We start from the raw sequence: 144179 nt of genomic DNA, 5'->3' as shown, positions 1-144179 counted from the left end.
GCTACACCAAAAAAAAAAATAAACCATAAATTACTTGAACAGAATAACAAAGAGCTGGGACGAAGCTAAACAAATGCAAATATTTAATTAAGCAACCATAAGAGCTTTTCCTCCAACTGTTAAAAATTAAGTCTACTGGTAATATATCAATAAAAAATAAGGATCTACATACAAACCGATCAGGCCAATGAATTTGGTAAAGATCAATGTAGTCAACCTGCATTCTCTTCAAGCTGCATCAATAAAAAATTATTTAGTCAATCTGAGCATAATAAAAATACAATTACAGATAATAAAACATTTTGATTTTGACACATAGTTAAAATTTAAAACCAACAAACCTACTGTCAATGGCGTCAGTGATATTCCTAGAGTCCAGACACTTGGGCCCGCCTCGAATCCAAGTCATTTGGCCGGAAGGTCCAGCAACCTTTGTTGACAAGACAATGCGATCCCTCGGAATTTTCCTTCGTTTAATCCAACGGCCAAGGTACTCTTCGCTCCTTCCCTGAGTCTCAGGACGTTGAGGAACCGGATACCTAAGAACTGAAAATGTGAGAGAATTGAAGGTAGATAAAATGGAATTTGAAAGAACAAAGCTAAAAGGGAGAAATTAAACATTTCAGCAGAGTCGAAGAAGTTGATGCCGGCATTGAAGGCTTCGTCAAGAAGGCCAAAGGATTGAGGCAGTGAGTTCTGTTCACCGAAAGTCATTGTTCCTGGAGTATGCATATATGTATAAAGAGTTAGTTTTAGGGACAATTTGTTGTTGGAATTCAACTCAAATGAGGAGAAGATAAACCTAAGCAGAGTCTTGAAACTGTCAAATTAGGAGCGAGGTTGAAGAGAGGAACAAGCATTGTTAAACAAAAATGACAACCGCGCCTCCGACCACCCCCCTCACCGCCGCAAACCCATAACCCAATCCGATTCTGTAGTTTGGTTGTGTGCTATCTTACAAGGCAGCTCTTTCACAAAACTGAAGGCAAGAAAATACTTCAAAGAAAATCAAAATAAGTATATATATATATAGGGGTATGGCATTCTTGAGTGAACTCCACGCCGTGTTTTAAAAAACAAATTATTTTAAATTATTTTTTTATATATTTTTAATGTATTATGTTAAAAACAAATTTTAAAAAATATATAAAAAATTAAATTTAGGTATATTTTAAAAAAAATCAATTGTTACTACAATAACAATTAAACAGCTTACTAGTTAAATTAAGGGTTATTATATTAACTCAGATTATTTATTATATTAAAAATAATATGAATTTTTTAAAAAAATATTTTGAAGTTAATTAGATAAAATTTTATTAAATTTAATTAAATCACTAATTAATTTATTAGAGTTATTTACGTTTGATCAAATCAAATCAATATTTAAAATATTAAACCTTATTGGATCACAATCAAATTAGAAAGGTGATTAAAAACTTATGTTTGTTTTTTTCATGGTATTAAAGGCTTTTTGAAATTAATTTACACATCAATTAAAATGAAATTTTTTTCAACATATATTTTATATTAGTTTGATATATTTAAATAAATTTTCATGATAAAAGTTAATAAAGGGAACATCCATCATTAGCCTTAAGGCATATACAAGGAGAGATAGGTTTCTCAAACCTGTCAAATTATTGAAAATCATAATAGGGGTTAAATTTTTAAAATAATGTTTGGAATATGGTGTAAATTATATTTTTTTAAAATTTTAAATTTTTTAATTTAAAATATTTTTTTATATTTTTAGATGGTTTTGATGTGTTGATGTCAAAAATAATTTTTAAAAAATAAAAATAATTATTTTGACATGTTTCATTTGTTCCTTCTATTTTAGAAGTACAAAATTTAATTTAAAATTATTTTATTGATAAATTTATTTGTATATCTCTATTTTTATTTTTTTTTCAATTAAACAAGTTGCTATTTTTATTGTCTGTATTTCTTCTGCTTTATAATAATCAAAAGCTAGCTAAGCAATGTAAATATAACCTAAAAAAAGTATAAAAACATTGGCTGTTACATTTAAAGCCAAGTAAAACTTTTCCAAAAATTGTCCTAGAAATGTTTGAATAATTTTATGTTTAGGCTAAGTACACAATGTCAACCAATCAATCATATGTCCCAGACTAAAGAAAATACTATATTTAGTTTTATAGTTAGGTTGCCTAAAAATAAAAAAATATTATTAATATATATTTTAATATAAAAATTTATTTAAAAAATAACCACAACAATATTTGTATAGGCAGCCTCTTTATACAATTCCATGTTATGTTGAAATTTCTTCTCTGCCAAACAGGGACCAGCACTGAATTGAACAATATGGCTGTCTTCGCCGTCTTGGTTTACTAGTCAAAGCTCGAGCCTTCTGGGAAACAAAGCTCATCATCCAAACTTTTCAACCAAAATGGCTGTCTTATTGATTTTCATTATGCGAAAAAAGCAGAACCCATCTCTATAAACACCTCCACTGTTACATACTACGCTACAAGAATCCATCCTTTAGCTCTACCTCGAGTTTAGACAAAGCTTTTGCAAGATAGTAACCATGGCAGGAGCGGTGAAACTGATTGGATCTTATACAAGCCTGTTCTGCACAAGGGTCGAATGGGCTTTGAAGCTTAAAGGAGTGCAATACGAGTACGTTGAAGATGATGTATTCAATAAAAGCCCCCTTCTTCTTAAGCACAACCCTGTTCACAAGAAGGTCCCCGTTCTTGTCCATGATGACAGACCAATTGCTGAGTCACTCGTCATCCTTCAATACATCGATGAGACATGGAGTGATAATAACTTGCTGCCTCAAGATTCGTATCAGAGAGCCATGGCTCACTTTTGGGCTAAATTTACTGAAGAGAAGGTATGTGTATACAATGGCATGAGCTAAGATCATCCGTTTATTTTATAGTTTGCTTCCTACATTCATTACATATATATGACATGAATTTAGATTTTTTTTTTTAATTTTCTCACAGAATTAAAGGGGGATTGAATCTATATCCTCCTCGTATATATTCACACCATTTGTATCTTTATTTTGGGAATTTTGCCTGCTAAAGAAGTTTCATGTCACTGTTATTGCAAGGGCAGTGTCTGATGGAAGCTTTTACGGCTGCCTGGAAAGAGGGAGAAGAAAAGGAGAAGGCCATGGAGTCTGCACAAGAATCATTAGGGTTTCTCGAGAAGCTGATTCAAGGGAAGAAATTCTTCAGTGGAGAAGACAAGATAGGTTATTTAGATCTAGCAATGGGGTGGATTCCCCTCTGTCTGGATATTATGGAAGAAGTTGGAGGGATGAAACTGGTTGATGCTGAGAAGTTCCCATCTCTTCTTGAATGGGCTCAGAACTTCACTGAAATCCCTCTCATCAAAGAGCGTCTTCCTCCAAGAGATGCGCTCTTCAACTACTTCCATAAAATTGTAGGCTTAAAGCGTTCAATCAAGCATTGAGCAGATGTACAAATCCTTCCATTTCTATCTGTAATAATAATAATAAATTCACCAGAATATCCAGATCTAATATTGTGTAGCTCTGAAAACATCCATGGTGTCAATATCAATTGGGAATTTTGAGTTGTAAGATTGGAATTCTGCTCTATTAGAGCATTTCTGATGAAAGATGCTGTTTTTTAAAGTTAAATTGATAAAATAGTGTTTTGAATAATATAAATATAATATTTTTTTTTATTGGTTATATTTTATTGATTTTGATTTTTTTAAAAGATATATAGAAATAATATTTGTGGAAAAAAAAAATATTTAAGTATTTTGTTTAGTTTTATTCTTGAAAAAACAAATAAAGAAAAACTAAAGCTATGTTTGTTTTCCGGAAAGTAGTTTTTCGGGAAATCATTTTCTAAACTTTCTTATATTCGTTTGTTATTAGAAAAATTAGTCAACGGAAAACACTTTTTCGATCAATGAAAAATATTTTTCAGGTATATGAAAAACACTTTCCGATCAAAGAAAAATTTAGTTCAGTTTCCAGAAAAGTGTTTTTCTTTTTTGCTGTGTTTGTTTTCCTGAAAATCACTTTCCAAACTTTCTTGTGTTTGTTTGGTATTAGAAAAGTTAGTTAATGGAAAACACTTTTCAATTAAAGAAAAATTTGGATTGGTTTTCATGAAAGTGTTTTCCTGAAAAATTTGGGCGGAAAACACTTTCCGAAATTGTGAAAAAGATTATATCAAATTTAATTCTCAAACTTTTGATTGCTATATATATTTTGTTTTGAATATTTATTTTTTCAATTTTATCACTTAAAATTTAATTTTTATATTAACTTTAGTTTTTATTTTTACAATTGTTATTAGCTTTTTTTTATTATTTTTTTATTGAATTTTTTTATCTATCAAAGTTGATCCTTATTCTTTTGATTGTTATTTATTTTATTTTAAATAATTTATGAAATGTTGATTATTATTATTTTAATTTCTTCATCTTTTATTTTTTTTAATTTTTTAGATTTGATATTTATTATTATGAATATTATTTATTTTATTTGAGATAATTTATGAAATTATATTTTTTTCAATTTCATTCTTATTCAACTTTTTAATTTATAAGATTCGTTTCTTATTATTTTAATAAACTTAAAAAAAATAAAATATTAATAAGTTATTTTCCAACTCTTTTTTCATGACATAACCAAATACTAGAAAGTATTTTTCAATTTATTTTTCATTACACTACCAAACATCAGAAAGTAATTCACTTTTCTTTTCTAGAATTTACTTTAAAAAAAAACTACTTTCCAGTAAATAAGCAGAGTCTAAAATAATTGTTTTTTATTTTTGACTCTATTAACCCTCTTACGTATTTGTATTATTAATGCCTGAATGTCTTCCTTCTTTTCCGTTTTTTAAACCTAGGCTCTTACCAGTCCAAAAGCTGTACCTTATAGGAAACAAGCTCATCCCTAGCTATTATATTTATTTAACCAAAATGATTCTATATTTATTTTTTTATTTTTCTATAAAAGAAGAAAGGAAACCATCTCTCTCTCTCTCTCTCTCTCTCTCTCTATATATATATATATATATATATATATATATATATATTATATTGTAATTAAAGTGTGATAATTTTTGTTTTTTTATATTTTTTAAAAAAATATCTTTACCTTGAAAAAATATTAAATTAATTATTTTTAGTATTTTTAATAATTATAATACATTGATATCAAAAATAAAAAATTATAAAAAAAATTATGTTAATATCAAAATTATGTTACTATGTTAGCAAAACATATTAACATAATATGTGTCGGTTTGTTAGCATACAAAAAGGCTCAAAACCAAACAAAATTAACGATTTGAGAGAAATGACAGCTCGTCAAATGCAGTCCCCCTGATCTCGCAAGCTCTGTCATCGCAAGTACACTACCAGGTTAACCCTATCCCTGCTCTCTGTCTCCCTCCCTCTGTCAAAACCCCAACATTCAAAGGGGATTTTACTTACCAAAGATCCAAATGGGTAACCGGGTAGTTTGTTCTCTCTCGTTCCTACATAAATACACACGTGCATATGATTTTTGGCATGATATGATAGACGTTAGTGGCATAAAAATACAAACCTTACTAATTGTAATTATTTAGGATAACTTTTGTGTTTTTATATTTTTTAAAAGTGTGTTAATTTGTCTTGAAAAACTATTAAATTAATTTATTTTAGTATTTTTAATAATTATGATATATTGATATCAAAAATAAAACAAATTATTTTCTCATCATCCAATTCCCTTCACATATCACAGACACAAACATCAAAACACGTTTTCTAGGCACCACAAAGCCCAGCAAACAGAGCTTTTTGCACGCACCACCATGCTTTTTCTAGCTATACACGAAACAATCGACCTTTTCTAGTTAAAGGTTTTAAGGTAGTGAAGCAAAGAGACATGGCCTCCACTGCATGCTTCTTGCACCACCATGCACTAGCCACTCCGGCCAGATCAACCTCATCATCACAGCGCCAAGTGGTTAACCTCAAGCCCGCCCATGGGACAGTGTCATGGGTTCAGCTATGGCTTGCTGGAAAGATGGAGGGGAAAATAGGGAAATAGAGTTTGCGCTAGAATCATTTGCAATTCTTAAGAAGCATATTCAAGGGAAGAAAGTTTTTAGTTGGGATGATAACATAGGCTATTTGGATCTAGCAATGGAACACAACTCTTACATGGATTTGGTTCCTAAGGAACAAACCAATTACTCATTCATGCATATCGTGAGGAAAACAAAGAGATCTAAATTTAAATTCTTCAAACATACAACACAGTGAAATACATTTATAATATTTAAAGAGGGTTGAGATTCCAGGCTAGCACTCTTTTTATTCAATTAATCTTCTAGTAAGAGTTGAAACCCGGGAACACGATAGAACACATATATGATCAGACCTGGTCCTATCTTGAAGGAGCGTACGTGTCCGCCAAGATTTTCTACCTGATGATCTTCTACTAATTTATTAATAAATAGTGGATTACTTGCGTTTAAGGACTACAAGCAATTTGAAGGCGACCCCCATATCAAAGACTTCACAATATTCTTCAATTTTTTTAGTGAATAAGTCGAAGAGCTCATCCTGATGATCTTCTACTAATTTATTAATAAATAGTGGATTACTTGCGTTTAAGGACTACAAGCAATTTGAAGGCGACCCCCATATCAAAGACTTCACACTCTTCAATTTTTTTAGTGAATAAGTCGAAGAGCTCATCCATGATTTCATGTCCAAAGTGCTCTGACAGCAGAAACTCTAACCCAGCTCTCATGTGGGAGGAAAATACTCTTGCTTCCTTTGGATTGGCTTGCTTCTTTTCATCGTGGAGGCACTCTATTCTTTCTATGCTGAACCTCCCATTTCGTTTAACAGCTGCTTCCATTTCTTGTGGAGAGGGAAAGTATTGTGGTACATTGAAGGAGTCCAGTTTCTCTTCACTTATGATTCCCTGCTCCAGTGGATTCAAAAGAGAAAAGGAAAAGCACAAATTAGGAAAAGAGAAAAACTGGTTAATCCAAACAGCAATCTATAGATCCTTAATTGTCCTACTTGTGCAATCGGAGAGTAAGAGAAATTTTAGAGATTGAGAGGCTACTGACCTTCTTAGCCAGGTCCACAATAGTGGATTCCAAGAGGTCATATAAAGTATTGGAAAGAATTTGATAGTTCCATCGGCCACCTGGGATAGTTAGCAGAACCATTCCTCCAGGGACAACCTCTTGTGCCCTGAAATGAAAGAAGCTATCCATGTCCTTTGCAAATTGATCTGCATAAGCCTTGATAGTTTCAGCTCCTGCATGCGCATAATATGTCCTCCCTTTATTCCATGCAGGAGAGCTCTTATCCACCAACTCTTTTGGTATGCGAGAAATCCATTGGATAGCATAGGAGGAGATGACAATGTGAAGAGAGGCTTCAGGAAATAAACGAACATGGAAAGAACCAGGCACGCCGGCAACGTAGTAATTCTTGTTCGGAGGAAGGGATGTGAAGAGGGTATTGAAATCATTGGAAGAATGATCATTGAAGAAAACTTGGAACTCAGGCAATCTACAATGATCCGGCCGTCCTTCACACTGATACTTCTTTTCTACTGCTTCAAGCACGTTTTGAACTGCAAAGAACGTATTAGGTCCAGCAGAACAGCCCATATCTACGATCCGAAATGTGTCCGATGAAGGAAATTTACTGATATCAAGCTTTTCAGTAATCTCCTCTTTGATCAGTTCCTTGACAGCATTTATAGCTTGTCCCTGCAAGTAAGCAAAGACAGTGTCACTATTATGATTTGCTTATAGCAAGCTTAGCTTCGATCTCTACCACCAATTTGTGCTGTACCTGGCGGTAAGAGTTCTTCGCATAACTATAGATTCCATGCCCACCATTCATTGGATATTCCTCTATTGCTTCCATCTCTCCCGGTATCTGTCACAACCATTTATAAATATATATATCTTGCTTTAGGAACAAGGCTCCATATAGCATGCAGATTAGTTGAATCATCAGACTATTTGTTTGAATAATAATAACAAAATCTAAGAAGGCTATACATTAATGTAAAGAACTCACAAGAAAAGAAATCTTTACCTGAACAGCTTTGATAATGAAGCTTCTCTTAGCGGGTGAGATTCTAAATCTAGCTCCAATATTTATGTCTTTAGGAACAGCAAGCCTCTTAGTTGAGGAAGAGGCAAAGCTGCTCCTGAGTTGGCTGGCCATTGGAGAAGCAGTGGAAGCCATTTGATTGCTTATTCTTGTAATCTTTCTGGTTAAAAGATCTCCGAGTGTGGAGTACTCTACGAATTCGATCACTTATATAGAGGTTCTTGCCATGTTTTGCTTAAAAATATATAAAAAATATTTTTTTATTTTTTAAAAATTATTTTTAACACGCATGAGCTGGTTCGCCATTTACCAAAGAGCGAGATGCTACTCCTGTTTACGGCGGCGGAGGTGCCTTCCAATCACACAAAAAAAAATATATTAATTTCAAATAATCACAGAACATGATTTAATTAAACAACAAAAAACAATAATTCACTTCACCTAAATAAACAAACCGTGACAAGACTGCATGCTTTTATTAGGCTTGTAAAGCATATTTTATGAATCTCCATAAAACTATATAATAATCTCTACAAACAGTATATTTCAAATCATTGATATTGAATCCCATTCATAAAAAAATAAATATTATTTTAATTCTTCTCTAATTTTAAAATATTTTAAAAAGCATATATTATTATACTCTCAAACACTCTTATCATTTTTTTTTTATAATGTTAAAAAGTATGATAACAGATGTTTTTTAAAATATTTTTTTGTTTAAAAATATATTAATATTATTTTTTTATTTTTTTAAAAAAAAATTTTTTAACATTAAAAATTAAAAAATATTTAAAAACAACAAAACAAATATTAATTTCAAATAATCACATAACATGATTTAATTAAACAGCAAAAACAATAATTCACTTCACCTAAATAAACAAACCGTGACAAGACAGAATGTTTTTATTAGGCTTGTAAAGCATATTTTATTAATCTCCATAAAACTTCATATTTTATTTCAAATCATTGAAATCGAATCCCATCTAGAAACGATTTGTATGGGTAATTTCAAAATTCTAAGGAAATAATATGATCCACTCCTGAAAAATTTGGGATATTATTTAATAATTTAAATTATTAGATTAATATGATTTTCTAATTATAATAATTTTAAAACTATATAAATCAAGAACCTATTCATCTTCCTATTTGATTGGATTGAAATTCATATCCAAATTTGACTAGGATCAAAATGAGTCTAGTTAAAAAAAAAAAAAATTAGGTCAAGTACAGATTTATCCTACGCTAGTATTTTTAGAATTGTTTTTAATATAGATAAGCATTATAAAATCTATAAAGCAAACATACTTATTTAATTTTTAACTAAATTTTACTTTATGAATTACAAAAAAAAAATTTCTTAATTTATATAATTATTATAATATTATATTGAAACTTTATAAGAATCAATCTAAGTTAATTGAGGTTTAATTTATAATTATGAAAATATAATGATGATTATTGTTAATTAAAAACATGTAGAATTAGTATTGTAGTCTCCCTTAGTATTATGTATAATATATTTCCATTCATTATTAAATGATATATAATGCAAGTCAGGTAATTAATGTATTCTTCTTAAATCAAATAATATAATTCATGTAACAATTAATAAACATATAATTCAACACTATTTATAATTTTAAATAATAAAGAGATCTTAAATAATTTTATATACATAATTGTACCAATCATTAATAATATACTAATAAGTACTTGATAACTAAGGATATTTAATGACATAATTTTATACATTGCATCACATCTAGTATTAATATTCTAAAAATGACTTAAAAAATAAAATCATTAAGAATCTAAGATTCTTTGCACTAATTTATTATAATATGATTTTGTGAGGTGTTACAAGAAATTAAAATAAATAAAAAAATAATCTGATGTGATAATTTATTTAATGAGTAACCCACGATTACCAAAGACCTTTACCTAACTTGATATATTTTTATTTAAGATTTATTTAAGATAGTGTTTGATATTGTAGTAATGATTATTTTTTAAAGTGCTTTTCGCTTAAAAATATATTAAAATAAGATTTTTTTTTATTTTTTTAAATTTATTTTTGATATCATCACATCAAATAATTCTAACATATAAAAAAAATTAAAAACAAATTAAAATTTTTTAAAAGCACTATCACTCCATAATAACAAATACTCCCTAAACATATTAATTATGAATAAAATTAGGGATTGAGACCGAATAAATTAAAAATCTATCTTCCTAGTTAGTAGATTAAACATACACCTATTGCTTATTTGATATGTAAAACAATGATCATTTCCAAAAATTCAAAGTATCATAACATAATTTAAAAAATAAGGGTGATTTTTTTCGATTCGGTTTGATTTTTATAAAAAAAAAATAACCAGCCCAAATTTTTTTAAAAAAACCAAAAACCAGTTTTCAAACTGACCGGGTTCGGTTTTTTTTTAGGATAAAAACCGGTTCAAACTGGTTTGGCTTGGTTTTTTTTCGATTTGAGTTCGGTTTGGTTTTTTCGGTTTTAGGCTTATAAAATCGAAACCGAATCGAACTGGTCGGTTTTTTTTTAAAATTTTAATAAAGTTTTTTTTCACGATTTCGGTTTTTTCAATTATTTTTTTCTGATTTTCTTGTTTTTTTAAAAAATTATTATTCTTTTCATAATTAATTTAATTGTAAAAACTGTTAAATATTATACACTTTCACTTTAAAATCACTTTCACATTTAATGGGAATACAACTATTTTGCATGCAATAATGACATTATCTTTTCCAAGTAACAAGGCACTAAATTCCAAACAAATATATTTATGAATTGTCAATATATTCATAGACAAGATCCCATCCATGGTTAAGAAATAACATTTTTAGAATATAAAGAAAGTAAGAAGGAAGAGAAAAGTAATAACAAAAAAAAAATGTAAAACGAAGGTGTTGGTTTTGATTGAAAAATATGAAGAAAAAAAAATTGAAATTGGAGGAGAAAAATGATGGACAGAAAATAAGAGAGGACATTTTTTAAAATGAATAAAATGGTGGGGGAAGGAATGGGAGAATCCACGTGAGAGGGAATAAATAAGGGGTAGAGGAAACATTGTTTTGGAAGGAAGGGAAATCAAATTTTAGTTAAAATTTGAATTAACTATAAATTCTACACGAAATATTCCTTGGATAATTTATTTTAGCAAAATACTCCTAGGAGAGAAGCAAATTTTCATGAAAATATATATTTGCTGTCCTGCCTAATTTCTAACAGAATTACTAATGGAAAGTAATTATATATATATATATATAGTTATTTTCTTTACTTAATTTTTTTTAATTATTTTCAATAAAAATAATTTTAAAAGGTACTTTTTTTTAATCTTTATGTTCTTTTAAAAATATTGAAAAATTATTTCCAATTAAATTATCAATATAAACTAAATTTTTATTTCATGTCCGTTGAAAATAAAATATAAAATCATCTTTAAATTTCTTTGAAATAAGTGAAAACTAATTTTAGTTTCTATTTGAAATAATTAATTTTTTTAAATTTTTTCCCATATTGTCTTATCCCTTTCTTTTCCTTTTTTTACTAGCTATCTTCGTAGTTGTTTTTACTGTTAAAATTAACCAAAAAACCGAAACTCATGGCACAATTACTGGAGCAATTTTTATTATACCTCTAGACTTATTGACACTTTGGATTAAAACATTAAAATTATGATTTTTCTCTTCTCGAAAAAAGAAGAAGAAGAAGCATTGGTAGTGGAAGTAATAAGGTATTTTTATTTTTTATTTCACAATAAAATAATTAAATACTCTTCTAAGCATAAAAAATAAAAAAATAAAAATAAAGAAGAAGAAGAAGAAGAAAGAACTAATTTTTAGGGGTTGTTTTGATTTTCCCTCTCCATAGCACAAAAAAATGATTGTATTGCCATTGAATTTAATTTTTCTTAAGCTTACATCCAAGAGCTATTTGTTCTTTTCATTATGGTTTTTTTGTGATTTTCGAGTTGGATCAGGAGCAATTTAGCATTTTAGTAAAGATAAAATACTATTTAATATTAAAAATTTAGTGACAAGTGTTGTTCAAACGAGCACGTGCGATTATGTGCTTTTTAGATGAAGTATGCGGCGTTGTTCAATGTTCAATTTAATTTTATTTTATTGAGGATTATGGTTTATATTTGAGCCAACTTATTAAGAAACCCAATGAGTTACACACACAAGAATCATTAGTCAGAAATAAAAATGAGATGATTAATAAAGTGCGACTTGATTGTAAATAAAATTTAAAAATTGAAGACTATAATATAATTAATATGGGGAATTACAATTCCGAACCTAGAAAAATCAAGTAGGGGCTCGATTGAATAAGTTTTTAAAACTATCCTAATATAATATATGTTATATTATTTAAGGGGCAAATTGATATTTTGCTACTTATAGGGGTTTTTTAAGTTTCTCGATAAATAAATATTATATCTCTTATTTATTTATTTTTTAAAAAAGAGAGAGAATGTAAGAAAAGTACGGGATGTAAACACCTAAACACAAAAGCAAAAGAATTAGCACTCCAAAGTATAACAATCTCTCTCTCCTAAAAGAGTTTAGAAGATTTCTCATTGGTAATTTATGTGGATTACTATTAAAGGTCGAACATTTGGATGACTTGAAGTTTGCGACAACACAACTTTGAAGCAAATATTTAAAGCCGAAAAGAACATTTGATCTTTCAGTAATCTTTGTATAAACTCTAAATAACTCTAGACATGTCTAATAAAATCCTTGAAACTCTTTAAAAAATTTAAATTTATCGTTTTCACCCGTATATGTTTTTCATGAAACCCAATATATCTTCTCTCCATCCTTGAATTATTTGTTCCATACCATATTGTATAGCATTGAGAAAGCGTACATGTTCATAAATCTTCAGACTTGTAAGAAACCTGAGAGAATTCAACAAAATGTAATCATAAATTACAAACTAAATGAAGATTTGCTGGCGCTCTTCTTTGGGAGAATCTAATCGACACCTTTAGTCGTTTCATCATTCACATACCTTAAAGAGGTGAAATTTATTGATAATGAAAGCTACGTACTGATTAAAATCTAGAATAATTTAAAAATTGGATTCTTCCATCCCTCTCTGTAGAATAGTTTGACTTTGAGGATTGATGTCTATATACACAGGACAAGAGACCAAAGCAGCAGCCATTTTTCCAGGCAGGATAAATACAGATTAAAACTCAAGCAGCCTTAAAATATCTTCTTGAAAAAAAATTTAAAACCAAATTTCTAAATGGAGAATTAAAATTATGATATCAAATCTTATTTTTAAAATTCAAAATTAATTGGTTAGACTAAAGGTTATTGAAGTTGAGAACGTTTAAGATATTTCATTAATTTTATATGTAAAATATGGAGAAAACTTTGAAAAATGTAACAAAATGTCTTGATTTCAATTATATTAAAGCACAGGTGAATCAAAGTTAAAATTAAGAATACAAAGTTAAAATTAAGCATACAAAGATTAATTCTCAAATAATTTTAAATTTCCTGGAGGCTTGAGTAGTTTAGTCATCTTTCTTCTTTTTTTTTTTTTTCTTTTTAATGTTGGTGTCCGGACCAGTTGTGCGCATCTCAACTAATATCACGGATCTTAAAGTTAACAACCATGTAAGTCTTTAATGACCCTAAAATTTATGGGACTCAAACTAGCGATCTCTATAGAACAAATTCATTATCTAACCAGTTAAGATACATTTAGTCATTTCCCTTAAATTTAAAATTACCTTTCATCCTTGTGGACTTTATATTCCTTTTCATATATTTTTATATACATGAAAAATAAATTTTTTAAAAACATGAAATTAATTATTTGTTTATGAAAATGTTAAAATTTTATTTTAAATCATTACTAAGCTCAGGTTACCATCTTCAAATTGAGAGATTAAATTAAAGTTAGTGGCAGAGCTAGGAAATAAAGTTTGAGAGGCCAGTTGGCTCGAACCACTGTCAAAAGTCCACACTTACGGGATCCCACAACTAAAGTGCAGTTTTTTCATGTTTAGGATATTCTAGCGCCGGTGTCTTCACTATGCTGCGGATTGATTTTTTTTATAAAAAAATAATATTTAGATATAGCAATTGTGTTTTTTTTAATATATGTTTTGGGTTATAAAATTATGTTAAATAAATTGATTTTATTTTATTTAGATAAAAAAATACAATGAAATTAGATGGATCAATTTTATTTTTTAAAAAAGTGATCATGATAATATGAGAAAAAATATTTTTTTAAAAAAAATAATAATATAGCTCAATTTTCATCTCATTAAATACGAATAGATGAAATGGGGTAAAAAAATGATTTATAAAAATCAGCTATGGTCAACTCAAGTTAGCATGACAAACATGTAAATTCAATTAATCAAGGTTGAGCCAAACCGTGTTATCCTGATAAACTTGTGGCCTAAATTATAAGATCAGAATAACTCGACATAAAAAAAAATCAACTCGCATTAACTATTCAAACTTGTGACCGAATTATTAGACCTGAAGCACTCTATTTAAAAAAACAATTCATGAAACTCAATTTTCAATTAATCAAATATTAAAGGATAAAATTTAAAAATAATTTCAATTATACAAAAGGATTCAAAATAAATAAAAAAAATAGAAATTAAAAGAATGAGGATCAAAATGGTAATAGAAAATAAATTTTAGATTTTATTGAGGGTGAAATTAAAAAGAAAAACCCATTTAGCAAAAAGACCCATAAAATAGTTAAAAAAAATAAGGATCAAAATTGACATACAAAATAATTTTATATTTAATTGAAATATGAACTTGAAAAAAAAATCATTTAGCAAAAGGACCCAAAAAATTAAAAGAATGAGGTTTCAAATTGATAAAAATAATATACCATTAACTTGGATAGAAGGATGAGATTGAAAATAAATAAAAATTTTAAAAAAAGACAAAAAAAATAGGAAAAAAATTAGGCCTAAATCAAAAAACATAATATATGATAAATTGAGATTTAATGATGAAATTAAAAACAAATAAAATATTTACAAAAAGGCCACTAACTAAAATTATAAATAAAAAAAATAAGGATTGAATTTGAAATGTCAATAACAAAGAGTAAAGTTGTCATTTTAAAGGGAGGAAAGAGACGAAAGAAGGATAAAAAAAGCTCATCAACATGACAAACCGACCACTTATTAACGTCATGCATTGCCCCAATAAAACAAGAACGTGGAAAAGCTTTCAAAGATACAACAGAAAGATATTTTGTGGATGATATGAGGCATAGCTTCAAAGGATGCAGGTGCCTTTCAATTACTGGCACGTGCCACACACCCGACATGTACCTTTTTCTTTTCTTTTCAAGTAGACCCATTTTTTTAAAAATTGATTTAATAATAACAAAAAAAACTTTTATGAAAAGATCAAAAAACATCCTTGAAACTAATTTTAATTTTTTAACTTCCAGTAATATTTTGATCGTTTCACTATGCGTTTTATTTTTTATTTATTTTTTATATCTAGTCAAATATCAAAATATCCCTTATTTGACATGATAATTATGAAAAAATTATTTTGAAGTACCAAATTGCATTTGAAGCTAATTTTATTTTATTTTTATTTTAAATATATTTTGATCGTTTCATTGTGTTTTTAAAAAATGTAAAAATGACTTCATTTTTCCTAGACAATTTCCTAATGGACAAATGCATCTTATTAAAATATCTTAATACCTCCAATTTACTAATCTTAAAATTATCGTTGCACTATTTCAATAAACAACATTTTTAAATTTGGATCAAAATTGTTTTTCCCAGGCCTCTTAGTTTTGTTAATGTGTTTATTAGAATCAAATAACTCATAATTGTATTAGATGATATATCATATCTCAAACTATTAAAAAAAAAATTGTTTGGTGAAATTATAGTTTTCTTTTATAGGTAAATATTTTATTTGAATTATAAATGCAAATGAACATTTATAGACTGATTTCAATTTAATACATATTACCAGCTCATTTCTATCCTGTTCAACATATATCACCCTATAAAAGATAAATTATTTCATGATAATTTTTCTCATATAAACAATTCAATATGCATTAAATAATAAAATAGATAAATCCCACATTGAGTAACCATTTATTATGATTAAGAACTTATTATTTCATAAATATTTAGTAGTTAATTTATATTTTTTAAGGCATAAATGAAAATTTTAATAATTATACAGAACACAATAAATTTTGGAGGGCCATGACCTCCTCATAATGCAAGCTAAAATATATATATCAAATCTTTACTTGGGCCCACTCTACAAAATACAAATAATAGTTATAAAGTGAAGAGGATGGTACATATGTATATATAAAAAAAATAAAAAAGTACATATACAAAAATTCAATTTAATTATTTTTTTATATATAAAAAAAAAAACAAACAAAAAATAATCACCAATAACTTTAACCCAGTCCGATCCATTGCACTATCTGTGTAAAAAATTCTCAAATGAGAAAAGAGGTAGGTCCACACCTGCCAAGCCGTCAGCTCAATCAACGACTATTACACCACATGATAAAAGGAAAACCATATCACGTGACCTCCTGACTCTTGTCTGCTTAATTATTCTAGATAGGGCACCCCGACACAACTACATCATCACGCCCGTACTATTTAAGATCTACCCTAGATTTTCAGACCCCGTTTCTCCCGACTTTTGGCCCCACTCACCTGGCCTTTTCTTCTTTCTTCTTTCTTTCTCTTTGGGGTACATTTTACGTTAGACACATGTTTGCTTTTTTTATTTTAAAAAATTTTGATTCTCAAATGAGGTGGACTCCTCTCATCTTCGAATCGCTCAAACCTCGCTCACCCGTGCCTCTCTAACATGCGCTCGGTGTTCATATAGTTATAATCCTATGGAGCCGGTCGTATATGTGTCGTCAAAATATCCAAATACATGGCATGAGAGGAGTCCATTAAAAATTAAAAAAATTTCTAAAGGGTGGGAAAATGAACTTGAAGGTAGACCATAAATAGGAAATGTTTGATTACGTGCCAATAAACGGGAAGACGACACATTCGAATGCAATGCGACCGATTCCATAGGATTATAACTACATGAACAGCGAGCGCATGTTAAACACAGTGAGCGAGGCGAGGGTGGTGTGGGCCCCAGTATTTGTGCAGTCACGTCAGCATTCAACACGTACCTACCACTCATTCACCTCTTATTTTTTAAAAAATTTCCTGTCCATCGAACCCACAATCTCGCGACTTTTGTCTCGTGTTTCTTTGTTGAATATCGTATGGTTTATTACAACCTTTTTTTTTTTTTGGTTCCTCGTAAATGCTGTCTGCATTTTTCTTTTCTTTTTTTTTTGGTTTTTTTTTTTATATTTTTTTTATGGTTTCCATTAAACCAAGACGAGTGTGCTCACAGGAAAAATCATAATATGAAAAATATAACATCGAAAATTACACAAGTGGAAATAAAATCTTATCCTTCCCTTTTCCTAATAATATAAAAAATCCTACTTAATAAAGCCTAAAAAAAAAAACCAAAACTTTCTCTGACATCTTCGGCCACTTTTATAGTTAAATCATTGTTATTTTAAAAAAAAAAAAATTTTTTATTTATCAGTAAAAGAATTTTTTAACTTAAAAATATATTAAAATAATATTTTTTTTTATTTTTTAAAAAATTATTTTTAACATTTCATCAAAATATTTAAAAAAACATTAAAAAAATATTAATTTGAAAAAAAAAATAAAATAAAAATAAAATTCTTTTAAAAATTATTTTAAAATACAAAAATAAATAGGATTTTAGACTATTTCTACCTAAAAAGAATAATAGCTGTACACATTAAAATATATATATATATTTGTATTTTAAATATATATATATATATATAATTGTATTTTAATGTGTGTGTGTGTGTGTGTATAATTAATCAGGAAAACACTGGTCTAAAATATTAAACACGTTAGATTCCAACAATGTCTTTATATTTTTGTCCTTCTAGAAAAACAACCATTGCAATTGTTTTGTTCACATAAGTTATTTATCATTTCCTGATTGAGTCATATTACAGTTTTTTTTTTTTTTCACCATAAAGCTACTTTCTTATTTTTAAAAACAAAAAAATAAAGTAGCAGTAAGGAACTTATTCGTCCTTTTCCTTTATAAACATTTCTAGATGATAAAATTGCTTTTACAATAAAAAATTATTAAATTGGTGTGAATGGATTTTTTTTTTTTTTGTTATTATCAACTTGAAGAAGGAGTAATTTTATATTTTTATAATTATAAAATATTATTTTAAAATGAAAAGTATATGGGATGTGCCTTGCATGTTGGTGGCATCTACACCGTCTAGAAGGTGCATGCTGTGCTCTACAGTAGCCTAACGGTGACTTTCAAGACGACCTCTCTCTATCCCATGACGGCGCATGTTGATTTTGAATCAAAAATATTTTCATTTTTCCTTTTTCCTTTTTTTTTTTCTCTCTTCCCATTAATTTTCACGTCCACACTTGTATGTTTTAAAAACAATCCTTTAATATATTTTTTTTAAATTTGATTTTTATTTTTTTAAAATTATTTATTTTATTTAAATAATTTATAAAAATAAAATATTTTTTTTCAATTTTATTCTCTAATTTTTTTTCATCTATCATATTTGGTCTGTATTTTTCTGATTGCTATTTTTTTTATTTTTTATCCTTATTTTGACTTATTTTATTTTTCAATTTTATTTTTTATAATTTTATTTCATTTAATTTTAATACTAAATTTAATCTTTATTCTTTTAATTATATTTTTTTTATCAAGTATTAGTCGTTAATTTCCTATCTAATAGCTATTATTCATTTTTCTTTAGAAATTATGGACATAAATGGATTTCACAAGAAAATATCATATTAGTTACAAGTTGTTTCTCATTTCATCAGCATAATCCATTGAAAATATTTTTGGATAACAGTAAATATTGATAAAAATAAAACAATATTACAAAAGAATCTAAAACATTTAGGAGAAAGCACCATAGACCAATTTACATATTTACTTCAAACTTGAAGATTTACTTCAATTAAATTCATGGATTTTTATGATGTCAAGGAAAAACAATATAGTGCTTTGATGCTCAATTTGAAAAAATACAATTTAATTTAATTGATTTAAAACAACTAAAACTTTGGAGATTGAGTTTGAAACTAAAATTAATACTCAAGTACTATTGATGTGAACAAAATGAAAGGAAGTGGTGCCCTATCATTATGTGAGAAAGGTTGCCACACATACACAACGCGTGAAGAGGCCTCCAACATCCATTTGCAAGCTTTTGTAAGCTTTTGTAGTATCATTTTATTCGTCTCAATGACCTCTTCTTTATACGGCAATGTATGTAAATGTAAGAGGTCTAGTTTAACTTTGACAATCTAATCTTATTTTTTTTCTTCTCCTCTCTCTTTTCACTCTACTTTCCTTGACTTCTATGCCCAACTCTATCCAAAGTAACAAAGTGGTATGTTATTTGTCTTTGGATGTCAAATTTGGTACTCAATCTTTCTATTTACTTTGTTTTCTTTTATATTTCATCATTTATCATTGGGTTGCATTGTAATTCGTTTTATGATTTTTTTTTGTTTGCTTTCTATTGGGTTATTTTGGTATTATGAATCGAGCTGTAAATTTAGCAAGTTAACCCGGGTTGCCTCGAGTTTATATTTTTAATTGATATATAATTTTTTTTAATTTCATCATTCAACATTGAGTTCATTAAAAACTAAGCTTCATGATTTTTATTTTTTATTTTACTTTATATGGGGTTATCTTGGTATCGTGATCATAGTCGTGAGTTTAACATGTTATCATAGATTGTTTTGTATCATTTTTTTGGTACTTTTTTTTGTAATTTGTTTTTTCTTTTCAAATTCATCCTTGAACATTAGGTTGGTTGGGTATTGGGCTTCTTGATTATTTTTTCAATTTACCTTCTATGGACTTATCCCAATCTCAAAACTTGGGACACACTAACCCAAGTCACAGGTTAAATAATCTAATCCAGGTTGACTTGGATTTTTTTGTCCTATTTTTTAAATTGATTTTTTTTCAATTTCATCATTAAACATTGAATTGATGGAAAATTGAGCTTTATATTTTATTTTTTCAATTTGCATTCCGTGTGCTTATCACGTTTTCATAACATGGGTTGCAGGTTTGGAAGGTTAAACTAATTTGACCCAAGTCCCTTTTTTTTTTTTTTTCCTTTTTTTAATTGAATGTTTTATTTTTCAATTTCATCCTCCAATATGTTATTGACTGGGAATTGAATTTCATGATTTTTTTAATTTGTTTTCTATAAAATTATTATGGTCTCATAACTTAGATCACAGATTCGAAAGATTATACGTGATTAGCATTTGTAGATCTAATATAGTCATCTAAGTATTTAAAAAATATCTTCCAAATTATCACTTTTTGAAAATTTTAGAAGTTATTCAATGTGCATTAAATTTTGAATTTTATGAAAATATAAGGCATATTCATGATAAGTTAACTGACTAATAACATTTTTGTCTCATGAGATATTAACAAAAATCACCACTACTTACGATGACCACATTTATTCCTTTATAAGGTCTTTAGTTTTCATATTTATCGGGATCCGTATTAAGATGCTAATTAAAGTGAAAGCTATTAAGATCTCAATTCTTGGTGCCTTTCTTTGTATAAAATCTTCATTTTGAGTTGAAATAATTATACCATTTCCCCTATTTTTTCCTTGGCTTTCACCAATCATTTCATTATAAATCGTAACTTGAGTAGAACCTTGATGTTTCAAGCCATTAACCTAATTTTGGGCTTCATGGTTGTAAAGAAGTGGAATAATACGTAGATAAAACTAGATAAGTGGCCCTTCATCCTAAGCTGAGTTTATTTCTTTCATAACATAGAACAAAATGTTAAAGCATTGTTAGTGTGTTTCAAAGCAAAAGAAAATTTTGTGACTAGGTTATCTAAATGCCAAAGAACAAAGAGAAAATGAAAAAAAAAAAAAAACTCAATCCAATTCGAGTTGGTATAATAAACCTATGAAAAAAAAGATAAAAAAAGATAAAATTTGACATAAAAATTAAAAATAATAAGATAATGTAAGAACACAGAACCAATTCGAGCTAGCACGACAAATGTGTGACCCGGACCGCGAGGTCAAGATATTGTCATAGAAAGTAAAACAAGAAAAATAATGATGCTAAATCTTTAATAAATTCAATATTAAATAATAAAATCAACAAAAAAGTAAAAAAAAAAAGATTTATATTGATCAGGTTGAAACTCCATACACGTTGGCATATTTAATACACACACCAACAACTTTTCTCTTTGTTTTTTTTTTTTAATTTCATATATGCAAATACCTAAGAGCCTCTAACCTCACATGATATTAACTAAAATACTATAACAAAAAGACCAAAAAGTCCCTCAATCTTAGTTATAGATTTTTTAAATTTAAAATGGTACTTTAGTAATTATATTGTATTTAAAAGAATAAAAATCGAAGAGTCTGAGTTTTACAATTAAAAAAAAAAAAAACTATCTTGAATTGGAAGCCAAAAGGCTATCAAAAGCTTGAACTTAGGCAAGATTGGACAAGGATCCTCTTATTGGCAATAACATCAAGTTTCTAAAATCCATGAATAAGGACCATTGTTGCCCCGTGAAAGGCAAATCCACTTTTAATATGCATCTTTTTGTTGCTAACATCATAACTTTTGCATCTTATATTTACTTGTATAATTGCATTATTTTTATTTAGTAAGTTGAAATATAGGTACTCTATTAAGTTGGTGTAACACTCACTTGACAAAAAGACAACTAAAAAAATAAAGAAAGTCTGATTGGAGACCCAACACCAAAAAGAGTTGGAAAGTATTAAAGAAGATATTATAAAGTTTACTAGTCTACTTGAATAAGCTTTGAGATCTAAATTTAAAGAAGCAACATCTGCACAGCTAGCCGTCCTAACTTAATTTGCATTTATGCTCATGTCTCCCTTTAATCCATAGAATCTGGGGGCAAATAAGGCATCACCTGGACCTCAACATTCTACATATTTTTCATATGCTCAACCAACATATTCCATAAGGATACCATTGACTTGATAGTAAAGAAATCTCAAAATGCAAGGTAGTAGAGGAAGATGGCCTGAAAAAATTAGCTAACCTAGAGGAAATAATAAGGGCAATTGAGGGAAATAACACACATGATGTTGTAAAGGCTGTTAAGATGTGTTTGTTACCTGATATTATCATTCTAAAAATGTTTAGAGTGCTAAAATTTTCAAATATACTAAACCCAATACTTTGTAAGCCATCTCAAATCATATTGCATAAAATCATTATCCTGAATGCACAATCTGGATATAAACATTGAAGTCCATGTTGAGCATTGATATAATAAACTTAGCTAAACATAATAAAGAAGAAAAACATAAATAAACAATATAAGAACATAAGTCTAGTCAAGGAAATGAAAAGTATAAACACGAGATTAAAGAAAATATAACATGAAATAAAACTTAAACATTACAAAAATATAAAGAAAAAAATAAAGAGCATGATCTTGATCTGAACAATCAAGATGCATAAATGGATGGCAAATGCCTCATTTTATAGGCCAAAATTTGGAACTATTGATTTGATGAATAATTGTTCACATCTTAACTTGGTGACAATCATTATCTTCTTGTATGAACAAAACATCATTGCTAACATCAGAATTTGAACCAAATTTATAATAAAAGTTCTAGGAAGTTGTCTTAGCTTTCCAAGAAAAAAAATTAAGGTCATTTGGACTTTTAGAACTCGAGATATGGACTAAACATTGGACAGATTTGGACTTTTCCGTTGTTGCTATAATTTAGACTTGAAAATGATCTTTTTAAATCTTGGACATGAAAGTTGTAGACCCATGTCTTAGCTTTCCATCCATATAAAGCAAACCTAAATTCAAGATCTACAGATCCAGATATGATCCAATGACCGAATAGTATTCTAGTTTATTTGACCCTTTCTTGTCTTATAAATTTTAATAGATCCTTTGATTTATGTGATAGGCCTGCATTTAAGATGAATATTTACCATAAATTAAAGGTATCTTATAGTATTAGACTTGTTATTATAAAACATGTTTTCGTTAAGGAGTTATTGATACTTCAAGTGCAAATTGATGATATAAAACCTTGATAAAAATACACTTTTAAGTACTAATCACCAAAAAACCAAGAGTTGGATAAGAAATAGCAAACCTCACCAATCAAGCAAGAAAGAGATTGTGAACAAAATGGGGCTTATATTTCAAATCAGGTAAAGATGCATGCATGACATTTAACTCCAAAGTATCGAACAATGTGTTTTGCAAAAATTCACAAGAAAAACCCTTAATGGGATTTATCAAAAGTCATGTCACCTTGAAATGACCAAATCTGAAAATACTTTTGAGAATTTTTCAATTTTGAAATTTTTTCATATTTTTCCACAGTTAGCAGGTCGCCTATGAAAATTAGACCACCTGAAAATTTTTTGTATTTTTTATAGTTAGGTAGGTCGCCCATTATAATAAAGCTATTATTGAAAAATTTTTAAGTTTTCATGAACAGATAGGTCACTTAGAAAATAAGATTTATGTTAAAATCACTTTCATGTATTTTACAAATGGATAAGTCACCTATTACAATGAGATTATTGTTAAAAAAAATTCGTGTTTTTTTTCACAAACAAGGAGGTCATCTGAAAAATCTTTGTATTTTTCTTGATATGCATGACGTCGAATGACAAAATTGCCTCCTAGATTAAAAGGGTTTTAGGTTGAATCATGAAACTATGATTTGAGAGAGTCGTCACCTTGTATTATGGTCACTAGAAAACCCACGGTATGTGAGAGTCTGGGTAAAAAGACTAGTTGTGCAAGGAAAATACGCATTACCCACATTACACCTTACCTATAGTAAGTTGTATTTTTGATTGATTGTTATTCTAAGTCGGGTTTCTATTTATTGTTTTCATCTAAAGTTTAAGGCAGGTCTCCCTTCATGAGAAAATCTCTACCTTATCGTTCTAGGGTCCAAATTTTAGCATTGCACTTGTTTCCTACTTAACGAGGAAGTCTTTACAATATAGTTTACAATGTAATTTTATATCTTCAAATAATAAAGTCTACAATTAAGACCTAATATTCATTGTTATTAATTCATTTAATTTAATACCGATAGTATGCATTATATTATAAAATTCATATGTCAAATATTAATTAAAAAAATTAATTTTTGTGGTATTTTTAAAATCTTGGCCACCTCCTAATTGATAATCATAAACTGGTTACGATACCTATTTTAATATTTTTGAAACATGATAAAAATATAATGTTTTTATAAAATATTCATGAAAAACTTTTTGAATTTAGTTATATGCATGAAAACAAAATATATTTTTGTATTTTTGAAAAAATAATTTTTTTGGATTTTTTTTCAAAAGTTTAGAGAAAAACTAGGTATTTTTAATATTGGATCCGTATCTTACGGTGTAAGTCTACAATTAGATTTTAGAAAAAAATATTGAAAAAAAATGTGTGGGACCTACAAATAATTAAAAATAGTCCCTAAGTTTTTTTAGAATTTTTAAGTTTGTTTAGGGTTTGTTTGACTAGATACTAAAATAAAAACAATCTAAAACTACAAGGAAAAGTAGTATAGGATGTTTGCTAAACACACTCTTAGCTTAAAATCAAAGGCATTGAAAATGCCAATCAACAATGTTCGTTCTTAATTTCTTAGTTTAGGTCTAAATGCCTTATCTAAGGAAACATGATTTCACAATTAAATTTTATACATTAAATTCATCACTACATCATATAATTTATAACCCAACATCAATAATAAACCTTAAATTTAGTGTTTTCTAATTCATTTATCACAAACTCATTAAAACAAGAAATTAGATCATAATAAACATCTTAACCATCAAATTTGGACACCATTAAGTGGTTTCCTTGATAATTCCTCCATTTTATTCTCCATTATCTTCAAAACTTTCTTATTACTCGCTCTACTGGCAATCTCATTTCTCTCTCGAAAACCACTCTTTAAGTTGGTTTTCTCCCCCAATAATAACTTATAATGTCCTAAAAACTCACAAATTTGTAAGTTTATACATGAAATTAAGAAGAAGATGAGAAGAAAGAGAAAAAAGAAGCAGAACATTTGGCTTTTCCCTCATGAACCAGTTGTACTCTTAGGTTTTATATGGAGGGAGAAGAAATTTTCAATGTATTTACAATCTTGCCATTGATGAGTCCATATGCTAATTTTTCTTATTTTTACTCGACTTTTTGTACTGCTAGAAGACTTTCTTGAGCTCTGATTGATTTGATATTTTAAACCAATATATAATGACATGTCAGGAGGTTGCTTAAATAGTTTCATCTTGATCCAACAATTGAATTAAGAGTTATGCCCGATAGCATTAAACTGAACACCAGATAATTTGTATACAAAAAATATGAATTTTTATATTGTTTTATCTATTTAAATTGTCCAAATTTTAGCTAATTTATTGGGAACTTCCATACTTATAATAAAAAAATTTCCTCAAATTGCATTCCTTTATGGGTTAAAACTGCATGATCGTGTGCAGGGCTTATACTAGCAGTTTGGGTCATTCGCGTATAAAATCATACATTAATTTATTTGAAAAGTCAAAAATATTTTTTTAATTATTTTCATCCCAAATTTATGAAAACTCTCTATATTTATCACTTGTTTATTAATGTTCGAGCTACGGGTTTACATTGTATCCTTTATGTTTGCCAGGTCATATTTCTTCAAATTTAGACATATTTTTAATATTGAGTTTAAATTGACTACATCAATTTTTTATATTTTGTACTAAAATATTTCTTTTCTCTTTTGTGTCTTTCATTTTATTTTTATCTACTTTTCTTTTTTTTTTTCAAAAAAAAACTAATACATGAACATTTTATTTCAAATTCCCAAAATATAAAGTCATTTTTTTTAATTCAAATAGTAACTTTACTCATTTACCATAGTTTTTCCTTATTAATATTATGTATTTTATCCAAGGGTTTACAATATAGTTGTATGTGGACTAATAACGATTCATGCCTTGGATGGATATGCATATTTTATCATATTTATTGATGACCGTTCTAGATATAGTTATGTGTATTTGATGAAACAAAAGTCTGAATTATTTGAAAATGTTCAAAGAATTCAAAAGTGAAGTTTAAAAAGAAAATGGAAAAATTATTATGATATTTTGATTTGATCAAGATGGTGAATACTTGAGTTAAGATTTTTAAGATTATCTAAAAGAAAATATGATTCTATCATAATAAACACCTCATATAACACTACAATATAATGGAGTTTTTATAAGGAGAAATTGTACCCTATCAGATATGGTACAGTCTATAATGAGCTATATAAACCTTTTATTTTTTCATAGGGTTATTCCCCACAAATTACCGCTTACCTTTTAAATAGAGTTTCAACAAAATATATTGATAAGACTCCATATAAGATATGAAAAAGTAGGAGACTAAACTTGTCATACTCAAAGATTTAGGGATGTGATACTTATACAAAGCGTATTGTATTTAAAAAGATAGGAGCTAAGTCAGATAAATACAAGTTTGTTGGATATCCAAAATAAACTATTAAATATCATTTTTACCATCTCATTGAGCAAAAGATGTTTGTTTAAAAAACATGCTACCTTTTTAGAGAAAGAATTTTTATTGAAATGGGTAGTGATAGGAAAATAGAACATAAAATTTTTTAATAATCACGAACTAACATCCATTTAGAACCCAAGCTTGAGGCTATAACATTGGATATTCAAATTAAAGTTCAATAAATACAAGAAATTTGTATATCTAGTAGGATACGTCATGCACCAATAAGATATAAACTTATTATGAAAGCTAAAAATAATGAGTTGTTCATACTTGATAAGCCTACCAACTATATGGAAGCAATATCTAATATTGATTTTTAGAAATAGCTTGAGGCCATAAAATATGATATTGATTCCATGTATACTAACCAAGTGTTGACCTTGGTTGATTCATCTAAAAGGATAAAACACATTGGATGTAATTGACTTTGATAAAACCTTTTCACTAGTAGCTACATTAAATCCATGAGGATTTTTCTTTCTATAGTTGCATACCATGCTTATGATATTTGAAAAATGGATATCAAAATTATAGTTTTGAATGGAAATTTTCATGAAGATATTTATATAGCACAACCTAAGGTTTTGGATATAAGGAATTTGCTACCAAAGTATGCAAGCTATAAAAATCAATTTATGAAATTAAGCAAGCTTCAAAGAGTTGGAATATTCATTTTTTTATGAGATAATCAAATAGTTTGATTTCATAAAAAATATGGATAAACTTTATGTTTATAAAAAGGTTAGTAGGAGTGATTTGTTTTCCTTTATATGTAAATAATATATTATTGATAGGAAATGACAATTCTTTTACACCATTCAATAAAGATTTGGTTGTCTAATAATTTCTTTATGAAGGATATGAGAGAAGTAGCCTATATACTATAAATAAAAATCTATAGAGATAGGTCAGAAGGTTTCTTAGATTATCTCAATTCATATATATAGATAAGATGTTAAAATAGTTTAGCATGGAAAAATCTAGGAAAGAATACTTACCTATTTCATATAGGATACATCTCCCCAAAGACATGTGTCCTAAGACCCAAATTGAAAAAGATAAGATAGAAAATATTATATATGCTTAAGTTATAAGATCCATAATGTATGTGATGCTATGTGCAATATCATATGTATTTTATCATTTGAGCATAATGAGCAGATACTAATTTAATCTTGGTAAGGGTCACTGTAAAATAGTTAAAAATATTTTTAAATACTTAATAAGAATAAAAATATCTTTCTAGTATATGGATGAGATGAACTTGTAGTTCATGGCTATTCAAATGCTAGTTTTCAATTAGATATTGATGATAATAAATCTTAGTCAGGATATGTTTGTACTCTAAATAGTGATGATGTGAGTTAAAAGAGTTACAAATAAGAGACTACAATAGATTCTACAACTAAAACCAAATAAACCTCTACATCCGAGTGACAAAAAAGGTTGTATAGATCAAGAAGTTCATCATTAAGTGTGGTTCATATCATTGTTGATCTAGTAGTCGTGTATTGTGATAACAATGGAGTCATTACACAAGTAAAGGGACCAATGTCTCATCAATGATAAACACACACACACACACTTAGGTGATTCCATTTGATTAGAGAAATCATAAAAAAACAAGATGTAAAGATAAAATGAGTGAATACCCACTAAAATGAATCTTATAGATTCTCTCATTAAAGCATTATTTCAGCAGAAGTATGGTCACTATATGGAAAGATATGATATTAGATACTTGAGCGATTGACTTTAGTGCAAGTATGAGATTGTTAGTTTATATGCCAAGTAACTAATCAGTTGGTTACATATAACATTGACTTTGTTCATGTAAAATATATTTATAATTAATAAAGGCTTTTCTTTATCTTTAATATTCATTTATATTTTATTAATGGCGCTAATGCTTGATAAATTAATTTAGAGTAAAGATAAAGTTATTTGGACAAAAATAATTTGCAAAAGAAAGTATAAAGCAATTATAATTATAATATTTTATTACATTAAGGCATTGTTCCTAAATATTTCACCTCAATACTCTATTACGACTAGACATTAATTTGAGTTATTAAGACTTATACATATTATATTCTTTCTTTTATAAAATGAATCAAGCTCTTCTTATAAGTTGAGATATGAAGGATATATCTATAACTAATATATAGGTGCTTGTCATTGTCAAACTGACCTGTATGAGAATTCATATGAAGAGATCATTTATGTTCTATGTAAAGGCTCATATGATAGTTATATAAATGATCTATAAACTTTAGATCATTAAGTTATCTTATATAGGGAATATTATGCTTTGATTTTGATTGCACGTTGTCCTAATCAAGAATAACAAACTAGTTGACATTGAGTATATCATAAACTATATTAAGGTATTTAAGTAATTAAGAGAGGATTTATCATCTTAGGTGAATTAGGAAAAATATTCACATGTTCTCAAATAATATAGATTGTAAAATCTTTGCGGGAGTTGGAATGAGATTTGAAAAGAGTTTCAAATTTTATTCAAAGAATCAATTTCTATAAGTATTGAGAACAAACATGATTCGACAAAGCAGACACATTTTATGCTATGATGTCAAAAATAAAAATATTTTTTTATGAAAGGATAATAATTGCATCGAGAAACTGCTCACTAAAAAGTTAAGTTCAACCATGTAAAACTATTCTAATATTTTAAGGATCATGACATGCACTTACTGTTCAAATATAAATCAATTAATTATTTAACTAATAATAAATTAGATTGTTTAGTTAATTTAATTCTATTTTGATTAAGATTATAATTTATATTTAGACTAACATGTTAAGAATATAATGGGTCACACACAATAAGAACAATTGGTCAGAAAATTAAAATTAGATAATTAATCAAATGTGAGTTGATTGAATATAAGTTGTAGAAATTAAAAAATAAGTTTAATTAATATAAGAATTACAATTCTAGACTTAGAAAAATCAAATAAGAAATTGATTGAATAAATTTATAAAATTATCTTGAAATAATATAAGTGATATTATTCAAGGGTAAATTGATATTTTTTATTTATTTATAGGGTTATTAGGATTTCCCTATAAATAGAATTTTATGCCTTATATTTTTTTTGTAAAGAAAAAAACTACTTTAGCTATAAAAACATATGTACAAAGAAATACCAAAATAAAAAAAAATATAGAGTTATCACTCAAAAGAATAGTGATCTCTCTCTCCTAAAGGATTGTAGGAGATTTCTCACTGGTGGTTCATGTAGATTAGTATGTAGAGGTTAGATAATTGAATGACTTGTGGTTTGTGATAACCTAGTGTTAAAAAAAAAACTAATTAAATCACATAAAAAATCTATTCTTTAGGTAATCTTTGTATAAATTCTAAATGACTGTATAAATTCTAAACGACTCTAAATTATCTAATAGGAATCTTGAGACTCTTAAAACAATTTAAATTATCATTTTCACTACGTTTATATGCTTTATAGAAACCCAATAGAAGATACTCACCTTGGAGCTAAAGAGTCTAAGGTAATGAAGATGACTTTAAAAGATAAGCTTGAAAAAAGTGATGAATGATCTTAAGTTCTACCAATTGTTTAAGAGGGTGTTTGTGGATTTTTCTTAAGTTTTCTATTTTGGCCAGACTCTAAACTTTGTTGATATTTTTTTGGGAGTGTGCAAATGTTATTACTTAGAGTCAATACCTAGTTATAAAGCCTCATAAAGATGATGAAATGACCTTTAAACATGAAAAAAAAAAGGCTAGTTAAAGGAAAACAAACTATAAAAACCTTAAGAAAGAACCAACCTAAGATGCCAGTGATTTAAAAGTAGAAATTGTTGGGGATGATCTTGACGACAAGTTTTCTTTTTAAGAGGCTCTTGTTGAATTTTAATTGTTTTTTTTTATTTTATTCAAATTAATAGGATTTTTTCTAATATCATAATACTAAATTCAAAAATAGAAAGTTTAAAGGGGGACACATTAGTCTTAGAAAAACTAAAATCAACTAACAACTTAGAAAATAGAGGAAAACTAGCTCTAAAATGAGATGGTCTATGCTAACTATACAAGTGATCAAGGCCAACACATACCACCTTTAGGCCATCAATTAGAAAAGTTTTTAAAATCACTCAATTATGGCTACAAATGTGGTTGCAGTGGTAGTTAAGGAAAAATATTTGGCTAAAAGATATATTGAAATGTATATTGTAAATAGTATAGGAAAAACCTAGAAAAGCTTTAAATTGGAGTTTTGTAAACTTTTCTGATTTTGATATTTTTATATATGAAACCTATATAGACTCCATAACTAATTTTTTTTATTTATTAACAAACGAGTTTGAATTGAATTTTTAGTTAAAAACCAATAATAACAAAATAATAACGACAACAACAATGACAATTAATGATTATTGTTGTCATGATAATAAAAATGTTAAGGTAATGATTAAATGATGAAAAAATAATGGTTGCACTATAATTATATCAAGAATAGAAAAATAGTAACAATAATTATGATAACAATAATGGTTATAGTGTCATTGGAACATGATGGTGGTTATTGTTGTAAAGGGAATAATGATGATGATGGTAATTGAAGTTATTGAATAATAATTTTAATGAATCTTATGTGTTATTATTGACAAAAAAAAATATTTTTTTTTATGAGATTAAATTATTATTTTTAAAATTAACTATTTAGAGATTAATTAAAACATGTTTTAGATTGCTTAATTTTCTAATATTTGTTTATATTAAAATAGAAGAAATATTTTCCAAGAAACAAATCCCAAGTTAAGTTAATTTTCTTATTAATAATTGAACATGTTAAGACATGCATTAATAATAAAATTTGTTTTTACCTCTTCAAATGGAATCTTGAATAAAAATTGTTAAGATCTCGAACGGTTTAATCATGATGGTGAAATTAGAGAAACATATTGAGAAATTCAACAAATTATACTATTAAAATTACTAGAGGAACTTGAAAAATCCGGAGGGTGATTTTCACAACTAGAAATCTTTAGAAAAAAAAAAAAAAGGGTCAAGAACAATGTATTCATGATACAATTGTCTACAAAAGACTTAATAAAAGTAAAATAAAAAAATAAATCATGTTTACAAGTAACTGTGATACATGTTTTTTAAAAATATTTTTTACTTAAAAATATATAAAAATAATATTGTTTTATAAAATTTAAAAAACTCAATATATCAAAATCATCAAAAATAACAATAAACAATATCAATTAATTTTTTTTATAAAAAACAAAACATGGCTTTAATCTTGAGCGGAAATCAGAGAATAACACCGGAAAAGAAAAACATGGGAGTGTCAGAATAAAAATGGCACTTTCTTCCTTCCACACCTAACATCAACAGCACTATGACGTTCACCGCACGCTCCCACCCACCTCCAAGATTCATTCATGGCAGACAAAGCCATTGAAGAAAGTGATCAAGCAATGCCATTTCTTTGAATTTTAAATATGCCATTTCACTTTTAAGGTGCCGTTTGGGAACGTGGCTGCGGGTGAGGTTCACCCGCAGCCACGTAAATTTTCGTTTGGTAACAAAATGAAACTTGCTTTTGACTGGTAGGGCCCACTCATATTTTAATTGAAACGGCGGTTTGGGAGAAGCAGCAAAATGCTGCTTCTCCTGAAGGAAAAATGCTGGAACAGTGGAGCCATAAACAATGGTTTTTTTTTTTTTTTTTTTTTTTTTTTTCAAAAAACCAAGAAAAGTTTACAGAGTTTTTAGTTTTTTTTTTTTTTTTTTAAATTTCGAAAAACCAAGAAAAGTTTTTTTTTTTCTGAAAAATCAGTGCAATTAAAAAAAAAACCAGTGATTTCACTCGCACTATTCATGTAAACGTTAACACTATTTTTTTTTTAAAAAAAATTTGTTTAATGTGAATTAAATTTACTTATACTGTAATCTCAATTTTATTCCTGATAATATTTTACCTAATTTTATTGCATGCTTAAAAAATCATGAAAACTATATTTTTTTGTCGAATAAATTTTGTACGTAATGAAATTGTAATTTTTTTTAAAAACAAATTGAGTTTTAGTTAAAAAAAATTATTATTTAATAACACTACATAAATTAGAAGGATATAGCATGATGACGTAACATTTGTGGAATTTGATCGCAATTCCAATTATGTTCTTGCCGTGTCAGACCCAGTTAAAAAAATTAAATTCAGTTTTTATTTTTTATTTTAATTCTGTTTTATTCAAAAAATTAGAAGGAGATCACTTGATGAAGTAACAAAAAATTCAGTTTTTATTGTTGTGTTCTTAAAGAAATCATGAAAAATATAGTTATTTATTTCATGATGTAATAATGGTAGTTAAATCTACAATATTTAAATTAAAAGTATTTTTTAATTATTTTATAATCTCAATTTGAAAAGCATTTTTTTTAACCAAACACATTAAACTACTTTTTGTTCAACCTCAATTTCAAATCACAGTTTTAACCAAACATATATTTTTTCAAACCAACCTCAACTAAAAGTACTTTTTATAAAACAATTTTTTTAAAACCACAACCACAACAGCAACCACAATACCAAACACACCCAAAAGTCAGTGCTTTGGAGTTTGCACAGAGAGGCGCAGGTGAAAACGAAGGCCTTGCTACCTGTGCCCTTTTGCATTCTATAATGCTAGCTTGGACAGAGTTTTTCATGGCATATTTAAAACATTTGAAGCCCTGTACTGGACTGAAAATATCGATAAAATGGACGAATACATCGTGACTAGAAGCAAACAAGGCATGTGATCGCCACTCCAGGAATCTAACCAGCCTGTGTCCATCAGTCTTTCTCTTGATTCTGGGGCCGATTAGAATCGTGTTCTAATCGATTTATTTATTTTTTAAATATTTTTTTACATTTTTAAATTATTTTTAATGAGATATTGTAAGAAAATAGTTTTTTGAAAATTTAAAAATATTATTTTAATATATTTAAAATAAAAAAACACTTTAAAACATAATCAGCAACCTACGTCAACAACACCCATAGAATAGCCATAAAATAGCTACTGTCGGCCCATATTATTAATCACCTCTAACCACTGTAAGAAAGTTCAGCTGTCAGCCTCATCTTTTCACCGAAGGTCGTTTTACGAGGGTTACAGTGCATAAATTTAGAGGTTTCAGGGTAGATGGGTAGTTTCAACGGGGTTCTCTAGTTGTTTTTTTGGACTATATGTAGGTATCTATAAAAGGTATCGTTTAAGAGTCGTTGTGGATAAGCTATTAGTGGTCTAGGGTTTGCTTATAAGGTCAGGATTGCACGATGTAATTGCCAACACCGAAATCATCTGTGCTTCTCTTTCATCTCTGTAGATTTGCAGTTGGCTTCAACTATGAAAACTTAGGGAGTGCGTTTGTTTAGATGGCTTCTTTTTTGTTGGTTTTCTCCTCAAACCCTTTAGTTCTTCCTTGTATTTTCTCTTATTTTTTATGGATTCGATATTAGTTATGGGGAACAAAATTGATATGTGCCATCTCCAAATTTCTCAGGCCTCGCCTCATCTGCTCTTTTATTTGTTTTCTTCAGGACGACGTCTCTTGTCTAGGGTTAGGGAAGAGAGATACGTTGAGGCCATACAGATCTGTAACTGTATGCGAAATGAAACTGGGATATAGTGGTTTAACGTGATATTAGGGTTGTAATCTATGTATTTACTGCTGTTTGTTTGTTGTTGGTTTGTCAGGAATGTGTTAGGGTTTCGATACCTTGTATTTTCAAAAGCTGAGATGAGTGATGGATTATGGAGTGGAGCTCCTTGAAGTCCAATAGAAGCTCCTGCTGGGTAGATCGAGCTGCTGAGCTATGAATCCCACAGCCCTATCACCATCAGTTATTTTGATGGGCCTGCGGCTTGCATATCTCAGGAGCTTTACTACCTAATGTTAGATCTTTTTTTGGATTGAAGGGAGCTCTAAACCTTTGATCTTTTCAGCCTTCTGCATCTTAAAATCTTTTGTTTTTTAGCAGTTTTCCCTTGTACAAATTCATCAACGCTGTTTGGAATATTTTATCTGCTTAAAGTACTTAGTTTTCAACTCTTTGCCTTGACCATGCTTTTCCGTTGCAGGGAACTGATTACTTGAGTTGAAGCACTTGGCTTTGCTATTTTTGTTAGTGGATGCTGACTGCATCTTCAAGTTTGCATGGATCTCCTGATCTGTTTCAAGCTTATGATTTAGAAACTCGAGTGGTTAGATCACATGCAGTGCAGCAAATTTAATTCGCCCGTACATGCTCTTATTATATAGATAGATACTTTTTTTTTTTTTCTTTTTTTTTTCGCTGCCACTGCTTACCTTGCCTTATTTTTGTACCCTTTATAATTAACAGATTTATACCTGTTCTGTAGTGAAATATATTTGATAGTATTTTTGTTTAGGAATATATTAAAATAACTTTTTTTATTTTTAAAATTTCAATTTTTGCAAACACTTTCTCAATATTCAAGGTAACATGAATCGTAAGCTTGTCATCCTTCATAAGGTATATCTATGGTTCAAATGCTGGCGATTGCTCCCTTGTACATTCCTGTTCTGTTCTGCTTCCGAAAGATAATTTCCGAAGACAAAATTGTGATGTATTTTAATCAGAAAAGGTTCCGTAAAAGGTCCATAATATGTAAGGTTAAATACACTGATGTGCTTATTTTTTCTAGAGCGGAAATGTTTTGTAAGTTTTATTTCAATAATTTCCTTGGGAAAAGAATCTGTTTATATTTTGTAGATATTCTTGTGTCCAGAAGGCATAATGGACACCAATGAGGCCACTGGTTCTTCGTATTGTTTGTACCGCCGGCAAGTGGAAGAGCACCGGGCCAAGGAAATTCCTAACCCAAGGCCGGCGGCTGATGGTCTCGCTAGGCCGGCGCGGTTGATAGTCCAAGTGACCTGCACGGCATCAATATATAGTTGATTTCAGAGCTTTTTGTGCTGATGTTCTTCAGGGAGCATGCAGTCAGATTTCTTGATCTCGTTTTTACACCATCTTATTGATGGATTTCCTCTCAAATAACTCTGGTTGTATTCTTATTAAATAAAAAATAATATAAAAAGAAATGAAATAACAATCAAGCATGAAAAGGATATGAGCCTATGTGCTGACATGGTCATCTGATGCGTTGCTAAATTTGTTTACTTTGCATCTAATGCGGTTTTTCATAATTGAAATTTGGAAGATCAAGTTTAACCAAGCTTCAAGGTAGCCTTGCGCGTTGTTAGAAACAACTAGAGATAGGTAACGTGTGATGTTGTCGGTTAAGATTTTTGGAAGTTACAAAATTTCAGACAATGTTTGCAGTGTTTCAAATAAGTGAAAAAAAAAAATCGTTGTCCAGTCGTTGGACAAGATTTTTTTAACAAGCAGAAAAAAAATTCAGACATTGATTGCGTGTTTTGAAAAAGTAAAAAAGTTGACCCGTATAATTTGCAAGACTGGGTTCAGTAAGACATTTCATCTAATTAAATAATAAAAAATAAACAACTATAATTATAAAACATTGATCACAATGACATCACATGTAAGAGAATGCTTGTGAAAAAAGTTTCAGAGTTCTGTTTAAAAAAAATAACAAAGTTAAATAATTAAATAATAAATAGTAAAACAAATAAAATGAAATGAAATGAAAAAAAAAATCAACTTATGTAGATCATGAGGTTGCGACCACTCTTTAAAAGAAAGTTAATAGTTAAAATATACGATGTCCAATTCCAGGTAATTCAATAATAGAACGAAATAAAAAAGAATTAATTAACTAAAAAATTCCAAATAATCCAAACATAGAATGAAATAAATAAAAATTAATTAGCTAAATGGACAAAAAAGAGGTCAGCAAACGTAAGCAATTTTGTTGAACCTCGTTAGTAGTTGAATTATGAAAATAAAATAATTTAATAAAAGGTAGAACAAAACAAAAAAAAACCTAATTCTCAAACCTTGTTAAATGATGAAATAAAAAAAATAAAATCTTTAAAAAATAACTTTGAAAAAAAAAAAAAAAACCTTAGTCAAAACTAATAAACTCATCAAACTCGTTATTCATGAGATTAGATTAACCCCACATAAAAAAAAATAAAAAAAAACCATAAAACTCAATTTTTATAATATTATTTTTTTATATGAATTATTTTTTTTTCAATTCCATCCTTCCACATTTATTTATTTTTGAAATTGGGCTCCTTTTATTTTGTTTTTATATCAATTTTAGTCCTTATTATTTTAATTATTATTTTTTTCTTTGAATCTTGTTTAAATGTTCTTTTTTCAATTTCATCATTCAACATATATTTTTTTTTAAATTAGGTTTTATGATTTTTTTTTATAAGGGGTGATCTTGTTTTCATGAGCTAGATCACAGGTTTAAAAAGTTAATTAGGGTTGATATCGATCTTTTTTTACATTGATTTTTTTTATTTCATCATTTAATGTTGGATTAAAACTAAAATTTTTTTAAAAAAAAAACAAGGCACCTTTATATTTTTGTTATGCAAACCCCGAGATGGGAAGAGAGAAAAGGAAGGGAAAAGGAAAAAATCGTCACCTTTTCAAACCATCACTAATAGATGAATACTAGTTACATGACCCGCGTAATACCGTAGGTTATTTTTTTTCCATAAAAAATATATATAAAAAAAAGATTTAAAAAGTGTTAGGTTTTTCTACAAAACTATACCCGAGAGTCTTGGGTTTGACTACAACGCCTGATCTAAGAGTAATATTATAATAACATTAAACTTGCATGACCCAAGTTTAAGTGAGCTTGACTGCAATATCGGACCCAAGAATATTGGATGTGGGTCTGGCTATAAGGTTGTGTCATAAAAGTGTGATAATTAAATAGATTAATTAAAAAGAAATAATAATAAAAAAACCAACAAGAAGAAAAAAACTAATGAAGAAAAAGAAAAAAAATCTGAATTAACTGGGTTAACCCTTCAAATCAGGTTAATCCGTAAAATTTGAGATTCGTGTCATGAAAGTTTGATAACTAAATAGAAAAAAAAATTGACGGGTTAAACAAAAAAAAATTGATTGAAAAGGAAAAAAAGCAAAAAAAAAAAAATTGGGTTAATTCGTCAAATCAGGTTAACCCGTCAAATCCAAGATCCGTACCATAAAAGTTTGATAACTAAATAAAATTTTTTTTCACATTAACAAACTAAATTAAACAAAAAAAAATTCATTAAAAGAAAAAAAACACAAAAAAAAGAAAAAAAAAATATAAGTGTTTCATTGTACATTATTATAAGCACGGTGAAATACTAATATTCAAAAGGCATGAAACGCCAATATTTAAAAGGCATGGGAAGCTACAGTACTTTCCCATGCCTTTTAAAATATTACTTAATGAGTCGTCAAAATGAATAGCCTTATGGCGATGCTTCAAGTGACACGATGTATGCCTGTAATTTTCCATCAAAGAAGGCTACATTCAGCGTTTGAAGGTGGTAGGCCTAATTGGTTTTGCTTGCCAACCCTAGTTCAAAGTTTGTTTTGGTTTTTAATCTTGGTCTTTTAAAATCTAATTATTTTATATCAATGCAATTTATTTTTTCTGTAAAACCATGCATCAACTGCGGGTTGGAATTTTTCCAAGACATTGTGAGAATCTCTTATCTAGACAAGCAAAAAAAATCACAAATTTAATTTTCAAATAAAACTAATGTAAATGGATCAAATAAAAAAAAGTTGGGTGATTGAAATTTTTTATAATAAAAATTGGTGTCATGCTAACAATTCATAAGTAAACATAAGAGAGTAAAGCATCATACTAACTTTCTTCAAATTCCTAACTTGTGGTGTGTGCTATTAGTTGAGCTTTTCAGGAATTTTCATAGGATTATTTAGTTCTTAGGTGGTTGATACGAGTCTCAATTTCATGCAAGTGTTTAAACCGGAATGCAGACCAACTAGGCTAAGCCTAACTATACTGGCCTGTAGGTTTTTTATTTATTTATTTATTTATCAAGCATAATTAAAGATGTATATGAGAATTCAGTTTTTTTTTTTAATCTATTTAGATTGTTTTTATATATTGATATTAAAATTAATTTTTTAAAAAAACAAATTTATTTTAATGTATTTCTAAGCGAAAAATACTTTAACTTGCTTTCACTACCACAATTCCAAACATACCAACAACAAATGGATTCATCATATGAAAATTTGGATGTGTCTTATTTGTTGGTCCTTGTAACTAAAAGTTAATCCACTATATTCTCCTCGTATTGAGAAGAGCCTTAACCGTTTAGGAATGCGGTTTGCATCGTGTTTTCTAAAAAATTTAATTTTTTTTATTAAAATTTAATATAATTTTAATGTTTCGAATCGTTTTGATGTGCTGATGTTAAAAATAATTTTTAAAAAATTAAAAAAAAAAATATTATTGACATATATTTTTAGCATGAAAAATTATTTAAAAAATAACCACTACTACACTACCAAACATACTTTACTGCAGAGAACACAGTGAGCTGGTGTTTATTTCTTTTCCTAGGGAACTACTGGTGTTGCTTTTCTTATGCCTTGGTTTATGCTTTTCTAATATGATAAAAATTTGCACTAGAAGACGAAGCATCGTTTTCCCAAAGCGAACAATTCATTGTCTAATCTATGATGAAGAAAAATGTTAGGTGATGGATATGCCATCCACCCATTTTTAATGAAAACAGAGACAGTCAAGCAAGCAAATGTGCCTTCCAGGTCAAAGGGCCTATAGTTTTTCAATAAGAATAAAATATTTAATTTTTTTATTTTTTATTATAAATTTTTTAGATAACTTTCTTAGCTTTATTACTATTATATTCATTAGTAAAAATTTGTTAAAATAATCAACTCATTATTTTGTGTTTTTTTATTAAATTTTCTTTATCATTATAGTAAGTTTTTATTTTAAAAAATAATGCTCCTTATAAAAAAATATTTTTATCAAAACAAAAGGAAAATACATACATTAATAAAAAAAAATGGAGTTTTTTTATTATTAAAATGATATAGTTTTATTCTTTAATTCAAGTCATTAGAAGTTTCAAAAAATATTTTTTAAAATTGTCATTAGTTTTTATCCAATAAACCATGTTACTTCTAAAAAAGGCATTTTACTACCAAAATTAAAACAATTACATGAATAAAAAGATATAATTTTCAATAAAAAAATATACTTTTCCTACAAATTTTTAAAACATTGAATTTTTAAGAATATTTATTTTAATTATTATATAATTGAATAAAACTAGATTTTGAAAAGTATTCCGCAAGAATGTGTAGGCACTATATTAGTTCGTTTCCCATTTGGAAAGTACTATTTTGAAAAATGATTTGTGAATTGGCCATTAAAATAGTGCCTGCAGGAGGTAGTATAAGATACATTAATACATAGTTATTATTAAAAGAAACTAAAACATTTAGGATTTTTACTTTAGACTCAAACACATATTTATTGTTGATGATAACATTGACATAATTTATTATCTTTTATCACTCAAGTTTTCCTTTCTCTTCAATTTATTCCCTCCAAATTGAGTTGATTTGTTGTTAGGCTTGATATTCTCCTTCTAATTTTTTTTGTAACTGAATCTCCAATAAAAAGCTTTTTTTCAACATGAATTAAATTAATTAAGGTTTGTTTTTCATTGGTTCATATTTTTTTTAAAGTTTATCTTAGCTCATATATCTTAAAAAAGTTTATTGAAAACCTCTTAACTCCAAGTATTGTCACTGGATCAATTATAATCTCTAGGCTCTAACAGATTTCTTAGTGTTGCTTGGATCGCATCATCTCCTCACTCCTCAAAAAATATTCATCATTGAATTACCACTTACATTAAATGAAGAAAGATTAAAAAAAAAAAAAAATTGAATGTAATAGTAACATTATACTCACCAAGTAAATTCACTTTCCAGGCATTGTTATTAATCATTTCTATGATCTGAAAAGGACTATCCCTTTAAGGCATCAATTTTGATATTCTTTGTTTGGGAAACCTTTCTTCCCTCGTATGCTCCCAAACCTAATCTCTTGGTTCAAACCTTACTAATTTGTGTCTTTTATTAGTTTTAAATACATATTGTTTCTTGTTCTCTATTTGTTATTGTATCTTTACATGTAAGTTTTTCACCACCTGTGCATTGAGTAATTTTGTTTTTACACCAATAAAATATAATTTTTAATTCAACCATTAAATCAAGATAAAATTTTATCAAAAGTTTTCAGAAATCTTACATGTAAATTGCATGTCAATCAAACATGACCAAGCCCTCAAAATAAGGTCTAGAAGCTACTATATGGAATTTATATTATTTTCCTAGTTGATTTGTGATTTTTTTTTATTTAACTTAGAGCCTTTCTATGATTTTTTTTTTAAAAAAAAACAGGGCCCTAACTCAAACTAAGTAGAAAGAAAATCAAGAAACAATAAAAACTAAAAATTAAAGGGATATAATATGTTAATAACATAAACTCTGATATCAATTAATGTGAACCTGTAATCATATAACAATATAATCCACACACAAGAAAGATAAATTTAGAAAAGCTAAAGAATTAAATTTGATAGAAGTAATACAAAGATTACCTGAACCAAAACATCAATAAAATAAAGAATTAAGATCCGCTCACTGGATACATACGCGCTAGTAGCATTGTGAACGAGGAACTAATCTTCGAAAATGAAGAACAACCCAGGCATAAATCTATAGACAAAGTGATGGTCCATTTGGAAGCCAAGTTGGTAATCGTTCACTTAATTCTTTAATATTTTCCCTATCGATTCAATTTGATTAATATCAACTAGGACACTGGATACAAATACAATTGGGATTCCTAGGGAAAAAAAGCGGGGGATTTGAAGGTAATTGCAAGACTAAAAGGCAGCAGATTTGCTTTCTAATTGGCCAGGAATATTGTTTCTTTCGCTAACAAATTTAATATTGATATATTGATGTCAAAAACAAAAAAACATTACTTCATTGCAACACAATCGTTGCAAAATACGCTGAAGAGTCCTAATGAATTCTCGTTTCCTGTTGCCAAATGCCAATGACCGAGGGGGAAGTACGACTCTGCATTCATTCTTCGGCATATTTTCTAACATTTAATTATCTCTGAATAACTATTAGTTTCTCACTTGGCATGACACAACACTATGCAATACAAGTTCTTTGCAATGCAGATTTTCTTTCAAAGTTCACAAAGAGGGGGTTTGATTAGATTGTTTAATTCGAATTACATAAGAAGAATCCAGGTAGAAATGAGGCCAAGTACATTAGAATTTCTTACTCCTGAAGAGACATCAATCTTTGCCAAAAGGGGAGCACATCTAGAACCTATATATCCTTCACGCACAGACCACCACATATGCAGCAGTTTAGATCTGTGCTTTTACTGATGTGGTTGGACTCTTCCCAATCTGCTTATGGACCCTGGATCACAACCAAATAACAAATAAACCTAGTAAAAAATTCCTGTTGAACAGCAATATCAGCAATGACAAAAATATGAGTATTTTCTTAATCCAGGCAATGAAAGAACTTAAATCTAAACTTTATGTATCAAAGTACACTCATGCGTTGTAATTTTGGAAAAGAATGGCGAGTGAGAAGGTGATGGGCGGGACTGGAACATAAGACAGCAAATCTTCAACCCATATTTTTGCCAGGTATCATGATGGACATGAGTGTTCAATGCAAGGATATACCCAAATGTAGAACAAGATAAAACCTACAAACAGGGTTTTGGTGCCAGCTTTTGCTGTTTTTCAGTAAAGCATGTTTGAGAGTTGAGGCAACAGGCTTTGGAAGCCACAATTCAGTATTATTTGCTAGAAATCACTACACAGTATAACATTTAAGATGGTAAACTGGATCATGTACATCATGATAATGCTAGTGGAACAAATTCCCAATTGAGTCACTCTACGTCTAGGCTAAAGTTCCTTTCCATCAATCACACGTCCCCTCCACACAGACACAACAAAGCACCCTCACCTCAAGTTTTTTCACTCGTATCTATGTATCTTTGTGGTGGAGTTGGGGAGACACTAAACTGGATTGAGCAGATTATTAATAAGGAAAGTAGTTAAACAAACTTCCCATATGAACCCATTCTGGAGTCTAGGATAAGGTTCATTTCCATGCACTCACCCACTTACACACGGCACACCCTCGCATCAATTTTTTGACACATTTATCTGGTGTTGGCTCAGTTTGTTCTGGGAGTGGCATAAACTAATAAAACAATCAATCGAGAGCAGGCCAATCCCCACAGAGAAAGTTCAGAATCTGTCTAATCCTTGTTTGATCCCATCTCATCATTGACATGGAGGTTTAGTATCTCAACTAAGAATTAATATTAAACGATTTTATTTTTTTTGGAGCTCAGCCCATAAAAGTTACCTAACAAGCTGACCTGATTCACATTTATTGACCTAAGAAACCATATCTAAAAGTCTATGCCTATCATCCATGCAACATGCACACATTTAGTCATGCACACCTATAGGTTAATTTTATTAGTGTTTCTATACATTCAAGTTACATACACCACATTCAATCGCAGTAATATAATCTCAAATGGTTCAAATTCTAAGTTTCCACTGTCAAAAGCAATATAAACACTATTCTATCACCAAAGAGACAGCACCACCACCAAAATAATTTTCACAGCTAAACTTACTCTATTTGAACATATTCATAAGAAATCCATTAGGTTCCCATTCCGCAAGTTCAGACCTCAAGCCAACCCCCAAACCATCCAGAAAACTTCCCATCTACCATGTGATCCACATAGCATTCTAGATACCTCACGAGTGAGTGACAGACTGACCCTTTTTTTTGGATAAGTGTAAATTGTATAAAAGGGAAAAACTGTACAAAATACAAGGGGCATACCCCAAGAAGTTCATAGTTCTGTTAACCAGATCAAAAGACCTTAAGGTAACAAATAACAAAGCAAAAGCTAAGGAAGAAGCTCAAACATTAGAAAAACAAAAGGCTAAAAAACAGCAGGAAAACATTTCATTGCACAACCCGTGGCATCAATTTCAAGAATACATATCAAGACATCTGAAATATCTTTAGAAACTTTCACACTTTTAATTACTCTTTGTCAAGATTAAGCACTAAACAAATCCAATCTGACTAACAAATGATTGCCTTCAATCTTTGTGATCATCTGTCACAATTGAGAGCCAGAATTTAATTGAATCCCTTTGATCTGACATTTATAAATAGTTTTCTTATCCTGGCATATTTTACACTGATGCATAGGTGGGTCTCTTCAGAGGGAAATCAAGGCACATAATCTTTCCTAAATACTCTAAACACATTATATGAATCACAGTCAAATGCCAGATAAAAACAGAATCAGTACCTTATTGATTATGAATGCAACAGGGAACCATTTTCTATCTTAGCTTCCACATTCCAGCCTCTGAAGAAGTTGAAAGTAATTAGCTTATAAACTTGTGAACTGCTTGTAAGAGAAAATCAACCAAGTGGAGAAGGTATATCACCTCTCTGAAGATTCTCTCTTAAGTTCCTCTATCTGATTTTCAATTTTAATACATGCCTCTTGGATTTCTATATTTTTCTGACAAAGCTCCTTCCATTGTGCAGATAAAGCATTCAGCTCATATGCAGTATTTTGCTGAGCATTAAAAAAAACGGAAATATTTAGCAGGTAATAGTCAGGATAGTATTATAGCAGAGCATAACATGAGAGCTTGAAATCAAAATCACCTGATGATATTTCCTTTCACGGTTCACAGCTTCAATCTTTTCATTTTGTTCCCGTGCTAATTTTTGTGTTCTGAAATATTCAGAAAATTTTGAAACTATGAAATACAAAACAGTACAAAAGTAAAACTTGCTTTGTTGATAAAAATGGAAAAACGTCCTAAAGCATATCTATGTTGTTGCAGGAGCAAGTACAGCAAGAAATTACAACAATTTTTTTCCCAACTCATAACACTGTTGGTCATCTAATTTTTAAAAATTTCTAAATTGTTTGCAAGGTGTCCACCTCAACCACTTCCACAGCTAAAGTACAAAATAAAACTTTTTTTTTGTGGCAAGTTAGCTTTGTGCAAATAAAACTTTTGATGTACCATTACAAACTGCAAACTACAGCCAAGAGATGATTTCAGGAGTATGAGTTGATAGATTTAAGAACAAACAATCAGAATAACAGATGCCCCCAAAAAAGTGTAACCTTAAGACGGACCTGGTTAGCATTGTTTCCAACTGTCGGTTGTGCTGTATCCAAACCTCAGGACCATATTTTGACATGAGTTCCAAGTTTTCCAGCCTGAAAAATCACAATCACAGTGCCATCAATACTTCACACAAGGTCATTAAAAAAGTTCATATGCAGAAACTAATTGATAGATAGAAATATCACTAGAAGTTGCAGCATTAATAGGATTTTATCAGGGATAATAAACAAGATTAAGAAAGAAAATTTACAATGCAGCTCTTCAGCCATTAGCAATTTCCTGCCCAAATGGAAGCAACATTGATAAAGAATTAACAATGACTACTACCCATAGTAATAATCATGACACCTATTACAGGTTTTTTTTTTTTTTTGAAAGCAGAGGGGTATGTGCATGGCCTTAGGCAACCGTAACTAATCCAAACACTGCTCGGGGCTGGCCACACCAATTTGAGGCTCAGTCTTATTCCAAGGGCCTCCCATGTCCTGATACTATCAAGGGCAGAAACCTTCCGAGCTATCCAAGGACATGAGTTGAACTCACGAACTGGGTAAATCAAGACATTCCATATCACCATCAGAGCCCCTCCCCATGACAGTGGTATGATGTCTACTACTCGGAGAATACATTTCATTTAATAAGTTGTTTAACCTTTGCAAAACAACTAAACACAATCAAAACACTAAAAGTAATCTCAACCACATCTCTCAAAAATAACTTCCACTCTCAAACACAATAAACTTATCACCAACAATTATTTCCATAGCAAACAAATAACGGATGAACACTGAACAGTAATACAACAATTAACCTGATTACTTGATGCTGCAGCAAGCGTTGGGCACGCTGAAGAGCCTGTTTCCAAGCAGTCTCGTCATTCATTTTGTTCGCAGCTGGCAAGTCCAAATGAGAGTACCTCGAAAAATCGAGCGTAACCGGCGGCCTCCCCGCTCTCACTCTCTCGTACTCTTTAGCAAGCATCGGATAATTCTATTTATTCCCAAAGAAAAAAAAAAACAAAACTCCTCAAAATCAATTCTCACTTTCAATAAATTAAATAATAATACAAAAACCCCTAACCTCGAAAGTGAATTTGGGGACGGGTGGCAATTCTTTTAAGAAATCTGAGGGTTTTTTGGAGCTTCGACGCATCTCTTCCTCGACAAGACGATCGACTTCAGCTTTGACAGAAGGGTTTCCGTAATCGTCGTCGATGTAAGGCAGTGCATCAATTATTTCAGCATTGGAAGAAGTGGACCAGGGACGTGAGGCCTCTGGTGCTGCTTCTAGCATCAACATGTCACCGTTCGCGCTGTTGCTGGTCGCCATTCTCTCCTTTTCGAATTCAAGCTCAAATAACCTAAGTTGAGCTTGATCAGTGCAAGTGCTGGCTACAAGAGGGTTTTTCTTAGTTTCTATGGGTTACATTTTGGTCCTTAGAAATATCATAAAAGCAATTGTATACACATTTGATAATTACTCGATACCTGGACTAGGAAGTGCAATTATAAAAATACAAAGTTAGACATCTGTTTTCATGATAAGAGTTTAAACTAAAAGGTTTACTCCCTTATAATTTTAAGTTCGATTCTTGTGATTATTAATATGATAGTCACTAAAAGCTTACACGGTCATTAATTTCAAAGCTCATAGGATTAAAAAAAAATACATGCAAATCAATCTAACACCTTAGTTAATAATAATAATAACAACAAAAACAACATAGTTGGATTATCACCTCACCTCTATGTATTTCATTTATGCCAAAATACATATTAATTCCTAAATTCAGGCTAAATCTTAATTATTTCCTAAAAGATATAAAAGAACTAGATTTTCATATGTATTCAAAGCACCTAATTTTATTTTTTTTTTCAATTAAATTCTTTTACAACCTAATTAGAAACCTATAATAAAACCACAAAAAAAATATAAAAAAAGTTATTAATTAATATGATTCAAATAATAAAAATAATCAAATTTGATATCTAAAAGTTTTATTCAACCAGAGAAGTTTGATAATAGTGAGTTTTGGTTTTTTGTTTTACTTGGAAAAAAATAAATTAAGCTTGAAAAAGATTATTTTATTTCAGTTTGATTTTATATTTTTAGAATAATTTTATAGATATTTTGAGCTCATATATTTGTTTTATTGATGTTTATAGACTGTTTATTATTTGTTTTTATATTAAAATAGGTTAAAAATAAAAGTTTAAACCTAAAATACTTTAACCTGATTTTTCAAGAACGGCGGAATATAGGTGACAATTCTGTAATTTTTTTTCAGAAAAAAAAGAAAAAATAAAAGGGTTCCACACCTTAGAAAGAAAAATAAATAAAAATGCATTGAACTAGCCTGCAAGCTAAATCTGGCATTCTTTTGTTTGGTCCAAGCTTTCGGCGTGATCCTTTTCTTTTTCTTTTTTCTTTTCTGCAAATCTAAAAAATTGTTTAAAATAATAATTCACCTACCTTTTATTTTTTTAAATGATTCTTAAATAATATTATATATTTTCATCACAATGTTAGCAATTTTTTTTTCAATAATTGTGTATATAATATGTACAAGTTAATAGTAATAACAAATTCCTCATGAATATTTTTTGAAATCAAATTATATATTTATAAAATTTATAAATATATATTGACATGATATTATCATATTTATTATTTTTAAGCTTTAAATCACATACAAAATACAAGCACATTATTTTGATATTTTTTTTTAACTTGGTTTGATAATCATGAAATGTTTTATTTTTAAAATAGTAATTCCAGTTAAAAAAATATTTTCTCTAAAATAATCAAAACATTAGTGAATAAGATAATTGAATTTAGATTTGAGAACTATATGTTTTCTATTTAGCTTAAAATTTTAACAAACATTTATTTTAATTTTTGCTCCTTTTTATTAAAAAAATCATGATCCTAGTAAAAAAATGTTTTGTTTTTAAGAAGATTAATTTTTTTTTTTTTACAATGATATTGTTGATTGCTTTATTAATAATTTTTGTATTGGCATGATATGCAGAATTTTGATAATAACTTGGATAATATTTTATTCATTGATATTGAATGAAAAAATATTTATATTTATTCGAATTCTTTTCTGTTTTTTATTAAATTAAGAACACGTGATGAAAAAACAATATTATGAAAAGCATAAATTATACTAGAAATTTCTTTTCAATGGAGTTTAAATTGTTTATGTTCTAACAAAAACAATTGAAGATTGTCTTACAGCATGAAATCAGATATTTTAATATAAATTTTTATCTTAGCTTTCTAAATTAATTTTTTGTTTGAATCAACAGATTTATTAGGATTTATTAACATATATAATTCTCAAAAAAATTTTTTATTAAATACACCATCAACTTTGCCATTAAATTTTTGCTTAATGATAGAAAAAACAATAACAAAACATGCTTTTTTTCGTTGAAAAAAAAATTATTCTACCCAGAAATCAAACTAGTTTATTGTTTGTTAAAATCACAAGTGCATAAATTATAATAAGTAATAAAGTGAACAAGTAAAGTATCATCCCATAAAAATTTACAAAAAATTATCAATACATAACTAAATTTATTAAATCCTTATCTTTTGATGATTCAATTTTAAAAGTTTGGGAAACTAAAAAAGATAAAAAACAAACAAGCAAATAATTAAATGGTGTTTAAAATCAAGCTTAATATATCCTAGAATAACTACTTTGTAGTAACTAATCCTATGTGAATTTCTCAATGAGTTAATTCTATCAAAAAAATATTATATATTGTTGATAATCAGGTTTTACTAATTTATTCAATAATTTCTCTCAAGCATTAATGAATTATTTTAACAAGAAATTTTTTTACATCTAAACTCATCAAAATTCTTTAGGAATAATAAAACTTTTAATGATTACACAAGTTCTATGATATCTTTATCATATAGATTTTTTATGGTATTTCAAACAATGATTGAAACAGTTATCACTTCATAGCCTCAAATTGAATCTTAAATCATGTAAACAATGATCTAAAATACACAAAAATTAAATTCAGAATAAAATACTCAACAAATACTGAATTAATTCCATAAAAAAAATATTCACATGATCATAGTTAGGTTACATAAAAAATCCTAGAATAAAAAAACTATTACATAGCTAAAAAAAAAAAAAAAAAAAAAACCTTAATACAATGAACATCACTAAAAAATATATGAGAAAATCAAAGAATTGGACATCTTGAAAGGGTTTTTGTCCTTAACTTCTTTCTTTCGGTCTTGATTGCTTTTGTTTCTAGATGTCATCTCCTTTCTTTTATGGTGTATTTAGGGTATTCATAAATATTTTTTATCTGCTATTTAAAAAGGTTTTTATAATCTGGCTTTAATCTTCAAAGAAAAAAAAAAAAAAAAATGACTAAAAATATATTTGCAATATATTTCCTTATCATTTATTCTATATTTGTGCAATGCATTATGATTGGGTTAGCAAACCGTATCATTACTACATTAAACTTTTACTAACTTGTTTATTTTTTATTAATTTAGTTAATGGTTGCAAGAAGATTATATAATTAAATGACAGTTGTCCTTTGATCTCTTTAACCTGTTAATTATTTTTTCTTCATATTATATATATATATATATATATATATATATATATAAACATGTTTTTGTTGTTAAGAGTATTTTTAAAATGTTTTTTAATGTTAATTCAAAAAAGAATTATGTATCAAGTCTGATTTACCTTTATATTTTTTTTTAAGAAATTAAATTTCATTTTAAATTTCTAATTACTATATTAAAAAAGATTTCAATATAAAAATTAATTTAACCCTAGGTTCAAGCATTTTGTAAAGAGTTAAATAAGTTAAATGACACATGTCACATGATTATGCAATTTAGCAAAATCACTTTCGAATAGTATACAACAAACAAATTAATTTAATTTAGGAACTCATTTAATATCCAAGTTGATACAAATATCTGATTAGTTAATGATAATGACATTAGATGTGTTAATTCATTAAAATTAGAGATAAAATTAAGTTGAAATCCAAACTTGATTAAAATTAAAAAAAATTAATTAAGTCTAAGGAATTAATTAAACTTTCAATAGGTATAATTGATTTATTTAAGGAACTATCTGCATGTTTGGTCTAGGGTTGAGCCTATTCCAGACCTAAAGCGGTATTTTTGTGCAAAATTTTACAAAAGAATATAATTTTTTTGTTCATAGAATGTATTTGGCAAACATGCTTTAACGAATTTTGACAATTTTCTTTACAGATTTTTCTATTTAATATTTGGGATTATGACCTACACGTGAGGTGTCTTTTCAATAATAAATAAATCATTTTTTTATTTAAAAAAAAAAAAAATCTCTTTTCCAAAAATACATTTAAATATTTTGATTTTTTGCATATGACAAAATTTCTAAAAAATAAATCATATTTTCATAATTTAGCATACTAAAAAAATCATATAAAAAATTTTTTTTTCATTTTATTTTACCGGCATATTAGATTTAATAATCAATTTATTAAAGTCATAAGAATACATTTTAAAAACACTAAAATTTTATTTTATCTCTTTTAAATATCCAAGATTATGAACTTATACGTAAGATATATTCCTGATATTAAATAAAAATATATTTTTTATTTTATTATTATTATTTATTAGCAGCAACAATACTTACTACTATCACTAATATCATTATCATTATTATCAGCACCACCACCACTACTATTATATATATATATATATATATATATATATATAAAAACATAAATTTAATTTGAAGGATAAAATTGAAAACCATAAAATTTTTGACAAAAAAAGCCAAGGAAAGAAAAAAGAAATAAAAAGTAGAATGACCAAATTGAAATTATTATAACTATTGAAAAAAAAATCATAAACTTTATTTGAAAGATAAAATTGAAAGCCATAAAAACTTTGGACAAAAAAAAAAAAAAAGAAATCAAAAGTAGAAGGATTGAATCGAAAAATATTATATATACATGTTATAATTGAAGGGTTAAATTGAAAATAAAAACCTTTAACAAAAGGGAAAATGATAAAAAACCAAAAATAAAAACTAAAATGAGTGAAATTGAAATATCAATAATAATGAGGACCAAAATGCTTTTCTCGGTGTAGAAGATAAATGAAGAAGAGAAAAGGTCACTGGTGATAAATCGATCATCGTATGATGACACACACTATTCATAAAGGAAGAGGAGACGACAAAAAATAAGATGAGATGGCGGAAGCATATTTTCTACCACCACCAGCCACCGCACACACCGTCCAAAATAAGCGACGGTTCCTACGCACCAATTGCTTTTTAAATTAAAAAATATCAATTAAATCTCACTCAAACCAACAATTAACAAAATAATTGGGGCGAAAAAACCCTAATACCCCAAACTCTAATTACTTAAGTTTCTTAGATCTAAAAGCATATTTGTAATTTTACTATGCATAAAAAAAAAAAAAAAAACTTAAAATACCCTTTCAATGTTAGTTTTTTTTTCTTAGAGACTTTTTGGTTATTTAACTGTTTATTAAAATATAAAGAAGATAAAAATACCTTTAAATAAACTTATAATGACTTATACACTATAATAGAAGGCAAAAATACTTCTAATTCTGAAACAAGTAAATTTTTTTATGAACAGACACCCTTTATTATTGTAGGGAGTAATGAATTGTATCTATGGCTTTAGACAAAATCACTTTCCTTTCAGTTGTTTTTTTTTTTTTTTTTTTGTATGCATGTGTTTTTTTTGTTCTCTTTCTGATGTTAAAATAATTCAGTGTCAAATCAAAATGACTATAATTTCATGAGGTGTTTGCAAAGTGCCAATGCTTGATATGTTGTAAGGATACTCCTATTCCCCAGGCCGGAATTACTATGGCCAAGATCTCAACCAGTCCAGTAGCCATCGCCAGAATGATAATTAGCTTTCAAAGTTCTAACATTGACTCTCTGCATCACCTTCGTTTATAGAACATTCTGCGGAAGGCAGCCACTTTAAACAAGCAAGCATCTCAACAGAAACGTCAAGTGCAGATTCTTTTCAAGCATCTTTAAGAAAGGAAAAAAAAAATATAGCATGCCCGTATGGAGATAGAACAAGAAAGTCGCATAACTGAAAAGAAATCTCTTCAAAGACGTACCAGATCGGGGGGGTTTCCAGTCTTGTGCTTCATGCACAGTTTCTGTCATTTTTCCAGTTTTAATACCAGACAGATGGAATCCATCACAAAGCAAATGACACGCTACAATGGCTCGCCGAAGATCTTGCAAGCGAGTAAAGAATTACAAAATGAAATCTCTTTTAGCCTTCTCTTTCATTCCTCCTTTCAAGCGGTTGAAATTTTGTAGACCCCAAGCCTGGTACCATACAAATTTTAACATGGGCGAGCCCCTTGTATGAAAACCAAAATTATAATAATAGAAAAACGTGGATAAAGATACAATCCGGCTCGCTAGTCTAAGAGGTTGTTTGCATAGAGGAGAGTGAAGAATAGTTCAACTTCTGGTACATTCCGGATGATTTGGATAATCTGGTTTTGGCTTGCTTCACCGAGTAAAGATGGTACTATCTGCAGAACTCGTGATAGTAGTTTTGCTAGTGGCATTCCTAATGTCAGACTGACCCCAGTGGACTGGCTCTGAGCTTCCATATCATCTACCAGTGCATCCACCGCTACTTTCAAAGATATTTCCATGATTTTACCAAATTCAGCACTGCAATGGAGGGGGAAAAAATTCCTTTCAGAGGAGCCCAACATAGAGTTAGTTTGATTAATTTTCAATATCTCAGCTTTCAGCTGGTACTACGCAAACCAAGAACAAAAACTTCAAAGGCATGTAATGAAAGGCATTCCAAGGATTATGATGACAACAAGCTTTTTGATGTTGTAATGAAAACAGGAATAAAAAAACCTGGAAACAGAGAATCTCCTGATACTAAAATTCCAGAGCACCAAGCACAGTTCATGCATTCAGGAAGCCACCAGCAAAAAGAAAGGAGGGAAAGAGGGAAATGGAGAGAGGGAGGGGGACTTTGGAGGGGAAATGGAGCCAGAAAGGGGGGCTTGGAAGGTTGATATTATTAAGCATCCACTGGAAAAAGGAATGGGTTAGAGAACTCTGATGGTTATTTTCAATTGTTTTCCATGCCACCACACAAGATTATAAGTGTGGAGAATAGTCAGCTCTGTTATGAGAGATCGTTGACCTTCTGGCAATAATGGATTTTCCTAAGCAGTTTGAGTCAACCAATACAAAACAGTCCTTGACAATTGCACCTTCATGCAGTGTATTCTTGTAATTAATTTTCTACCCTTGTGTGAATTCCATGGGTAAAAGTAATTATTATTTTTTGTGCCTGAAACATAATAAGCCCATTTTTTTTGCCAACTAGAACATAAAGATACCTTGATAGCACTGTCCGTGCCTCCACCATGAGCTGATCAAAATTCATGCTATCAGGAAGGACCATGTCATCAATGCTGGAGCTTGGGCCTAGCTTGTAGTGCCCACAATCTTCGGGCATTAAGTAGTCTATCCATTGGTGCGGACTTCCCATGCTCATGAACTTGTTAAGTATTTGCATGACAGTTTCGTGAAGTGAAGTGGTGTTGAACAAATCTGTCAGCTTCTTTCTGCACAGAATAAGGTTATAAGAAATTTAAGCAACCCTCCAATGGTCAAAACACTTATAATTATTTCCAACAGATGCTTCATATTGGCAATTTTCATTAAAAATGCCCTTCCAATACATTAGCTTTTTGGTTCACTATCTCAGATGTTACTGTAACAGATGTCATTGAATGAGTGATTTTTAGACTTCGTGAGCCTCTACGCATTTGCTTTGAGGTTGTTCTCATGAGCCTTAAACAAAGATAGCGCCTAGAGTCTGTGATGATGTGAACTTCTTCATGCAGTCAATGAAGTGCCAACAAAGTCAAATGTAGGCCAGATTCACTCTGGATTGATCGAGAAAATAGTGAAATTCTAAGTTTGATATTCAGTTGAGAAAACTTTCACTGTCTGATTTTAGCATGTTTATTTTGAAAAATGGAGATACAATCATCAGAAGCATGCAAACATAATTTTAATCTTATAGAATGCACCTTCTCAATTTAAAGAGAATTATTAGCTTATATACATGCCATTTTTCAAACATGGAAACACTTACCCCTCAAGAACTTCTGTTACCACAGCTTGGATATTTGAAATCAATGCCAGCAGGCCATTATTTGCGAGAAAATCAGCACTAGCCAAAAACTTTTGCTGGTCATCCCTATCAACAAGATCAACATTCTCCTGTGTGAAATGAATGAAATGGATTAACTTCAGGAAAATGACAAGACACTTTAGGACATCCAGAAGGAACATTAAAAATACCACAGGCATCGTCTGTCTACCAAGAGTGGGTCACACTATTTCAATGCACTAAACAACCATGATACCATCACATATCTAACTGACAGATAAAGAATAATTTAAACAGGAATTTAAAATATCATGTACACATGCAAAAAGCCAAAGACATGAAGGGGGAATGATCAAAACATATGTTTGTATCAAATTTGCAGAGAGATAAGTTTGCCCAGGTTTACATAAATTGCTGCCTCCAAACTACGGTGCACATTCCCCTTTTTTTACTTTTCTGATGAATACTTATTTTTCATGCGCTTTCATTGATGTTTAATTAACTGAATCAACATGTCCATTGTGGTGTCGCTCAGGTTTATATATAGCCTTAAAGATGACACACTAGGCACCATGAACATCACAGCACCCAGAAAACAAGGTTGAACCATCCTAAATTCAGCATTCTCACTACTGACAAGTAGTAGCCTGTTTGGGCCCATTAAGGAGCAAACTCAATATATTAGAAAGAAACAGAACTGCAAAAGACATGTATTATCATGGGTGGCATAACTTTAAGAATCACAAAGACCTCTTACCATGCTTCTCTAACCACCTATAGTGTATTCCATTCAGATGCATCATTAAACAAGCAGCCAAAAAGGGAGGAATTAGAACTAGCTCAATTCAGTTATGAAAAAATCAGGTTCAAGAGATATTTTCGTTTAACACCATCAAGCCAATGACCTCAAACTAATGTCAGCATCTAAGATTCCACATCAACTGTTGAAAGCGCTAGAGTATGCCAGTCCTGATGCACGACTGTGGATGAGACTCCTCTAAGAACCTCCTAAAGCTTAAGTTCATAAAGAGAGGACAGAAAACAACTCCATCCCAAAGTAATTTCTCAAAAGAGAAAAATCATCAAATGTTCTTGAGTTCTGTTCCATCCAAATGCTTAAATGCACAACAAACATAGTACAAATGCCACAAAATTTTACAATCTCCATTCCCTACTGAAGCCTCCCAAAAGTACCCAGCCACATTATTCACAATTTATCCACTAAGCTAAGGACCAGTACCACCTAATGTTTACAACAAGTTATAAACAAACTCCTGAACATAACCCATGCCGCCGGACAACATATTGAGAAATCATTAGAACATATATTATATGGTATGCAGACTTAACTAACAAACCCTGAAATATACAGCCACTTGTACAGGTAATAAGTAGCTAGTAGCTACTACCTTTAAGTTGCTAAGAAATAGCTAGCAAATAGGCGTGTGGAGATTGTTCATGAAGAAGGAAATTAAGGGTACATAAATACGAGGGAGGGGGAGTTAAGACAAAAAAAACAACTATGAATTGAGTGCTGGAATTCTACCCTTCCCCAACTCCTCACTCATTTCTCTCTCCTTCTCCTCAAGAACTCTCTCCCCTATTTCCTCTTTTGCATAAATTCTCAGCAGATCTTGTCATAGTCTTTCTGTGAAATCTGGTTTCTAACAGAAGTCAGATTCTGGCCCCAGTTCACAGCCTCCAAGGCTAGGAATTAAACATTCATTTTTATCATAACACATCCCCAACCACCTTCCAAAGCAAGACATCACATAACCTCATTTATCAGTGCCATCCTGCATCACACATACAGAAACATCCTCCCACCTGCCTGACACACCTGCAGGGGAATTGCTGTGAGACCAGGGCGCTGTTTTGTCATTGAAGAGCAAGTGCTCAAAGAGAAGAGAGATAAATGGGTGAGGAGGTGGAGAAGCGTATATTCCCCCACCTCCTCACTCATTTCTTTGCCTTTCTCCTCAAGCACCCTCTCTCCTAATTCTTCTTATTCTTGCCCCTCCTCACAGCCTCAAAAGCTAGGAGTTTACATTCATTTTATCATCACATCCCAGACACCTTCCAAAGCAAGACATCACATAACCTCATTTCTCAGCGCTGTCCTGCATCACATAAATGCAGAAACATTCTCCCACCTGCCAATCCAATTGCAGGCACAGGGTTTACTTATATACAGTCACAATGTATGTGAAGGGAACTGCTGAAGGGCTCACGTTAGGGAAAACTGATGACTAAACTTGCATTTTTGTATGGAGGATGCCTTAAGGCTTGAAACCTTCAATAAAAACAAAGAACATTGACATCTAAAGCCATATAATATCCATAGGTAGTTGAAAGGGGTTCTCTAATAGTGATCACATCATTTCTATACCGGAGATATAAAAAGGCATCATTCAACAACTGTCCCTGCTACAAATCACAAATAGAGCCCTTCATCAAGACAACCATTCAGAAACCCTTTCTCAGCCTCCCCCTTCAGCACATCAATGCAGTTTGTTCATGAATTACAAGAAAAACATTATTTATTCTTATATAAAAAATGAACTCCCGTATGCATGAGATGTTAATTAATACATGTGCTCCTCCAAAAGCCTCCCACCACCTCAACCATAGTGGAGAATGTCAGAAATGAAACCTGTTTTCGTACTTCACTTTAACAAAAGCCTGGAATATCTCTGTAGATAATCAGTTCTCCTAGGCCAACTATTGTTAACTCTCCGGAACTGAGCTCTTCATGCATTATTTCAGATCACTATACTACCAAGCATCAAGAATTTTAAATTCCATATGTGGCTAAATAACTTCATAGTCTTAAAACATTATGTGATGTCATGAACATAATCGAGAAACATTTGAGTAAAACTATAAGAATTTAGTAATTCAACAATGGTGACAATTGACATTTACGTACAGATATGCAGATCCCCAAAGCTGCTTTCTGGATCAGTTAATGGTCTGAGAGTACAAATCTTAAAAGTACATATTTGCCATCCAACTAAGTCAATGCTGCTTAACAGCACAAATAATAAAGATGGGCATTGAGGAGCAGTATTTTGGTTGGTTATAGAATGTATACTTCATTCTCTGACTAAATTGCTCTTCCAAGAAACCCCTATGACTAATTGTCATAGAACATACTTGCTTAAATGACAAACTAATAGCAATAGCAATCTGAAAACAAATTACAGTTCAAGAAAATCTCAGCGATTTTCAACACAAAAATCAATTGCACTGGACTGATTAGCCAAAGAACAACTATTTGAGATTATAGCATGACAGACATGAAAATGAAATTTGACAAAAGCTGCCTGAAGAAACACAGATAGTTCTGGCAAATGATAGTTGTATGTGAGCATATATCTTAAACATGGGAACAGAAATAGAATGGATCTTACAAGTAAAAGTGAGCTTCCAAGGCCACGAGCAGTATCAATATACAAATGTCTTCCTAGAATATTTACTTGAACTTTGATGTATAAGCTAAGCATTGTCACAGCCCACAGCGAAACCAACATTTGTGTGAAACCTGGAGGAAACACAGCCATAAAATTTGAGTGGAAAAAAAAATCTGTTAGATTACATATTGTATGCACCATAAATATGTAGAAAAAATACGTAGCTGCATACTTAGGATTTTGAGTCTGTCCCACAGTTCAAGTTTCTCTGAAGAGGTAAGCGTGGTTGGCTGACCCTTCCCTTTCTGTAGCCTTTCAGTGAGCTGAGAAAGGTCCAGTTCTTCTGCTATCCGAGTTCTTAAATATTGCATTGCATGAGGCAATGTTGTTCTATCAGCTATTAATTGCACATTCTCGAAATGGTCTTGCAATCTATAAATACAAGTCATAAGACACAGCCTAAGAACCAACAGAACATCGTAAATAAGAGGGGAAAAATGAAAGACAAAAACATAATCAAATTCTCTTAACTGGGCCTTGATGAGTTCATCATTTGCCCTTTGGCGAGCAAGTTCCCTCTCCAGATCAGCGAGCTTCTGTTGGTGAGCATTGTATAGTTTACAAAGAAAATACCCACTTCCTAAAACACCTGATGTAATAAGAATTTTCCTCTTATGCCTTCTCCAAAAATTCCTAGTGTCAAAAGAGTACTAAATAGTCAACAAGCAATAAAACCACAAGGAATAGCTATTCGCAACCAAAATCTAATAATTAAAGCACAAATACAGTTCTTTATAACATAAAATCTAACTATTCACAAACAAAATGAACAGAACTAGAAGATCAAACAAGCAAATTGAGAAGCAAAACAGTTATTCTAGCAAAGACTATGCATAAAAGAAAATTTCACACGCCCAGAAGATATAATATAAAAACACATAAACTACCAACAAGGGCAATACATGGACTGAACTCCCACATAAAGATTGACAAAAAAGGAGGACCCATCTGAAGAAACAGATAATTAAAGCAATAAAAGAGTAAATTAGCATAAACCCAGAAGATCAAGCACAGTAAAAAGCACAACCTTAAAGAAAGCATTTTTAAATACTCTGATGCTATGCAAACACCCAAAAGCCCATCTCTAAGCTCTTATACCGTTCAAATCCATCACTGATACTGTAAGTTGCAGGCAGGCTAATGATAGCCTGACTTTAGGCAATGCAAAAAGTTAAACTTCTTATCTAAGACCATACAAGATTGTGTTGAAAGAGAAATAAGGGTTTGGAAAGGGAGAGATGGATTGGTGAGAGATATGAGGTTTTTGAGTATAATACTTAAGGGGAAGTTCGGAATTTTTTTTTAAGATAATAAGTGGCAGCAGCCAATGATGGTTGTTGAGGTTCTTATGTCTGCCTTCGTTTCTTTCTACTATGGTAGTTCTCTCTCTGTACCTAGTTTTGCCAACATTCACAACTCTTCTAAACTCTTTTTTTTTTTTTTTACTGAAAGATGCCTATCATCCTTGAACTTTTGGGATATTTAAATTTACTCCATGAACTTTTTTTGATTGTGGCTTACTTGAACTATTTTCTTTTAAAATCACGTAATTCTACTAGTTTTTGTAGAATTTATTTAAACAAAGTAATGGATTTTTGTACGTGAATCACATGATTGCTAAGAAATAATGAGAAAAAAAGATTTTGGAGACGTATGTATCATGCAACGAGATACGTAGATGGCATTCTTTTATTTTTTTTTAATAAATAATAATAATAATAATATCCAAAATATTACTCATTTTTAAAATAAAATTACTATTATTTTTAAAAATATATCCTCTTAGTATTTAATAAAAAAAATCAAATCATTAAACATCAATTTTTGATGGGTTGCAATTTACTATAATTTAGTCTTAAACAATCCCCCTTTTAACAACTATAGGGATAAAAAATCCAACACGTATTAAACAAAAGTCATTTCTTTAACAGTGATTATTTTATCAGCCTTAAGTCATGCAATTCAAAATGCTTTTTAGGATTGAGCATATCTTAATATAACATTGTTTAATTATGGAATATTCCAATTGGCAGGTTATATGTCTTTTTATATGAGACATTGAGGCAAACATTATCTAGTCTGGAAAGAGTTTTTTATTGTTCCAGTGATTATCCTCATAAAAGTAATATAGGGGCTTAATAGATAGTGAAATGGTAAGTATATCAATCACTACTAGTCCAAACACTCATTAAAGAGTCGGAAAGTTTAACAAACTAGATTGTGCCTGTTTGTTTCTGCGTTTCAAAATTGCTTTTGAAAAAATTTAAAATTTTTTTTTTTTATTTACTTCAAATTAATGTGTTTTTAGTGTTTTCAAATCATTTTTAATATGCTGATGTCAAAAATTATTTTTAAAAAATAAAAAAAAATCATTGGAACGAAAAGTTATTTGAAAAATAACCGCAACCACACTATCAAACAAGCAAACCCTAACTAAAAATCATCAGATAAATCACTACTCCCTCACCTAACCTGGAGTTTCCATGTGTGTGCATTCCAAAGCAATATATCACAAATAGACAAGTGGTACATAAAGACATTCATCCATATCTAACGTACATGTATAAGCACGATAAAAACATGTTAAAGCGTAAATAAAAAAAGAAGTAAGCCAAATGTGAATTCTAACACATCAAATCACATAAAATACACAAAGTCTAGTCCAATACTATCAAAAATAGAAAGTCCCTAGTGGATTTGTTATTCTGCCGCATGTGCGTGTGTGAAATGGCGACACGTTGGGGTTAAGGAGTCGCCACCTAAAATCATATTCTATATATTAATCAAAATCAAAGCTAAAAACAATATAATGCAACAAATGTTCAAAACACCATAAAACATGAAAGAACATGCTAGAAATGTACCTCATGGATATCATCTACTAGGATAAGTGAATGTTTTATACCTTTCAAGCTCAAACAATGGTTACTCCCTTTTAGTTTCTTATTTTCTAAGTTTGTTACTTTCTCTAAAAGTTAAGGAAGTCCTTGTTCTAAGCTCTTAAACCTTCACACTTTAAAGTTTCTTTATCAATATTTTCCTCACCTCCTTCTCTCTTCATGCTTTGTTTTTTTAGCGGGTATTTATAGGATTTTGCTAGGGTTTTTTATGGGTTCAAACATAGATCAATCAAAACTTAGCCCTTTAATCAAAATAAGATGGTTTTGGAGTACATTTCATAGTTGTGAGCTTTGTACCTAAGCTGGTTTTTTAATGTTGGTTTTGCAACAAACTTGATTTTTTGAGGTTTTGATGGTTTTCTAAACTTGGAGACAAAAAAGCTTGTTTCTAGCCTTTTGATTTTGAAAGAAACGTGGCCAACATTTGATAAGAACCTACTGATAAGGCTTGAAGTGTGAACACATGAAAAAGATTAGTGGTTTTGTGAAATGGATATCATGATCATCGATGACTGAGATGACCACTTTCAAGACTTTGACAAAGAAGCTTTGATGTTATCATCATTGAAGACCATCTAATCTTGGTAAAGTGTGTGCACACCTTTTGTTTGGATTCAACCTTACTCAATTTGGAGGTATGTAGCTTCACATTCATTCATTTGAAAGTGTCAATCTGATTAGCCTAGAATCTGAAAATACAATGATGATTGATCAATGAAAAGATATTGTTGAGATCATTGAAGAAAATGAGATATAAAAGTTTGATGAAAGTAGCTAATCTTTGTAGATGAGTTGTTTCTCAATTGAATGGTAGTAGTTACAGCCCCAAAGATTGTTGAAAATGACACATTCATTTGCTTGAAAAGTGTCTACTCAATCAACCAAAATTGTTGAAAAAAAAGCTAAATAGTGATTGAACAACGTGTCATCTAAGTTAAACCATAGAAATTATGGTTTTTAATTTAGGATTTGATAGATTTTATTTTAGTCCCTATTCTTCCAATCGTTTTTAATCGCACCCGTAATTGTCTTCCAAACTCTTAATTTCAAACAATTTCACCCTTGTCAAACTCAATCATCAGCCCCAAAGTTTAGCATCATTTTCATCTTGGTCCTTGGTTTTCAATTTGTGCACTTGGACCCTTAATTAACCATTAAATTTTTAATTTTCTTTAATTTGACCTCTAATTTGATCAATTTCAAGCTCTACAATTATATGTTTTTTTCAGTTTGATCCTTGGTTTTGGGTTTCTTCAATCATGTCCCTAATTGCCCATTAAAATTCAATATTTATACAATTAAGACCCTGATTTGATCAAATTAACTATTTAAAATTGCAAATCAACCTCCAGACTTTATTTTCTTCTAATTAAGGCCTAAATTGACTTCAAATATCAATTTTTCTTGCAATTAAGTCTTGAATAAAATTAAATAAGCCTTCTAAAGTTCTCATTAAGTTTTTAGCCGTCTAAATTTGTATTTCTTTACTTCAAATAAAAATATTTTCACCAAATGGCCTTTTTATCAATCAGAATTGGTTTGTAAATTTTACCAATCTTATACAAGTTGGTCCTCTAACTTTTTCACTTGTCATTTTGGTCTTTCACCACTAACCTGGACAATCTTTTAAGCTTTCTTCATGTATATCCTCTTGTATTTGGAAATTTCTTTTTCTATTTTTTTTTCTTTTATTGATTTTTAATGGGGTTAAGAGTGAGTAACAACAATACAATCTAGATATCTTTACCTTTTTTCTTTGTGAAGAGAGTGGTGTCAATTCTGTCAAAGTTGAAACCATTTTCAATAAGCAAAGTCTATAATCTATCATACCATACTTTTGGTGCTTATTTTAAACCATATAAAGCCTTTTTAAGTTTAAAAACATGATCGGAAAAGTGAAAGTTTTCAAAATCTTAAAGTTGTTTAACATATACTTATTTCATGATAAAACCATTTAAAAATATGTTTTTGACATCCATTTGAAAATGTGTAAAATTAGCATGACATACAAAAACTAAAAGTATTTTTCTGGATTCTAGTCTAGCCACGAATGCAAAGGTTTCTTCATAATCAATACTTTTTTTCTTTATTATAACCTTTTGCAACTAGTATAGCTTTATTTCTCACTATAGTCCCGTGTTCATCAATTTTATTTCTAAAAACCCATTTTACTCCTATAATGAATTGATTTTTAGGTTTAAGGACTGATTTTTAAATATCATTCCTTTCAAATTGGTTTAGCTCATCTTGTGTGGCTAAAATCCAATTTGCATCTTTTTTAGCTTCTAAATAGGATTTGGGCTTTATATAAGAAACAAATGCACAATGCTTATTAATATTCTTAAGAGATGCTATAGTCTTAGCTCCTTTAAATGGATTGCCAATAACTAACATGGGAGTATGAGAGCTTACATACCTTAGTTCTTTGGTGGCACAAAAGAGTTACTTACCATTTCTTATTCATGACTTAAGCTTAGTTGATCCTTGTTCATCTTTTCATTGTTGTCCTTCATAAGTGTTTTATTATTAAGATTTAAATGTTGAACATTTTAATTTACATCATTTAGAATCTCATCATTTTTTTAATTTTGAGTTTCCTTAAAGACGACATGCATGGATTCTTAAAGAGAAAATATTTTATTGTTATATACTCTATAAGCTTTGCTATAAAAGGAATATCCAAGAAAAATACTGATACGATCCAGGCAAGGTCAAATTCGGATTTTGATGTAAAATGTGACATTGAATTTTGAATCAAACGTATCCAAGTAATCCCTAGTGTTAAGAACAAAACATTTTAAACAGACACTTTGAAATATGAGATGTTGGGTTTCCTTTCTCTTCAAAGCTTATAAATAGTCTTTTTCAACTTTAGTCTCAAAATAACACAATTTAAAACACAGTAAGAAAGTGTTTATAGCTTCTACCCAAAAACATTTAGGGATGTTAAATTTATTTAACATTGTTTTTGCCATTTTTTTAAAGAGAATGATTTTTTCTTTCCATAACTCTATTTTGTTAATGAGTTTAGAATGAAAAATTATGGTGGTATTCTTTCTCTTTACAAAACATTTCAAACAAATCACTTCTAAATTCACTATCATGATCACTTTTTATATTTATGATTTAAAAACCCTTTTTATTTTCAAAATTTTTTTAAAAACTTTACAAATTTATAAATAGTTACATCTTTTTATTTTAAAACAAAACTAATGTATATCTTGTAAATTCATCCACAATTATAAACACATATTTATTATCGCTTGTGCTTCTAGCTCTAGTTTGTCCAAAGAAATTTATATGTATCAATTCTAAAGGCTTTTCGGTAGAAATGTGGTCTTTCTCTTTAAAGATGTTTTCACTTGTTTATCATTTGACAAACATCACATAACTTATCCTTTTTTAATGCAATTTGAGGGAGTCGTTTAACAAGCTTATTTTTTTTACAAGTTTAAAACGATTATTCATGCTTATATGATCTAATCTTCTATGCCAAAGAAAACTATTATTAATGCTTGCAATAAGACAACTTTCTATCCTCATACATGAGTAAATTTTAATCTTGTAAACATTTCCTTTTCTATTACCAGTAAATAAAACTTTATCATTTTCAAGAATTAAGCAACATGCATGGTCAAATATGATTTTGTACTTTTTATCACACAATTGACTAATACTTAGCAAATTATATTTAGATCATTCACAAGAAACACCTTTTCTATTAAGAGAGAAGACTTACCTCAAATATTACCAACTCCAATTATCTTTCCTTTTGAGTTGTCTTTAAATATAACTTTTCCACTATTGATCTTGGTTGTGCTTAAAATCAACGAATCATCTCTGGTTATATATCTTGAGCAAGCATTATCCAACAATCATTCTTCATATTCCCTTGATTTATACACACAAAAAATCAAGATGAGGTTTTTGGTACCTATACTTTCTCAGGTTTTTTTTTTTGTTAGGTGACGATTCTTTTTGGAACCCAAATCATGATGCAAACTTTGTTCTTCTTCATATAACATGCATGAATTAAATTATCAATACTTCTACAATGATGACATGTTTGGTTTTGATCATATGATTGTTTGACTTTAATAAAGTAGTTCTTTAAATATTTTTTGTTCTTTTTGGGTTGATACCCTATACCTTTTTGTTGAAGACATAAATTTAACTAGTAAGCATGATATCTAAAACCTTAGAACCTTGAGTGAACTTCACTAATGTGGTATTCGATTTGTCCACTTTTTCTTTAAAGATTTATTTTCCTCTTTAAGTTAGCTAACATTGTCATTATCAATAACAATGCATGTTTTCCTTTATAATGTATCTTTTTCAACAAGTAAACATACATGACTCTTTTTCAATGAACTATATTTATAACCTAGTTTTTTAAATTCATTACACAATGATTCAAAGGCTTCATGTAGTTCATCATAAGAGAGGTCAGATTCATCATCCAAAGAAATAACCTTATTATTATGTTTAATTGCCATGAAACACATGTTTGCAACATGCTCGTCATTGTCACTTAAGCTAGAGTCTGATTCATCACTCCATATTCCTTTTATTGCTCATTTATGATGGCAGTTATTCTTTTTATTTTGAAAGAGAGGGCAATCAACCTTAATTGTCTCGTTTTGTTACACTTGTAGCATCTAAATGCCTCATAACTAGATTCTTCATTATTTTCATCTTTTTTTTTTAAGTTTGAGAACTTTTTATTCCTTTATTTTTTTTCCTTAGAAAATTTTAGAATTATCTTATTATAAGTGCAATTTCCTCCTTCACCTCATCATCATCATTATCATAGTTAACATGGTGTATGTTTTTTAATACCAAGTTCTTTTTTGGCTTCCCATCTAGTTCTTGCTTTTTCATGGTGATTTTTTTGAGTTATTAATGAATTGATGAGCTCTTCTAATAGAAGTTTGGTGAGATCTTTAGCTTCTCAGATTGTCATCACCTTTGCTTTCCAATACTTTAGGAATGACCTAAGATTTTTTCTTACAATATTGGTATTGATATAAGTACTACCAAGAGCATCCAAACTATTAGTGATAGTTGTGAATTCATTTGAAAGCATTTTGAATAACTCATATTGATATACATGCATATCAATTTTGGATTCTTTAACTTGATTATTACCTTTATGAGTTACTTTTAAAGCATGCTATATATCCCTAGAATTTTTACAAGAGGATATTCTATTAAACTCACTTATACTCAAGATACACTATAAATTGTTCATAGTTTTAACATTCACAGAAAACAACTTTTTATCATTATCAGTATACTCACTTCTAGATTTACAAATCGTTATATCATTTTCATTCTTAGTAGGCTTGTGAGGTTCATTTTCAATAGATAGTCATAAATCATAATCAATAGATTGAATATATAAAATCATCTTAGCTTTCCAACAAACATAATCATTGTCATCAAAGAATTGTGGCCTAGAGGTAGATGCTCTTTCATTTTGAACATTTATAACAGTGGTTGTCATTCTACTTAAGTTTAAGCAAACTTATATATATGAGAACTAAGCTTCAATACCAATTGTTGTTCTAGGATTAAGGTAACAACAACACCTAAGGGAATGTGAATTGGGTGTTCCACTAATTATGTCAAATAATGCAAATAATCACACAAATAACCAACAATATAATTAAACTATTTCAAGTAAAGAGATAAGAAAAGAGAGATTACAAACTCGGTTTTTATCGTGGTTCGGCAAATCTACATCCACATCTCAATTACTAATCTTACTTGAGTATTACAATTATGATTTGTTTACAACAAGATTCACTTTATCAAAAAGTGGATTATACAATTGAAAACTATAATCTCTATACCACTTGGAATCATTAAAGGTGTGCATGTGTAATGAGTGTGAGATTTTATAATCTTGTGGCTAGAATATAAAGATTTAATTTAACATAACCTAAAGTATGTTAGGATTCATGATTTCTAGTTGGTATATATATATATATATATATATATATATATATATATATATATATAAAAGCTATACCAAAAGAAACTAGTCGTTTATAGCCATTAGAATGCCTTAACGTGTAAACTGGTCGATCGATTCTAATGACATATCATTCGATCGACTAGTTCTTATAAAGTTCTCAGGTGTTTATCATATGGATGAACAAGTGATTGACCAATTCAGTTTAAAAAAATTTAGTTTTGCAATTTCAAACCTGGTGAAACGTGAATCGATTAAATATCTATCATTTCTATTTATGCATGCAATGTGAAGTGTGTGAGTTCATTTTAGTTTGCTATTAAGTAAGATATAAAGATTTAACACTAAGCTCTACAATGAATCCTTGTAGCTAAGTCTTCACTTACTTTGCACCTTAGACTTATTAATGAAGTTTCTTCTTTTAATTTCATATACTTGTTGATGTCATCTTCATATAAAATATATTTAAACTTAATCTCATTCAAGCATATCATTAGTTAATTTCCCATTTAATTGTTATTATCAAAATATAAGAGATTATAAATATCAATATATGACTCATAGGTCAACAATAACCTACACATATAACTAATCGAAATTGAGTGTTAACTCTCAATCTATCAAATCTAAATTATTCGAAATCCTTTTTCCTACTTTGTATCTCTTAACAGGAGGTCTTTTGTACATGTAAAATCTAAACTCGATCATACACAAGTCATGTGATGTATATCAACTAGTTTTAATAGCAAAAACTCTAACAAAATGATATATTAGAGACACAATAACTTCTTAAAATTATATTAGATGTAATTAAATATATAAGTATAGATTGAACACAACTCATAAGATATTATAATATTTATAGTCATTTCTCTTAAGTTCCATGTCAATTCTTAATCATAATAAATTCACTTTTATAGTTTATCTTTAAAAGTTAATATTTAACTATGCTACCTATACTACCCTTTTCATATACTTATAAAATTACCAATAAAATGATTTTTTTTTAATTTTCTTAAAAAAATCATTCATAATAATTTTTTTGAAGTGTCTATTTATCTCACTTACAAAACATTTTATGATTATAATCTTATTTTTTATATTACTAATACTAAAAACCTTGATTATATTCCTGATAAAAAAAAATATATGATATTAAAAATAAAAAAAATATTTTATATATTTTTAAATGTTGGTTTTAAAATAAAAAGTTTAATTAATACTCACTAGAATGATGAGTTGCCCTAAAATATTTCTAAGAATTACAACAAATTAAAGAATAAATTGTATGATAATAAATATTTTAATTTAAAAAAAAATTTAAAAAAATGTTTAAACAAAAAATATAAAAAAATAAATTAAAAATGTTACACAATAAAACTTGTTGTAAATATTTTATATATAAAAAGATTTTCAAATATAGTTTAAGGATTTTGTAGAAAAATACAAGAAGATATAAACTTTCAAAAAAACTTAAAACCAAACTTATTGATCTAAAAAAATTATCATAAACTTGGTGATCATTTATCTTTTAAGAACTTGTTATGTATTTTGTTTTTAAAGTCGTAGACAAATATAAAGGCATTTGTCAAGGAAGTAGTGAGAAGAATTATCTTATAAACACAAAATTAAAAAGCACAGTGAAAACTCAAATTAAAAAATAAATAAAAAATATATTGTGAGACATAGAGAGATCATTATTATCAATATATTAAAAAGTATTATTATTATTATTATTATTTGAAGGTCGAATCAAATAATTAAACCAATTGAGGTTTTACATATGTTTTTACATAGTTTAGTTTGACAAATTTATTAATTACATAAAGGGTGTTGGTATTTATTTTCTATTTTTGTTTTTATTTTTTGTAAAATAAAAAATTATTTGATTGATTTTTTGTTTGTTACAATCCATCTAATTTTTTAGATTATTACAATCATAGTTTTGAAACCCGGCCTAGCCTAGGGGGTCGACCCGGCCGACCCAAGACCGGAACCGAGCCAGGTTGAAGAAAAAATAGAGGAAAAAAAAACCCGATGTGAACCGGTAAAAAACCCGGTTGCAACTCGTTGATTCTTTTAACTAAAATAACATCGACCCGAGCAACTTAATGATCCGATTAAAACCCGAAATCCAGATCTTAAATTAAATCAGCCAACAAGCCGAATCTGAAACTATAATTACAACCTATACTTATATTACTTAAACTCTTAGTTTGATTTAAGGAGTCTTAAAACCATTCATTAAAGCTCAATGTCTTATTCTATAATCATTTGTTAGAGTTTAGATATCATTTTTAAGTCTAAATCTCGAACCCCTATAATCTATATATTCTATATTTTAAAGTTAATTTTAAAATATAAAATATAAATTTTAAATTATAAGGTGAAATTATATAACAATTTTGAAAGTTTATTGACAATATTTAATTATTTGAAAGAAAATAATTAAAATATCATTTTATTTTCAAAAAGCTTTTGAAAACAAAAACAAATATATACTCAAAAAGTTTGAAAATAATTTCAAAATAGAGAGAGAGAGAGAGGAAATTATTTGGGCTTAGGCGGGGCTGGTGTATCATATAGCCCAGTGATGATATCAAAACTCACAAAACCCTAGTTTGCCTGTGCTTACGCTTTCTCCGTCTATAAATATCTCGTTTCTGCTAACCCCTTCCTCCCTCGCTGCCTCTCTTGCTAAAAAAACCCTAGAAAAAAGCAGCAGCAGCTCTTGTTCTTCTCTGTTCCAACCATGGCCTCCGATACCCTCGTTCTTCGCGGCACCATGAGAGCTCACACTGACCAGGTTACAGCAATAGCTACACCAATTGACAACTCTGATATGATTGTTAGTTCATCCCGCGACAAATCCATCATTCTTTGGAGCTTAACCAAAGATGAAAAAACCTACGGTGTCCCTCGCCGTCGTTTGACCGGGCACTCCCACTTCGTCCAAGATGTTGTCCTTTCCTCGGATGGTCAGTTTGCTTTGTCCGGTTCCTGGGACGGAGAGCTCCGTCTCTGGGACTTGGCTACTGGTGTCTCTGCTCGCCGATTTGTTGGTCACACCAAGGATGTGTTGTCTGTTGCTTTCTCTATTGATAACAGACAGATTGTTTCTGCTTCTAGGGATAAGACAATCAAGCTGTGGAATACTCTCGGTGAATGCAAGTATACCATTCAAGAGGCCGAGTCTCATACCGATTGGGTTTCGTGTGTGCGTTTTAGCCCAAATACGTTGCAGCCCACGATTGTTTCTGCTTCGTGGGACAAGACAGTAAAGGTCTGGAATTTGACTAACTGTAAGTTGAGGTCTACCCTTGCAGGACATGGTGGGTATGTGAACACTGTGGCTGTTTCGCCAGATGGGTCATTGTGTGCTAGTGGAGGGAAAGATGGGGTGATTTTGTTGTGGGATTTGGCTGAAGGAAAGAGGCTTTATAGTTTGGATGCAGGTGCAGTGATTAATGCTTTGTGCTTTAGCCCCAATAGGTACTGGCTATGTGCTGCCACCGAGAATAGCATTAAGATTTGGGATCTGGAGAGTAAGTTGGTTGTTGATGATTTGAAGGTTGATCTCAAAGCTGAAGCTGAGAAATCCGAGGGTACTACCGCTACTGCTGCTAGTACCACGAAGAAGGTAATAAATTTCTCTGCTTTGTTGTTTTTTTAGTTTTAGTTTTCGGTCTTTTGTTAAATAGGTTGTGTTATATGGATATCCTTTTGCTGATTGTTGGATTGAAAATGATGATTTCTGTTAATTGCTTGTGTTACTTATATATTTGCTAAGTTGGATGATTTCTGTTAAATGGTTTGTTCTCTGCTTAGTCTCTGTGTTGGGCGCTGCAAGTGCTAAATTTTTATTTGTTGTGAAAGTTTTGTATTGCTAGAAAATTGGTTTGTCTGCCTGTTCTGTTGTTAATTGTTATGAGAAGTTGTGATTTTCAGATGTGTTGGAATCGTTTTGCTAGTTGTTTTATGTTGGTTTTTGTTAATAGGGTTGGATAGCTATTATGGCAGGTATATATGTCTTTTGTTTGTGGACACTGGAAATGTTCTATGAATGAATATTCTTGGTATCCTTATGACTTCTATTGTGCATGTTTTTAGGCATGGAACCATTCAGAGAGATTTGTTTCATTTGGAAAACCTATTAGTTAATTTGAGATACTTAATTCTGGTCTAGTCAAACATATAATATAGATTTGTTCTTCCTGCTGATTGATAGATTGTTTTCTAAAAAGTATTTATTTTGATACTATGCTTTATCTGATAATGGTAAGATTTTGCACCTAGAACTGTGCAATACATTTTAGTTTTTTATACCTATAGAATCACTTGATGGTACCATGAATAAGATAATGATATGTCTTTGTTTTTGGGACAATTATAGAGCAATCCCAATTCACATAATTTTGCTTTGTGTTTTGTAGATCTATTGCACAAGCTTGAACTGGAGTGCTGATGGAAGCACCTTGTTCAGTGGTTATACTGATGGTGTCATAAGAGTCTGGGGAATTGGTCGCTATTAGGGAGCTTTGAGTAGTTACCAGGCGCCTTCCTTTTTCCTTTAGTATTTTGAAGACCAATTTAAGATTTTGTTGAAATTATTGGATCTTATGTTATCTCTTGATGCTGGATGTTACACATTGGTTTGAGCCGGGGCTATATTTTTGTTTTTCATATCACATGTTAGATATGTTGGTTTTGAATTTCACATTGGTACAAGTGGTTTATCAAGTTAATTGATTTTGATTCTCCTATCTATTTGGCGTTGCAAATATTATAGCATCTGCATCATAAGCGTTGATGCTATCATTTTGAATCAATACTGATTGTGTTTTGTTACGAAGAGTCTGGTGAATGTCAGCTCTTGAAGGACTGATTTTTGACTAGCTGATATTGTTGTCTAATAAAGTGTATATGCTTATCAAACATGGTTGTCCTCTATTCCCCAATCGTGAATGTGTTAGGTATTGCTCTTTGCCTCGAAAAATCTTACATTATGCCCATTTAACTGGTCATGGATCATGGATTAATGAGTAACATTTGCTACTGGAGCACGGCATCTGGTTCTTAAGGTTATTTGAGCATCTGATCGATCTAGTTCCGCTAGACAACAAGAATGAATCCGATATAGTCCTTGAGCTACAAAGAAAATCTCGTACAGGGTAAAATCCAAGGAAGATACCACATAGAGAAGTTTAATGGATGTTGAATGGAAACGGAGTGCAAACCCTTGGAAAAAATTTAACCTCCTGGGTTAAAAAAATCTCTGGAAATAAATTGTGATGTGGTATAAGAAATTAATGTTGTGATGTTAGTTTGTTTTTAGATTAGTGAAAAGTCAACCTTTTTTATCACTTTATTCAAAAAACCAATTTAGGATTCTTTTGTTTTTCTTTTTATTTTTAATTTAATTATATTTTTTAGTATAGATTTTCATAATTTGTTTTCTAAGAAATTATTTATCTAAGTTATGAGTTTTGCATATTAATTGTGATGATTGGTTACTTTTTATCTTTTTTTAAATTATAAATTTTTTTCAAATTTTTCTTTTATTATTGGGTTAATTGAGAATTAATTACTGTGATCTCATAACATAAGTAGTTGGTTTAAATTGTTTTTTTTTATTTATTGTTATTTTTTTTTCAATTTTATCTTTTAATATTGATTAAATTAATTAAAAATTGAATTTTATTTTTTTTTTATTTTTTTTCTATAGCATTATCTTAGTCTTCTAATATAAATTTATTTTTAAATTTATCAAGTTAATTAAATCATTTTAGGTTAGTTTTTATATAGCTTTATGTATTTGCTAAAAAATACATTAACAATACCTGAATATCTTTTTACATTAAAAAAATTAATCTAACCTGTGGATCGCAGACAATAATTAAATTCTTTTTTTATTCATAATAGTATTTAATTATAATAGTATTTTTATTTATAATAATCAGTGTTTTATTATTTCAATGTTGTACATGCAGAGGCATTTACATGTGGATAGTATTATTTATGAAGAGTTGAAATTACCTCACAATATACTGAAATACTCAGGGAATTCACTATAGCAGTGAACATTGCCATGAAAAATTTTATTTTAATTTTATCCTCAATTTATTTTCAATTTTAATTTCTTATACCCAATTTGATGAGCAATTTGTCAAAATTGGTAAATGATAAATAAAAAAAAAAATTGAAACTACGTAAAACAAGGAGAAACCCATGACCAATTTAAAATTGAGGCTAAAAGCTCTTTTTTGTCCTTATACTGTTCTCTTTCTTTCATTGTAGTTCCTATATTTTTTATACTTTCGATTTTAATCTAAGTTTATTTTCCTTGCATTTAAGTTCCTAAGCTAAATAAAGAAGAAGAAAAATTGTCAATTTAATCATTTAAGTTACTTGCATTTTTTCTCTAGACTTCTATGAAAAAAGAGATCTAGTTTAGTTTTTTTTATTTGGTTAATTTTAATTTTTTTTAGTAGTTTTGTAATATTTTAGGGTTGTCATGTCATTTATAAAGGAGTTTGCGGTGTTTTAGAGAAGAATTTAAAATTTAATTTTTTGGAAAATATAAACCTCCCTCAAGTTGTTAGTGTTTTTTTTTTTTTTTTTTTTTTTTTAAGGTATTGTTTAAAAAATTATGAGCACACACGATCAACAATAGCCCGGTTGAGCGATATTAAAGTGATGGATTTTAAATTTGGTGATCTTCCCTCATTTAGGTTCGAGTCCTGGTGTCCACATTTGCCCAATTTTTCTTTTAGCAAACTTTATTCTCTTTTTTTTTTTGTGGATCGCTTTTTTAAGGGTTTTTTTTTAGTTTTTTAAGAATATTTGAAAATATTATATTATCACGCATATTGGTAATAAAATTTGGGTAGTATTTTTCGGGAAAAAAAAAAACAAGTGACGTGTAAACAAATTAAAAAAAATCTATAACAAATTATTAAAAAAATTAATATTGAAAGTTGAAATTCAAACACTATAATAAAATAAAAAATAATTTTTAAAAAAATAAAATTATTAAACTCAATTAAATCCATGTTCCTTATGTCCCGGATTATAAGTTTGACTGATTTACTTAGATTGATTAAGAATTGAACTTTCAAATTTATTTTTCAGTTTATTTTTTATGAGATTATCGTAATTTCAAACAAATATCTAGCTTTGAGTTGGTGTTTTGTTTTGTAAGTGTATATTTTTTATATAATTAAATAAAAAAATTAACAAAACAAAATATTAAATCCAATAAAGTTTAAAACTTGATTCGTGAATTTAATAGATTAAGTTGTGAAACCTAACTCATTTAATATATTATTGTTTTAATATTAAAAAAATATATCATTTTAAAATATTTTTTAAAATTAAACTATATTTTTTACTTATTATTCAAATTTAATGATATTATAAAAAAAAAAATCAAAACTTTTCATGGTAGCCTAGTAGTTTGTCTAAAAGCAGCATTGGTTAGAGGTCCGTTACCGTTGTATACAATGACTATACAATGTATACATAGCTGCTTTTGGGCTTCTTTGAGGTACATGAATTTTGTAGCTTCTTTGGTCTACCTTGAGCAGTTGTTTTTCACCGATTTTATCAAATTTGGACACCACGAAATCACCTCTGATTTTGATTAGAATTTAAAGATATTAAGCCATATACAAGGCACCTTACTGAAATAGCTTCTTTTTTTTTTTTTTTTTTTTCTTGCGGAATAAAAGAAAATTGCTCCGTTTTCAAAACTTTTACTGTGTTAGTTTCCGCAGAAGTAACAATCACATTCAATTGTATACTACAAAATTCAGTGTGTACTCAGTCTCCAAGCAAAGCCCCGCCTCCACCAGAATTCCATCTTCGTTTCTTTTCCGCACTGCACAAAACGTTCCTATTTACAGATTTCTCTAGCCCTGGAGGTTTACGCTCTCCGCTCATGATCAGCGTTTTGAACGTCTTTTATAATACTTTAAGGCTTCCCCACTGGCTGATGGAGAGTGGCTAGACCGTCCACCTGGCTCAATGTCATGGCCTATGATAGTTGGCTTGCTGCTTGATCCAATTGAGTTCTTTACAGAACATGACAAGTTGTCTGGATCTGTACCACGGCGAGGTTGTTCTGCCCCTTTGGAATGCAGCTGCGGCCCCTTTCTTGCATGGGAGTGGGTGTTAACCCCAGAACCACTTCCAGCAGGAGAAATGTCACCAGGCTCAAGAACAGCTTCCTGGTCGATGCTTCCTGGTTCTCTCACTCCTTCCATGGGAGCGAATATGCCATGATTGTTCACATCTAACTCACAGCGCTCTGTCTGCATATGATTTGATCGATGTGCATTCGTATCACAGGATAAACCATTTTCTGAACTTCTGCCATCGGAGCATGTCTGTCCTTCGATATTGTGCACAACAGACAACAATTTATTACCATTGCTAGGTTGATCTACTCTGGAGAGCACTTCAGGCCTCGTTATCATACTGGAGGATAAGCGAGCCTGATCAGCATTTTGTGCAACTTTAAGTCTTTTCTTCTTTGATTTATCCGTAAGGAAGGAGGCAAGCACAACATCATCTTCATTTTTGGTTTCTAAAACCTTCTTAGAACAAGATTTGCCTCTGGCTTTTGATTTTTTGCTGGTATCCTGCTGAAAAGGAACAGCAGCAAAACATTGGTCTTTCCTTGATGGTTCTTCATTTCTTCTTTTCCTCCTGCATGGAAGCTTCAAAGCCTTCCTCTTCTCATTTGTAGGGGTCCCAAATAAAGAGGATTTGTTCATGATTTCAGTACCAGTTACTCTTAATTCTGAATTCTCGAGTGGCGGCAGCAGACAGTCAAGGCTACCAGTCCATTCTGAACTCTCTGAATGCAGCTTGGGTACCCTCTTCTTGCCAGGAGCATCACGCTGACCAAGTATGTTGTCCTCTTCATTGGTTGTCACTAAATTAACCAATGCACTAGCATCAATAGTTGTTTCTGATAACACAGAACTCCCTTCACTTGATTTAGCACATATGTTCTTCCTAGAATGCTGCTTATTAGCTCTTCTTTTCTTGCTTGATGTGGTACTGTTCGGGGGGAAGGTCTGAGAAACGTCACCATTTATTATTCCAGCATCCAAGTTTTCAGGGGGTGACAGGAGAAGACTCTTGCTGTTTCCATCTCTGTCCACATGCTTATGTCCCTTAGGATGCAAGTCGGGAAGCCACTGGCTCTGACTGGAATCAACCCCTTGAAAGCTGGTTGTCATTAATGGTGTCAAATTAGAATTAGATGATGGATGATCTTGACCTCGTTCAGCATGACTGTTATTTTCTGGACAGTATTCCATTGTTGTCTCAGTCACAACAGAACGACTTCCACCTAAGTTGCCAACCTGAGTGCCATCAGGTATCTCTGGCACTTCCTTGGAAGAAATTTGCACCTTTTTCCTACTCCTGTTTGATCTAATCTTCTTTAAAGCATTACTGCATTCCACAAAAAAGAGAGAAAAAATCAGAGCCATGATTGAACCAAGAATAAGCCTACAGACACTGATAGACATAATTCCTTAGTAGCTTTAGTAATATGACATGAAAGAAAAACAAAATCCTAATACATGATCGAAACAAGTAACATGACTTGAAAGATAACTTACCCAGGCGCAGCAACTTTTTCCATCTGAGATTCTTCCCTCCTGCACAGAAGGGAAGGCCTCAAATTAAATACAGGGTGCACTAAAAAAACAAAAAAACAATGTGGCAATATTTGAAATTCTGAACAGCATACCTTAACTTTCTCTTACGTTTCCTAGATTGATCCATCTTTTCAGGTTCAGATACTAGTCCTGTAATTGCCAGTGGAACAAAATCATTTGGGCTGAGTGCTGGCCGCTCTGACTCACGATCTACGAAGTTGCTTATAAGAGCAGCTTTCTGCATCCTCCTAGCTGCCTGTAACAGAGGCACTTCATGTGGAACCAACACCTTCCATCTCCTGGTTATGCAAATAGATGCAAATGAGGACAAAATCTAGAGAAACTTCATGTGATGAAAAAAAGTACAATGAACAACACAAGCAGAGATTTTAAATCCATCCATTAAAACCCAAAACATGATACCTCAAACACTGATTATCAGTTCGTTGTGGGAGACGTTCAGCAACCTTAGACCAGCAATATCCACATTCTTCAATTGCTGCTTTTAACCTCAAATCCTCTTCTTCAGTCCATTCATCCCGATTCATAGAAGGATCTAAACAATTAACCCATCTGTCACATAAATAAAAAGTCAACATTACTTCATATTGTCTACAAAAATAAATCTACTTCGACTTTGAGATTATACCACACCTTTCTCTACACTGCACTTGAGTTCTACCTGGCACAAATTGAGCTATTTTGTCCCATTTCTTTGGACCAAAAAGCTTTACAGCTACTTTCAGGCGTTTGTCTTCATCCAGAGTCCACCTCCCAACCCTTCGTATGGCAGGATGGAGGGTTTTCTTCCATCTGTATATTGAAACATCATGATGGTACACTCATTTAACAGAACTGGACTTAACAGACCCACAAGAATCATATAAGAAAATCTGTTGTCCACAGTAATGATCATCAACGGATGGAAGGCATGGATTAACACGTGAATCAATTCAAGAACTAATTATAAAGGATGAATTGAGACCACTGACGGTGCAGAAGAAAGAAAGTGAACTTTCATGGAACAAAAAGAAAAGAAAAGGAAAGGAAAGAGTGTGAGCTCCTCAAAAAAATGCTTCAGTGAAAAGACATATTATGACACCTTTGATGACACATTTAAGCATGTTTGGCAATGCTGAGACTGAATATATACAGTTGACAGGATGGTTTGTACGCCACACGACCTGTGTTTGTGGCCAGGACCTCAGTGCCAACCACAGCTTAATTGGAAGATTAATAAAATACCTAAGGAGTCTTCAAAAACAGCTTACAAGGAACACCAAATAGAATCTACTAGTAGAACTTTCTAGATTTGTGTGATGGTAGGATAAAATCAAGAAGGCCCAATTGAATTTACAGATATAAGACCAAGTACAAGGGGGGATATATTGCCAAATTAAATTTGTGAAACATGGAGAAAAAGAAAAACACTCATATGATGTGTGCACCCCATTTTCACCTTTTGAATGAAAGATGACAAGTAAAACAAATAATCCTGGAAACAAAATTGACAAAAACAAACCCTGATCTATCAACTAGGTAACTAAATGATTTAAACAAGTTACAAATATAAAATCCTTGATGATTTTACAGGGAGGTATCCTCCATCAAACTAAAGCAGCAGGCTCTATAAAATACTTCAAATCTCACTTGGTAAAAGACAATCCATCCTTAGCATTTATCACAATCACAAAATTCTAAAAACAATACAATGACAGTAATGGAGAATGAATCACAAAATACCATGTATACAAGCTCCATTCATTTAAAGGCAGATTTAATTGGAAATCTTCCACTAGCTTCATCATTTTTTTAAAAAAAATCTCACCGGAATACACAATTTTAATGCACAACCTTTAGGTTGTGTAACTTGTTGAGAAAATTTCATGGAATTTAAAAACTATAGAAAACACATTAACTAATAGAAAATGAAAATTATTCTGTTGGAAAAACTTGTTTTCTATTTCTCCAATTTTCTAGAAAATTGAAAAACACCAAAAAGTTGTTTTCCAAGTTCTCCAGTATAAGAACAAGGGCCTTGTTTGGTTTATCTAACTTTTATGCCTATTTATTTTATTATTTTAATGTAAACCAAACAAGGCCTTATTTTTTATTGTGGAAAATTTGTATTCAGTAAACATGTTTCCTTAATTTCCATGGAAAAATCTTTATAAAATAAATAAGAAACTAGAGATGGAAATTACAAAGCATTTTTTTTCCGTGGGGAAAAAGCTATCAAGAAGTTACAAGAATAAAAGGTAATGTGGGAAAGGAAAGTGCTCCACACTTGTTTTTATAGAGTAAATGGAGATGAAAAGAGAAGAAAAGTTGAAAACAGCAAACTGTTTTTTGGTTTGTACTTGCATTTATTTTTTTTTTTTGGTATGAAGGAAATTTCACAGAGAATTCAGCGAATAAAAGGATGTGCTCAAATTAAATACTTATAAGAAATGTTTAGAGGGAACAAACTGACCTGTTAGAGCATTGAGTACCAGCCCGTCCTTCCAAAGTAGAAGCCACAGACTGCCAATCGCTTTCACCATAAGTTTCTACAGCAATGCGAAGTTGAGCATCCTCCTCCTTGGTCCACTCCCTCTTCAATATGCGTGCATTTAAACTCCTCTGGAAGCGAGATAGACACTGAGATGGAGTCCTATTTGTTCCCAATGATACTGCAATATCAAACCAGTTAGTGACCCCCTTTTCCTGGACAATTAACAAGAGATTCTTATCCTCTTTGATGGTCCAAGGACTTTGATTTATCAACATGTCTTCGAAATTCAGCCACCTGCAGGCATTAACCATTTACATCAAGATAAACACACATGCAACAAGCAATTCAGAATTGATAGCACTTTTACAAGATAAAAATATGTGAGCACACAGGAATCTGTGATGACAATCATCACAGACATAATCAACACTGCTGTTTTGAGTAAAGTGGAAGTCACTTATGGGTCCCACCTGTATTACTTGCATTAACCTTGCACTTTTATTCAAAGCGAGCAATGGTAAAGATGTCTGTGATGATCATCGTCATAGAAGTCTGCGAATCTAGCTTGACAGGGGCTTCATAGAAAATAAATAAAAATGAAAAAACTTGTCAAGAATAGCACAAATGGAGACCAGAAGCAAAATTGAACACGTCCCTAGTGATCACTGGTCTTGGGGGGGGGGGGGAGTGGAAGGGAATCAAATGTGCTTAGATACATACTTCGTTGAGAAACGAGATGACTTATAAAAAAATATAATTTGGGTGCTAGACAGAATGTTAACTAGTGGAACTTGGTTCTCATTTGACATGACTACATAAAAATTAAACAGAAGCTAAATGCTGCTTGCAAAATGCTAGGATTTTTATTTCACTAAGACATTATTAATAACATCTACAACCAATTAAAAAATTAGTTCTCCTATTAGCTGAAATGTGTTGCCTATCATCAAAGAAAGCAAAAGGTAATCCCAGATACCAACTGCGTAGTTAACAAACTAAAATTAATACAAGAGAAATCACCTAGTCATAAACAAATCAACCAACAAAGCAAGGATAAGAGGTCAATTAACTAGATAGAAGGGGAAAACATGGGCATAGAAGGTAAAGGATGTGTGGCAAGGTTAATATTTCAAAGACTACCAGAAGTTTTTTATTGTCAATTTAATAATCAAATCAAATGGCAAACAACAAGTCTATGGTTAATTACTTTACAAAATGTTCAAAACAAGCCATGCAAAGAAGGTTCATAATTTGACTGCAAAATAAGAGTTTACTGTTAAAGAGACTAACTACCGTGCTTCACACTCTGCACCAGAGCGACCTGCAACATACAAGGAAGCCAACTGATCCCAATTAACCCTTGGAAGAAACTCTCTAATCTTTTCTGGGGTAATTTCAAGATCTCTGATTGATGCTAGAATGCTATCCAAATTTTTTCCATCTTCAGGAGATCCTTCTGAACTACTTCAAAATAAAGCATGTCAGAAAAAGAAAAGCTAGGTAAACAACAACAAAAAATTAAAAATAAAACCCAAAGAAGTCATTAATATGTATAATGCAATGCCTAAAAGTTTAATAAACAAGAACTGAAGGTGCATCCGTACATGTATGCATCGATTTTCCCCAAAGATACATGCAAGGCTTACGGCATACATACAAAGACAAACAAAATCAATGCATCAGCCTTTATCACTAAAGGACTTAGGATATCCTATTTTTTCACCTACACCACATAGATACACACACATCATACATATATAGACACGCAAACTCAAGCCCCCTCCCCGCTTCTGCTGCCTTCACACTCACAAACAAAACAAAATATGAGAAACTCCGTGTAATCTAAAGTAGAATAATTTTCTAAATTCTAATGACTAAATGTACATAGAAGTGTTACATATGCATGTCCAGGACCGAATTAAAGTTTAAACTGTGAAGCACCTTTTCTCTTAAAAGATGCATATTCAGCAAAGAGCAGTCTGTGCAAAAAGCACAAGCTTTTGATCATGTTGCTAAAAAGTGCATGTTATAGTTTCTACTGAATTATACAGGTGATTAATTAGGCCCTTGAACAACATTTATTTCATAAAATGGTCACAGCATAAATTTCCCTTTCAAATATTGATCAACATTAATAAACATATAAAGCATTCAAAATGTAACAAATAAACGGTGACATCAAATTTTTATCATGTAGTCTGTGCTTGACACTAAATTGTAGCCACATAAGTAAAAAACTGCTTAACCAAATTCTATAAATGGATTATGGTAACTTTTTTTCATCAAAATAAATGTACACTGGGAGTTTTAGACATTCTTCTGGATTTGATAGTTTGCTAATTCCACTGCATATCACACATGTCAGACCTTCTAGTTCACTAGCCAATCAACAACTAAAGCATCTAAAATAGACCCAAAAAATAGCTGGACATAAAGTTTTTAATAGATGGTGGACAGAAAATACAAGAAAGCACCAAGCGTTTATAGAAGTTAAAAAGGAATGCTTTGCAATAATAGGAAATTATTAAATGTTGACACACTATATCATAAAATGTAAGATGTGGAAGTCAAGAAGACTGGGTTGGACAGGGCTGCAACACCCTTAAGATATAAATTTTTAAGCCATCAGTAAAAATATAATTGAACATACCTGAATTGATCCATGGAAAACTGAAGCATCATTTCTTGGAATTGTTGTCTTACTCCCTTTCCAAGATTTTCCTTCTCTGTCTCTGTCCACTTTTTACGATTCAGTGAGAGTGGAAAATTAGTCAATGCTGTTCTATAATTAGCAACATGCGAGTTCTCCACTGGCCCATCTTGCAAAGGAGAGACCTTTTTACCATTAACCTACATCAACATAATGTGTCCTTGGTGAAGAAAGAGCATTCAACTTCAAATTATAAATACAACTAATATAATCCAACTCAAACACCTCTATAAAACACAAGCCATTAATGTTACATGGGTTCAGAATTGACAAAATTTCAATGCCTAAAACTGTAAAATTTGGGCATATAATGAAACACCTATAGAGATTAGGGATATGAGGCACAAATGGGCAAAGAAAGGTTTCAGACGAATTCTAAAATTGAAAAGGCCATGATTAGTAAGTAGAAAAGCTCAAGCTCACATACATTGGTGCTCGCAAAGACTGACCCTTCAACTCAATGAAAACCCCTACTTGCTTCTAATAGTACCAAGCACCATTACATTTTCATAACTGACATATTCCATGCAAGATGAATTTTTACAATAATTTATTTCTGAGTTACTGTAATTGGCTGTATAACTCGTATAAAGATATGTCACCAAAAAACTCATCATTCAGACAATGGAGAAATGGATTCCTAGATAAAAATAAAAGGATTTAAGCAGTATGATAATCAAACTACAAGAAATACTTCAGTAAGCCATGTTTCAAATGCCTAAAATAAACAGGATGATTACCTTTGGATGCTTAGAATCTGATTTCTTTCGTGCTGACACTAATTGTATCCGTGGATCCTTCCTCAAGGACAATGCCATTCCCGTAATTTTTCTACACGAAAACTGAAAATCTTTCAAAATTTTCACCTTGCTCTTCAATTTATTATTCTCCTCAATTCTTGCTTCAATCTGAATTAACTTATTTTGAATAAACTTCTGACACGACCTATTCCTCTTAATTGCATCAATAAACACCTGAGCCGACTTCGGAAAACTAGAGTAGTCCAACTCCAACATAGATAATCTACCACCATCCAATTCATTCTCCTCAGCAGAAGCAGAATTCCCTATCTCCACATTATCACCAAGCAAATTCGCAGCATTATCATCTTGTTCAGTAACAGGTAACACTTCACAAGCAGTATTTCTTTCAACTAATGAATTATCCGAAACTCCAACCTCAGGTTTCTCCATTTCAGTTTTCAATTTTTCTACATTAAACAAAATAAATTCAATTATAAGCTAAAATTAGAGAAATATTAATTAAAAGAAGTAAATCTAGATACGTAATTACTACTAACCTTCATTGTTATTGTTATCATAGGCGGCAAAACGGCGTTTAACAGCACAGAGTGTTTCGAAATCATCCTCCTCATCATCTGAAACCGGCAGAAGCGCACAAAGAGGTCTTAAAGACAACGGCTCGAGTGAATCCGCCGATGTCGCAAACCGATTCTGGACGCTCCGAAACAATTCAAAGTCATCCTCGCTCCCCGAATCCGAAACGGAGGCGTCACCACAGGAATTTCCATCTGCTTCACCGCTTCTGTCGGAGACAGCGGCGGAAGGAGAGATATTGGTGAGGTTAGTGCCAGTTAGTAAGCAAGCTTGCCTGAGAGCCTCCATGTCGTTTTGGAAGTCGTCGTCGTCATCTTCCTCCTCCTCCTCATCGTCGTCATTCGGGCGTCGGAAACGAGACATTCTGTAATCAAACGATGGCGTATGAAGGAATTTCTTAGGGTTTAAGGAGACTAATTGTGGTGGAGATTTGAGGGAAAAAGCCTTGATGAAATAATTTTGGCTTCCATATTTTATCAAGCCCTGTTTGGTATTGGAACATATAGAATTGGCTAAATTTTAAAAATATATATTTAAAATTATTTTTTTATATATATATGTTTAGATGATTTTAATGTAAATTAAAAATAATTTTTTAAAAAATATGTTTTATTGGTTTTTTTAAGTAAAAGATATTTTAAAAAATAATCATTGTTATACTCTCAAAACTCTAATTTTATGTGGCGACTAGAAAATTTTAGTTTTGATTTTAAATTTTGATCATCATATAGGCTTTGTTTGTTTCAAGGAAAATGAATTCCCCGGAATTCATTTTCCTCACTTTCCCATGTTTGTTGACTATCAGGAAAATAAGTCAAAGGAAAACCAATTCCTTCCAATTCCAGTCAACTTAAACTTTCCCTTTCCCCGTAGGAAAGTGTTTTCCTTCTGATAAAGAAAGGAAAACACTTTCCTTAGCGGACGCTGCTGATGAATTTTAATTAACAGCTACAGTAGCATCGCATTTTAATTCACTGCTACAGTAGCAGCGAATTAAAATATGCTACTGTAGCAGCGACTTATAATTCACTGCTGTAGCATTGAATTATAATCGCTGCTACTGTAGCAGTTAATTAAAATGCAAAGAAAGTTGTTTATTTTATTTAAATAATGGGTTTGATTAAATCAAAGTTTAATTAAGTCTTCAAACTCAATTAAATTCTTGATTTCATTAATTAAAATAATTCTCCAATTAAAGATTTAATTAATTAAACTAGTCAAAAGTTTAATTAAATCTTAAACTTCCAATCATGTTGTTTTAATTTTGATCATCATTACTGGAAAATGTCCAGTTCATTTTCCATAACACTACCAAACATCGGAAAATACTTTTCCCGGAATTCACTTTCCAGGAATTCACGGAATTCACTTTCAAAAGGAAACCACTTTCCTAGCCTTAATTAGTTTCTTGTAGAGTTAAGTTCAAATCAATTTTAAGATGATATTTAGGAATGTGTATAAAACTTTATTTAAAAAAAATTGATTTTTTTTAAATTAGTTTTTTTTATGTTTTTTAATTATTTTGATATATTGATGTTAAAAATAATTTTTAAAAATAAAAATATATATTATTTTGATGCATTTTCAAGTAAAAAATATTTTGAAAAGCAACTGTTACCACACTCTCAAATAAATGTAAGAAAAAAACCCAAAAAACTGATTAAACCGAGAAAATCAAAAAAACCAAATTGAGAAAAAAAAACTAAATTAACCAATTAGAAAACCCAAAATAATTTTCAGTTTGATTTCAATTTCAAATGCCCGAAATCGATTGAACTAGAATGAATTAAACCGATTCAACCATAACTTTGAAAAAATAAAAGAGACTATAAATAATCTCTAAACTAAACCACCACCACACCCCCCATCCTTTTTCTCTCCGCCTCTTATCTCTCCTCATAGCCCCCTTTTTTTCTCCCTTTTTCTCTCTGCCTCCCATCTCTCCCCGTAGCCCTACTTCTTTTTCTCTCTATCTCCCATCTCTCCAAATCCATCCCTACATCTTATCTTCTCTATAATATTCTCTTCTCTCCCTAACAGCAAATTCATGAATTTCACCATTTACCTCAATCAAACTACATCATTATGGGCAGATTTGTTTTCCTTCCAATCTTGAGCTCTCATTTGGATCTAACTCATTGATCTATTTTCCTTCAAATCTTGATAATTTGTGACTCTGGTTTGCTTGTATTTTAATTAGAATTCAATAATGTCTTGGTCATGTAAATTGAAACAAGTTCTTGAACAATAGAAACAAGATTTGCTTCTTGATTTTACCAGTTTTTGAACACACATAATCGAACCAAATCAAACCGATCCGAAACCAATTAATTTGAACTGGTTTCAGTTTTAAATTTTTTAAAATAATAATGTTAGCTTGGTTAATTTTTCATGTGAAAACCAAGCTGAACTGAAAATGATCACCTCTACTCTCAAACACCCCATAAGCTATAATTATTAAACTCGGTCTAAAGGTTGACCTAACCAAGTGGCTAATCCTGAATTACATGGATTAATCCAAGTCAACCCAAGAAAATAGAAAAAAATAATATTTGAGGTTTCAGTATCCGACAAAGAAAAGTTTTAAAACAATGCATATACATATAGACTATATATATATATATATATATATATATATATATATATATAAAGAGGCATGAAGTATAGTATAGTTATACCAGACCAAAAAGTTAAGAAACAATTTACGTGAATATAAGCTAATATATAACTATTCCATATTAAAAACTTAAGAAACAATCTACATGAATATAAGCTAATATATAACTATTCCATATTGAAAAGTTAAGAAACAATCTATATGGATGTAGGTTAATATATAGTTATTCCACATTAAAAACTTAAGAAACAATCTATGTGAATATAAGTTAATATATAGCTATTTCACATCGAAAAGTTAAGAAACAATTCATATGGAAGTAGGTTATAGAAAAAAAGAAGATGTAAGGTTAAGTATTCATAAATTAATTTTATATTTTTAAGGTTTATTAAAATAAAAAATGTTAAAAAAAATCGAGTCTCACCTAGATTACTTCGAGTCATCCAAGTTTCAAGTTGACCTGACAAGTCAGCTAGTTTGACAAAGTCACTTGTATCTTTGAGTTTTTATGGTTTAAAACCCGACTAAGGCCCCAGGTCAACCAACTGGGTTATGCCGAGTTTCATAAATATGCTCTAAACTTGCTTATTGTTTCTATTAAATAGATATTTATTAAATTATTAGTTTGCATTGTGCAATAGATAGAATCAATTTTTAACGTAAAAACAATTTATCCAATAATTGATAACGTGTTTTCTAACATAACATTTTTTAGTCATTAACTCAAAATATGATGCATATTAGATGATGTCTTCTTTAAATATTGATATAATGATATATTGAATGATATTTTCTTTCAAATATTAAGACTATAACATATTAGATCGAGCTCAATTTACCTGTCAAATCTATGACTGTTATGAGACTATAATGACCCCATAAAAATTAAATCAAAATAAATTATGAAAGTCAATGCCTAATCAATACAATGTTGAAAAATAAAATTAAAAAAACATGAACTAAAAAATAACAAACTCACAACCTAGATTATAAGATCGAGATAACCTCATATAAGTAAATTGAAAACATTTATGAAATTTAATTTCCAACTAACTCAATATTGACAAAAACTACCTAAGTCAATTTAGGTTAACTTGTCAAACTCATAATCTGGGTCATGAGATCAAGATAACCTCATAGATTTAAATTGAAAACATTTATAAAGCCTAATTTCCAACTAACCTAATATTGAATGATAATTTTTTTTAAAAAAAAGTAAAAAAAAAAAACAAAAACAAATAACCTAAGTCAACCCAAGATGACATGTTAAACCCACAACCTAGATTATGAGATTTAGATAACTTCATAAAAAGTAAATAAAAAAAATATATGAAACTCCATTTTTAACAAATCCAAAGTTGAAGGTTGAAATCAAGAGAGAAAAACTAAATCTATGAGACAGGGATAACTTGACAGAAAATAAATTGAAAAAAAAAAATGATGCCCAATTCCCAAACAAACTAATATTGAAATATAAAATTAAAAAAAAAAATTGAGTTGTTGGAAAGTGAAATTGAAAAATAAAATATTCAATTAAAAAGTAACTTAAAAATATGAAGAGAGATAACCCATGTTAACTTGCTTAAATACATATATGGATATTTGACAAATAAGGATTACTTAAGTACATGTTTGGATATTTGACAAGACCTTGGTCCATTTACTTGTGCAATGGATCTATTATTATCACATTACAAGGCTATTGGATTAACAATGCTATAAACCCACCTAGTTTAATGATGAACTTCTTGATCAAAACATTTTTTTTGTCGTCTTAGATGTAGAGATGTATTTAGATTCAATTGTAAAATTAGTTATAGTCTTTTGTTTGGAAATCTTACAACTTATTACACCATCATTTAGAGTAAAAACATGTCCTGAGTGGAAATAGTTATCATCAATATCTGATTGAAAACTAATATATGAATAATCCTGAACTTTTAGTTCATGCCTTCTATACATCAGAAAGACATTCTTAGTTCTTCTTAAGTACTTAAGAATGTTTTTAACTATCTTCTAGCGACTCTTACCTAAATTAGATTGGTATTTACTCATTATGCTCGAGGCATAAAATACATATAATCTTGTATATAACATTACACATATAATGGATCCTATAACCAAAGCATATGGAATCCTTTCTATCATATATCATTAATTTATGTCTTAGTATACATATATTTGGAGATATGTATTCCTTACGAGATAGGTAAGTATCTTTTTTTTTTTTTTATTCTTCCATACTAAATTGTTTTAGCATATTATCTATATACATGGATTTGGACAATCTAAGCAACCTTCTTGATCTATCTTTGTAGATTTTTATTCCTGATAGATAGGTTGCTTCTCTCATATCCTTCATGGAGAAATTCTTGGATAACCAGATCTTTAATGATTGTAGTAAAGAAATGTAATTTCCTATTAATAATAGGTTATATACGTATAATATTAAAAAAATAACTCTACTCCTACTAACCTTTTTTATAAACACAAGGTTTATCTATATTTTCAATGAAATCAAACTATTTGATTATCTCATCAAAATAGATTTCCCAACTTGTCGAAGTTTGCTTAAGTCCATAAGCTTACTTTATTGGCAAATTTCTTATATTCAAACCTTTAGATTGTGTCATTACATATTTTCACGAATATTCCTATTAAGGAATGCAATTTTGATATCCATTTGCCAAATTTCATAATCATGATACGAAGTTGTAGCAACGAAAATACTTGTGAATTTTAACATAGCTATCGACAAAAAAGTTTCATCAAAGTCAACCACTTGTCTTCGTCTATAACCTTTGGCAATTAATCTAACTTTATACATTTATATATTAACTTTCATATCAGTCTTTATCTTAAAGACTCGTTTACATCTAATGAGTTTTATCCTTTCAGATAGATCAACCAAAGCCCATACGTAGTTAGTGTGTATGGAATCCATTTTAGATTTCGTGGCTTCAAGCTATTTATCAAAATCAATATTATATATTGCTTTCATATAGTTGGTGGACTCATTAAGTATGAGAAACTTGTCATCATCAGCTTTTACAAGAAGTTGATATCTCAATAGTACATGATATGTCCTACCAGATCTACAAAGTTTATATGTTTATTGAGTTTTAGGCTGAACATCAAATGTTATAACTTTGGGCTTTAGTTCCATTTAGATGTTAGTTTATGGTTCTTGAACTTCTTTAAGTTTTATTTTCCTCTCACTCCTCATTTCAAGAAAAAAAGTTTCTTTAGAAATGTAGTATATTTTAAGACAAACACCTTTAGCTCAACATGATGATAGAAATAATATATAAATAATTCTTTTAGATATTATACGCTTCATATAAGCATTACATCTCAAATCTTTAAAGTATAATAAGATTGGTCTCCTACCATTCCATATCTCATTTGAAGCCTTATCAATAAATTTTGATGGAACCCTTTTTAAAAGGTAAGCAGTAGTTTATAGGGCATAACCTTAGAAGAAAGGTGGAAGATCTATATAGCCCATCATAGATTGCACCATATCTAACATGGTGCAATTTCTCATTTTAGAAACTCCATTGTGTTATGGTATTTTAAGAGGTGTCGATTATGAGAGAATCTCATTTTCTTTTAAATAATCTTCAAAATCTTAGTTGAAGTATTCACCACTTCGATTTGATCAAAGTATTTTAATACTTTTTCCATTTTGTATTTCAACTTCATTTCTAAATTTTTTAAACCTTTCAAATGATTCAGACTTTCATTAAATACACATAATTGTATCCAATATGTTCATCAATGATGAAACACGTATAAACATCTATGGCACAAATCGTTATTGGTTCATATATATTTGCAAGGAGAATAATTCAACAACTTAATTTTGTTTTCTAATATTGGAAGGATACCAACAGATGGCAAAAAGAAGCATTAAAAGCAACATCTTTTTCCTCTTAAAAATATGATAAATATAAAGTTGAGATCAAAATCATATTCTAACTTGAAAACCAAAGAGGCAACAACTTCTCCTTTAGTTCGTATGGTTATTAGAAAGCATTATAAGCTATAAATAAATCTTGTATCAAACCTACAATATTTTCTTTTGTTCTTCTCTTCTCACGGCATATAAAGACTTAAGACTTATAAGCTTTATTTTTATTTTTGTTAGTTACAGATCAATGCTTAAATGAGCTTTATTAATACTTTATTTTCAACTAAAATTCAAGACTTGTTGAGATCAAGGTTTGGGCTTACTAAAAAATATTTAGGGTTAGTTTTTGTATGTGAGTTAAAAACTGAACCCACAAGACTAAATCCATTAGAGTTAATTTTTCAGAACTATTTAAACACTTTTAAGCCTAAAAATCGATAGCCATTGATGAATAACACTTTTGAATTTTTTAGTTTCAACATGTAAAAGAGACTTTTTATATTTTTTTGGTTTTTTGAACGAACTAAATCTAACTTATCAATTATTAATTAGCTTCGTGATGTCATTCAACTTCATTTTAATAGCGCTAGTAGCATAAAACAAGTTTTTATTGTGTCATATTGCTATGAGACTTCTTTCGACTTTGCAAGATCAAATCTTAATTTTGATTGAATATTGCATGATCATGTAATTACAAGGTTTGCTTTAAAAGATAATTTTATTTGATTAATTTTTTGTAATGTAGCAAAATACGAGAAAATTAAAAACATATATGCTTTATATAAAAAAATACTTTCTAGCAAACAAATTAAAGAGCCCTTTTATTTTGTAATGGACCAAGGCAAAACAAATTTAAAACAAACCATAAATATTTTATAACTATAAAAATAATGTTATCTAGTCCATAAAAAAGAATCCAAAACATTTCTACTGACAACACAACATTAGTATATAGTAAAATCATAAATTAGACAAACAATGACCGTTGTTTTTAAAAAAAAATTCAAAACACTTCATGATAAAAAAAAAAAAAGGGGAAATAATAACGTTGTGTGTATAAAATTCTCATACAAACTCATATAATAATTTTTTTTAATGAGAAGTAAATCATTTAGATTAATTGAACCATATCTATCACTTACATATTTCACGTATCATAAAAAAATATTTTATGAAAATATATATATAAGAATAACAAAAAATAAACACTTTTTTTTATCTAACATTTATATTTTTTTTAAATCAAAAAGTGAATTTTATTAATTAATTTTTTATAATGTAGCAAAACATGAGAAAATAAAAAAATTCTTCATATAAAAAATATTTTTTAACAAACAAATTAAAAAGTCTTTTTATTTTGTAATGGACCTAGCCAAAAACAAATTTAAAACATATTATAAATATTTTATGATTATAAAAAAAATGTTTTCTAGTCGATAAAAAAAAAAATCACAAAACATTTACCCTTGATAACACAGCATTAGTATATAGTAAATCACAAATTGGACAAAAAAGACCACTGTTTTTTTTAAAAATCAGAACATTTAATGATAAAAGAGGAAAAAATAATGTTATACATACAGATTCTCATACAAACTCATATAATAATTATTTTTTTATGAGAAGTAAATCATTTAAAGAGATTGAACCCATATCTATCACTTATATATATATATATATATATATATATATATATATATATATTCACCGTATTATAAAAAAATATTTTATAAAAATATAGTAAAAACATTTGTGTATAAAAAGTAATGAAGAATTGTATTGCTTTAGTTTTTTGGTTGTGTTTTTTAATCTTTTAAACTAAAAAAACACTTTTTTTTTAATCTAAAACTTATATTTTTTTAATTAGAAAGTGAAATTCATTGATTAATTTTATAATGTAGCAAAAAAAGTGCTTTATATATATATAAAAAAAATACTTTCCAATAAATAAATTAAAGAGCCCTTTTATTTTGTAATGACCAACCCAAAACAAATTTAAAATAGACTATAAATATTTTATAATTATAAAAAAAATATTTCTGGTTAGAAAAAAATTCACAAAACATTTCCCTAGATAACATAACATTAGTATAGTAAATCACAATTTGAACAAAAAAATGACCATTATTTTTAAAAAGCTTAAAACATTTCACGACATAAAAAAATAATAATAATGTTATACATATAAACATTCCCGTACAAACTCATATAATAATTTTTTTTTTATGAGAAGTGAATCATTTAAATTGATTGGACCCATGTCTATCACTTACATACTCCTCAATATCATAAAAAAATATTTATGAAAATATAGTATAAAGAATTTGTTTGAAAATCGTTTTCTTTAGGAAATATTAGGAAAAGATTCACTAAACTAAATCTTACGTACGTGGCGATCTAGAATTAGCCAGTGAAGGACTATTGAAAACAGCCACGTCAAGTTAATCCCCCAACAGTCCCAGCAAGGCAACTCAGTGCCGCCGCATTTTGACATTTTGCCAATTTCCCGCCATTTCTCACCCTCTAAAAAATTCCCAATGACAGGCACAGACCAAAATTAAAAAAATCAGAAAAAAAAATCGAAGGAAGGAAAACAGAACCTAAAAGCTGCAAATGGGTGTCAAAGATCTGCTCAAGTTCATGAAACCCTACATTGAACCTGTTCACATAAAAAAATATGATGGCAAACGTGTATATTACTAAACCCAATCTGGGTTTTGTGTTTTTTTCAATGCTTACATTGATATTATGTTTTTTATTTACTTTTTTTTTTTGGTTTTTTTTCGCAGGTGGGTATTGATGCTTATAGTTGGCTACATAAAGGAGGTGTATACAAAATCTATCTTGACTCACTTCTTCTTTTATTTATTTATTTTTGGTGTTGAAGGGAATTGATTTTTTTTTCCTGTTGTTTTTTTTTTTGGGAAATGATGCTGCAGCTTATTCATGTAGCATGGAGATTTGTTTAAATTCAAATAGCGAAAAGAAGTTGCGGTATTTAGACTATTTTATGCACAGAATTAATCTACTTAAACACTACAAGATTACACCAGTTGTTGTTTTTGATGGTGGGAATATTCCGTGTAAAGCTGGAACTGAACAAGACAGATACAGGTTAGTTAAATTCATTAAAAATTATTGCCTTTTTGGATAATGTGCAATATGTTCTTTATTGAGTTCCCATTTGGGGTTTAGCAATTGGAAATTCGAGATCTTTTTTGGGGTTTTGTATTTCAATTTAGGAAAAGAAAAGCTAATCGTGAGTTGGCAATGGAGAAGCTCAAAGAAGGGAATGCTAATGCTGCTACTGAATTTTTTCAGGTATGAGAAATTTTAACCAAATGAGTAAATTTCATCTTCCATGTTGTTTGTCCTAATTGAAAGATGGGTCAATGAGTAAAATGTCAAATAGCCATGCACACCAGAGTTTCTTAGCAGTTGTGATTGTTTCTAATTGTCCAATTCCATCTCTTGTTTGATTTTAATCTGGGAAATTTTGAAAAGTCTTTGGTATCCTCAAGCAATGAAATATTAGTTGTTACTAAACTTTAGTCTTCACAGAATCTTGTGTGATTCTTTTACCCTTATGTTATAGCATGTGTTTAATTATTGTTTACATTTTGCTAGGGTTTATATAATCGCTATCTATGTTTGGTTTCTTTTTCAATGTATGTAAATTACTAATCTACATTGCCCTTTCCATACAGAGAGCAATTAGCATTACCCCATTGATGGCACATCAACTGATTCAGGTATGTGATTGCAGCATCTTTGACTGTGACCTGCTATCTGTAGCTCTAGAAATTATCATATTTCCATAGAATATAGATATCTGCATGTTAGAAGCTATCTACATTTTCTTGCGTACAGTATCTAAGTTATAATAAACCATGCCCTATGCCCTATGTCCTGTGATTACTTTTCAGATCTTGAGATCGGAAAACATAGAATTTTTGGTAGCTCCATACGAGGCTGATGCACAGTTAGCATATTTAGCTACCCTTGAAGCAGAAAGAGGTGGTATAGCAGCTGTTATAACAGAGGACAGTGATCTATTGGCATATGGTTGCCAAGCTGTAAGAACTTTCATGAAACTTTGGTTTGTTGGAGATGGAGGTCTACTGCTCTCCTAATTACACAGCTGTCTTTGTTCATTACTGACGGTATTAGTGGTGGTATTGTCTTGATTGATTTGCGTTGGTTGCTCAGACTATTTTTAAGATGGATCGGTACGGCAATGGCGAGGAGATAGTTTTAGACAAGGTTTTTGATGCTGCAGGTCGCAAACCTTCATTCCAATGTTTTGATAAGGAATTGTTCATGGGTGAGTCCACCACTTTGAAGCTTTCTTAAAAGTTTACAAACTATAGAGAAGTTTTGAATATGAACAAATAAAAACAGGCTAAAACAGAGAATATAAAACACATCGTTCGTAGTGCTTTCATGCATCTGAATGGAAATATTTCCATTCTTTTATTGACTTTGGTTGCAGATTTTGTTTCCATAATTATAATAATATTAACATAGAGCTTTCAGTTTTCAATCTCACGAGATAGAACTAATTACAAGAGGACATTTAACGGAAAACTAGCTCATATTTTGACCTCTGGGGTATGTGTATCATAGCTGGTTGTGAGAAAAATAGTCCTTATGTTTCCATTGTCGAATTAGTGCAATTAAACTGAAAACTGGCTCATTTTATGACATGTGTACAGGTATGTGTGTCTTAGCTGGTTGTGATTTCCTTCCATCTGTTCCTGGAATTGGGATTTCGAAGGCTCATTCTTATGTGTCCAAGTATCGGAACTTAGATCGTGTAAGTGTGTTCTGGTGCTTTTGATAGTCCATAATATTGATCAAATTTCAAAACCTTAAGATGAAATCAGGCATAAACATGTTCCAATGCACTGCATAAATGCTATGTTCACAGTAACAATCTCATGAGGTCATAATTAAATGATTTTGGAACTAAAGTGCATATCTGTAAATCAAACATTATTTTCACTTGATTTTCCCAATCTATAATATCATCAATTCTGTTGGTGACAAACAAATTCAATGAACACATTTTAAATTTTGATTGATCTTCAGAAGATGTTGGAATTTCCAGTAGGAAAAAATCATTATATTTCTGGTGCTATGGAAATTATGTGGAATTCATGCAAGATACAAGCTTTTCTTTACAGAAATAGCTTGAGCTAAAGGTTAAAAATGAACTTTAAATTATTCAGAAAATGTTTGCTGAGCTTATAGTAGCGGTTGAGGTAACAATATTGTGCAAGGTTCCTGCCTTGAATCTGAGTTCTACTGAAAACAAATGAAAGGAGGAGCAGGAAACAACAGAATGCAGTGATAGCAAGAAAAACTTGTGTTTTAGATGGTTTCTATCTATGCTAGTTTTAACGACAGCAGTTTATTTATTCATTTTATAACAACATCTAGATTTGTCTGTTTTTCTCTATTTAGTTATGAAAACATGTTAAAGCATCAGAAAAGATATCTGGAATCTCTTTATTTATTTTTTCCTGTCTGGCCAGAGAAAATGAACTTTTAATTATTCACTCTTCCTGTGGTTCTTTGGGGAAGCATAGCATTGTTTCTAGACTTCTCTTTCTCGTACCCTACCCTTTTTCTGAATATTATTTGAGCCAAGACAGGAAAAATACGGTTGAATTTTATGGTTCGGTTCTTTTCTCTGAAACATTTCTCATCTCACTAGCTGAGAGTTGATCATGTATGAGCCTTGAAAAGCACATCTGGTTTGGTTTGCCACCAGTTTATTGCACTGCCCACTTATTTTATCTGGCATTTTTTTTGGTCAAGGAGATGTTGCATCTGCTACCCAAAAAAGGAGCCTTATCGATGACAACCTTGTGAACTTGTGTATGGTTTTACTCTGCCATGGAGTTAAACATTTATCCAACTGATGCTTCTAATTAATCAGTTTCTTTTGAAAGCTTATATTTGATGGCAAACTTTCAGGTTTTATCAGTTTTGAAGTTGGAGAAAGGTCGACAAATGCCTGACGATTATTCAAAATCTTTCATAGAGGCTCTAGCAGTTTTCCAGCATGCCAGAATGTGTGTAGATTGTAAAACTAAGCTATTCCAAATGTATTGTTGCTCATTTTCTCGTTGCATATACATATGGACTGACCCCCCCCCCCCCCCACCTTTTTTTTGCATTTGACGCAGATATGATTCGAACAATAAGAGACTTGAACACATGAAGCCTGTCCCTCAAAATTTAATGGAATCTTTGGAAGGGAAGCTGGATTTCCTTGGACCGTATCCTGTTTTAATTGAGCGAATACTATTTCTGAAAGTTCTACAGCTCATGTTTCAGCTTGCACTTCCATGTCAAGCATAAAGAACTGTAGCCTTCAAAACCCAAGATGTTCTCGGCCACGGCACAGATGCTTTAGTAAATTCATCGAGGTTGTATTTTAAAAAGAACTGTATTTTTTGTCTGGGATGAACACTTGGAGAGTTCTGGATGCTGGCTGCATATTGGGCGTATTTGACCTTAGCAATGCTAATCTACCCGTATAAACCTGTGCATATTGTGTGCTTGTGTCTGGTGTGAAATTGTTTTTCCTTGACTGATTGCAAAATGCAAATGACTCCAGAGAAATTCCTCCTTCCGTAGTAACTGCAATTGCTGAAGGGAACTTGGATCCAACAACCATGGAGGCCTTTGCTTGTTTTCGAAGTCCTGGACGTCTTCCAGACCCTATTTTCATTCAAAATCCTTCTCAACTTCAGAAACCCAAAGCTAAGGTTGTATCCAGACAGATGAACAGCTCGATGGCCTTTCTTTCCTATAAATCTGAAGGAGACAGTGCAGGCAAGTTTTTTAACCCCACTTGACCTTTATTGATGCAGACACTTGAAAATTGCATAATTTTACACTATGAGTTTATTGTACCAGGTGTGGTACTGAAGCAGGAGCCACTTTCCACTGAAAGTATGTATATCAGCGAAGCTCTAGCACTTCAGAAACTAATTTCGCCACCTAAAGTTAATATTACAGAAACAGCAATGGTTCCCAATGATGTTCCACTGAAAGTTCCTAAGAACCCATTTAGGATTCAACAAGTTGAAGAAATCAACTTGGACCAGAAAGATAGCAGCGCTGGACAAATCTCAGTTGTGATTGACCATGAAAAGATGAATATACCATGGGCTACTCCCGATGACATCCGGTCAGAGGTTCATGATAAAAGTCCTCCCAAGAAAAGAAAACTCAACAAAGTTCACTTAGATCAGGGAGCCAGCATTACTGCACAAGCTTCAGTGGTAACCAAGGCAGAAAACTCAGACAACTTGTGTGTTGTAGAGTCCCAAGAAAGTGTGAGCTCCGTGCCTAAAATGACTTCTAATGGAAAAGGTAAAAATGAAAAGGCAAAGAGAAGCAAGCACATGAGTCTGGAGAACACGAAGAATACTATTTTGAACTTCTTTTCTCGAGCGTAACCTTTCAATCTCTTTGTTTATGATTGATTGCCCATTTTCTGGGTATCTTTCTGAAGCCATGGTTGGATTTCATTTTTCATTGAAGTCCTGAAATAGGCCAGAGAAAAATTGGCTTTAGGATGTGAATTAGAGATTAAACTGTTAGGCGGCAAGGTCAAGGGAGCTTGCCCCATTGTTGTCCACCAAGGGCCGGGGTCTACACATGACATTTGCAGTTTTTTGAGCCTGGTTGATAAGAGCTGAGTTTGATGTTCTGGTTGCTTATGGAGATACGAGGATAAATTTTCATTATCATTCAAAGTTAACACAATACATTCTGAAAAGCACTCCACTTAATTTTGCAAACCAGTACAATTACCAAAGCCATGCTTGTGGACTTTCTGCAATTTTATGTTCTTGATAGTTTAAGGTGCTCTGCAAATGTCTGAATTTAAGCACCGCTGAACAATCATAAATAAAAAAAAAAAGGAGCCCGAAAACGAAGATCTCAATAGCTTTATTGCAAGAACATTGTTTTCCAGACAACTAAATCAAAGAAAGCCTGCCAGCTTAATGTTGGTTCCGCTCCAGGAGATGCTTGAACCAATTGGCAGACATTTTTGGGTACCTCTTAAGGTTGGAGTAATCAACATACACAATTCCAAACCTTGAAGTGTAGCCTAATCTCCATTCAAAGTTGTCAAGTAATGACCAAGCAAAGTACCCAACCAAATTGGCTCCATCATCAGCTGCTTTCTTCAGTTGAGACAAATAGGCCTTGTAGTAGCCAATTCTAGTGGTGTCTTGCAATGCTTTGGAACGTGTGAGATTGCCAGGATCATCCATCCCTGCATAAGATTTTTTTTTTTTTTTTTAAATTCTCATATTAACAGGGTCAAACAAGCCCATAAAAAGTTACAACTTGGCTTAAATAAGAAATCATGACGTAAAGTAGCAGCTCATACCATTTTCAGACAGTATCATTGTAGGGTTTCCATAGCGCTCTTTGATGTACATCACAGCCTTGTACATACCCCATGGTACATTATAAAGCCAATAAGAATTTGCCTGCAAATGTCCAATTACTCGTATGAAATAAAACCAAACCCATAGCTCATGCATTGTCAACGTGTGTGGGAAGAACTTACTCTTGGACCAATTTCCACTCCCTTCTTCTTATCTGCAACATTCATAAGACACTGCACTTTAGTGACCGAAGGTAAGCCTGTTTGTTTTTGTCTTTCAAAAGTGTTTTTAAAAAAAATTAATTTTTTTTTATTTTTTTATTAACTTCAAATTAATATGTTTTTAGTATTTTCAAATCATTTTAATGTGCTGCTATCAAAAAATAATTTTTAAAAAATAAAAAAATATTATTAATATGTATTTTAACACAAAAAATTATTTAAAAATCAACCATAACCACACTTAAAACACGCTCTGAACTTCTACGTTCCACTTAATTAAGAGAGAAAGGAGGGCAAGAGTTTCTTACAAGCAAATCCAGCATTCCAGTCTTGCTGGTAGCCCAAGTTCTTTGGTTTGGACTGATGTGGATCATACATGTAGTAAGTGGTATAATGGTTGATTCCCACAAAATCCATTGAGCCCTTCACCATCTTGACTTCTTCTTCTGTAAACTTGGGTAGCCTACTCCCGACAATATTTTGCATTGTTTTCGGATATTCACCATATACAATAGGATGAATAAACCTGCACGAAGCCAAAACCAGCGTGACATGATTTTTTTTAAGCTATCAAGGTGTCTGAATTATATCATAAGGTTTGTTGACTTTACCATATGAATGTGTAATGCAACTGGAATGCCCTTGAAAGTATCTTATTCCCCTTACTTTTGTGGAAAAACATGTATCCCAAGTCTCAACCATACTTTCATATTCATTTCTAGGTACATTCTTTAGATATACTTTCACCAACAATCTAAGTGCTTTAAATAAATTTCAGATAGCCCATGATCGATGACAGTAAGATGCAAGTTCTTCAAAATGTGTCAGCTAAATGCATCAAATTTTACGCCATTTTCAAAGATGCATGCAGCATGCTGCTGTGGTTTTCAAATTTTAGCTCATCAACTACATTTTGGTGATAATTTATCTCCATGGTCAAAAGCATTGACCAAGAAGGTCAACCTTAGTCACCTCGGGAAAGTATATGTGATCCTCAATTACCCCGCACCGATCACTGAAATGAAAGAAAGAGGGATTATTTCTTGCATTACTAAGAGTAATGAATTTTTACCATCCAACATGAAAATCTCTTGCTCTTTGAGCTGCTAAGTTGTCAGCTTTTGATCTGGTAAGAGGTTCGTAATAAACAAAATCCAAGAGAATTCCAATCCTTCCCTTTTGTTTTTCCTGCAATGTAAAAAAAAAGAAAAAGGGAAAAGCTATAGCATATTGTTCCATCGAATAAATGAATTCCATCCCATTCAAAATAAAAGAACAAATGCTAAATTACTTGATACTTTTCGCGATATCTCTGAACAGCAGCTGCGTGAGACAAAATCAAATGATGAGCAACAATATAAGGCTCTGTTGCAGAATTGCCGACTGTGCAATTCCCAAATGCTTTGGAACACCTTCCAGGAGCAAAGAAGCCATTATCATATCCAAGTGCAGCCACCACTCTAGGTTCATTGAATGTCATCCAATTCTTTACTCGATCTCCAAAGGTCTTAAAACAGAAGTCTGCATAATCGGCAAAGTCTTTCCTGCAGAGCCCGAAGCATTTATCTAATTTCAATCTATTAAAGGGAATCATTAGTTCTTAGTGACTATATACTTACACTACTTGGTTACTCAACAATCCATTATACTTCTTCTCAAGTGCTAGGGGAAGATCATAGTGATACAGATTCGCATATGGAGTAATGCCTACAAAATATTCATGGACATTAATTATATCCCTATATCTTGATAAACGTGAAAGCAATTAGTTGGAAATCAACATACATCTCATTTAAAATTTCATAGAAAAGCATACCTCTTTCGATCATGTAGTCGATCAACCTGTTATAGTATGCAACTCCGTTCCAATTCACTTTTCCAGCTCCATCTGCATCAAAGAAGTCAAAGAAATCCAACGATACAAACTCACAAACAAATTTGAATTTAATAGAAACTGCAGATGAAACAATTACCAGGGAAAATCCTGGACCATGAAATCGAGAACCGGTATGCATCGAAGTTCAACTTTTTCATGATATCTACATCTTCCTGCAACATCAATGGAAGAGTTTAGATCTAGCATGTGTCCTGAATGGGAGAAACTTGATAGAAATCAGATACAACCAAGAATGGACATTTAATGCCATCAGAACTCCACAATTTAAAATCTGCAGAAATGAAAGTTACACTAGTTATAATAACGTAATAGTAATGTTGAGTAACAGTATGCTAGATGTTCATATTTTTGGGGCATTCTCCTCATTCTTAGCAATGTAGTGACCCAAAATGCTGAAATTAAAATCAAAATGAAAGCTCAATCACGGGGATTTCCTTAATAGTAAGAAAGGTCAGGGACGGACAGGAGCAGGACCTACCTTGTAGCGGTGATACTGGTCCACTGACACTTCCCCTGTAGCATTATTGGCAACGATCCCTGCTCCCAAAAATTAACATTTCATTTCATATTATTACCAAAACAAAATAATCTAAGGCCTCAATATTAAGCTTTTAACTTCTATCACTAGCTGTTGCCTTAAGCCAACAAAAACATCATTGTCATTAAAGAAAAAACTCAGTTTTTTTAATGAAGCAACCAAACACCATAACATATTAATTATTACCAGGAATTTTGACAAAGGCATCCCAAATGCTAGGCCCACGACCATCCTTGTCAGCCATGCCTTCAACTTGATAAGCAGAAGTAGCAGTTCCAAAGACAAACCCCTTAGGGAAGCCCTGTCTCAGCCCTCCGGCTGTTCCGAAACTAATGGTCTCTGGCTGCTTTGAAGGTCCATTGAGTTCTGCTGCATGGCAGATACAGTGAGTAACACTGAGAAATAATACCAAGAATGGCAATGTCTTTGCTCTCATCTTGAAGACTGAGAGAAGACACAGAGAAAGAGTGGTAAGTGAGCAGTTAGAGAATACAGAAAGTGAGGGGGGGAGTTTAGAAATTTATAGAAAATGAAAATAGCGGAAAAAAAATGCATTAAATCTTTACAGGATATCTAATAAAATAAAGAGAAATTATTCGATGTGTCGACGCCTCATGCATCCTATCCCGTGGATGCGTTGGAGTTGGAGATTATTTTCTTGTCTTGTTGCTTACCTAATCTAGAATCAGATCTTATTTTTATAAAATAAGGTATAATTATATATATATATATATATATAAATATAATATAATATAAAGTCTTCTCTTTTATCTTTCATTGGAAATTTCAATTATCTTATGTTGGCTCATGCTAATTTCCTTTTTTATTTTGGTTATATGCTCTTGCAATAACGTGTTATTTAATTAATAGAATGTCCACACCTGTGTTGAATAATACTAGCTATATTGAGAAACTATTTGGGAGTCCACCTAATTACAAATTTCTTAAAATTATTGGTTGTATTGTATATTTTATTCTAAGACCATATAATACTCATAAGTTTGCTTATAGAAGTGGACATTATATTCTGGATTATGAACCTATGGAGTTTAATAAAAATTTTATTTAATTATATGATAATAAAATATAAATATCAATTCAAAATCAATTAAATATTGAATGATTAAATTAAAAAAATAATAAAAAACCCAACAAAAATCCAATTTGAAAAATAAAATTAAAAAAATAGATAAGGTGTGTGGCCTAACACACTTGGGGCCATAAAAAAGCCTGGGTGTTTAGGCCCGAGACAATCCCATACACCTAAGATATATATATTATTTTTTTAATCCTTTTTAAGATCTTCCCCTTGTTTTTTTTTTTTTTAAATAAGATGACATGCTGTTTGGTGGGTTACACAACTAGATTCTAGTTATTATTATAGTGACCAAGAATGTTTTTTGGGATTTTTAACCGATTTTTACATGAAACACTATAAAAACCTCTTCAAATCATCTAATAACTCTAAAACACCCTAAAATTTCAAAAAAAAAAAAAAAAAATCAAACGAATAAAAAATCTTTCAATTGAGCTCAATATCTATTTTTATGGATATTTAAAAAAAAAAAAAAACCACCACCATTAAATTGTTCATGTCAAATAAAATCTGTTGACACAAAAAAAATGAGTCTTTTAGTTGAAATTGTGTTTAAACAACTTCTCTTCCCTCTCAAATTCAAATATTAAAAAATAAACAAAATAAATTTTTATACTAAAATAAAAATTATCAATAATATGGGAGCAGGTCTTTTTGTTTTCTCCTTATTTAACATTTCAATCATTTTTTTTTTTAATTAGGTGTGTTTACAGTCATTTTAAGCCTACTTTTATCTAAATGGATCCACAAGAGGATTCATTAAAAAAAAAAAAAAAACTTAAATAAATTGTAGTTGCTTGACTGTTCATATATACTCCAAATCTTTAGTATGTATGTAATTAAATAATGCCTTGCAAATGATCTAAGAAGCTACATCGGTTATTTTTTTTTCCCATGCTTGTTACATGTCTTGGGGGTTTCTTTCTTCTTCTTCTTTTTTTAATTTTTTTTTTTTGTAATTATGGGTATATGAATTAACTTACATGTATCTCAATAAATTTTATAAAATTTTAAAATTAATGATCAAATAAATATCCAGATCATAACATTTACATATATTGATTATTTTTCATGCATACAAAAAGTCGAATTTTAGGATAGTGTTTGGGGCTGCGTTTCTACCTGTGTTTTGCAAAATTTTGAATTTTTTTTTTTTGTTAAAATTGAGTGCGGTTTGTATTTTTTGAATCGTTTTGATGTGCTGATGTCAAAAATAATTTTTAAAAAAAAAAAAAATATTAACATGTATTTTAGTATGAAAAACTATTTAAAAAGCAACTACTATAACAAACACTTAATGAGAGGACGATCCTTTAAGAAGCAAAATTATCCCTATTTTGAATAAAAATAAAAAGCAAATACAAAACCAATGTATGAAAGTTTGTCGTTCTGAAAGATATCATTAGGATCGGTCTTTTAACGGCAGAGATCACCCTTTTCAAGGAAGACGGATCCTTATTCCGTCATCCCTAGACCTCCCCTACACATGCCTTATGCCTATGCTTGGAAGGGACAAAGAAGGAGACGAAAAGGAATCTTAAAAACTGTCCAAAGAAACCTAAAATTGGCATTTTTGTTTTTTGTTTTTTGTTTCTTCTGTAGCTTCTATGGTGCTTAGCTTAGTTTCATAGTTAGAAAACATTGAAAGTCGAGTTGTACCTTTCAAGCGAAGAGATCCCTCTTCCCTAGCCTGAAAACATTAAATCAATAAAAAATATTATTATAAAATTAAATTTTAATTTTTAAAATATTTTTTACTTGAAAATATATTTGAATAATATTTTATTTATTTTTTTTAAATTTATTTTTAATATTAAACACATCATAATAGTTTAAACACATAAAAAAATAATTTGAATCAAAGAAAAAAAACCAAGGTTGATAGGAAAAAAATTTTAAAGTTAAAAAAATCAAAGAATTCTGTTAATTTTAGTAGTTTCTTTTATTTGTTGATAGGAAAAAAAAATTTGAAGTTAAAAAAATTTGATAGAAAAAACAATATTAGGAGGATGAAATCGAAAAACAAACTAATTCTATAAAACTATTTTAAATAAAAATAAATAAAAATTAAAAAAAATATGGATCAAATTAAACATATTAAAAAATCTATTGGAGTGAAATTGAAAAAAAATAATAATATTAGGATCAAATTTGAAAAAAAAAAAAAACAAAATGAATTAAAAAAAATCCAAAATAAGTAAATAAAAAATACTTTTTAATTAAAAAATAATTTAGGATTTTGAAAAAAAAAAATAACAAAATCATATAATGGGATTTTTTCGTTTTCTTTTTCTGTATTTGTTTTGGTTTTTTATGTCTTTATGGGTTTTTTTTTGCTTCTTTCTTAGTTTTTTTTTTTCTTTTAATTTTTTTATTTAATTTAATTTGTTAATTGATTTTTTAATTTTTTTCATTTAGTTTAGTTAATGTTATTTTAAACAAACCCAGTTAATTATGGGTTGACCGTCAATTTTTTTTTTTTATATTTAGTTATTAAACTTTCATGACGCGAATCTAAGATTTGACGGGTTATCCTGGTTTGAAAGGTTAACCCAGTTAATTCAATTTTCTTTTCTTTTTCTTCATTAATTTTTTTCTTCATGTGGTTTTTTTTTCTTTTTTTTTTTTTCTTTTTAGTTATCACACTTTTATGACATGACCTTGCAACCAGACTCTCATTCAAGTCTCTTGGGTCTGGTGTTACAACCAAACTCACTTAAACTTGAGTTATATAAGTTTAATATTATTATAAATATTACTCTTGGTCAAGCATTGCAGCTAGACCAAAGGCTCTTGAGTATATTTTTGCAGAAAGACATAACACTTTTAGATCTTAGTATTTTTTGATATTTTTTATGTAAGAAAAAAATAATAAAATTTTTTCTTCTTCTCCATTTTTTTTTTTTTTTGCTGTATTTTTTCTTCTGTCGCATTTTTTTTTTTTTTAGTTTTTCCACTGTAGCAGCTTTGTTTTTTTTTTTTCGCTTTTGTTTCTGTACATGTATCACTTTTTTTTTCATTTTTGTTTTTTTTTTTTGTTTTTTTTTTTTTTTTTTTTTTCTTTGTGTTTTTTTCTTTTAATGAATTTTTTGTTTAATTTAGTTTGTTAATGTGAAAAAAAAAATTTAATTTAGTTATCATACTTTTATTACACGGATCTCGGTTTTTTTTTATATAAAGAACTTAGCTTTGTAGTTTTTTTTTTTAAAAAAAAAACACTATGGATTACTACAATGTTTCCATTACATGATTTTGGTTCGGCTACAGTGTTTCCCCCACATGTTTATTTTTTAAATTATCTTTGTTAAATTTATTTTTTTAATATTGAGTTGGTTGAGAATTTAGCTTTAGCTTTCCCCATGTTTTTCATTATAATTATTATTATATTGTATTATATTCTATGACTGTTTTTTCTTTGTTTTTCTTTTTATTTTTTTTAATGAATTTTTTTTGTTAATGTTAATTTTTTTTATTTAGTTATCATATTTTCATGATACGAATCTCGGGTTTGATGGGTTAACCTGATTTGACGAGTTATTTTTTTCATTTAGTTTAGTTTATTAAAGTTAATTTTCTTTCTATTTAATTATCAGACTTTCATGACACGTATCCCGGGCTTGACGGGTTAACTTGGTTTGATGGGTTAACCCGGTTAATTCTGGGTAAACCCGTTATTTTTTTTTTCTATTTAGTTATTAAACTTTCATGACGCAAATCCCAGGTTTCACGAGATAACCTGGTTTAAAGGGTTAACCCAATTAATTCAATTTCTTTTTCTTTTTCTTCATTAGTTTTTTTCCTTTTTGTTGATTTTTTTTGTTGATTTTTTAATTAATCTATTTAATTATCACACTTTTATGACACGACCTTATAGCCAGACCCACATCCAATATTCTTGGGTCCGGTGTTACAGTAAAACTTACTTAAACTTGGGTCATGCAAGTTTAATTTTATTATTAATATTATAAATCTTACTCTTAGATCAGGCGTTGCAGGCAAACCCAAGATTCTTGGGTATATCTTTGCAGAAAAACCCAAAATTTTTAAATTTTTATTTTTATTAATATTTTTTTATAAAAAAATGGCGCGGGTATCAAAGCTAGTAACACCAACGTTTTGAAGACGGTGTGTGGACAAGGACATTCCACATGTTTTTAATACAAAAAGACGCTAAATATCTGATAGCATTTATTTTATTTTAGCATTTATTGTTTGTCTGTGATGCGGGCACGTGAAGCAGCCTAGAAGTGTTGGATATAATTTGCTTTATAGCCATGATTTTTGGCTTGTCGGAAAAAAAGGAGAGACCACAAGAAAGCCTGGTTGATTTAAAATAATAAAAGGATATAATAAAAAAACCCCACCTTTTGCAAAGGCAAACACTGTGATATTTATGGAAGGCTGGACCAAAGTATGAATAAATTTGCTTTCTCACCACACCTATATCAACGGCTTTTGTTGCCATCTGGTATTTTATATATATATAGCCAAGCACCCATGAGCTTCAAATTAATTCGACAAGTTCATAACAATTATTTAGTTCATGTCGCTTACCGATTGTTAAAAATTATTCAATTCTTCTAGTGGGTCGATCAACTTCAAATTATCGACAAGTTTATAGAAAGTTAGCTTGTGAACTGGTTAATTTAATCAAACTTGATTCTTAATTAAATTCAAGTGACCAATGATTTAGCTTGGAATGTTGATTTAACCAAACTTAAATCAAATAATATATGTATAGTATAATATAATAATATAATTCTAATAATTGATGAATATTAGTGTGTTTTTTTCGTATTAATAATATAAATAATATCTTGAGAGACCTCACCTAATAACTTATTAAGCTATTAGACTAAGATGATTCTTTAACATGGTATAAAAACCTTAATAATTAAATAGTTATAAATTCAAAACTCACAATTCCTATTTATTTGATAAAAATTAAGTAAAAAATAGTTTGAATTTGTACAAGTTTCAAGTCTAAAAAAATTTTACTTAAAAAAATATATTAAAAAATAATATAAATTATACTTTGCATCTTAAGTTATTAAATTAAGATAATTTTTTAGTATTTCATAGATGTACACGTGGAGGCCCTGAATGTTTGGTCAAGACATGTAACAATATGGCTAGTAGGCCATAGACTTGAAGATCAAGAGCAAGTTGAAGTTCAAGAGCTGGCCTGTCTTACAATCAAAGCTTATCCACTCATTCAGGTCCAACATATCCTTTTGAGCAGTCAAGCCGTCTATATTGATATTCGTGAAGGGGCCAGCGACAACAACAAGTGCAGAAATTATTGTTGAAAATTCATAAAGTTGAGGCAAGCTCTGTTTCATCTGCATTTTCTCGTGTATATGTCTGTGAAATCCAGTTTAAGTTTCAGGGAGCCTTGAGGTTGACAAGAAATTTACCCAATCTGTTACGTGCCATTTTAGAGGCAGTCTAGTTTGATATTTCAGTAGCTGAATGGTTAAGCCTGGGCTATGAACAAGGGCTAGCCATATAGAGCCCTTGGTCTCCCTCGGCTGCTGCACACTTCTACTTGTATAATCTGTCTATTGGACCTGGAACCACGTTTATTATTGTTGTTTCTTATGAGCATCTCTGGCATTTCGGTGATGGTGAACATAAACAACAGATGATGTAAAAACGGGATAAAATCACTTCAGTCACACAAGAAGCAGAAAATAAAGAGAGAGAGCATAATCCAAAAAACGAAACCAACATGACATTCACTTTGTCGCACAAGTGCATAGAAAAGGGGAGGGGGGGGGGATTTTGAAGAAAAAGATCACCTAGACAACCAAAAACCATCATCTTCTCCACCCCAAAAGCAAATTAATTCTCAGAATCCCAGCTGCGTTACAGCCTTTGTTTTTTAAAATACGTCCAGCCCTTCAAAGAAACACTTTTGAATCACGAGGAAGGCCTCATAAGACCACAAAAAGCAGCTTATCCCAGCCTCAGCAAATCCCAAGAGAGAAAACCAGCACTGTTTTAGCTAGGAGAAAGAGCCTTAATCTAGTTACACCTTTTCAAAAATCCAAAATAATCCAGCATGGTCACCAAGTTTCAAAAATTTTGACCTGAATATATTCATGGTGACCTCCATTTATTCATATCACTGTGCATTTACCTTCCAAACACGAACACAGGCATCCTCACCAGAGCTTACCACACTACGATCATCAGTAAATGCTAATCCATAAACTCCACCCAAGTGAGCTCCCTTGATGGTCATCCGACTAGATGCTGGCTTGTCGATTTCATATATGATTATACAGGTGTCAAGCGATCCAGTAGCAACCATGCTGCTATCAGGAGACCAAGCAAGGCAGTTTATGCGGGCAGTGTGGTACAACATGTTTTTAAGCTTCACCTGCGCAAAAATATGCAAGTAAAAAATAAGGCTCCACAGTTCAGTGAAGTAAAGAAAAGAAGGAAACATGGTTCATTTTGACATAAACTTTTCATATTATCTTTAATTTAAGACAACAAAAAAAATAAAAATAAAGCACGGACAATTAAAAAAACAAAACAAAGCGAATTGACAATCAGGCCTAAGGGTGCCTGAGGCATGTAACACAAACTGGTAAATCCCAAATCAAGGAGCAGCATCAGACTGCAATATACCAGTCAACCTGTGCCTGCTTATATGGAAAGCAATCCTTCCACCAACCCCATCCATTGCCACTTGCAAACTAAAAGAACAACGTATTACATAGAAAGGCAATCCTTCCACCAACCCCATCCATTGCCCCTTGCAAACTAAAAGAACAATGTATAACATAGAAAGATTTAGGCAATGTAAAGGTTGATGCTCAACTGTAAGAACAGTAGTTATTTCTGCATTTCACCTACAGTTCAGCCTCACTTGCCCCTTGCATGCATACTAAGCAAAACATAATCCAAAAATGAGTGACGGCTTATCTAAGCTGATTTTTTAGCAACCTCAAGAGTGATAGCTGGGCATAAAACAAAACATTCTTCTGGCCTATGCCAGATGTAAGACCAGTAACTATGGAAGTCTCTGTTTCAAAAACCGAGGTTAAGGACAATGATATGCTAGTAGGAAAGTAAAATTCACAGAACCAAAAACCATAATGACAGGAGCTATGTTATTCATGATTCTATATTTAATGAACTGGCCAAATCCCCCAATCAAACTCGTTATCTATTGCAAGTGCTTCATTTGATTTGGTGGCTTCTCCAAATCATGCAATTCAATAAAACTCCCATCGACAGAGATGTGACAGCCAAATTTGCTTTGCTCTGTGACAATTAGAAAGCAAAATAACAGAAAACTTTCAATGCCTCGCTATCATGTAGATATGTACTTAGTGTAGCTCACTTGCATAAAGAGCACAGACCTGGCACAAGTTTGCACATCTGCAACTTCAACCAACAATAACTAAGTGCTATGCATAAACAGCTGTACAGAGAGGAGTATAGCATCAACTTTTTGGATCTAAATAAGCAATCAAAGTACCTCTCTGGAAGCACGATCCCAAACTACAGCTTCCCTATTTAAATCACCAGAAGCAAACATTGAAACATCTGGAGAGTAGCGGATGACACTGACAGCTCCACGATGTTTTTCAAGGACTGCATCTTCTGTGAGTGTATCACCCGTGACAGAATATATGTGCAATTTTCCATCCTGCCCACCTATGATTGCTTCACTTCCATCAGGTGAAATTGCAGATGCTGTCACAGCAAAGTCAAGATTGATGGTTGACACTACTTTTGTACCACGAATCATGACAACACCTGAATCAATTGCAACCAAAGCAAGCTCAGGGCAGAGAAGGGCAAGACTTATATCCTTTGGTTGGCTGCGGACATCAATGGAATCTGCATCTCCACATTGATCACCAAGAAAACGAACTCTCCATAACTGAAAAATAGAAAGAATAGCAGAAAGAAAGAATTAGAGGTGAAAAGGGGCACAGATTTCTTTCCTCAAAGGAAAAGAAATGCACCAAAACTTGTGTAGAAATCATAATTAGTTCATAATTTACCCAAATCCTGTTTAATTAACAGACATTGAGAAGAAATTAAAGAAAACAATGAAACTTATTTTGATAGAATTCAGGGCTTCGTAAAGCTTTCAGTTGGGAATGAAAAGCTCTCCTTTTTCTTTCTTCGTTTCAACTTGTTTTTGTTTTAGGCTACTAAAAATTAGAAATCAAAGCAGGACAAATCATTTTCATATTTAGACAACTTGTAGAGGCACCAAAATGGCACAGATAGTTTTTAAGGATGCTTGAAGAGGCATGCTAAAAATACAATTCAGGGGATAGGAATCACGTTTGCTTGCAATCAAAAGAGTATAACTATATACACATGTCAGGGAGAAATTCTCCATTCAATACTGATTATTTGATACATGTGGTCAACATAAAGAAAGCTACAACACTTATAGTCCTTCTAACAATCGTATGACTATTCAAATAAAAGAAAAACTTCCTCTCACAACCAGTAAGTTAGAAGCAGGAGAACCTACTACAATCCCTATAGCATGTTTCATATGTCATCTATTGATCCTGATGAGCAGGAACTCATTCACCTCCTCAAATTCATAGTAGATAAAAATAGAAAAGGAAAACAGCATACTCATTTAAGAATCAAAACAGCATACTCATTTAAGATCCTGATGAGCAGGAACTCATTCACCTCCTCAAATTCATAGTAGATAAAAATAGAAAAGGAAAACAGCATACTCATTTAAGAATCAAAACATGTAGCCAAGTTAATCACCTTATTATCAAAACCAGATGTGATGACTTCTTCTTCAGCAGCAGCTAAGCATTTAATTTGAGAATTCTCCTTCCTTCGCAATTTGCCGCTGTATCCAATGCCTTGAATCCATTTAACTATCAAACCATCATAGCTGCTGGACAGGATTGTCTTAGGGACATTTTGAAGCACAGATAAAGAGGTAACATTCTTCATATGACCAGATATTTGCAGTGCACTTTTACCAAGATCACTAGCTGAGAAAACGCTGATTGTGCCACCAAGAGAAACAGTGACAAGATGATCATTCTGCCAAAGGCAACTGACTAGCATATCATCCACTCCACCAGAGTCAGAAGAAGTCAAAGTTTTTGTCAACTTTCCACTACCATCATCACAGATCTCCCACACTTTTGCAGACTTGTCGGCAGATACTGTTAGCACCTGTAAAATAGTTTAACCACAATTTGGTTAATTATCAGGCACAAAAAGACTTGCTTTGACCAGGTGGAGAAAGAGCAGAAAATAAAGGAATGCAAATACAGAAATGGGGAAACAAAGTATCAACGGAAACGAAAACAAATCCACAATAAAAATAGAGCACTTTTTTTACAGTCCTCAAGCACATCAATAAAAAATAAATTACTTTTAACAAGTAAGAGAATAGCATGCAATCGTTCCTTAATTACGAAGTACTAGTGCCTGGCTGCAGATTCTGTTTCCATAAATGGTCAATGAAGAGGTAAGCAAAACACACCACAAAATTCATTTTAATCCTCAGTAGTGGCTTCACAAATTGAAAGAAACTAAAAACAAATGATGAGATAAAGTTGTAATTTCTACACCGATGCTTCTACTGCAATACCCTCATTTAATGTCTTCTTATAATTATATTATTAACTAAATTTTTTTGAAGTGTCACGTCAACAAGTATTGGTTTAGGCACCACAAAACAAGTGTGTTCACCACAAAAGCTTTCATTATAAGTTAATACCAGGCTTACCTGTTTACCATCAGGACTCCAACTAACAGCATAAATACTGCCCTTATGACCATCCTCAGATGACAACTCTCCGATCTTCTCTCCTGTCTTTCCGTCAAACAGTATGCCTTTCTTATCAGAACTTACACTGATAAACTTGCTACCATCTGGAGAAAACCGTATACAATTGACAAAATTGGAATGATCCCTGCATGTAACCTAAACTTTTCAACCAATGCACCCTCTTTATTTTGCTCTAACTCTAAGAACTTAAAATCAGAATTCAAACTCTCATAATTTCCTACAAAAATACACCATTACAAACCTGTGAGATGACTTGAATTTAAATGGTGGTCCTTCATAGAAATTAACCAAGAAATCCTCTCCACACGTGACAATTCGAAATGGCCTAGTTGGCTTAAACGCACAGCTCAAAACTCGCCGTGAATGCCCATCAAATTCCCCTACATTAGTCCCTGAATCCCACCTATAAAAACAAAAAATAACAACCATCAACATCAATCATTAAACCATAGAAACTCTGCTTGCTGACGTTTAGCCATACGTTTAAGAAGTAAAACAAAATTATTTTTTAGACTCACATAAAAGCGCGAACAAGAGATTTCCCTTTTCCATCCCCAGAGGCGACGATCCTCAACCCATCAGGGGACCACTGAAGATCATCGATCCGACCGGTGAGTACTTTAAATTCTTTTTTCAAGACATGATCATTGTATGCACCCCAGATCCTGACAGTCCCAGATACATCAGCGGAGGCGATCCACTCGCCATTGGGAGAGTATCGTGCGACGGTGGCTTGGTAAGCGTGCTCACCATAGACGGAGACGTCAAGCGGGTTGTCAAGGTTGAGGATGAGAATGGATCGGTTGTTAGTGTAAAGGATTTTATTGGTTTTTGGATGACCGGAAATTAGGATCCCTCTGCCTCGTTCGGTCGAGGGAACGCAAGCGTAGGTTTCTGCGAGCTCTGTCATTTTCTTTTCAGATTTGATTTGATGGAGATAGTGGAAATGGTGGGGATTTTGAACGTTTCTTGATTTTATATACTTGGGGACGTGTAGAGCACCCACCAATTCGGCATTTTGAACGTTTAATGAAGTGTTTAAAATAAAATTGTGAATTTTTTTAATAAAGTATTTTTATTAGATTTTGTCAAATAAATGCTGACACGACCATTAGACTAACAAGATAGCGCATTATAAGAAATGATTTTTTTTTATTTGATTTGATTTTTATTAAAAAAATAATTAAATTGATATATTTTTTTTAAAAAAATCAAAACCAAACTAAAACCGGTTCAAACTAAACGGTCTTGGTTTGGTTTGGTATGTTTAAGACAAAAACGGTTTAAACCGGTTTGACTCGGTTTTTTCTGTTTTGACTCGGTTTTTTTCAGTTTGTCTCAGTATTTTTTCAGTTTAGGTTTGGTTTAGTTTGGTTTAGTTTGGTTTTTTCAGTTTCAGACTTATAAACCAAAACCGAAACTGAACTGGTTGGTTTTTTTCAAAAATTTTTAATCAGTTTAATCGATTTTTTTTAAGGTTTGGTTTTTTTTGTTATTTTTTTCTGGCTTTTCTTAGTTTAATTGGTTTTTTTTCAGTTTTTTTACTCACCACTAATTATAGGTGCGGGGAAATTATTGTGAATTTGAACAATGTTGGCTCTATAAATGTTACTGTATTGTTTGGAGCGTTGTATTTATTTATTTTTTAGTTAAAAAAATATTATTTAAAGTATTATTTTTTCAGGCTCTACAGTAAAATCTAATGTTTTTGGTTTGGTTAGACAACTAAATCCAAGGATCTTGAATCTAGTTTTGATACTATATCCAATGCCTTTGGCTCAGCTTGAATAGCTTGATCCAATAGCATTTAGGTTTGGCATGATGCTAAACATAAGACTATTGAATCTTGCTTAGCTGCTATTTAAAGTTCTTGAATTTGATGCTCTATATATGTTATATTTGAAAAAATAATTGTTATTGGTTTGGTATGGAATGCAGACAAATATGCTAGTTGATATATAAGCCAAGAGTGCATGAATATTATATTTTATTTTTAATGGGTGTCTATACTTTTATTTGATTTCCACTTGTTTGATTTATGAAAAAGTGAAAGAAATCAATTCTATTTGATTTATTTTATTTATACATGTACCCTTTTATTTTTATTTTCTTTTAATATGAAACAAAACTGTTATTTAACTTGCTCCAAGATGGTTTTATATAAGGATTGTGAAATCTGCACGCTATTGAATTCTTCTTCTTCTAAAATACACACTTAAAAATAAAAAATAAAAAATAAAAATATATACACTTAAATAAAAAAATAAAATAAAAAATAAAACCATAGACACTCGATTAACAATAAAGTGTAATATTCACGTATACTTAGTGTGTATGTCAACATGATGACATGTCAATTTGATGACCAGCATGCTTTTGATAGAACCTAATAGAAATACTTGATCAGAAAACAAATTTCAAAGTTTGTATGTATAGCGAAAATAAAGTGAGGTACTCCCTAATAGAAAAATAATAATAATAAAAATTCATGCCAAAAATATTATAATTTGATTGGTTTTCTAAATTTTCTAAAAAATTTAATTGAATCTCTCTCACACACACATTCCTTTCTTAATATTATGATAAGTTTAGATAAAAAATTATTTGGAATGCTTTAACTACCCAATTGAGATTAAAAACAATAGGGATTTGATTAATTCAGATTTAGATTATAATTTGAAAGCTAATTTGAGGTTTCTAAAAAAAAATTGCAATGAGGCATATAAGTTATTAACTAGCCAATTTGCCCACATTCTATTGTAGGCTGAATAAAAAACATTTAACTCAAAAAAAAGAATGTATAAACAGTGTTAACACATTTGCTATCATCAAGGAAAAAAATTAATTATGAAAAAAAAAAATTGTACTGAGAACTATATACATCAATAAATATAAAAACAATTTAACATTAACTGAATATTAAGTTGAAAAATAAATGCAAATTAAGATATCTAATCTCTTGCAATATAAAGCTTTTCTATTTTTTGTTTATTTAATTATATGAAAATAAAGTTATTTTTATGTAAAATTATAATTTAAATTCCATTAAACTAATAGTTTTACAGTATAACTCCTCCTTTTTTATTAATATATATTAAAAATAGCTTTTCAATCTATGTTGTTTATTCAATAAAAATTTAGAATAAATAGAAAAAAGAACAATTTAAAATAATGATAAAAATAAATCTTTTTAATTAAAATTCTTTCATCTTATTTATGAGCTCCATTTTTGTTTGATAGTTTTACAAGAATAATTATTTTTAAGATAATAATTTATCAAAACCGTTCAAGCAAGTTTTAATAAAGAAAAATATTGGTTTTTGATAATTTTGACTAATAATAAAAAAAGAGAAAGATATATTGTCTGCAAGTGGATGTATGAAACTTTTTCGAATCTATTTTTTAATTAATAATACAGTAATAAAAAATTATTTATAGGTGTCATAACCCAATTCTGGGTTATTCCCCAAAAATAACTTTTTTTTTCAAAATAAAAATAAAAAAAAATAAAATAAAGACTGGCAATATGGAGAAAGTAGGCCGGGGAATCAAGCTGCAATTTTTGAAGGAAATTCAAGGCCTAATTGTACCCCATTATGCCCAAAAAAAAGGAGAAAACAATGCAAATTCAAGGTCAAATTAAATGATTATTGGATGAATTTGCATAAAAATTAAGTCCAAGGACATAATTAAATTTTTAATAGGTCAATTTGATTTAATCATGGGCCAAATTGAATTTTTAATTATGTTTAAGAATTAATTTGGGTCCAATTAGAGGATTTTAATTAAGTGCAAGGACTTAATTATACTTTAAATAGGTCAAATTAATTTTATTTTGGGTTTAATTAGTGAAAAATTAAGTCCAAGGACATAATTAAATTTTTAATAGGCCAATTTGATTTAATCATGTGCCAAATTGAATTTTTAATTATATTTAAGAATTAATTTGGGTCCAATTAAATGATTTAGTTAAGTGCAAGGACTTAATTATACTTTACATGGGTCAAATTAATTTTATTTGGGGCTTAATTGGTGAAAAATTAAGTTTGGGAGCCTAATTTAGGCTTAATTGAGAAGATTGGAATTTTAAGAGACCAAATTTAATTTTTACCAAGTTAATTGATTGAAATCAGGGGCAAAATTGCAAGAAAATTGAAGTTTTCGGGTCAATTAGGGGTTAAATTGACAAAATCTGGGACCAAGGACCAATTTGCAACAGACGGCAAACTATGGGGGTTCAATTGAAAAACAACCGGGGGCTAAATTGAAGAAATCATAAGTTTAATGGTCAATTAGGGGTTAAATTGAAAAAATCCGAGACCAAGGACCATATTGAAAAAGACGCGTAACTTCGGGGTTCCAATTGAAGTTCATCATGAGCTTAATTGCATTAAATCAAAAGTTTAGGGTTAATTAGGGGTTCAATTGAAATCAATTGAAAGCTGAAGGACTAAATTGAAATTCAGTTAATTCAAACCCAAAACGACGCCGTTTTACATTTAAAAAAAAAAAAAAGAGAAGCGATCGTCTTCCCCATTTACCCGAAAGAAACAGCGTGGGAGCCAACTTTGCAGGTGCATTTAATGCCTTACACGAAACCGATCCCCTGCTGTTCCTCTACAACCCATGTGAACGATTCAGAATGAATGACAACACGGCGTCGCTGGCGACAGCGTGAAGAGGTCAACTCAGGCAGCCTTTACCTGCAGATTTGACAACTCAGGGAGGCTACTTTGAACCAACGGTTGGGATCCTTCACAAGGTAATCAAGGGCTCAAATATCGCCTATAAATAGAGGCGGAGTTGATGGCCTAAGAGAGGAGAAATTCGGGTCCAAATATCGCAAAAAACCAACCTCCCCCTGTTTCCATTTTTCTTATTTCCCCGTCAGCCTTCTGCAACTCACTCCACCCCTTCCACAGCTGCCTTCTCCGGCTACAATGCCAACAAACCCAACTTATACACCACCACGAACACCATCTCTTCCATAGGAAGCCAACTAGCCACCAACCAGCCACCGCTACCCTCTCTTTTTTTCTCCTTCCAACGCTTCTCTCTCCTCTGCAAACTTCATTTTCCTGCATAGTAGTAACTCCGGCAGCCAAGCTCTCCATCAACGTCGCCCCAGCCTCTCGTCATCCACCTAGACAGCGGCTGCTCCTCCCACGCCAGGCAACTCCTCCTCCCTGTGTCGCCTCCTTCTTCTTCGTCGAGGCCCTGCATGTAGAATTCATTTCTGCATGCAGCGGCATAATAATTAAGTTTTCCCTTGGCCGGGCCAGTTTTGGTCCAGCCCAAATGGCTGGGCTGGTCTGGTCTGGCCTGGCCCGGCCCCCAATTTTTTTTTTTAATCCAAAATTTTTTAAAAATCATAAAAAAATTTGTGATTTTCTCAAATATTTTTTTTATCCATTTTGCATAATATCGGGTTGTATATTTACATTGTAAATACGAATCCGGTATTAAAATACCCGGTTTTTCTCCAAAATTTTTCAAAAAAACACAAAAAAAAAATACAAAAACATTTTCATAAAGAAAAAAATATATTTCATTTCATACGGCTAAATCCTAAAATTTTTCTAAGCATATTTTTTGTAAAAACAAAAAAAACAAAAATTGCATCTTTTTCATTTTTTTTTTAAAATGGATATCGTAACCAGTTTATGATTATCCATTAGGATTTGACCAAAATGTCAAAAGCATTTTCCAATCTTTTTTAGGGTCTAGATGTAGACTTTAATATTCGTGGGGTGTAAAATTACACGATAAAGTACACTCTCAAGTATTAAAGATACAAGATGTAAATAAATGTGATGATGCTAAAATTCAGACTTTAGAACGGTTAGGATTTAACCCAATAAGGTAGATACTTTCTCATGAAGAGAGATCTACCTTGAGCCTTAGAAAGACCAACAAAAAGCAATCAAACAACAATGCAGCTTATCTTAGGTAGGGTGCACTGGGGGTGATGCGTCTTCCCCTTGCACAACCAGTCCCTTACTCAGACTCTCGCAGACCATAGGTTCCTAATGACCATAATACTAGGTGGCAACTCCTAAAAATTAATCATAATTTTATGATTAAATCCAAAAAACCCTTCCCAACACACAACACACACCTCACATCAGGAGGCACGGCAAGGAGCCTCCGCCGTTGCGACACCCCGCGTCGTAGGAAAGACAACAAATAAAATTATGATGGAAAAATATATTTTGTTTTTTATTTTGTCATGATCATATTTTCTAATTCATGTATGTTTTTCATTGTTTTGACCAAATTTTTTTTTATAAGAAGAATAATTAATTAAATAAAAAGTAACAATAATGCAAAAACATATCTTAAAAATTATAATTATTTCAACTTTGTTTTCGTGACCACAAACTTAAATAAAGTTTGCATAGCACTTAAAAATTATTGAAATGATTGCTACCACTTAAAAAAAAAATGCTATAATTTTATTTGAAAATAAATATTAAATTGAATGGTATCTAATTGAAATAATATCTTAAATATAATTTTAATTATTTTTTATTAAACTTTAGAAAAATAATCCTGAATGGCTATATAAAAAAATATTTGCTAATATTATAATTTTATTTAAAAAATTCAAAATGAATATATTAAATTAAATAATTTGCTAAATATAATTTTAATTATTTTTATCAAAACAATTAAATAAACTTTAAGAAAAAAATTAATAAAAAGCATTTATAAAAAGAGCCCAGGTGGCCCTGCTCTTCGAATCGTAGATATAAAATCCGGCCTGCCAGACGGGTTAATCCTAGACCTGGTCGACTTAGGGCCTTGGTTGCATTTTAAATGGTCTAAACTCAGATTTGCAATTAGCATCGTAAACTTAGGTGCCTTGCCGTAACCCAAGTAAGACCCGACTTTTTTTTTTTCTTATATTTTTTTATAAACCCAAAAAATATAAAGTTAATTTGTGAATACTTGGCATTACATATTTTTTTATTGCTTACATCCGTATGAAATGTTAACTTTTCCATGAGATATATATAGTCTCTATTCACACACACACACACACACACACATATTCCCACACACATATATATATATATTCCTTAGCCTTTTCATATGAGATAACTATATATAGCCTAGCCTTTTTATATGAGATAACTATATATAGCCTACATCTACATCAAATGTTTCTTAAATTTTTCATGTGAGATATTAAAACCTTAAATGTTTTTTTTTTTTTTTAAATTTTCCCGAGTTGACCAAGGTCAATCCGTGGGCCAGGTTTAATAACTATGCTTGGCACAAAATAGAGAAGGTCAAACTCACGCATCTGACCTTTAATTTGTTAAATTAAGTAGACAAAGTGCCGCCATCCTATTTGTTTTTCAAAAAACAAAGTAGATGACAATTTGTTTGTGGTTATAGATGATGCGTCATCTATTGGTTGAACTTCAGCTATACCGGGTGGTTGAAAAATTGAGACTCGACTTTTGAGACCCCAAAACCTCATATTAATCCTTTTTTCCACCTGAAAACACCTCAGATATACCTTAGAGACCCTAATAAACCCATTTATAGTCTTAAATAAACCTTTAATAGGTAAAAAAAAATAAAAATAAAATAGCCTAAATAAGATGATAAGATGAATGACCAAGACCATCTCAACAAAACTCTTTTCATCAAATGAAACTCGTTGATACCAAGATTATTTTTTCGTTGTCAAAAAATGGCTAACATACAACTTTATCTCTCCTACACCATTTTCCTAGGAATTTCTCTTTTCTCTCTCAAGCTCAAGGACTAAACATGAACAAAATGAAGTTCTGGATCAACTGTAAAATTAGGTTGTAAAGGTTGGCTAGGTCCGCCTCTTTAGGTCATCTTTGCAGCTGGTTTAATGCTTCCAAGGAACAACGTTTTTTCTTAGGTTCGGGTGCTATGGCAGATCACGAGGGTGACTTGTTTTTTTTTTTTTTTTTTTCTTGTATGGTGAAGGTATGAGAGAGAAGGAAGACTTGAAGGTGGCATCAGAGCTACCGTTTTTGTTGCTATCGAGTGGAGGTTGAAGATAGTAGACAATGGGCTTCAAAATGGCATCCTCTCTCTCTCTCTCTCTCTATGTGTGTGTGTGTGTGTGTGTTTTGTTTTTTCAAATTAACAAAAGAATGATGTTTCATAAAAAAAAGGCGTTGTTTTGGTGCTTTGGGTTTAAATATTTTTTTTCAATTTCATCCATCAATTTTTTAATTTATTCAATTAAGTCCTCAATTCAATTTTAATTCTAAGAATCAGTTTAATGTCAACCCTGCCAAGTTTTAAAATGATGCCCTGTGTTTATATGTTTAGTGCCTTTTTTTAACTTGGTTCTTGGTTTTGGGTATTGTTATTACTTATTTTTGGACCTCACATAGTGTGTACCCCTTTTGAACCCAGTGCAAGAGTGTAGCTCATGTTTGCTAGAAAATTGACAAAAATGAAGGAGAAAGAAATATTTTTTGAATCTTGTTTGAGCTATTTTCTGCCCCTTGTATCCTTCCTCTTTGCTGCCAAAATCATTAGGTTTCTTAGACTGACTAGGGGTCTTTATAGTGCTAAATTCGTTCCTTCGTTATCTTGTTTTTAAGGTTGGATAAATCTCTCTGAATTTGCACAAAAAAAAAAGAAAATTCTACTGTTGTCGCAATTTTTTGTTCCATCTTAGGCTTTGATTCTGACTTGGTTTTGTACGATATCTAACCATCCTACCTATATTCTGTCACTCATGATATATTGAAGAATTGACCTACACCTTTATTGGGTCATAGGGGTCATTATTTTTATGGCAGACTCTTAGTTATATTTGGATGCTCGACATTGTCAGATTATGAAACCCTTTTTGACCAACCAGATTGCTGCCAGATTATGTTCTCTAAAATGAATTTATCTCACTTTTAATCCTCATGAAAGTTATAGACCTATACATGTAGATGAATTTGGGTTTTTGAATCGTCTAATTTCGATACTAGAAGCTCAAGATATTCTCATATGAATATCTAGCATGAAAGCAGAGAATCCTGTCGTGAGAAGGATCCTGACCTGAGTTTGTCAGTCTGATTCGAGGGACCTGATTTAATGTTTCAAGAATTTATTGGGTTAATTAAAGACCAATTTTAAACTTTGGAAAGTAATTGGTTTCATTAAAGGAATTTAAAAAATAGGGACTGAATCAAAAAATGTCATAATAATGTCTGGCTTAATATTAAGGAAGCAATATATCAAGAAGATAATTACTGAATCGTATATAATTACTGTAATATAAAATACCATAGATATATGATTTGATTCGTGCTGGTTATGAAAAAATCACTGCAAGATAAAATACCATATACATAGGATTTGTTGGTGCTAGTTATAAAAGATAATTTCTACAATAATTATTGCAATATTTCCTTGAATAACATGTGTAGAGATTTTCTATATAAGTGAACCTCCAGCCATATGTAAAAAGGAGCGATTATTTTTTCAGAGCAAAAGAGAGGAAAAAAAAAAACCTAAATCTAAACCCTCTTTAAAGGAGCCAGGACCCCCTCCATTTAAGAAAGGGGCAAAGCCAAAAACCCCTTGAGAGAAGCCTCTTTTCTCCCTTCAGTCGCAGACTCTCCCCTCCCTTTCTCTACACAGAAGTCACCTCTCATTTCCCTTTTCCAGCAGCCATTTCAGTTCCTTTCTTCTCCCTCTCCCCGCTAGTACCGATTCCATCTTCTTTGGCCAAAACTAGAGAAACAAAGTCTCACCGAGAGCCCCTGTAAACACCAGCCCTTCCCTTTCTTATCGTGAGCATGCATCAGCCATAGCAACAGTAACCATCTTCTTAGTAGAGACAAGACGGATGCGAATAAGAGGAAGGACGAACAAAAAAACGAAGGGGAGAACAGAGAGAAAGAGGAGAGGGAGGAAGACATAAAATACAGAGGGAGGAACACGGGAAGCATGAGAAAGAAACCAAAGAAACAAACGGATGAAGAAGAACACAAAAGAAAAATCCTCAGAGAGAACAAAACACATATATATAGAAATAAATAAACCAAAAACATATATATGAAAAACCAGAGAGAACGAACACGAGAGCAAGATAGGGACGAGCAGAAGGAAAGAACATAAATAGACAAAAAAATAGAGAGACCAACCAGCACGCCTTCACCATCACCTTCATCCCTTCATTTTTGTCCCCAGTTTCTTCTCCTCCAGCGGTGCAACTTTTTCTTCCATAGGCACGATGAGCTCTAGAAAGCAATAACATCACCTCCTCCTTCTGCACCAACGTTGTTCACATTAGTAGACTATCGGTGCAATTTCTTCTTTGCCAGCACAACAATCTCTTCATTGGCGCTTCTTAACATCCTAGACGTCTTGCACTAACTAGAACTGTTGGGGAATATGAGACGTGAGCGGCAACCAGTCGTGTCCTTCTTCGCCTTTAGCCGCTGCCTCGCAAGTAAGTCTTTCTTTCCTTGTCTTTACCGAATTAATTACCTTGCCACTGTAGCATGTATATGCATGCAACTATGGTTGAACTTGTTACTGTTTTGGGCCAGTAATCGGGTTGTCTTTAATTGCGATTAACTGTGATGCTTGTGTTTTTTGATAAAAAAAAATATAAAAAATGTTTTTGTGTGTTGCATACACCTCAACATGTTTTGAATGTGTGTGTGTGTTTGTGTGTGTATAAACAAATATTTGAAGTTTTGAAAATGTGTTTTCGCATGGATTTCTTAAACATAACAAAAAATTATTTTTTTACATTTTGGATTTTACAACATGTTTGTAAAACTCTAAAGGGTATTGGCTAATATTTCAAAAAATATAAAAATCTTATCTTTTGGAGAATTCATCTATTATTCACCGTTAATGTTTGGATAAAGAAATCCCAAAGGGATGAATATCCAAAATGTTATTGGGAATAATTTGTTATTATTTGCTGTTAATATTTGGATAAAGAAACCCTAAGTGGTAAATATCCAAATTAATTTTCTAGGAATAATAAGTCATGACACATCATTGAAAGAAACCTTGATTATAATCGAGGACATTTCAATTTTTTTACTCTATAGTTTACGAGCAGTGAGAGTATAGAACACCAAGGCAAAAATAGGCTTTTAAAGCACCCTAGATTTCTAAATTTTTGTCCCTCCTCCTTGCGATTTACGAGTTGCAAACTCTTGAAACACTAAGGGAAAAATGAGCTTTTAAAGCACATGGAATCTTCTTGGATTTCTATCTTAATAAATTTAGTTTGAATAAAACCTAGAAAAACTAATGGGATTAGAAAACATCAACACCATAGCAATTATAAAGCAAACTAAACACCAAGCAGCTTACCTTAGGTAGGGCATACTAAGGGTGCTAATACCTTCCTTTTACGCAATCAGTCCCTTACCTTAGAATCTCTGAAAGAACAGTTAGGGTTCCTAGTGACCAAAATACTAGGTGGCGACTCCCTTTATCCACAAAAAACAACCCCGAACAATTGAGGGTTGCTGCTCCGCCGCGAGGGTGCGACAAGTATTTTTATTGAATTAGGTTCCTGAATTCGTGTGCCTTGTGCAAAAAAGTTATTAGTTCTGAATTTCTTCAATTTTACCTTTAATTGACCCTCAAAATTTGATTTTCTTGTAATTTTATCCATGATTTCACTCAATTGAGTTTAGAAAATTTAATTTGATCCTTTTAAATTCTAATATTCTCAATTAAGCCCAAATTAGGCTTCCAAACTTAAGTTTGGATCGATTAAGTCCCTAATAAAATTAATTTGACCCATTAAAAGTTCGACTAAGTCCTTGCACTTAGTTAATTATTTTAATTTGACCCAAATTAATTCTTAAATATAATCAAACCTTTAAATGGACCCATGATTAAATCAAAATGTTCTATTAAAAGTCTAATTAAGTCCTTACAGTTAATTTTTATGCAAATTCATCCAATAATCATTTAATGTGACCTTATTTTTGCATTGTATTTCAAACTTGGGTATAAGTGGGGTCCTGATTTTTGTCAAAAATATCAGTTTGGTTGCTCCATGCATTTGAAAGCCTTTTCAGCTTGCTCTTGCTAAATTGCCATTATTTGTTTATGTTTTGAATTTTAAAATAAAAATATAATTTTGAGGGAAATTTGAAAATGAGGTTATGAAATCAGGTATCATAAAAAATAAATACTAAAGGGCATATCAAAACCTAAAAAAAAAATGTCAATGAAAAGTTATGGAAAAGGCAGAGCATAAAGAGTGCCCTATTAGCTTGTGGTCATGAGTGAGAATTTTTTTGAAAAAGTATCAATGAAAATTGAGTATCAAGGAGCGTTCATCGAAAAAAAGGTTAGGCATTATGATGGATAACCTATTGAAAACATCACAGGAACGTCCAAAAGTGATCCCAAGTCTTTTGAACTGTCGCACGTCAGAAAATCCACGCGGCATCGGCTGACAATTTTTTTTCATTATGCGTTTGCTTTCATTGGTTCGCTGGAGTCGCCACCTAGTAATTTATTGAAGGCTACTAGGAAATCGGATGTACTGGTCTTGTCAGAGATTCGCGGGTAAGGAATTGGTTATGGTTAGGGAAGGTATTAGCACCTCTAACGCACCCTACCTGAGGTAAGCTGCTTCGTAACTTTGATGTGTTAAAGAAGTTTTAAAATTTTGTTTTTTCATCGGATATTAGAAATATAACTTACGTATAAGTTAATAATTTTGGACCGTGAGCCAATCAAAATATTAAATTCTTCTTTTTCCTTTGCGATTTTATCATAAAATATATATATAAAAAAATAACAAACCCATAAAACAAATACAAGCACACACATACACTTTCACTATATTTTTTTGTTTCTTTTCTTTTCTTTTCCTTTTCCTTTTTTGCTTCCACATTTACAAAATACAAAATCACAAAAAACTCAAAACTAAATACATATTACATTAAACAATTTGGAAATTACAAAATGACCCCAAAACACCCTGGAACAGTGACGGCGCGTTGTTCCACGCGCCATCGCCACTGGTGGTGCGTGGATTCACGTGCCGCCGCAAGAAAAAACAGGGGATGGGTGGATCTAGAACGACTTCCTCCTTCCTTCCTTTCCTCACCGGCGGTGACCTGTAAAATCAACCAAAAACACAACACAGGCAGTTTATTGTAATTAGTTTTTTAGATTTGGTTTTTTTTTCAACTCTTCATTCGTGTCTGTTCTCTGCCTTTTCTGTTTGTTTCTCTTCTGTCGATGGAGGATCTGACGGTTGCTGTCGTCCGTGGCCGTTGAAGCTATGGTGGCGATGGGATGGATGTCCGGTTAGGGGAGGAGAAATGGTGGTCTAATCGTCGACTTTAGTTGTCTTTGCTACTGTCGCCTACTGCGGAGATGGGAGAGGTTGCTGGCGGTGTTGATGCAGAGGAAAGGAAAGATCAGTGGGTGTTGGTGTGCGGGGACAGTCTTCACCCTTGTCGGTGGTAACGGCCTATAATGGCTGCCGGTCGGTCGGCTGGAGAAGAAAATCAGAAACAGGGGGGGCTGTTCGGCTTGTTTGTTTCTCGTGAGGAGGAAGGAGATAAGGGCTCTGGTTTTCTTTGGCAAGGCCAAAAGGAAAAAATGGGTGGCTAGCTGTGAGAAGGAGAACCGGTTTTGGTTTTGGGTAAACGGCTGGAGAGGGAAAACGAAATGGCCAAAGGGAAGAGGCAGTCGAGAGTGGCAGAGGATCGCCGACTGGCTTTTTGATCGGTAGGAGTTGGGTTTTTCTCTTTTTTGATCTGGGGGCGCGGCGGCTGTGTTTCTAAAGATCCAAACCGGGGAGGGTGACTGTTTGGTTAGCTTGGTTTAGGTTTAGGTTTTCTTTTTGTGTTTTTTTTCTCTCTCAAAATTGCCCCCTTTATGCAAGTGTAGGAAACTACTATTTATAGGCAAATATGTTGCTAGGTCTCCTAACTTGGACCCTCAACTTCTTCTTCTTGTTTTTTTTTTTTTGTAAATTTTAATTTTTCTTATTTTTTTGTATTTTTTGAAAACAAGCAATATCAACGTCGACTTGATGAGGAAAATCAATGATTTTAAAAAATGACGCGTGAAAAGTTGAATGCGTTTCAAAAGACCCTTAAAAATTTAAATTCTTTTTTTAGACGACGTTGAAAATGCTAAAACAACGCAAATATATTAAAAAAGTATTTTTTTGGATTTTCAATGTTTTTTCTCTATTTTTGGATTTTTTTTGAAAATTTATCAAAACATGGGTCAAAAATTGGGTAGCAACAGATGCCCTCTTTTTACAATGCTTACGAAGCAAAACTCCTCAATGTTTTGCATAGTACGCTTTGTAAAGAAAACTTGTCTTCTTATCTTAACTTGTTCAATACCCACTCATCTAAAGACATTACTCTTTTTTTTTTTTTTTTACCTCTTGTCCTTCTTTCTTTCTCTTTCTTTTTTTTTTCATTAACTTGAGATCCCATCTGGCGACCTCCTTTACCAAAACCAAAGAATGTGTGTAGCTCGATCAACCTGAAATCCCATATGGAGATTTCCTTTAACCAAAGCTACAGAAGGTCCCATCTGGCGACCTCATTCAACTGGAACTAAAAACTATGTGTAGCTCGGTCAACCTGAAATCCCATCTGGAGATTCCCTTTAACCAAAGCCACTTGAGATCCCATCTGGTGACCTTATTCAACTAGAACTAAAAACTGTGTGTAGCTCGGTTAACCTGAAATCTCATCTGGCGATTCCCTTTAACCAAAGCCACCGGAGATCCCATCTGGTGACCTCATCAACTGGAACTAAAAACTGTGTGTAGCTCGGTTAACCTGAAATCCCATCTGATGATTCCCTATAACCAAAGTCATCGGAGGTCCCATCTGGCGACCTCATCAACTGGAACTAAAAAACTGCATGTAGCTCGATCAACCTGAAATCCCATCTGGCGATTTCCTTTAACCAAAGCTACATGAGATCCCATTTGACGACCTTATTAAACCAAAAACAAAAAAATATGTGTAACTCGGTTAACCTAAAATCCCATCTGGCGATTCCCTTTAACCAAAGCTATATGAGATCCCATCTGGCGACCTCAACAAAAACCAAAAAATGTGTAAAAAGTGGTCTATTGTAATGGGTGACCTACCCATGTGGAAATAATATGAAAAACGGTCTCGTTGTGATGGGTGACCTACCCAGATGGAAAAAATGTGAAGTGCGGTCTCATTATAATGCGTGACCTACCAAAAAAAAAAGAAGGAAAGAGTGGTCTCATTATAATAGGTGACCTACCCAAGTGGAAGAATGACCTTATTATAATGGGTTACCTACCCAGGTAAAAAAATATGAAGAATTGATCACGTTGTAATCGGTGACCTACCCAGAAAAATATTGGTCTCATTGTAATGGATGATCTACCCAAGAAAAAGGAAAGAGTGGTCTTATTGTAATGGGTGACCTACCTAGGTGAAAGAATGGTCTCATTGTAATGGGTGACCTACCTAGATAAAAAACATGGAGAATTGGTCGCGTTGTAATGGGTGACCTACCCAGAAAAATGTTGGTGAGGGCTCAAAGGCGCACTCAAAAGGAGGTAAGGTTAGAAAACGCAATACCTGAGAAGTGAGGGCTCAAAGGCGCACTCGAAATGAGGTAGGGTTAGAAAACGCACTACCCGAGATGTGAAGGCTCAATGGCGCACTCAAACAGAAATGAGGGCTCAAAGATGCACTCGAAATGAGGTAGGGTTAAAAAACGCACTACCTGAATGATGGTGGCTCAAAGGCACACTTGGAATGAGGTAGGGTTAGAAAACGCACTACCTGAGAAGTTAGGGCTCAAAGGCGCACTCGAAATGAGGTAGGGTTAGAAAACGCACTACCTCAGAAATGGTGGCTCAAAGGCGCACACAAAAAGAAGTGAGGGCTCAAAGGCGCACTCGAAATAAGGTATGGTTAGAAAATGCACTACCTAAAAGGTGATGATGAAACGCCGATCTGACAATGTTGAAAGCAATGCATTATGGTCAATATGCATGTATACTTACCTGAGAAAAATAGGTCCTCCTTTCTTCATGGTGTCTTTCTTTCCTCAAAAGTTGGAGAGTTGGTAGTGAACTTCGATGGCTTTTTCGCTCTTACTTACTCGAGTCGTCTCTTGTGATCTTGACCTCTAGGAAGGACTTGATATCATCATAGTTCTTTGTCCTCTACCCTTTATCTCAAGGGTTTCCAATTTTGCCCAATAGTTTCTTAGAAAGGGAATCATGGAGCTAACTCTACCAAATGTTTTTTATTGTCCCCTAGCTTGATCATGCCCTTAAGTATTCAAATCAGGTTTGGGGATAAGGCTCTGTGAAGGAAGGTTTGACAAGGAGTTGTTTTCATGCAAATTTTTTTGGAATTTCAAAGCTATTCCAGACACAAAAATCATTTTGATGTCGATTCAAAGTTAACTCATTCGGAAGAAATTCAAGTGCTTCCTATGGAGAGGTTATCAGAAGTGATGCAAACCTTTTGTTTTGGCTTTTGGTGAAAAATATGAAGTGACATTTGACTGGTCGAAATGGTTCAAGATTTAATATGAGAGTTTCAAAGATCCAGTGTTGAAAGCATTCATTTTATTTGCATGAATAATGATTTGGTTCACATGAGAAAGCATTGTCTACCGATCCAGATTGCTTGCCTTTGATCAGAAAGTGCTTGATTAGGCATGTAATGTAGGCTTGGGCTCTTGGTTATAAAGAAAATGATATTTGTAAGCTCAAAAAGTGTTTAAGGGATTTCAAAACTAAAGATCACTTGTGCTTGTTTCTTGACCTTTTGTCATTTGAATGTCTTTCCAAAATCGATCTATCGTGCCCCAAGTGTTTGGGCTTAGGCTCTTTCTCTTTGTTTTCTTTGTTTGGTTTTGAGCATCATCCTTTTGGGTTTTTTTTTTTTTTTTTGCTCAAAATTTTTGGATCCTTTGGATTTTTCTTCATGCCCCCTAGCTTTGTTTGGGCACCCTTGATGATTGAGAATTTTCTTTTATGCCCCTTAGTATTGCTTAGGCATGTTCGATCATTAAGGTTTTCGTTATGTCATCGCACTTGCCCCTAGTGTGGGGTGTGATCCTAGCCAAGGTTGTTTATCTCAAGAAAAGCATTGGGCTTAAAAGGAGACTGCAAATGATATATTTTAGCCTCGTGAAAAGATTATCAAAGATGAACTTTTTTCATTTCAAACTCATGCATTTAGGATCGGTAAGTCTTGCTTTCATACGAGTATATAATGTGATTTCTCATTATTCATTCAAATAAAACTCAGCTTTTGGAGTCACTTCATGGGTTCTTTTTGTTTTTGTTTTTTGTTTTTAGGTTTTCTAGGTGCATGGTTACCTTTCTAAAGAATCACCTGAATTTCCAGAACTCGTTTGTTATGGACAAACATCAACATGATTTATGTTTTTGTACTAAACTTTGAATTCTCAAAAATCCTTGCGAACATGTGCGATCATGCATAGTTTTGGAAGAAAGGGAAACACACCCAAAGATTCTTGGTGTGATGGTTTCATGCTTAAAGGTTATACTCAATGTGTTATTTGCATGAAACAACAACAAAAATAAAGGTATGTTATAAACACATGATCTTATTAACAAGAAATACTCATTTGACAAGGAAAGTGTTGTGGAATTTTGAGCCAAGTTATCAACAAAAAACTGGAACAGGTTGAAACAAAATCAAGAAGTTCTGCAGGCATGATCAAACAGAGGCATTTTTTTTTTTTTTTTTTGCAGAACAAGAATAGGCTCTATTATGCACCGGTAGTGCAATTCCCCTTTGGTCAGCCTTCCCACCAAAGCTTTTGCAGGGATACATGATTGTGTTGAGGCTTTTGACCAACGTTTGCCCCTAATTTTTTCGGGTAGAGTCGTTGTTGGGTTTTAAACAAAGATGATAGGTCGGTTGGAAGGAACTTTCCTAGAGTTATTTTTTAGTATTTGCTCAAGTAAGCTAGAGGCGAGTCACACATGTCATCAAAAACTCCAACTTTTCTTAAAAATGGACGTTACGACGAGCACACTCTTCATCTTTCATGTTTTTTCGTTCAAAGTCGGGTGTTGTAGACTCATATGGGACCTACTTTTCATTCCAGCACATGCATGACAAATGTATGAATATGTAATCTATATGATGAACTCGCCCTTCGAGGGGTGATAATATGGTTGTAATTCTTGTATGATGGAACAAGAATCGTGATTTTTGCCCAAACTCTACAATGAAATTTTTTTGAGTGACGGCCATTGTGTCACCCACAAGTCTTGAGTTCAAGATGCTTCAAGAAGGGTTTGCCCTTATGCAAATAACGATAGCACATACATCCTAAGGACAAGTTCTATTCATTATGTGAACATTGGTAGGTTTTCTATCTGGTCTCAAAAGGGTCTTATATTTGCCTAGTGACGTTCTTCGTAAAGACAGTATGGGGGCATTGCAAGGAATAGTTAAGGTACGTATACCCACCATTACCAGGCAGGCACTCAAATATGAGTTTGGTGTTTCACGCATCTGAACCTTGACCAATAGTCTTAGGACAGATCGCTAGTTCCCCACCTAACCTAGAAGTTTGTGTGTGCTTTCAAAAATAAATACAGGTGATGCATGAGACAATTCTATAAAATACATGGAAATAAATATCAATAAAAAGATAAAAATGAAAAAAACTTAAACACATCAAATACACAAAGCTTAATCCAATAATGTTAGAAACAGTACCTTCCCCAGCGGAGTCATCATTCTATCGCATGTTACAAAATCCGCGCGGCATCGGCTGGCAATTTTTTTCCGTTATGCATTTGCTTTGATTGGTTCGTTGAAGTTGCCACCTAGTAATTTATTGAAGGCTACTAGGAAACCAGATGTACTAGTCTTGTCACAGATTCACGGGTAAGGGATTGGTTATGGTTAGGGAAGGTATTAGCACCCCTAACGCACCCTACCTGAGGTAAGCTGCTTCGTAGCTTTGACGTGTTAAAGAAGTTTTAAAATTTTGTTTTTTTATCGGATATTAGAAATACAACTTACGTATAAGTTAATAATTCTGAACCGTGAGCCAATCAAAATATTAAATTCTTCTTTTGCCTTTGCGATTTTATCATAAAAAATATATATATAAAAATAACAAACCCATAAAACAAATACAAACGCATACATACACTTTCACTATATTTCTTTCTTTTCCTTTTCTTTTTTTGCTTCCACATTTCCAAAATACAAAATTACAAAAAACTCAAAACTAAATAAATATTACATTAAACAATTTAGAAATTACAAAATGACCCCAAAACACCCCGGAACAGTGTAAGGTGACTTCTGGAGCTGCTGGAACAGTGACGATGATTTGTTCCACGTGCCACCGCCACTAGCGGCGTGTGGATTCACTCGCCGTCGCAAGAAAAACCAGGGGATGGGTGGATCTGGAACGATTTCCTCCTTCCTTCCTTTCCTCACCGGCGGTGACCTGCAAAACCAACCAAAAACACAACACAGGCAGTTTGTTGTAGTTAGCTTTTTAGATCTGGTTTTTTTTCCAACTCTCCATTCGTGTCTGTTCTCTGCCTTTTCTGTTTGTTTCTCTTCTGCCGATGGAGGATCTAACGGTTGTTGTCGTCTGTGGCCGCTGAAGCTACGGTGGCGATGGGATGGATGTCCGGTCAAGGGAGGAGAAACGGTGGTCTGATCGTCGACTTCAGTTGTTTTTGCTGTTGTCGCCTACTACGAAGATGAGAGAGGTTGCTGGCGGTGTTGATGCGGAGGAAAGGACAGATCGGTGGGTGTCAGTGTGCGGGGACAGTCTTCACCCTTGTCGGCGGTAGCGGCTTATGATGGCTGCCGGTCGGTCGGCTGGAGAAGAAAATCAGAACCAGGAGGGCTGTTCGGCTTGTTTGTTTCTCGAGAAGAGGAAGGAGATGAGGGCTCTGGTTTTCTTTGGCAAGGCCAAAAGGAAAAAATGGGTGGGCGACTGTGAGAAGGAGAACCGGTTTCGGTTTTGGGTAAACGGCTGGAGAGGGAAAACGAAATGGCCAAGGGGAGGAGGCGGTCGAGAGTGGCAGAGGACCGCCGACTGGCTTTTTGATCTGCAGGAGTTGGTTTTTTCTCTTTTTTGATCGGGGGTGTGGCGGCTGTGTTTCCAAAGATCCAGACCTGGGAGGGTGACTGTTTGGTTAGCTTGGTTTAGGTTTAGGTTAAGGTTTTCTTTTTGTATTTTTTTTCTCAAAATTGCCCCCCTTTATGCAAGTGTTGGAAGCTACTATTTATAGGCAAATATGTTGTTAGGTCTCCCAACTTGGTTCCTCAACTTCTTCTTCTTCTTCTTCTTTTTTTTTGTAAATTTTAATTTTTCTTATTTTTTTTTGTATTTTTTGAAAACGAGCAATATCAACGTTGACTCGATGAGAAAAATCAATGATTTTAAAAAATGACGCGTGAAAAGTCGAACGCGTTCGAAAGACCCTTAAAAATTTAATTTTTTTTTAGACAACGTTGAAAATGCTAAAAAAAGGATGGGTAGGAATCTTTCCTAAGCCACACATTTTTGGGCAAAACCATCCTAGTTTTGCAAAGACTAGTTTTGGATTTGGATATAAAATAGTAGATGCTTTTTTAGGAAGGGGGAGGTCTTTGGAAAGAAAAAGTAGAGAAAAAAACAGAAATAAATATGAAAAGAATTGAAAAAGAAATTGTATAACTAATTTGAGAGAGAAACATAATCTAGACTAGTCAGAGGTGAAAATAAGCTAGAAATCAAAGGGAAAGAAACCAAGGATCTAGAGGAGAAAACTATATCTTCTTCCCAAAGTATACCTTCAACCTTTAATGGTGGGGTGCAACTCATTGATCACACCCCCTTTCTTACTATGCTTGTTAAATTTTAGTATTAGAGATTCATTATACATTCTCTTTTTAGCTACTTGTTAATTTTGATGCATTTAATGCTTTATTCGATATTTTTCAAATGGTTAATTATGACAAGATTTAATATATGTGTTTTGTTTTTAAATTTGGTTGAATGATTAAATATGTTCATTGAAATGTTAAATATTAGTATAGAGTACTGTTTTACATGTTTTGATGTTAAAATGATCATTTTTGAAGTTATGGAAATGTGTTTTAAGTTTTGAAGTTGCTATGGTTTAAGTTATTTTAAGATAGCATGTTGGGTTTGTTAAAGTTGTGTGTATGTTGTTTAAGCACTAGATATTGAATTTATCCAATAGAATAATGCTTTTTACCTAAAAAATATTTTTTTTCTCATTGTTTTTTTTTTTTTTTACCTTGCTTACTGTTTTTGTTATTGATTTTTATTTCTTATTTGTTTTGATGATTCAAGCAGGTTGTATTAAGAATACATAAACTTTGTTTACTAGGTTTAGTTTCTATTCTTGATTATATGACACTTTTTCTGTGTTTAAGTTCTGTTGCTGGGTTTCTAGGCTTACAAACTTTCTCGGTTGATGTTTTTGCCATGAACTTTGCTTAAGGTCTTTGATTTTGATATCATTTTGGTTGATTGTTGGTTCTTACATGGCGTGCATACTTATTGGTCTTTAATTTGAGGTTTTAATGGCTTAAAGATATTGTTTTTATTGTTGGTTTTTACATGTGCGTGCATAAAATCAACTAATCGTGGCTCTTGTTGAATTATTTGATGATCAAGCCCTAAAATCTTGTTTGAATGATGTTTGTGTGTGATTTCATGCCTTTAATTTTGCGCAATTTGGTTTGAAATTGAATTTACATTTTTCGGGTTTATTTCTTGTTATTCTTAATGTTTTTCATCAAACTCTAGCAAAAAACCTGTTTGATGTTCAGTGTTTCTTTCTCATTTCTAGACCTTATTTATGGGCTTGGGCTTTTGGGTTAGAAAGCCCAGTCCACGTGGCTAGGCTGAGCCCATCTTTTAATAAGCTAGCGTTTTGCGAGTTCAAGTTTTACCAAAGAAAAAGCGCATTTCTTTTTGTCCTTAAGGCGTGTTTGCCAAACGGTCTTAAAACATTTTTTAGCCTCTAATTCTTAGTTAAGGGTGTTTTTGACAAACACGCTCTACTGATTTTCCACCAATATTTATTTCTTATTTTTTGTGCCTTTTCTAAACAGACCCCAAATAATTTTATTTAAAAATATTTTGAAAACTTTCAAGGACCATTTTAAAATTATTTTTGGGTCCCTCGAGTGTTTTCTAAGCATTTTATTTAATATTTGGGCTATAGACTTAAATTATAAGATACTAATCCGATATTAAATATACTTACTTTTATTTTAAAATTTCAGAAAATTACAAAAAAATCAAAATTTTCTTATTCAAAGAAAAAAAAAATTAAAAAAATAAGGTTTTTTAATTTGTGTGCATATGGCCAAGGCTCTAAAAATAAAAATAATCATATTTGCGGGTGACCATACTATAGTGGTATCAGAGCTCCTCTGGTTTGTGGGTGACCATGAACTCCTCCTCGCCATCTTCCCCTCATCCTTCTTCTCTTCTAACTTCTTCTTCCTCTTTTCATCTTCCCCCTTCTCCTTCCATTCGTCAATCTACCTCTACTAAACTTGACTATCTTTATGAGGTCAGTCTTTTAGATTCCCAAAAAATCTCTGAAACAGATCTTCCTCTTGTCAATCCTTATCATGCTTTTGTCAAAAAATCTCCCTCTGTTATCCGCAGTATTAAAACTCTCATCAAACAACCTTCTCGTGTGGCCAAAGAATATGTTCAAGCCTCCGCTTTTGACCACCATAAAATTCCTGCTACTTCTCGGGAACAATTTGTTACTCTTGAAATACCAACAGAATTTCCAGGTCAATGGATTTCTCAAGGATACACGCATATTCATTTTGGTGCTATTCGACTAGCCTTGTCTTACCATGGCCGTAAAGGTTTACATGTTGCAGCCCGGTTAGCTCTCCTAGATACCAGATATCTAGAGTATCAACATGCATGCATTGGTTCTCTTGAAACAACACTCAATTGTGGCACAGTGGTTGTTACTTTCTACCCAAATTTTAATATGGCATTGGACGATCCTCAACTTTATAATTTTTTAAAGGTCCAACTACAGATCACTGGTGCTGATCAAGTTCAAGACACCTATCAAGCTACTCTTCATTATCAAATGGCCTACAGGGTCCAAAATCATGCTTTTGACTTAGTACTCCCTGTTACCAATGATGCGTTGCTTATCACTGTTGATACCAATCAACGAGCTACCTATACTCATGTCCCGAGACAAATCCCGAAAGAGGACTTACAAAAGTTACTCCCTTCTTCTTGGATTACAAATTATGAAAAGTTGCATCAAAGCTCTGTCCCCATACAATCCACAGAACCTGAGTTCACCAAAAAAGCTGATGGTACTGTTGAAATCATCTTCAAGAAAGGAGAATCTTCTAGTTCTCCACCAGGAATCTTTTCCTCCTCCATTTCGATGGTGCAACCCGCTCTAGCTCCTCTTCCAGTACCTATAGAGTCCTTCTCTAAGGATGGCTGCCTGATCTATGCTTTTTCTCAGGACAACCATGTTTTTTGGGACATCTGTAGCTGTGAGAGTTGTTCTAATGAGGACTTGGAAGCTGACTTCCCCAAGCATAAAAGGAAATCCTCCGGTCAAAAGCTGAAAGTCAGATACAATCACGGGGATCGAACAATTGACACTTTGGGGCAACCTTCTGGCAAATTTGACTACCTTGTCAAATATACTCCTCCCTCTTGGGAACCTCCTGAATAAGTCCCCACATTCTCCATGTATCAACCTACAAACTCTTATGATGATGATTTTCTTGCCCTACAAGAACAGGTCAAAGACAGGGTTCGAACTCTTCCCCAAGTTCACAACCCTCAAGGTGTCGATGCTGATGGCCGCTCTAAACAAGTCACATAAGCCGAAGCAGTGCTAAATTGGCAAAGTCAAAATGCCATCGCTCAAAATTCTGTTCTTCATAGAATTGAATCTAAGGTTGACCTGGTACAGACTAATCTCAAAAAGATGACAGTCTCTGTTGATTCTCGAATTCTACATCTCGAGCAACTATGTGCTGAAATTCAACAAAGGATCTCAACCATCCATGAGTACCTAATCCTTCAAGCTTCTACTGGCAGACATGTAGACCCTCAGAAGGAACACGAGATTCAGTCTCTCAAAATACAACTCAAGTCTCTTCAAGCTGAATTGGCCAAATCCAGATCTAAGCCTTTACCATTCCCTGAACCTCCACAGAATAAGATGACTTCCTATTATCCAGACCCTTATTGGGCCAAACATTCCTCTTCTTACAACCCACAACCTCCACCTACTACACCTCAACTATTTGAAAACCCAGACACCGAAAAACTTTTCAAACCTCTTCCCAAAAGAGATAAAGGGAAAATCTCAATACCAACCACTTCTAAAAAACCCAGATCACCAGCCCCTATCATCTCTTCATTCTCTGACTCATTTGACTCAAAAAAGCATGAACCAGATGACCCCTTCCAAGACTCTCAGGACCCTTATCAACTTATGATCCAGTCAAATCAACCTTTCAATCTCTTCTCACCAAATATTCCCAACAAACAATTCCTAAGATCCTTACTCATGAACCTCTTGCTCATACATCTGAAGAAGAGACTCCTGATGATGAAACTCTTGTTACTTCTGAAGAATCTTTTACTGAAGATGATTCTTCTACTTGCTCCATGCCACCATTACTAATGGCTGATCCTTCTACAGCACATTCATCTGACCCTCAATCCTCACGAACTCGGCAAGAACCTCCTCCAACTTCTACCACAAGAGTTAGTGTGGATGAACCAATTAGCAGTGATGATGAAATAAATCTCAATCCACGCCATTTTCAAACCCATATCCATTCTCCAAGCACTGGTGGCTACTTTACTCTGGATGACATACCACGAGTCAAATGGCGAGACAGAATCCTTGAATTTCATTCCTGGCTTACTAGCTATATGCTCAAGGATGGCATAACCCTCAGAGATGCATTACAACAGTTCTCTGGCACCTTATGGGATTGGTTTCATGCCCTAGGAGATTATTGGCCAATGCAATTTGTGAATAGTGCATCTCTTTCTGAAGCTTTGGGCTGGCTCCATTATGAATTTCTTGGAGAAGCTTTAAATGACAAGGAAATAGCACGGTACGAGTACTTTAAAATGAAGCGTTGTTCTTATCCGAGACCTGATCTTGAAAAACATTTTAAAGACATGTGCCGCAGATACCATATTCTTTTTGGTCCTGATGATCCAAGCCTTAAGCATGCCTTTTTGGCATCCATACCTAGAGATCTGGCTGAAGAAACCTTCAGATTATTCAAAACCAGAAAAGAAGTTATTGACAACCAATCTCTCGGCACTATATTTCATCAGGTGTTAGAAGCACTTAACAAAATGTGTGATCAACACAAATATTTTACCAAGCTCTTACAGCCTGATAAAACCATGCTCCGTGCCTGTAAAAGACCAGACTTGCTAATCAAATGCTCAGATGATGCTGATTGCAATTGTCCCTTGAAGAAGAAAAAGCATTTCAAGAAAATTCATCGATCCTCTTTTAATGGCCGTCAGAAAAAATGGAAGTTCTTACGACGTCGCCATACTAGACGCCCCAAGCACTTCACTTCCAGCTCCAATCGATGCTTCATCTGTAAGCGTAAAGGCCATTTTGCCAAAGCTTGTCCACAAAACAAGGCCCAGTCCTTGAAGTTAATTGATTTTTTGGCCCAAAATACCAAGTTCAATCCTGATAATGATGAGGTGGAATCTTTATTCTCACTCACGGATGAGATTACTCCTGATACCATAGCAGCTGTGGCAGATGAAAGTTCTGATGATGAGATATATGAACTTTACCAAGCCCAACCTACCATTCCCCCTTCACATCCAATACCCTTAGCCCCTGTTACTATTCTTACATCCACCTATGCTAAACCCATAAAAGCCATAGCTTTGTTCAACATAGGAGCCCACAGAACCATTCTAAACCCTAAAGTCCTTCCACCATATTGTTGGGTTACTCATAAAGAATACTTCCGAGCTGCTGACAACCAAGTCTTTTGCACCCAATACAAAACAAAAAAGCCCATTACCATACAAATCTTGCCCCAATGCTCAGTCAAGACTCATGTCCTTAGATCTCCTTTACCTGGCAAAGATTTGGTTTTTGGGTTTGACGTTTACTTCAAATCCAAGTTCAAGATCCTTCCTCGAGGTATATAGTATAAAGCCCATTTCCTTCCCTATACTCTCACCCCTTCATTATATGAAATGCAACCCTCTTCCACAGACTATATTGCCCTCATCAAAGCTCAAATCATCCACAACTCATGTTCAAATTCTCATCAGGAATTTCTTGCCAAATGTTCTCATCCATTATGGAAAAATCCACAGTTTTTCATTAAGCTTCCTTTCAAGCTTAATGAGGACATCAATCCCACAAAAGCCAGTCACTCCGGGATGAATCCTGAGCATAAAATGTTGGCTCAAGAGGAATGTGCCCAATTACAGGCCCAAGGATTGATTGAACCTACAGATTCTCCATGGTCCTGTGAAGCCTTTTATGTTAATAAAAGGTCCGAACAAAAACGTGGCAAGCTTAGGTTGGTAATTAATTATCAACCTTTGAATCATTTCCTCCAAGATGATAAGTTTCCCTTGCCAAATACAATGACATTATTTTCCTGTCTTCACAATGCCAAGGTATTTTCTAAGTTTGATCTCAAGGCTGGTTTTTGGCAACTTGGCATTCATCCTGAAGATCGTCACAAAACAGGTTTCTGCATACCAGACCATCATTATCAATGGCGAGTCATGCCTTTTGGTCTCAAAGTGGCACCTTCGTTATTTCAAAAGGCCATGATCTGAGTATTTGAACCCATGCTCCCCTCAGCTTTAGTCTACATTGATGATGTGTTACTTTTCTCAAAAGACGAGGAGTCACATGCTACTCTGTTAAAACAATTTGCAGAGATTGTCCACCAACATGGCATTATGCTTTCTGAAAGTAAGATGCTCATCTGTCAGAAGGAAATTGAATTTCTTGGCATGGTCTTTGCAGATGGTGCTTATACACCTGGCACCCATATAGCTGAAGAACTTCAAAAGTTTTCAGATGGCCCCCTCACGAGAAAGCAAGTTCAACAGTTTTTAGGCATTGTTCAATATCTTAGAAATTTTATTCCTCGAGTTGCACAAATGACAAGGCCACTTCAGCTCATGCTAAAAAAAGATGCGGACCCTTGGACAGAAAAGCAGACACAAGCTCTCAAGAAATTAAAGACAGCCACACAAAATCTGCCCGCCTTAGTCATTCCATCAACAGGAAACCGCATACTCCAAACTGATGCCAGTGACCAGTACTGGAGTGCTGTCCTTCTTGAAGATAAGGATGGCCACCGACACATATGCGGTTACAAAAGTGGGTCTTTCAAGGAGTCAGAAACTCACTATCACTCCACTTTCAAGGAAATATTAGCTGTAAAGTATGGCATCCAAAAATTTGAATTTCACCTGGCAGCTTATCACTTTACAGTAATTATGGACTGTTCCTCTTTTCCAAAAATGCTACAGTTCAGATGCAAGATGTTTCCTCATCCACAGCTTCTGAGATTAGCAGAGTGGTTTTCCAAGTACACCTTCACCGTCGAGCATATAAAGGGAACCAAGAACTTGATTCCAGACATGCTTACCAGACCACCTAAATCACAAACCTTACTCCTTCCACTGATCCTTATGGCCTCCTCTTCCAATCCACCTCCGCCTGAACAAGACTTCCCTACAGATGATTTACCCCCTCTTGCTCAAGACATGGTCCTTAACCACACCCTTAACCTGCAGGCCAAAGACAAATTATTTAGCCTCCAAGACCACCTCCTCCTTCATTATGATATGACTTCCCTTTGTTTCCAAAGCCTAGGCATCCATCAAAAGTACCCTTTCATCCACCTTTTCACTTTCAAACCCTCTGGCTTGTTTCCCAAAGAACTCTACTTTTTCTTATGGTATCTCTGCCACCTCTATCATGTTGCTGTAGAGTTTCCTACTGACTATTTTCTCTCTCGGTTCCTCAAGACTTCATGGCCAGCGAACTCTTGGTACTACACCCTTAAATTCCTCACTTGGTTCCACAACCTAACCCAATGGACCTCCCTTCTTGAACAGGAGAAATCCAAGTTTTCACAACCACAAACCTGTTGGATTGAAGTACATCGCAGTTTGCGTTGCAACAAGTCTGTTAAGCAAGCTTTTGCTCATTTATTTTCTATTTTCACATTCCACAGGCCCTTCAAAGCTTCTGCAGATAATCTGGTCATGAGTTTTCCATAAGCTGAACTCTACAAAACCCATACATATTCCTTGTATGAAAACCCCTTGGATAACCTCCCAAAACTCAGAACCTTGCAAAAAACTGTGTGCCTCAAAAACAACATTATTCCGGATGAAGTGTGGCCCAAAGGAACAGACCCTGATGAAGAAATTGATTATGACTTCTATGACCCTAAATACACTACTCATCTCCATGACTTGCAAATGCAATACAAAAACAAAAAACTCAAGCAGATAATTCTGGGCATACCAAAGTTGTTGGAACCACATGAGATGGAAATGCTTGCTGATGATGAGCATGTGTTAGCCCTACAAGTCCAAGCTATTCGTGATCAGGATACCATATCAGATCAGAATCTCTCTCCAGATCATGAACCTATTATCGGTTGATATTAGTACTAGTTTATCGTTTGTATGGTTTGTCGTTTGTATTATAGGGGTGTATTATTAAGAGTGCTTCAGTACTTTCTTATGTAATGCATGATGTAAGCAAGAAGCCTCAACATAGTATAAATAGAGGCTGTGTGTAATATTAAAAGGGCAGAACCTTGGGAGGATAGACCTCGAAGGATAAGCCTCTTAAATAAAAGACTTATTTTCTCTAATCTCCCTGTTCTTCAACTTGTTCTCTGTTCTTCTCTTTTACATCCAAAAACTAGAAGATCTTGCTACCATAAGACATAACTCCAGTGAGTAGCTGTTTAGTGCCTCTGATAATGGCTTTGTTAAGCAACTCTGTCAGAGTTTTTATCATACTATAGTGGTATCCATGATTTGACATCCTTAAATATAAAATTTCAAGAAAAATAGTTTTGTTTATATCTTCACATGTATTTTTTGATTTAATAACTAGTTTATAAAATCCATGAGAACTTAGGCTATATTTTAAAAATACCAAAAACATTATTTTGTTTGTTCGAATATCAAGGATTACAACTTATATATAAGACATATTCTTAATATTAAAAGAATATATATATCCGTGTGTGTTTGTGTGTGCTCATATGTGATATTAGAATGATGAGGTTTTAAGATGATAATATAAGAACTTCTTTACCCAGGAGGGCTTTCTTTACATCTTAGATGGATCAATGGTTAGAAAATACAACAACATCTTATTTTATATAAGACAAAAAAATAATACAATTTATTTTAGAGAAGATGTACTAGATACATCTTCTTTATACACAAGTAGCTCCCTTATCCAGACTTTGAGACTTGTTAGGGTTTTCAGTGACCAAAATAATAGGATGATCGTTGTGATGTTGCACATGTGCGACACAACTTTACTCCAATCTTCAATTTTCTCTTTAATTAGACCCTTAATTGTCAAAAGTGAACTACTAAACTTTGCAACTTTATCTATGTTGGTCCTTAAACCTTCAGTTTATGTAGTCATGTCCCATCCTAGCCTATTTTCTTTAGTAAGATCCCAAATAATCTATAGTCATGTCCTATCTTAGCCTATTTTCTTTAGCAAGATCCCAAATAATCTATCCTCATGGTGTTCTAACCAGTTGTGTGTTAAATGCTCGGTTGTTTATGATTCGATTTTTGTTTTTAATTTTGGGTTTTTTTGAACAAAAAATGTTTTTTTTTTTATCTAACATGATAAATTTTAAGAGATAAAAAATTAGGTTATAACAAGTGAAACGATGCCATTTGTAAAGGGAAAAAAAATAAATAGCCCAAAACAAAGTCGTTTTGAGCATGTATGGATAAATAGCCCGTCTTCATCCCTACATGACAAACTTGCTTTTCTTGTTTTTTTTTTTTTTTCATGCCTTTTGTCCATGCTTTTTTCACATTTTTTTCTTTCCCATACCTCCTAAAGATGCCAAACAACACACCATTCCTCCCATGCATTTGTACTTCATGTTTAACAAAATAAAACATGATTTGACCCTCTAAACCCACAGGAAAAATGGTCCAAACAGGCTAAAACAATCATGTTAGGCCAAAGGATACAACCATGATGGATGATTGATATTAACACAAGGAAACCAATGACCATGATTATTCTACTAATAAAGGTTCCAGGAGATTCATCATTGCCTATAAATAAAGGGGCAAAGCAAGAAAAGAAGTGAGCAAAGCTAAAGAGAAAATGTTGAGAGAGAGAGAGAGAGAGAGAAAGAGAGAAAAGCAGAAAAAGAGTTTTGAGTTGAGAGAAGTGTAGGTTTGAACTAAGAAGTAACCAAAGAGGAGGAAAAAAAGAAAGAAAAAAAACAACTCATTTGTAAGGAAAAACCTGAAAAAGAGAGTTGTTTTTTAGTTAGAAACACATGTCTTGAGCCAACTAGTTGATGAGGGATTAAGAAGAAGAGGGAAAGAAAAACAAAGAAAATAAAAGAGAAAAGAAGTAGAAACCAAAAAGAAAGAGAAACTCAAAGCTAGAGAGAGAAAACTACCTAAACAACCCTAGCATTGTTGACCAGCCATCGTCTTTGCTGCCAATGGCCACTATAGTCATACACTCTTATCTGAAACTAGTCCTAAGGTAAGCCAAATCCCTATCCTTTAATTTTTCTTCTTCTAATGAGTATGCATGAAAGTTACTACTCAAAATGCATTTTATTGAATATGTTACTATTCATGCATATACATAATTATTTACTCATGTATTTTTATTTGCTTTGTGTTAACATTATCTTTATTTCATGAAATTATATCTTCATCTTTTTATATATGTATGTGTGTATAAACATTTTTTTTTTAAATAAAGGACGAGATTATACCAAGTTTGAGTCATGTTTTGAACATATATTATAATATTTTTTAACACAAGTCAACTTTATTTTTTTATATATATTTTTTAAAGTAAACATGTTGGAGAAATGGGGTTAAAAACATGTAATAACACTTTTTAACAATGAAATGAACAAGAAACAAATATTTAATGGCGACAAATATTTATATTAGATAGAATCAGTTATATACATCATGATGCATACCATACTTAACTTGAATTGCTTCGAAATCAGCAATCATAATTATATTCCACAACTTGCTAGGTACACTATCCAATATACAAAATTTCATTCTAATAAAATTTCAAGTCACTGGTAGCATAAGCCAAGCAAATGAGTTATTTTTCACGAAATTATAATATTATCAATAAATTTCATTATTGATAATAAAAATTAACCTTAACTCATTATTTTTTTAATTGAGACTATATTAATTTTTTTGACCAAAACTATCCTTTCAAATATATATATATATGTAACCCGATAAATCATGCATAGACTTGAAAAAAGTATATAAAAACTACACTTTATGAACTTTTTCTTTATGAAATCTACTGTTAATGATGCTTACCATTTGTTTTGACTCTTAGTCGCTGGTAAAAGATTTTCAGTCATTGCATCACACGACTGAATGAATTTCCGGATGTTGACAAAAAGAAAATAAAAAAAGAAGAAGAAAAAAGAGCCGTAGACATGTTTTTGTTTATTTTTATGTTTTTAAAATATATTTTTTAGTATTTTTAAATTATTTTGATGTATTAATATCAAAATAATTTTTAAAAAATAAAAAAAATTATTAACATATATTTTAACATAAAAAATTATTTAAATAATAATAATAATCATATTACTAATCAAGCTAACACAAGTGAGCTCGAAAATCAAACTCCAGATAATTAAGCTCTTTGACGAAAGTGGTTATGTAAGAACAATGGCGACAGTGCAAGAATTAACAACCAGCAGTTGTTAGTTTGAAGCATGTGCATCACTTTGACAGCTACTAACTTCTCCCAACTGCAAAATATTGACACGAGCTCAGTCCATTTTGCACCTCTTTGAGGTTTCTTTGAATGTTAGGTCACATGACATCTGCTTACCAGTACTCCTGCTCTGTAGTAATTTTTCCATTTTACAACGTACGAAGCCTCTTGTATTAAAAAGATAGACAATTTGACGCCAGAGAATAGTACTTAAAGATAAGATTATATTTTCATTTTCAAGAATTACTCTCGTCCTTAAAAACTTGAACTTTCTAGATTAGATCCCCAGAAATGTCGTCGTTTAAGTGAAACATGTAAAAAGCAAAAACTTGGTCATTTAGTATCGTTGTTATTTAAAAAAAAAAAGAAACCTTTTTTTTTTTGTTTTTATTTCAAACTTTGAAAAACAAAGAATAATAGCCAGCGGCCAATTGTTAAAATTTTCAAATCCGAACAAAAAAGTATCAAGATATTGTAAAATAGTTATTTGTTTTCCCTTTTTTTTAAAAAAATAAAAAATCTAAGACAATTTCTTTTTTCTGTTTTTATATTTTTTTAAAAAAGAAAGAAAATTGCAACAAGCAGTCGTTTTCAAGTATACTGTGCTTTCTTCTGTACTTTTTGGTTTAAATAGAATCTAAAGTACTTG

At 31.5% G+C, this 144179-nt stretch overlaps 10 protein-coding genes across 12 annotated transcripts in view; 3 read left to right on the top strand and 7 right to left on the bottom strand.

The window, feature by feature from the left end:
• LOC118051011 (uncharacterized) overlaps nt 1-1010 on the bottom strand; it is a 2998-nt gene extending 1988 nt beyond the window's left edge. Inside the window, exons 1-5 of the mRNA XM_035061511.2 lie at nt 803-1010; nt 620-719; nt 342-539; nt 177-233; nt 1 (exon numbers count right to left, since the gene is read on the bottom strand). The exon at nt 1 is cut by the window's left edge and continues 108 nt beyond it. Coding sequence (XP_034917402.1) covers nt 1; nt 177-233; nt 342-539; nt 620-719; nt 803-860 — 414 coding nt within the window. The 5' untranslated portion in view covers nt 861-1010. The remainder of the gene's footprint in view (nt 2-176; nt 234-341; nt 540-619; nt 720-802) is intronic.
• A 1280-nt stretch (nt 1011-2290) lies between these two features.
• Nucleotides 2291-3649, top strand: LOC118050997 (probable glutathione S-transferase). Its single transcript, XM_035061494.2, has 2 exons — nt 2291-2869; nt 3100-3649. Exons 1-2 carry the CDS (start codon nt 2558-2560, stop codon nt 3457-3459), a joined length of 672 nt encoding a protein of 223 aa, XP_034917385.1. The 5' UTR covers nt 2291-2557; the 3' UTR covers nt 3460-3649.
• A 2586-nt stretch (nt 3650-6235) lies between these two features.
• LOC118050985 (loganic acid O-methyltransferase) lies at nt 6236-8476 on the bottom strand. The gene is made up of 4 exons (XM_035061478.2): nt 8098-8476; nt 7849-7935; nt 7110-7763; nt 6236-6958 (listed from the first exon to the last, which is right to left on the bottom strand). The coding sequence occupies exons 1-4, from the start codon at nt 8248-8250 to the stop codon at nt 6629-6631; spliced, it is 1224 nt and encodes a 407-aa protein (XP_034917369.1). The 5' UTR covers nt 8251-8476; the 3' UTR covers nt 6236-6628.
• Nucleotides 8477-42115: 33639 nt separating this feature from the next.
• Nucleotides 42116-46566, bottom strand: LOC118050984 (pre-mRNA-splicing factor SPF27 homolog). The gene is made up of 7 exons (XM_035061476.2): nt 46253-46566; nt 45984-46162; nt 45181-45264; nt 44697-44766; nt 44471-44604; nt 44329-44388; nt 42116-42380 (listed from the first exon to the last, which is right to left on the bottom strand). Exons 1-6 carry the CDS (start codon nt 46499-46501, stop codon nt 44337-44339), a joined length of 768 nt encoding a protein of 255 aa, XP_034917367.1. The 5' UTR covers nt 46502-46566; the 3' UTR covers nt 42116-42380; nt 44329-44336.
• A 5751-nt stretch (nt 46567-52317) lies between these two features.
• LOC118050983 (peroxisome biogenesis protein 3-2) lies at nt 52318-59268 on the bottom strand. Its single transcript, XM_035061475.2, has 7 exons — nt 58897-59268; nt 58341-58502; nt 58042-58241; nt 57810-57940; nt 54379-54506; nt 53615-53842; nt 52318-52922 (listed from the first exon to the last, which is right to left on the bottom strand). Exons 1-7 carry the CDS (start codon nt 58908-58910, stop codon nt 52661-52663), a joined length of 1125 nt encoding a protein of 374 aa, XP_034917366.1. The 5' UTR covers nt 58911-59268; the 3' UTR covers nt 52318-52660.
• A 10121-nt stretch (nt 59269-69389) lies between these two features.
• On the top strand, nt 69390-71511 carry LOC118050982 (small ribosomal subunit protein RACK1). Its single transcript, XM_035061474.2, has 2 exons — nt 69390-70386; nt 71180-71511. The coding sequence occupies exons 1-2, from the start codon at nt 69499-69501 to the stop codon at nt 71276-71278; spliced, it is 987 nt and encodes a 328-aa protein (XP_034917365.1). The 5' UTR covers nt 69390-69498; the 3' UTR covers nt 71279-71511.
• A 2977-nt stretch (nt 71512-74488) lies between these two features.
• On the bottom strand, nt 74489-83441 carry LOC118050980 (uncharacterized). 3 transcript variants are annotated; one of them, XM_035061471.2, is made up of 10 exons: nt 82925-83441; nt 82365-82834; nt 81565-81764; nt 80208-80378; nt 78894-79208; nt 77075-77233; nt 76844-76993; nt 76513-76719; nt 76382-76420; nt 74489-76211 (listed from the first exon to the last, which is right to left on the bottom strand). In XM_035061471.2, the coding sequence occupies exons 1-10, from the start codon at nt 83322-83324 to the stop codon at nt 74690-74692; spliced, it is 3633 nt and encodes a 1210-aa protein (XP_034917362.1). In that variant the 5' UTR covers nt 83325-83441; the 3' UTR covers nt 74489-74689. The 3 variants fall into 3 exon arrangements, with proteins under 3 accessions (XP_034917362.1, XP_034917363.1, XP_034917364.1); XM_035061472.2 differs by having other exon boundaries at nt 80208-80375; XM_035061473.2 differs by lacking the exon at nt 76382-76420.
• Nucleotides 83442-91953: 8512 nt separating this feature from the next.
• On the top strand, nt 91954-97289 carry LOC118050978 (exonuclease 1). Its single transcript, XM_035061469.2, has 12 exons — nt 91954-92182; nt 92281-92317; nt 92431-92605; nt 92734-92812; nt 93199-93243; nt 93418-93567; nt 93701-93815; nt 94207-94307; nt 95474-95571; nt 95686-95778; nt 96120-96337; nt 96422-97289. Exons 1-12 carry the CDS (start codon nt 92105-92107, stop codon nt 96964-96966), a joined length of 1734 nt encoding a protein of 577 aa, XP_034917360.1. The 5' UTR covers nt 91954-92104; the 3' UTR covers nt 96967-97289.
• A 152-nt stretch (nt 97290-97441) lies between these two features.
• Nucleotides 97442-101081, bottom strand: LOC118050979 (beta-glucosidase 44). The gene is made up of 11 exons (XM_035061470.2): nt 100754-101081; nt 100508-100566; nt 100106-100181; nt 99949-100020; nt 99752-99839; nt 99424-99676; nt 99205-99320; nt 98441-98658; nt 98094-98125; nt 97911-98013; nt 97442-97793 (listed from the first exon to the last, which is right to left on the bottom strand). Exons 1-11 carry the CDS (start codon nt 101001-101003, stop codon nt 97516-97518), a joined length of 1545 nt encoding a protein of 514 aa, XP_034917361.1. The 5' UTR covers nt 101004-101081; the 3' UTR covers nt 97442-97515.
• Nucleotides 101082-107372: 6291 nt separating this feature from the next.
• Nucleotides 107373-112410, bottom strand: LOC118050977 (actin-interacting protein 1-2). The gene is made up of 6 exons (XM_035061468.2): nt 111993-112410; nt 111716-111877; nt 111412-111598; nt 110430-110852; nt 109159-109566; nt 107373-108048 (listed from the first exon to the last, which is right to left on the bottom strand). The coding sequence occupies exons 1-6, from the start codon at nt 112382-112384 to the stop codon at nt 107791-107793; spliced, it is 1830 nt and encodes a 609-aa protein (XP_034917359.1). The 5' UTR covers nt 112385-112410; the 3' UTR covers nt 107373-107790.
• Nucleotides 112411-144179: the final 31769 nt, after the last annotated feature.

The sequence above is a fragment of the Populus alba genome, chromosome 15 (genome assembly GCF_005239225.2).
Source record: "Populus alba chromosome 15, ASM523922v2, whole genome shotgun sequence".
NCBI classification, from domain to species: Eukaryota; Viridiplantae; Streptophyta; class Magnoliopsida; order Malpighiales; family Salicaceae; genus Populus; species Populus alba.
The sequence above is the reverse complement of the archived record's forward strand: the minus strand, read 5'-3'. Positions and strand labels throughout refer to the sequence as shown.

What these genes read in the sequence shown, in the direction of transcription:
- LOC118050984 (XM_035061476.2), bottom strand. Translation starts at nt 46,501, where the DNA reads ATGGCGACCAGCAACAGCGCGAACGGTGACATGTTGATGCTAGAAGCA. An exon ending in CTGCAGCATCAAGTAATCAG is followed by an intron (nt 45,265 to 45,983) that starts GTTAATTGTTGT and finishes GTGATTTTTCAG; the next exon opens with GCTGGAAAACTTGGAACTCA. An exon ending in TTGGAAACAATGCTAACCAG is followed by an intron (nt 44,767 to 45,180) that starts GTCCGTCTTAAG and finishes TGAATATTTCAG; the next exon opens with AACACAAAAATTAGCACGGG.
- LOC118050977 (XM_035061468.2), bottom strand. Translation starts at nt 112,384, where the DNA reads ATGACAGAGCTCGCAGAAACCTACGCTTGCGTTCCCTCGACCGAACGA. An exon ending in TCTCTTGTTCGCGCTTTTAT is followed by an intron (nt 111,878 to 111,992) that starts GTGAGTCTAAAA and finishes TTGTTTTTATAG; the next exon opens with GTGGGATTCAGGGACTAATG. An exon ending in GGAGTCCTGATGGTAAACAG is followed by an intron (nt 110,853 to 111,411) that starts GTAAGCCTGGTA and finishes ACTATTTTACAG; the next exon opens with GTGCTAACAGTATCTGCCGA.
- LOC118050985 (XM_035061478.2), bottom strand. Translation starts at nt 8,250, where the DNA reads ATGGCTTCCACTGCTTCTCCAATGGCCAGCCAACTCAGGAGCAGCTTT. An exon ending in CGAAGAACTCTTACCGCCAG is followed by an intron (nt 7,764 to 7,848) that starts GTACAGCACAAA and finishes GCTTACTTGCAG; the next exon opens with GGACAAGCTATAAATGCTGT. An exon ending in TTGTGGACCTGGCTAAGAAG is followed by an intron (nt 6,959 to 7,109) that starts GTCAGTAGCCTC and finishes CCACTGGAGCAG; the next exon opens with GGAATCATAAGTGAAGAGAA.
- LOC118050982 (XM_035061474.2), top strand. Translation starts at nt 69,499, where the DNA reads ATGGCCTCCGATACCCTCGTTCTTCGCGGCACCATGAGAGCTCACACT. An exon ending in CTGCTAGTACCACGAAGAAG is followed by an intron (nt 70,387 to 71,179) that starts GTAATAAATTTC and finishes TGTGTTTTGTAG; the next exon opens with ATCTATTGCACAAGCTTGAA.
- LOC118050978 (XM_035061469.2), top strand. Translation starts at nt 92,105, where the DNA reads ATGGGTGTCAAAGATCTGCTCAAGTTCATGAAACCCTACATTGAACCT. An exon ending in AAAAATATGATGGCAAACGT is followed by an intron (nt 92,183 to 92,280) that starts GTATATTACTAA and finishes TTTTTTTCGCAG; the next exon opens with GTGGGTATTGATGCTTATAG. An exon ending in TAGTTGGCTACATAAAGGAG is followed by an intron (nt 92,318 to 92,430) that starts GTGTATACAAAA and finishes ATGATGCTGCAG; the next exon opens with CTTATTCATGTAGCATGGAG.
- LOC118050983 (XM_035061475.2), bottom strand. An exon ending in GGACAGACTCAAAATCCTAA is followed by an intron (nt 57,941 to 58,041) that starts GTATGCAGCTAC and finishes TGTTTCCTCCAG; the next exon opens with GTTTCACACAAATGTTGGTT. An exon ending in GCACGGACAGTGCTATCAAG is followed by an intron (nt 52,923 to 53,614) that starts GTATCTTTATGT and finishes CCTCCATTGCAG; the next exon opens with TGCTGAATTTGGTAAAATCA.
- LOC118050979 (XM_035061470.2), bottom strand. Translation starts at nt 101,003, where the DNA reads ATGAGAGCAAAGACATTGCCATTCTTGGTATTATTTCTCAGTGTTACT. An exon ending in ACCAGTATCACCGCTACAAG is followed by an intron (nt 100,182 to 100,507) that starts GTAGGTCCTGCT and finishes TTGATGTTGCAG; the next exon opens with GAAGATGTAGATATCATGAA. An exon ending in CTGGAATGCTGGATTTGCTT is followed by an intron (nt 98,126 to 98,440) that starts GTAAGAAACTCT and finishes TGAATGTTGCAG; the next exon opens with ATAAGAAGAAGGGAGTGGAA.
- LOC118050980 (XM_035061471.2), bottom strand. Translation starts at nt 83,324, where the DNA reads ATGTCTCGTTTCCGACGCCCGAATGACGACGATGAGGAGGAGGAGGAA. An exon ending in TTTTCCATGGATCAATTCAG is followed by an intron (nt 80,379 to 81,564) that starts GTATGTTCAATT and finishes TTTATTTTGAAG; the next exon opens with TAGTTCAGAAGGATCTCCTG. An exon ending in GGTGCAGAGTGTGAAGCACG is followed by an intron (nt 79,209 to 80,207) that starts GTAGTTAGTCTC and finishes TAATGCCTGCAG; the next exon opens with GTGGCTGAATTTCGAAGACA.
- LOC118050997 (XM_035061494.2), top strand. Translation starts at nt 2,558, where the DNA reads ATGGCAGGAGCGGTGAAACTGATTGGATCTTATACAAGCCTGTTCTGC. An exon ending in CTAAATTTACTGAAGAGAAG is followed by an intron (nt 2,870 to 3,099) that starts GTATGTGTATAC and finishes TTGCAAGGGCAG; the next exon opens with TGTCTGATGGAAGCTTTTAC.